Consider the following 144,179-nt stretch of genomic DNA (forward strand, 5'->3'; position numbering starts at 1 on the left):
TCACGCAAGTGGACCTCTGCCTTACCACCCACTTCACTTTCAACAACAAAACCTACAGACAAACCAACGGTACACCCATGGAATCTCCGATATCAGGGTTCTTTGCAGAGGCAGTAATGCAGAGACTCGAACAAACAGCTCTGCCAATCATCCAACCCAAACTTTGGGTCCGCTTCGTGGATGACACCTTTGTCATCACTCAACCAAACAAATGAGGGAAAACCTTCAAGACCATCAATAATACCCTTACTGGCATAACATTCACAAAAGAGGAGGAAAGCAACAGTAAACTGCCGTTCCTAGATGTCACAGGAGAGCGAACATTCAATGGGGAACTTCAAAACAGCATCTACAGGAAAACAACACATACGGACCAAATACTGAACTCTTTGAGCAACCATCCCAACACCCAGAAACGAAGCTGCATTGGAACATTATTCCAATGAGCCACCACACACTACATCACAGAGGAACTACGCAGAGCAGAAGAAAATCATCTATACAGCGTATTAAAAAAGAACGGCTAACCAACGAACACAGACTGCCGACTTCTCAGCGAGAAACCCAAACCAACAGGCAAAACCAGCCCAGAAACCATAACCACTCTCCCCTACATCAAATACATTTCTGAAATGGCTGCCAGACTACTCGGACCTCTTGGCATCAGGGTAGCTCACAAAACGACCAACACACGAAAACAACAGCTAATGAACTTAAAAGACCCTATACAGACAACAAACAAAACGAACGTCATCTACAAAATACCTTGCAAGAACTGTGACAAACACTACATTGGACAAACAGGCAGAAAGCTAGCCACCAGGATACATGAACATCAACTAGCCACAAAACGACATGAACCGACACGACACGAGTATCCTTACATACAGATGAGCAAGGACACCACTTTGATTGGGGCAACACATCCATCCTAGAATAAGCCAAACAGAGACATGCACGAGAATTCTTAGAAGCATGGCATTCCAACCGGAACTCCATCAACAAACACATTGATCTGGAGCCAATCTTCCATCCTCTGAGAAAAATATAACTGAAAATGACATCACCAAACGCAGGGAATGACATCACCAACCCAAGGAAACCGATACACCAGCGTTTCATCGGAGGCTCACTGATTATGTTACCAAGAATGTTGATGAAACGTCTGAAAACTAACCTTCCAGCTCAGCGAGCAAACTCACATCCTGCCTTATTAAAGTCCATGTAAGCTACATCCAATGCCCTTCCTTCATGCAATTTCCTTATTACCTCTTGAAAAAACATCAATCATTTTGCAGAATCATGGAATTCCCCAGATAGTACTATGGTCTTCATCAGTAATTAGTCCATTGTCCTCCAAATGCACATTTATTATGTCAGTCAGTATCTTCTGCAAGAGCTTCCCCACCACAGACGTGAAAATCACCAGACTCCAGTTTTATGGAACATACCTGCAACCTTTCTTAAACAGCGGAGCAATATTCGCCTATCTCCATTTGCCTTGAACTTCACCTGTTTTCAATGAGGATCTGGAGATATCTACCAATGCCCGAGTTAATTACTTCAGTGATAATGGGAACTGCAGATGCTGGAGAATCCAAGAGAATAAAATGTGAGGCTGGATGAACACAGCAGGCCCAGCAGCATCTCAGGAGCACAAAAGCTGACATTTCGGGCCTAGACCCTTCATGAGAGAGGGGGATGGGGCGAGGGTTCTGGAATAAATAGGGAGAGAGGGGGAGACGGACTAAAGATGGAGAGAAAAGAAGTGCAATGGGAGAGAGATTCCCTGAGGTTGTTCCGGAGGGAGGAGGTTAACTTCTTCTCCCATTGCACTTCAATACCATCTGATCCTGGGGACTTGTCTATCTTCACACAATTTCGGATTCCAAAACATCTTCTTTCAATGTGTTGACATTCTCTGGAGTAGTCACCCACTCATCCCTGACCTCAACACTCGTCATCCCTTTGTCGTTTTTGAAAACTAATAAAAAACTTTCCTCATTCAGAAGCTCTCCGACTTTCTGGTCTCTATATATAAATTCACCTCCTTTGACCTTGATTGGGTGTACTCTTTCCTTTTTCCCCTCTTTCTCCTAACGTACACATAAAATCAAGACTTGATAGTCTCCTTGACTCTGCTGTTGAAGACTTTTAACGGCGTTTTTCTTGTCCTTCCTAATTGCATACTTGAATTGCTTCTTAATTTCTCTGCACTCCTCCAGGGCTTCATCAGTTCGTAGCTGCCTTGAATTGTCATATGTTCCCTACTTCTTTTGACTCACCTTACAATTTCACTTGTCATCTTGGTTCCTGAATGCCCCCGTTCTGAACGTTTAAACATACAAGAACATAAATATCTGAACTTTAGTGAAATGGTGTTTCAAAGACTCCTACATGGCAGCGGTAGATTTGCCCTCAAATATCTGCTTCAAATCCACATTCCCATTCCCACCTAAAATGGGTGTAATTAGTGTCTCCTTGACACTAGTCCCTCTGACATACTAAGACTGGTCGCAATGACTGCAGTGTTATCTCCCAGAATTGATCAAAAAGTCATCTCTGCCACGTTCTGACTGAGTGCTGTTTGGCTTTGCTCAGTGAGGTTGTCTTTTTGCAATCCTCTCCCCAGTCATGGGCGGCAGTGCTGTCTCTCAGAATTCCTCTGATTAACGTTTCTGCCGCCTTCTGATAAGGTAACAATCATAATTCGTATTGAAAATCAAATGAAACAAATTAGACAAAAAATAACACTTTTGTTTTCGACAGAATGGACATTTTATTATGGTTTAACCGGTGAATTTCGTGCTACTGATTGTTCAGATTAGTTTAGTTTGTCTTTATCTGTTGCAGTAGCTCGCATCCAGGTACCATTTCATACAAGTCTGGATGTTTCTTGAAAATGAACAGAGTTCCACACACCTTTAAATGGCCAGACTTTTTGAAGACATGATACCCTTATCACTGCTGGTTGAATGCAAATCGTTTCATCTTTCAAAACGTTAAGTTTTGCTGAATTCAAAACCAGATGTAAATTATTTGGATCAGAGAATGCGCTCATGTTATAGACAATAGGTGCAGGAGTAGGCCGTTCGGCCCTTCGAGCCAGCACCATCGTTCATTATGATCATGGCTGATCATCCACAATCATTATCCTATCCCCCATAAACCTTGATTTCACTATCTTTAAGAGCTCTATCCATCTCTTTCATGAAAGTATTCAGAGATTTGGCCTCCACTGCCTTCTACAGCAGAGCATTCCGTGGATACACCACACTCTGGGTGAAGGGGATTTTCCTCAACTCTGTTCTAAATGCCCTGACCCATATTTTTTAAACTTTGTCCTCTGGTTCTGGACTCACCCATCAGCGGAAACATGTGCTCTGCCTCCAGAGTGTCCAATCCGTTAATAACCTATATGTCTCAATCAGATCCCCTTTTATCCTTCCATTCTCAGGTGTATACAAGCCCAGTTGTTCCAATCTTTCAACATACGATAGTCTCACCCTTCCAGGAATTAACCTCGAGAACCTACGCTGCACTCCCTTAACAGCAAGAATGTCCTTCCTCATATTCCTTCAGGTTCGTGTGGTCGTCTTTCACAATTTGATGCTCAGTTTTTTTTTCTCTGCAACTGCATGTCGAACAGATATGCCAATTACAAGATCAAAACCGTTGATTTCTGATTGCATTCCCTTTGCCATGTTTGAACATTTTGCTCCACATTATTGCATATCTAATCATTGGCAATTACACTTATATGTCTGATTTTATCCCAGTTTTTCATGGAAAGGGTCACAGTTGCAAATACAACATTGTGTGCATTATGTCTGCTAATGTTGACACTCAAACACACCAATGATGCAAATATCGTGGCGTTGTGTTCTGTGTGATGCTTTAATAAATGTTTTTGTGTGAACAAGAAAAAACATGATGAGACAGCATTGACAAACTTCATAGAATAGCATGTGGACTTGTCAGCTGCTCACCAAAAGTTTCCAAGAACACAGAATACAAAACTTTAATTGTAGTCACTGGCAAGAATGTGCACAATCACAGATAATTTTTTTGGTTAATTCTTAACAGTCAATTTCTATTCATGATAGAATCTTATCAGAAATTTGACTTTGTATAAAAATGATGTCTAGATTCAGAGAACACAGAGCTTAAATAAGAAAATGGTATTTTCAACTCCAGCCTCTCGACTCTCGGGAGACTGAAATTGATGTTTCATTCCACGTTCCCTGTCTCATCTTTTTAAATGAACTGTTTTTTTAAGAAGTAACAAAGAGGAATGGTGAGTGCAGAGCAGTGGACGTGATCTGTGCGGAAATCTGTAAGGGGTTTGACAAGATTCCTTATGGCAGACTTCTTAGCAAAATAAATCACAGGGAAAATATGGAGAATTGGCCATGAGGACATAGAACAGCCTCGAAGTCAGAAGAGAGCGACCTCTCGTGGAGGATAGCTTCTCCAACAGCTGACCTGTGACCGGCAGTGTGAAACGAGGATTAGTGTTGGTTTCACTGTTTGTTTGTTTTTTTTTAATCATTTAGGTAAATGATTTGAATGTAAACAGAGGCGGTTTGCAATTAATATAACTGATTTGGATGTAAACAAAGGAGTTATGGTTAGCAAATTTGCAAATGACAACAAAATATTAGGTGCCATAGACAGTGAAAACGGTTACCTGAAAAAGAATGTGATCTCGAACAAATGGTCCATGAACAGAAACTGACAGATGCAGTTTAAGTTAGATAAATGTGAGATGCTGCATTCTGGAAAGGCAAATTAGTAGAGGACTTACACACTTTTGTTGAACAAAGACACCTGAAGTGCAGAGTCACAGCTCATTGAAAATGGAGTCGCTGAGAGACAGTTTATTGAGGAAAGCTGGTAGTATGTTTGCCTTTCCTGGTCAATGCATTGAGTTGAAGAGTTGGGTGTTCATGTTGTGGCTTTAAAGGACATTGGTTCGGCTGCTTTTGGAATGCAGAATACAATTCTGGTCTTTCTATTACAGAAAGAGAGTTGTGAAATTCAACATAGTCAAGTAAATATTTCGACGGATCTTGTGATGATTGGAGGTTTTAACCAATGCGAGAGGTTGAATAGACTGGGGCAATGTTGCATGGATAATTGGAGCCTGAGGGGTGATCTGTTCATGGTTTATCAAATCATGTGACACACAGATAGCATAAATAGACCAGTTACTTTCGTCGGCGGGGAAAGCCCAATATTATAAGACGTAGGGTTATTAGAGAGGGGGCAAGGTTTAAAAAGGACCTGAGGGACAAACCTTTCACGCAGAGAGTGGTGCAAGTATGGAATGAACTGCTGGAGGAAGTGGTGAATGCTCATACAATTACAACATTTGTAATGCACCTGGATATAAATGTTAAAAAAAATGGTTTAGAGATATCTGTGACAAATGCTGTAAATGGGATAAGATTTGTTATGCACATCTGGCCAGCTCAGATGATTTGGACCAAAGAGTCTGTTTCCATGCCGTACATCTCTGTCACACGATGATTCTAAGATCCAGATATAATTTCTGTATTTACACTCAGATCAAGAATATAAGTCAACACTGCTAGGCTGATTGTTAAATGAAAAGCTGTTGACTTTAGTAAGATGATCAATTTATTTACTGAGTCATGCAATGGCCTGATATGGAAATACCTTGACACTCTGGTGTTGTCTCAAGACAAATGTCATCCTATCTTGTATTCACGTCTTCTCCATCAGATCTGTGTTAAATCAAAAATCTATTGCAGAACCCATGATAAAGTACCTTCCGAGTTTTGAGAAGATTTGTAGCTCAGGTTGAGGTTCTAGATGTGAGTTTGCTCGCTGAGCTGGAAGGTTAGTTTTCAGACATTTCGTCACCATTCTAGGTAACATCATCAGTCAGCCTCCGACGAAGCGCTGGTGTTATGTCCCGCTTTCTATTTATCTGGTTAGGTTTCCTTGGGTTGGTGATGTCATTTCCTGTTCTTTTTCTCAGGGGATGCTAGATTGGCTTCAAGTCAATGTGCTTGTTGATGGAGTTCCGGTTGGAATGCCATGCTTCTAGGAATTCTCGTGCATGTCTCTGTTTGGCATGTCCTAGGATGGATGTGTTGTCCCATTCAAAGTGGTGTCCTTCCTTATCTGTATGTAAGGATACGAGTGATAGTGGTATATGTCGTTTTGTGGCTACATGTTCATGTATCCTGGTGGCACGCTTCCTGCCATAGGATCTCCGATATCAGGGTTCTTAGCAGAGGCAATAATGCAGCTACTCGAACAAACAGCTCTGCCAATCATCCAACCCAAACTTTGGGTCCGCTATGTGGATGACACCTTTGTCATCACTAAACAAAGCAAATTAGATGAAACATTCAAGACGATCAATAATACCCTTACTGGCATAACATTCACAAAAGAGGAGAAAAACAACAACAAACTGCCATTCCTAGATGTCACAGTGGAGCGAACAGCCGATGGGGAATTTCAAACCAGCGTCTACAGAAAAACAACACATACGGAACAAATACTGAACTGCAGGAGCAACCATCCCAACACCCACAAACGAAGCTGCATTAGAACATTATTCCAACGAGCCACCACACACTGCAGCACAAAGGAACTACGCAGAGCAGAGGAATATCACCTATACAGCGTATTCAAAAAGAATGGGTACCCTATGAACACAGTCCGCCGATTTCTCAGCAACAATCCCAAACAAACAGACAAAACGGGCTCAGAAACCGTAACCACTCTCCCCTACATCAAAGGCATTTCTGAAATGACTGCCAGACTACTCGGACCCCTTGGCATCAGGGTAGCCCACAAACGCACCAACACACTGAAACAACAGTTAATGAACTTAAAAGACCCTATACAGACAACAAATAAAACGAACGTCATTTACAAAATACCTTGCAAGAACTGTGACAAACACTACATTGGACAAACTGGCAGGAAGCTAGCCACCAGGATACATGAACATCAACTAGCCACAAAACGACATGACCCACTATCACTCGTATCCTTACATACAGATAAGGAAGGACGCCACTTTGAATGGGACAACACATCCATCCTCGGACATGCCAAACAGAGACATGCACGAGAATTCCTAGAAGCATGGCATTCCAACCGGAACTCCATCAACAAACACATTGACTTGGAGCCAATCTAGCATCCCCTGAGAAAAAGAACAGGAAATGACATCACCAACCCAAGGAAACCTAACCAGATAAATAGAAAGCGGGACATAACACCAGTGCTTCGTCGGAGGCTGACTGATGATGTTACCTAGAATGGTGACGAAACGTCTGAAAACTAACCTTCCAGTTCACCGAGCAAACTCACATCCAAAGTACCTTCCATCAGAATATCATCCCATAAGTATTGTTCTTGTTAATCCTCTCTGCTGTATCTCCAGCTAACATTCCCAACAAGGTCTCGGGATATACATGGAGAGAAATCAAATTTATCATTTCAATTTCAGTGGCCCTTCTTCAGAACTACTGGTAACCAGGAAATAGTGATACGTGTGCTGATGAGAGAATATGTGGAAGGGGGAGTGTGGAAGCACATGCTTTGAGTTGGAGTCAAAGTGTACAGAAAGTCAGTTAAGCATGCAAGGGCATGGATAACGTTAACCCCGGGAGAAAGAAAGGAAGGTAAGGGGGTGGTCGCTATGTAGAGGCGAAAATGGGTTTGCTGTGCTGAAAGCAGCCTGATTGCTGAGAAGCAGTCATTTGGGGATGTGTAAAGAACATGAGAAATGAGTTCACGTTCAAAAAGTGTCGAATTCGGTGTTAAAACCTGAAGAGTCTCGGCTCTGTAAATGGAGGATGAAATCGTTCTCCACTGGAACACTGCAGGAGGCCCGCCACAAAATAGTAAGTATGTTGTGGTGTGCTGAAGTGGCAGGGAGCTGAAAGATCGGGCTAATTGTTGGGAACAGAACATAAGTCTTTCTCAAAGCGATCCTCCAATCTACATTTTGTCTCCCCTAGATTAGACACCATTAAGACAGTTGAATACATTCAGTATATTGAACAAAATTGAGCATCATTTTTAATTAATCACGGCATGCAGATGTTTCTGTGATCATTTTCACGATTAGCGATAATTCTTGCACAAGTTAACCATTTTTCCCCCCCAGAAGTGTTGGAATAACAAACGAAGCATACTGGTGTTGCCTGTCTTGGCAGCATATCCTGTCTTGAACAAATGGATGACCTCAGCAATATAATTGTACTGTCGTAATTTATGAATCACTTTCCTCAATATTGTTGGGTGCCTCTCGACTGAATCCAATGGCATTTTCCACTTCAACTTCAGACAACCTCATTAAAGTCATACTTAAACAGCAAATTGAAAATGAATTTCCATATCTTGCAAAATGCCCTCTGTTTGAAATCTGCTTCAGTAAAGTCATTTGTTTCATGCTTCAGCAATGCTGTTTACCAAAATCGAAAAGTGCACTGTCTGATCCTTCATTGTCCCACTTCCACATTTGACATCCATGCCTCCTTAATGGTTATGTCACTATATTATTTATGCACCTCTGGAAGACTGTCAAAATCACTTGCAGGTCTGTTGCAAGTCTCTCATACCTCTATTTGCTTTGTCTGTCTTATTTATGGTGTCACCTCGAGCATGTAACCCTGTGCATTAACTCTACTTTTCTGCTACTCTAAACAAACCTGGTTCCCCGTTATTTCTTTTTTCAATTTCAGTTGTGAACATTCTTAATGAGTCAAACACCAAAAACAATTGTTGTAAAGAGTTTCACAATGTTTTCACGACTCAAGTGGAAGTGAAGGCTCATGAATCGATTGGCTAAACATTCTCCTTCTCAATATTAATGTTAGCAAAATCTTCTCAGCGGACAATAATTGCAATTTCTCTGCAATCACATTCAATAGATCACCCAAATTATTGCTTTCTTTCATTTCCTCTCTAAAAAGAAACTTTTATCTCGGCTTGGTGATGCATGATTTTTGGCAGACTAAATACCTCTTGCAGAATAGCAACCAAGTCGGTTATAAACGTCTGCGCTAGAGCAACGTTTAGCGAATACAGCACCTAGTTTGAACATCTCGCACAGTCGATCGCCAGTTGCCTTTTTGAAAAAATGCGCAGACTCAGCTGCAGTGAGACTCTCAGCGACTGCTCCAATATGAAGAATTGCTTCGTTATTTTACCATTCTGGAGACAAAATGAACAGAGCGCTTGCAATAACTTCACACTAACATGACTGTCATCAATGTTGCGCAGATGGATGTCTGACCAAGAGAAAAGAAGAATGCAAAGAGTTTTCACTGGCTGGGCCAGGGCCATGGGGAGCATCAGAGCGGCCTCTGGAGTTAAGAATGGAGTCAGCAATAGTAAACTTTCTCTGTCACCAAATTCCAGCCGAGGATCCAAGGCCACTGGGAGTTCCAAAAATTGAAGCTTCGGGTTCTACATTCAGCAGCAAGAGAAGAGTTCACTCTACAGAGCTGCTAGACTCTCTTTCCAATGCTTGTCTTCCACAGTCCTCAATTTAATATTGTCATTCAGGGACTTTACATGTTATTGAATTGAAAAGCAATTATTTAATACAAGAGAATTCCAATTTTAGATTTGTACACACAATTTAGACCTTGAAACTGCTGACAGCCTGATCCCTGCAGGACAATGTGAATTGAGTGTTGCAGGTGTCATCAGATTTTTGATGTTTTGAATCACCTCAGGCTGCGATGGTTTGTAAAGGTTAATTGAAGCGTCCGTTAGTTGAATCCTGTAAGCAACGTGGGGAAGCAAATAATCCTTTCTCAAAGAGCTGTTCAGGATGAAACCCCACCGAAACCAATGGATTGTGTTCCAGAACCAGTTGAAAAGTTCCAGCAATTCCAGGACTCTGGCTTCCAATAACTCCTGGAATTCCTGTGTATTCTTTTCCAACTCATCCCATATTTTTGTGTTTAATATCCAGAGCTGAAACTTTGACATCTCTGATCTCAAATCACAGACTTGGGAAAGAACATTTTCACATCTACAGTCGATGATTGCAAATATCATTATATTGTGTGAACTGAACAAGTAACACAATATTAAATTCCAAACAGCAAATTTGCATAACTTTTATCGCAGGCAGCATGGTATATTTGAAGCCAGTTTTCTTCGTTCGCTGAGGCTTTGCCATAAACATCAATAAAGGAACCTTGCATGCGACGGCACGACAAGCTGGGAAAATAATAATAATAATAATAATAACAATAATAATAATAATAATAATAATAATAATAATAAGAAGAAGAAGAAGAAGAAGAAGAAGAAGAAGAAGAAGAAGAAGAAGAAGAAACTGGAGATATCTTTTATTTATTCAGGGGAGAGTAAGGACATTGCTCGCTCGGCCAGCCTGTATTGTCCATCCCAAATTTACCAGAGGGCTATCCAGGGTCAACTAGATCAATGTGGCTCAGGAATCAAATGTGGGGACGTCCAGGTAAAGATGGCAGATTTACTTGCCAAAAGGACTTCTGTGATCCAGATGGAGTTTTATGACAATCAGCAACGGATTCATGATCATCATTAATTTCATAATTGCAGATATTTTGGTTGAAATCAAATCCCACCGTATTAGGCTTTGAACCCAGGTCACCAGAACACTAGCTGGTTCTCTGGATTAACAGTCCAGTGATAAAGCTACTGGGCCATTTCCTCCCCACGTCGCCCTTTACCTAAATTTAGAACTAAAAGCAGACAGAGCTACAAATTGGCAGCACAGCACGAAGCACAGACAGAAGGTGACATGAATAACTGCTCTGAAAAGTGCGATAAAGTATCAATGACTGAAATGGTGTTTCTTGTAACATTGTAATGTCTTGTAATGTAGGGGGTGAATTTAAGATTTTATGTTTCATCGCTGCTACTGAATTTCACACTCTTTTCCTTCTAGTTAATACAGTTAACTGCTGCGGCAAGTGAATAGAGAAAAAGTACAAGTAACTATTATCCGTAAACAAACAGAATGAATACGCATTCATGTTGATTTTTTTTCTCAGGCTCGAAGCACATCTGGCTAAGGGAATAGATAAATGAAATATTGAGGTTTCTTTTGACTGTCTGTAGCAAACAACTCCTCAAGGAGTGGAGATAACAAAGTGTGTAGCTGGATGAACATAGCAGGCGAAGCAGCATCTCAGGAGCACTTCAAGGAGAGGAATCTTTTGGAAAGAGTCGAGAATAATATGCTCCACCAATGCAAGAACAATTTACTGAAAACGTCAGGTTTTACATGATTTATAAGGTCATCAGTTATTTTGGTAAATTAGAAAGTATATTAATTTCAGTTGTGATATTTATCATTACCAGGTTGAATTCAAGCTGAGGAGACCACAATTGAACTGAACATGGCAGAATATTGTCCGCTGTCTCCATGTTGCTATGAACTGCGCATTGATCTTTATTTGTCTAAAATGTTTTCACTGTTGAACAAGTATTTCAGACTTAATATATTGTGTAAAACGAAGAGACATTTGAGAGGCTTGAGTTAAAAATCATTATTTTATGTCAAGAGTCATCAGAAATGAGGCCCCGTCCTCCTTCTTCCAAAATGATCATCATTGCTCAAACATTTTTCACATCCACTTTCCTGAACATTTCCCATAAAACCTGTCTTGTAGGCATTTCAAGGTTTTGCATTCACTCCAAATAACCATCTCGCTGAAAAAAAGAAAGAACGGGAAGATGAAAGCTGGCAGATGCTGTGAGCAAGCTCAAATGATACATCCTTGCAGACAAATTATTATCAAGAGATACCAAATGTGATTCTCTGGAAAAAAAAAACAAAGCCACACGTATGGAACTGTTAATATATTCAGAAACACTAGAGAATGTCAAATTAATCTGTAATTGAGCCTTTTTTTCAGTTGTGCATTGAGGTAGTTATGACCATCGAAAAAATTAAAAGTGAAGTCAATTATTCAATGCAGCTTATTTCCTCAGATCAGCCTATGTTCTTTTTTAGTACTCCGTTTTATTTACAGAAGGCAGTCTTTAATGAATGACTTGCAAATAATTGAGATAATGTTCAGTGATTAAAGAATTCCTGTAACGTCGACAGGGGAAGTAATTCATGGTAGTCAAGTCACACTGGTTGTTTATGGTGCTTGCAAATCGACACAAGTGAAATTCTCACCGTGAAGCCAAATATATTGACTTATTTGAATATTCATATCAGTGGGGACAGTTTAAATGCGCATAAAATGCTTTTTTTGTATTAGTTTATAGCTTATATTCTGCATTACAGATTATGTAAAACATTTAGCATTTATCGCTGCTTTGACAATGCCACGGTTCTCTGCTGTATCACCGCGTGAATGCTTGTGGAAGATTGCAGCTATGACATACATTGTCACCTTGCAATGTGAGGTGTTACTTTATTGTCATTGAGGACACCAGCTGCCACACTATGATCTGGTGATGCTGTGGTGGTGTTGGTGTTGGAACTGTGTGGACAAAGTCAGAAATCACATGACACCCAGTCACAAAGGTTTATTTGAAAAAAAAAACAATCACCACGCAACCCCTTCATCAGCTGAAGTGAGAAAGAAGCACAAAGAATTTATAATTAAAATATAAAAGGGCCACACATCTCATTCAGATGTGTTAAAGAATAAACAACAAGTAACCATAATCTCGTTCAAATGGGTCAGTAGTAACATTATTACAATCTAATTAATCTCTGTCATGACCAACATAATAACTGGAGACGAGCATCCCATCTTTGGCTACCCAAAATATCAACATCGATTTTGTCCACAGTTGGTCACGATTGTCGTGTGTTCACATTAAAGCAAAAGGTTAAAATTAACCCAAAGGGGTCCCAAGTCCGCATCTCATCACGAGTGCACTTACAGAATTTTGCTCGTTCCAAAATGCCCTTTTTATGAAAAAAAGTCACGATCGAGAACACATAAACATGCTGTGCAACACAAATGCCTAATTAACCACATTTTTAATCATTAATATCTGTGTATTATTACTGGCATGGCCTCTCACAAAATGTTGGTCTGCTGAAACATTAACGATGATAAGATTTTGAATGGACACGAAATACCAAACATAAGACATTCAGTTGAACTCTTCATAGTTTAATGAACCATCAGATCAGGTGAAAGAGAATAGCGTTAATCAGTCCTTCCTTTACTGTCTTTGATGGGTACTTCTGTTCGTCAATTTCAAAGTGACGTCTTCGGGGATTTCAGGTATAAAGTGAAAGAGGAGCCGACAGACGATGAAACTGAGACAGGGCAGGCCAAAAGAAATGAGCCCGAGGTTCGAGGCCCACAGATTTATCTGGAAATTAAGGGAGAGAGCAATCTTTAATGAAGGAACGTCTTGGGATCAGAAACGATATACCTGAAAACAGACTGACATAGCGCGAAATGACATAACATCATCACTTGATAAGAAATTGCGAAGTTGAATACCTATTTTAAGTAGCATTAAAAGAAAGACAAATTGGAAAACTGTTTTACAGATTAAAACCTAAAGGCCAACAAGAAATTTTAAAACAAAAATGACCGACTTGTTAAATAATTTGTAGAAGTAAGCTTTGGTGTTGTGGTGTACTTACATGATTTGGGACCTCGTGCATCTCATGATGTTTCACACTGGCTAATTGTTCAACGGTGTTTGGATCCGAATGAATGAACTGAGATCTAAAGTTCGAAGATTGTGACCAATCAGCGAGGGGGAAATTTAACTTGACGCTGTGTTTCATGTGGTAATCACACCCTGCATGCTAAGTAAACTTATCCAGTGGTCAGTGACAGTTGGGTGTGACTACAAGTGAGGTCATTATAGGCATCCTGAATTTAGCACTGGAAGAACATCTCTCTTGGCGTTGTGCAACAGGTATGAGGTACTTGATTCTTTTCTAGATGAGGACAAAACAATAGAGAAGATGGTCAAACAGATCACTGTACCGTGGCACAAGAGGCTTTTTGAAGTATAGTGAACAAAATGAAAAGTTGTCATGCGTCCTGAAATTAGTAATCTGGATAGCATCACTTGTAAGGAGAATCGAGAACTCAACGTGGTGTTTTGCCTGCCAATTGTCAAAGTCGGGACAGCGTGATCTAAGTTGTAAAGATATTCGAGTTGGAGAGAAAGGTTCCAGTCATTGCACCACATGCTTTGGATAAGTGGTCCTAAATGAAGAATATCAGAAATTAGAAGCAAAATTAAAGATCAGGAACTCAATGTTTATAATCTCTGGATTAGTGTCCAACCCACATTCAAACTGACAGATGTAAGATCCTGATACAAGTCAACACGCGGCTAAAGGAGTGGTGTGGGAAAGAGGAATGTCATTTTGGTGGTACTGGCATCAGTATGAGGACATAATGGAATGATACTGCTGGAGCGGCTGCACCTGATTCAATCTGACGTCAATTTTACATTTGAAATGTGAAAGAGGCTGGCCATGGGACTTAAATAAATCCCATAGATTACCAGAGATAATGGGAACTGCAGATGCTGGAGAATCCAAGATAATAAAATGTGAGGCTGGATGAACACAGCAGGCCAAGCAGCATCTCAGGAGCACAAAAGCTGACGTTTCGGGCCTAGACCCTTCATCAGAGAGGGGGATGGGGTGAGGGTTCTGGAATAAATAGGGAGAGGGGCGAGGCGGACTGAAGATGGAGAGAAAAGAAGATAGGTGGGGAGGTAGGGAGGGGATAGGTCAGTCCAGGGAAGACGGACAGGTCAGGGAGGTGGGATGAGGTTAGTAGGTAGATGAGGGCGCGGCGTGGGGTGGGAAGAAGGGATGGGTGAGAGGAAGAACCGGTTAGGGAGGCAGAGACAGGTTGGACTGGTTTTGGGATGCAGTGGGTGGAGGGGAAGAGCTGGGCTGGTTGTGTGGAGCAGTGGGGGGAGGGGGCGAACTGGGCTGGTTTAGGGATGCAGTTGGGGAAGGAGAGATTTTGAAACTGGTGAAGTCCACATTGATACCATTAGGCTGCAGGGTTCCCTGGCGGAATATAAGTTGCTGTTCCTGCAACCTTCGGGTGGCATCATTGTGGCACTGCAGGAGGCCCATGATTGACATGTCATCTAAAGAATGGGAGGGGGAGTGGAAATGGTTTGCGACTGGGAGGTGCAGTTGTTGGTTGCGAACTGAGCGGAGGTGTTCTGCAAAGCGGTCTCCAAGCGTCCGCTTGGTTTCCCCAATGTAGAGGAAGCCACACCTGGTACAGTGGATGCAGTATAACACATTAGCAGATGTGCAGGTGTACCTCTGCTTAATGTGGACTGTCTTCTTGGGGCCCGGAATAGGGGTGAGGGAGGAGGTGTGGGGGCAAGTGTAGCATTTCCTGCGGTTGCAGGGGAAGGTGCCGGGTGTGTTGGGGTTGGAGGGCAGTGAGGAGCGAACAAGGGAGTCGCGGAGAGAATGGTCTCTCCGGAAAGCAGACAGGGGAGGAGATGGAAAAATGTCTTGTGTGGTGGGGTCGGATTGTAGATGGCGGGAGTGTCGGAGGATGATGCGTTGTATCCGGAGGTTGGTGGGGTGGTGTGTGAGATTACCATAGATTACCATACCATAGATCCCATAGATTACCAACTGTGATATGTGTCAGGAAGAGAATCCGATAGGGAACGCTGAGAGAGTTCCCTAAGCATTCAAGGAGAAGTTACTACCATCAGTGGAATGAAGGAAAACTCAGTGTGAAAGAACAGTAAACCCTAAACATTCGACCACTGCTGTATTTCCACTCAAGCTTCCTTCTTTCTCCAAATTTAGCATGCAGGAGAAAATTAAGAAAGACTAACAAAATTTTTGTTTCAACAAATCTGGATTTTGACTGTTTATAAAGATGGCAGTGCAATTTCAGGAAACAGGCAGTCAAGCTAGTCAGTATAAATGTGGGCTCCGTTGATTCCTGGGCTTCATTGAGCAATTAGATGAGGTAAAGTTGTTTTATCTTTCTTTGTGTAGATGGTCAGGGATGGCAGTTCGCGAGATAGTGTGCACCTCCTTTCATATGTGGGTCATCAGGGAGCAGCCTCGTTACCTTGATGAATTCACAAAAGGAAGCATGAATGGCTGCAGTCCCTCACAAGCCAGATTATTTGGTCGGTGGTGTAGTTCATCACAGTGAGCAGCATATGGGGGCCGAGAGTGAGACAGACATGGATTACCGGGAGTTAATCACACCAAATGTTCAATCACATAGATGGGTGGCCGCCAGGAGTGGCAGGCAGGTAGTGCTGGTGCTTTGCATGGCTAATCACCTCTCGAATAACTTTAGCATTTTGGATACTTTTCAAGGGATAGCCTCTCTTGACAACATAAAAGCATTAGACAAGCCTATGTCGCAACAACTAACTCTGCTGTGGACCATGGTTGGACAAGATCCCAACAAGCTATAGTGGTCACAGTCTTGCTTGCTGACATAATCAGATGTGTGGCCTTGTCCGTAACTCCTGGATGGCGTTTTGCCCAAACGCCGCATGAATTCCACAATCCTGAGACAGGGTCAAGGACATCTCTGAGAAATTAAACAAAATTCTTCAGGGGGAGAGAGTTGAAGCAGTGGTCATGGTGCACATTGGTTCCAACGGCACAGGTAGCAAGATGGATTAGAAGCTGCAGAGTGGTTACAGGGAATTAAGAAAGATACTGAAATCGGGACCTTAAGGTTAGTAATCTGCATGTTTGTACACATGCCATTTGCTAGTGAGGCAAGGAATAGAACAATGGTTCTGATGAATGTGCAGGGAAGCATCAGTTGCAGAAGGCGTTGTTTCAGACCCTTGAATCATTTGGAACAAGTCTGCAGCAGGGGTGTTCTGGACAAGAACGACGGGGTGCACCTAAATTAAGGGTGAAACTTTATCCTCTCAGTGAGGTTAGGTCACATTTGTCAGGATGACTTAAAATGGAGTGCAGGGATCTTGGAATCAGAGCAGAAGTAGACGAGTGAAGGGATTGAGGGGAACATCGATGCTGGGACCAGTTAATCAGAAACAAAGGGCAGGAAGAGACGTGTCAATGAACACAATAGTACTAATTGGCTAAAGTGTATTTATTTCAACGCAAGATATAACAGAGATAAGGGAGATGAGCTTGCAGCCTGATTGGTACATGAGACATAGAATTTTTTGACAATTACAGAGACTTAGTTGAGAGAGAGACATTATTGCATTTCAACTTTCCAGGATTTTGTTGTTTCAGACAAGACAGAGACCAAGATAAAATAAGTGTCGGAGCTTTATTATTAATTATGAAGAACGTTATCTCTGCACTCAGAGTGGACATGCTGGAGGTCTCTTCCACTGAGGCAATATGTAATGAACGCAAAAATAACATGGGTGTAATCACTCTGGTTGGATTATACTGGAGGGTTCCGAACAGCTGCTGAGATATTTATGAAATATCTCTTGGTGACCGATGATGTATAGGTGCAATTAAAAAACAGAGTTGTCATCGTGGGTGACGTTAACTTCCCCGGTTTTGGTTACAGCAAAAGACATAGCGGGGTCAGGATTTTTTAAGTGCATCCAGGAGGGATTTTTTAAAAAAATATGTGGCTAGTCCAACTCGAGGAGAGGACGTACTGGGTCTTGAATTGGCTATCGAGTCTGGCCAGGTTTCTGAATTTCCAATGGGAAATCATTTTTACAGTGATCGTAGCTCCTTACATTTTAAGATAGCTGTGAATAAGGATAAGTTAGGTCCTTTTGGGAAGATTTTTAACTGGGGGAGGGAAAGTTTCATTAATATTAGGCAGGATATTTGGAGTGTTATTTGAGATGAACTGTCATCAGGCAGGTCCACATTTGACATGTGGGGACGAGATATAAAAACAAAACTGCCGGGGAGATTTGAAGACCGACATGTTACAGTAAGGAGGAATGATAAGGATGGCAAGGTAAGAGACTGTTGTAAAATGAGGGAAGTTACAAAATTAGTCAAAAGTAAAACGAAAAGCATATGTAAGGTTTAACAAACGAAAACTTGACACGGGCCCATGCAGAGGAGAAGGAACGACAGAAGGAATATGGCGTCTTTAAATGGGATTGGCATTTCCGGTTGGAGTGAGCCCAAACGAAAGAATCATGAGGGAGAAGATAGGATCACTGACAGATACAAACGTTTGCCGGTAGGCAGATAATAAGGGAGAGTTTCTGAATGAGGATTTTGCATCAGCATTCACCAATGAAAGGAAGGATTTTGAGGGTAGTGGCATTTGTACGTTAATATTCTCAGGCAATTTCAGATCAAGAAATAAATGGCGTTGAATCTCTTGAAGAGCACTCATTCGGATAAGTACACTGGGTCTGATGCTATTTTCTGCAAGTTTTTGAAACAAGAGAATGTTGGGGCCTTGGCCGATATCTTTGTGTCTTCATTTGCTACTGAAGACATCCTGGAGACTGGCGATCATCAACTGTTGTTCCTCTGTTGAAGAAGAGAAATACAGATAATCCAGTAAAGTACAGACCATTAAGTCTAACATCTTTGACTGGGTAGCTATCAGAGATTTTTTTTTAGCGATAGTATTTACGTACATTTGGAAATGCATTACCTAATTAGGGACAATCAACACGGCTTTGTGAAGGAAAGATCCTGTCTTACTAACTTTTGTTTCAGAAAGGTGACAAAGATGATTGATGAAGATAAAATAGTGGACATTCTAAAGGGATTTTAGTCAGGCTTTCAGGGACTTCAATCATTTTTAGCCTCATTCAAAAGATTAAGATGCATGGGATCCACCAGGACTTAGGTCCGTTGATTCAGAATTGGTGTACCCACTGAAGACAAAGGGTATTGGTGGAAGGGTGTTTCTCAGGCTGGATGTTCATAGCTATTGGTTTTCAGCAGGGATCTGTACGAAGATGAAAATCTAAGTAGGTGGGTAATTAAGTTTTCAGACGATACAAAGATTGCTGGATTTGTGGGTCGTGTAGAAAGTTGTCAAAGGACACAACTGGAGAAAGATCAGTTGTAGATATGAGCAGATAAATAACAAATGGGTTACATCCGGGAATGTATGAGGTGCTGCAGTTTGGGAAATAAAATATTAAGGAACAACATATCGTTAACGGCAGGACTCTGACCAGCATTAACATTTAAAATGATCTTTGGCTTCAAGTGGATAGCTCTCTGAATGTAGCCATACAAGAAAACCGGGTGGAAGGGAAGACATATGACATGCTTGCTGTTATTTGTTGGGGAATTGAGTACAACAGTCATGATGTCATATTGCAGCATTATGAGTCTTCAGTGGTCAAATTTAGAGCACTGTTTTCAGCTCTGGTTGCCACATTACGGGAAGAATATGATGAGTTTGGAGAGAGTGCAGAAGAGGTTGACCAAGATGATGCTGGGGTTGTGAGCTATAAGGAGAAGACACAAAAACTCGGGTTGTTCTCTATTGATTAGGGCAAGCTGACGAAAGCCTTGATAGAAGTCTATAAAATTATGACATTAATCGATAGTGTTCTCCATCAGAACGTTTTTCTCAGGGTTGAAACTTCGAATTCCAGGTGGCATGCATTCAAGCTTCGCGGGGAAAATTCAAAGAAGACTCAGGGGAAAGTTGTTTGCTCAATTTGTAGTAGGAGCCTGGAAAGACGTGCCGGGATGCCATTCGAAGCAGATGCAATGAGGACATTTAGGGGACTTTTGGACAAACACATGAATATCGAAGTAGTGGAGGGATATGCACCAATGACGGTTGAAGGAATCAGTTTCACTTGGCCTTCATGTTTGGCGCAACATCGTGGACCGAAGGACATGTTCCTGTGCTGCACAGTTCAATGTTCTTTGTTCTAAGTATGTGGGAGTCTTGGTTTCGGAAGGTCAGTGGGATTTCAAACTGTGTTAAGAATCGTTCGTGTTTGTTTAAGCTGTGAGAGAAATAACTAACAAGTGAACAAACCATCGGTGTAAATGGGCAAGTTAGTGTAAATGACAGAAGTCAGAGTTCTATTTACACATTGTACGTGCCCAGAGCGTGCACAATAAATTAAACAAGCTGCTGGAGCATATTCAGATTCTGAATTATGATAGAGTAGATTATACAGATGTGCAGTATGAGGAACTGAAAGTGATAAAGTTTAGTGCATAGTTGAAAAATAGCACAGGAGATCAAAGCCAGGTGCTTTAGATTTAGGAAAGACTGACTTGTACTAGATGAAACAGACGCTGCCGAAAATGGACTTGGAAATTCGGCTGATGTCTCCAAGTAAAATTGAAGAAAAGTGTGGAATTATTAAAGAAACAAATAACAGAATAGAAACCCGGCTTGTAACTCTCAGATATAAAACGCCACAGAAAACTAAAATAAAATAATAGACACCTTAATGATTAAAGACCAGCATAAACCTAATTGAAAGGGCATTAAAATACAGACATAAATAGTGGATGCTGCTAAATGGGAAAGATACAACAACATGCGAAGAGAACACAAAGCTGCTTGAAAACAATTCTAAAAGATATTATGAAAGGATTCTTATTAGGTGTATTAAAATCAATCAGAATAAATTTTATCGCAGCATGAAAAGAAAGATGATAGTCATGATCAATGTCAATGCACTAAAAACTGAAAATGTGGATTGCCTCAATGACAATGGGGAAATGACAGACACGTTGAGTGTTTGCATTGACCCATTATTCAGAAAGTGATGCAGGGATACCTTAACAGATTTTCCAAGAAAATTAGCTGTGGTTTGGAAATAAGGGCTGAATAAAATTGACACAAGCTAAGCCTTGATAATGAGGAAATTAATCGAATTTAAGATGGACTAATCGCTGGCAGTTTGCTCCGATCATATTCAAGAATACACAGGGGCACATTGCAGTCGATTTAACTACAATCTTTCAGAGTTACCTCAATACAGAGGTCATCATTCTGCGTTGGAAAGTTGCAAAATTTTACTCCATTTCTTTTATTAAGAAGGAGGAAAGAGAACCCGAGGAAATTGCAACCAAAGTAGCTGAACATAAGTGGTGAAAAAAGAAAAGATCTGTAGTATGAAACCGAGAATGCTTCATTGAAAACTGAAAATGTTGGATTTCTGAGAGAGAGTCAGCACAGATTCATAACAGAAATTGCATGACTGACAAATCTCAAAGATTGTACTTTTTGTTTTGCACAGGCGATCGAATCAGTGGACTGGGAAAATCAATGATATTATTCGTCTGGGCATTAAGAAGGCATTTGATGAAACATCTCACAAAAGATAGTGTTAACTGAGGTAGATACTGATGTAATGTGGGACAAATTGATGACGTGGCTGGGAAATTTGTTGAGTCGCAGCCAACAGAATGTAATGACAGTTGGTAATCGCACATTTACAGCATTTGAACAGTTTTGTCCCAAAATGATCTGTATTAGGGTTGCAACCAGTCTCATGTTTGTTTTTAATCTACACTTTGATCTTTTGCATAGTATGTCATATATCCAAATGTATTGCGCTGGAGGCAAAGTGGATGACATCACAAAACTGCTAAGGGATATCGGTGTATTACGTGAGGGAAAAACTGTGAGTCTGATTTAGTTTATTGCATGGAAATGTGGGATTGACCAATTTTGGACCAACATATATACATCAGGGTAATTTGTGAATGGTGTGAAGTTAAATACAATGAATGCACAAAGAGGGGCTCAGGTGCATTGATGTTCAAAACGTCACAAGCAGGTGCAGAAAATATTCAAGAAAGTGAATTGAATGTTGGGCTTTACACTTGACGAGCTTGCATAGAAATATACTGCAATTATATTGAACCCTGTTTAGACATCACGAGGATTACTGTGATTAGATCTGAACACTGCATTTTCAGGTTGAAATAGTCGCCTTGAAAAGAGTTGAATGATATTTGGATTTTAGGTTGATGCGATGGGGTGAGATGAAATAAATTTGGTCTGTTTTCTAGAGAATGTCGATGCTTCATGGATGAATTGTTAGATATTACCAGGAAAAGACAGTCCAGTTGAAGATAAAGCATATCTTCTTGTTGAAGATTCTAGAACTAAGAGGCATCGCCTGAGAATTAGAGCTCAACAATTCAGGAAACGTGTTACAATGTACTTCTGCATACATTGTCATTGCCTGTGGAACCATTTTTTAGAAATGACATTGGATTGTTGGATCAGTTCTTAATTTCAGATCCGAGATTTTTTTCTTTTCTCTGGTGCAGAAACGTCAAAATATTTCTGTCCCAGGCAGGTATATGGAGTTAGGTCATGGAACAATCACAATCTCATTGAAAGGTGAAATTGGCTAGAAGTGTTGATTTCCGATTGCTGTTGTGTTTTCCTGGAGTTCCTGAACTTTTATGTGCATTGAAGCCCCGCTGGTATGTCAACAGAGGTAACTAAATGATCTCTCATAAAATAATATTGCCTAAATCAGTGCGAAACCAATACCGCTGAGCTACAACTGCACAACCTTTTAAGCGATTGAAAGAATGCTTGGAGAATAGTTGCATTGAGCGCAGTTTCAAAATAAGATGAAGTAGGGGCGATGTTTTTGTGCGACATCAACAATGTGTACCACCTCGCACCATAGAATGCAGCACGTAAAATGGAGTCACAATAAAAAAAGGTGCGTGTCATAATAAATATATTACTGTCAAGCTAAAAGGACGTTCAGATTATCTCAAATAAGTGAAAATTCAGATGAATTTGACTGGGACATTGATGCTAATTATGCAAATTATATGTTCCAATTTCCAGTGTAACAGACAAAACAACATTTTTTTTAAGTGTTAAAAAGCATTTCTGCATTTCCAAAACTCACAAAACATCATACGTATATTTTCAAATGTGTGGCATTTACTGGAAATATTCTGTGATACTCGGGTAAGTAGTTGTTCATCAAAGTCTAAGTGAAATGCAATTGTTTGTCAGAGATGTGATACATGTTAATGCACAGAACCTTGTTCCTTGCTTCGGAACAGAGGCAAATACACAAACAATCTCTTAAGACTGAACGATGCATATTTCAACAATTTTCTTTATTCTTTTCCAATATCCTGACTCGTCAGTGTAACCATATATGATTCAAAATTTAACAAAGCTGATCTGTTACTGGGCAATCAGCATTCGTGTGTTAATTGTCCATTACAGGGTTTGTCATGAGGAGAACACAGAAAATAAAAAAAAGAACATCAATGAATTCCACTGAAGCATTATAAGTTTTTTTTCCCCTTGAATTTATATTATTGTGAAATGTTTTGATGAATGAAGAAGGAAAAGTTGAAAAAGATGCATAATTTTTCACATAGCACATTAACAAAGAAACTAGAAGAATTTTTTTTACTGAACCAATATCGTATTGCATGCCAAAGCTTGTTGAATTTCTTATGCTGTCGGCAACTGCCTTTACTCTTTCTGTTATCAAAGATTTGTCGTATTCTGCAAGGTTTTATTGATTTTACTAGATGACAAAGACAGAAGGAATTCTCTTGATTGTACTTTTCGTCCATTGATGTCTTTTTAACCTTCCGCTGAATTTAGTTTGGCCTCAAACATTAAATAAAATGTTCATGTTATATATAAGCTGTTTGTTGCAATAAATAAACCGTGCCAGCATAACTACTACATGCCCAGGGGCATTTGAGCTGCGATAGTTTATGTAATAGGTTGTGTAAGTCAACGAAATCAGTTTGAAATCTAACATTGCCAGGGCAATCATTTTCTTGTATATGTGGGTTCACAGACAAAGTCCCAGCAGTTGGTTTTTAGGCAGCTGTGAACAAGGACCATACCTGTTATGGTTGTTGGCGTTTCCTTTGTGCAATGTTTGGTCTTCAGCTTTCGGCAACAAATGATGAAAATGCGGCCAAAGGTGAATGAATTTGCGAACCAGACAAATAAGTTACCAGTTACATTAGAAATGATAGCTTTAGTGCAGCATGCTGGAGTTAGCAACAAAGACTTTTCTGGCAAGTAAATTTCAATGATTCGGTTGATTATGACAGGAGTGATGCCAACCAACATATTTGGTTCTGCTCTGACCACTGGTTGTAAGTTCTGCATTCTCATATACCATACTTTCCAATCACTACTATCATTTTAGGAACGAGATTAAGTGCAGAGAAGATTGATACAGGAAACAATATAGGTACACACTGATATAAATAATCACATGATATGTACAACTGGACTTGTGTGAGAATGAATAATTTGGAAGTGCTCAAATCGCTGATAATGAATTTCCAATGGGTTTACAATTCGCTCGACGAAAGTTTTTGGAAAGACAGAGCAGCAAAAAAAATATTCACACTTGCAGGTGTCGCAGAATTATTCTCTCATATGAACACACAAATTCAAGGCATTCAGCTTAATTTGTCAATTGCTATTTCTAGCCAATTTGATTATATTCATGTTTACGATTCTAACATTGTAAGAGAAAGTTTTGTTTTAAAAGAACGAATAATCTGACTGATTGGACTCATGGAAACATTGAATTCAATATTGTGTTCGAAATGCATTCAACAATAGTTTTAAAATAACACAGACATAAAGTAATGAATTCTCAAACTAAATAGTATAATCTAGTTAGAATGACGCCTTTTAAAATAAAATTCACTGTGAAAACACACATCCTTACTAAAATGAAAGGAGTAGAAGAAATCAATGTACAAATAAATCTCAGACTAAGTGTATGATCATCGACAGCACAGCTTGAATGCTGTATATGACAAAAAAAGTGACAGCAATCTTAGGAAACATTCACTTCCTGCACACCCTTGAACCCATGACGTAACCTCTTCAACAATCCTATGTTGAACTGATTATTTTGCAGGAATATTATCAAAATTGAGATAACACATCAAGTGTTTGATCGAGGAATTTGGCACATGTTAAAAAGACAATCCAGAGTGAATTTTACTGAAATTAGCAAAGAAATGACAGGTGCAATAAGGATGAATTGCTATGTTCAACTGAGACAATGAAAATGATCAAAATTATGGGTGTGTAATGATGAGAATAATCACTAGGATCCCGTCAATACAGAGTAAATATTGACATACATTATTGCCAACAAGAATATCTTGCTACTTGTGTGCTTTGTATTTTCTGCCCACTTCCTTCGACATTGAGTTAAATACAGTGAAGACAAAATATGTTTGCAATAAACCATAAAATAGACGTAGATTACCTGCTTAGACAAGAGGGAGGGGAGCTATGCTGCCCTTCAACGAATTATCGTTGTGAGGAAAGAGGTATCACGAGTTTTAGTAGGGTAGAACATGGATTAATTCAAAGCTCAGGTGAGGTATATCTCCGGATGTTGTGGGAATGAAAGGAAAAGGTTGCAGGAACTGGTGTCAGTGGATGTTTCAGAGGACTGGTGGTCAGCGATCGTTTGAGAACAGTGCTGGTGATAATCAATCAGACATCTCTTCAATGATCTACCATCTGCGTTCGTCATTATATGGAGATGCTAGGGTTGGAATGTGGTAGGAAAGTTCAGAATTCACACAACAATAGTTTCTAGTCCAACAGGGTTATTTGAAATCACAGTCGTTCTGAATGTTGCACTTCACATGGCGAAGTGGCAAGTCTCCAGTCGCTTTGAGTTCAATAAAAGGTTTTTAGACTATAACCTAGTGTCACCTGATTTCAGATCTGCGGTAGGGGGTACTTAGAGAAAATATTCAAAAAGACATTGTCAAACTGGATGCATGAAGAATGGGATTAACCAAGGAAAGCCAGTATCATTTCAAAAGTGGAGAATTGATGTCGAACAAATCGATTGCAGTTCTTGATGAAGTGATTAAGTGTTTTCTGGATGAGAGTGCAGCAGATGCAGTCAAGGCGTTCTTCAGTCAGTGTTTATTTTTCGCATGCTTTCACTTGAAGATCAGTTTATGAACTAAACGATAATCAAACCACAAATACATTGTTTATTTGAGACATTGAAAGCGGAACCAGATGGTAGTGATGCAGTTGCACACAACGTAATTTAGATCACTGATCGTTTATTGTGTACAGGTCTGGATGCAACATTATAAGACGGATGTGCTTCCATTCTCAAGTATGTGTCAGATCGGCCCTTGGTGTTGTTTGGGCTGCAGCATTTCAGTCATGATTAGAGACTACATAGACTGGCATCGATTTCCTTCGAGCAAAGATGAATGTGACTTGATATGATTGAAGTATTCTGAGGGCCACAGCAGGCAGAGAGGGAGAAATCACTTGACTTCATAACAACCAGGGGACACCGATTTGATGTCAGTGTCGTAGGGGTTTGAATTTGCTGATGTGAGAATATTTATACATTTCTGAAAATTTTTCGAAATATTTTGATGAACAATGGATTTCCCGTAGCATATAGGGCAAGAGTTGAAAAATGTGATTAGGTTAAACAGATATTTGGTCATCAGCATGAACATAACCTGTCAAAGTGTTTCTTCCCATGCTGTAAAAATGTTGTTATCGTATGTACTTTAGGAGTCGTAGCAGAAGTAGACAATCAAACCTTCTAAGTTTACAAGCCCCATGCAGAAACAGCAAGTCCAGACTCTATGTCCTAGTTACCATGGAAAAGAAAGTTAACTGAAGGAAGGTTTTAACCGTTAAAACCATAAAATCACAAGACACAGGAGTAGGGGTCGGCCATGCATCCCGTCAAGCCTGCTCCACCATTTATTAGAATCATGCCTGATCCTACATTCCTGGAGTCCACTTCCCTGCTCTTCTCCCAATAACCTTGGTTCCCTTGTGGGCCAAAGGCCGATCGATCTCAGCTGTAAATGTACCAAAGTAACCTGCACACACAGAGATGGTGACTGGGAGTTTCAAAGCATCACGATTGTTTGAAAGGAGAAATTGTGCCTCAATGCATTCATTTCTGTTTACCCCTTCGTTCGGAGATGTTGCCCTGCAGTTCTGCGATCACGAATGAGGGGAATCTTCATCTTAATGTTGTGCTTGTGAAACCACTTAAAGCTCTCTATACTTCAATCAGAACATCTCTCATTCTTTTAAGATTCAATGAATACAGTCACAAACATGTTTGTCTTTTCTCAGAAGACAGTGTCTTCCTATCAGAGATCATCATCGTGAACTTTCTTTGAACTGTGTCCAATGGGACAATAACATTCCTTCTGTAAAGAAAGACAAACCTTCCAGTGCTCGATCTCAATGACATTGAAGGGAACTCACGGTGTACTTTCAAATTCTGATTATCTGCAGCTGTGTGTGCATTGGCTCTGTTTTCATGATTATGATCTTTCTTCAGAGGAATATTCACGAATTTGAAAAGAGCTGTCTTGGTAAATTACTGCTGTAAACTTTGAAGACGGCATGCATTACTTTAGTTTTGAAATTATGAATAATGAGGTGAATGTTGAATGTGGTCAACATAGTCCCGATTATGTAGGTAGTCTCCATCTCATTGTATGTTTTGGGATCTGGACCCTTTCAGAACAATGCAGATTTTTGGGTAACACTCATTAATTCGTGCACTATCGGTGTTGGCAGGCTTTGGGGTGTCATCATTTTGTCTCTGTATTTCTTGATTATTCGCTTTTGATGGCAGTGCATAACAGGGACCTTCAGCTGTAGCTGGTGATGGTGACAGAGAACGGTGAACAAGGAGGCTGAGCAGTTTTCTAAGGTATCAATCAGCAGTTGGCAGTGCTTTGACAGGGTAATTGAGATAGACCAGTCCATTCTCCTTGGAAGCAGAGTGTTTCATTTGACTGGGAGTCTGTTGATGTGAAGTAACGTTTGGGGGTTTCAGACATTGAAAACTGTTCGATGTGACAGGCGTGATTGTTCAACGTACATTGTAATTAATATTCTTATTTAATGCTAATTTCTATCCTGTTTCTATTGCCAGAATATGAGTAGAATACAGGAAATCTGCTTCGTGAAAATTTGGCTGTGCTTATTTCAAATCTCAAATACCACCTCTATTTCCAACATATCCCATGTTTCCATGAAATCATCACAGCAAATTTGTCTGTCCACTTCAGAAAACAAAAACAACTGCAAAGGCACTATCCGAAGGCAGGATTTGCACTTTGGCGATTTTTCACCTGTTAAAATGAGCTCCACGCTCAAGAATTTCTTCATTCACCGGAATTGTCAGGTACCAAACTGTCATGGATACTGAAGAATAACAGTGTGTAGCTTCCCCAGCACAGATTCAGCTCAGAATGCCAACCTTCTGGATTTGAATGTAATGTATTAAATGATGAAACAGTTGAAGAAATTTGCACTGAGCATGTGACACTGAGGAAATTAAGTGTGGATCTTCAGAGACATATAATATTATTTTCCACCGACTGAAATATCATCTTGAACTTTGGTTAGAGTGCAATAAGGGAACAAGAATTGCGTTCTATTGACTGGAGTCTTTTGATCAATATTCCACCTTGATATGACAATGCAAAATTTGAGGCATCAGGAAAAGTTCATCTTGTCGACATTTAAGCAATGTTCTCAATTTAAAGGACCATCTGATTTATGAGATATCAGGAGAATCTAATCCTGGAAGGATCGAGATTTGGGCAGAAATTAATAAAAGTAAATTGATAAGAAAACAATGTCATCTCGGTCTGTAAGTACCACAAGTGAGAATGATTTGGAATATTGTGGGTAACAGAGGCAAACCTCTCACTGTGCAGCCATTTTATTGTTCCATAAACTTTCAGCAGGCATTTCAAGATTGATGTTCGGATAAAATGATATTCAGAAAAATCTGATGAAGTTTGACATTCTGCTCTAAATGTAGTGCTAGCTGATGGTTTTGGCTCAATTCCTAACTTCAAATGTGAGAGCAATAGATTTCTCCCTACTAAATGTTATCCAGTAAAAGGGTGATCCAGTACAACAGCAAAAGTAAAACAGGAAGACGTTATTACTTCATCAATCAACGACATCCTAATTGAGCGATGGAACACGTTCAAATAAGTACATGCGCAAATTCTCGTATATTCCCCGTGCAAAAAAGTTGCCTCAGGGTCGTAGTCATATTTAGATATTTATAGAACAACATAGAAACACCATCCCAGAGCTACATCGTAAAGAATCGGAGTATAATTTCTATCTGCCTTGTACCTACCTTTCGTCACTTTGCAGTTGTCTTAGAGTCATAGAGACATAGAGAATGGAAACAGGCCTTGTGACGCAATCTGGTTCATGCTGACCATATGTCAATTCGCCAGTTTCAATTTCCTGTGTTTGTTCCATATCACTCTAAACACTTCTAATCCGTGTACGCATACAAATATTACATTCTTTGTATGCACCATTCCCTGCATCAAGAAGTTGCCCCTTAGAGGATTGTTAGATAATTCCCTCCTCACCTTAAACCTATCCCCTCGTTTTGAATTGTCCAACCCTTGGGAAAAAAAAGACGTCAAAATGAATTCATCCTGTCTATTCCTTGCATGATTTTACACACATTGATAATGCCACCCTTCATTCTTCTAAGTTCCAAGTAATAGGATCTTATCCTGGCCAACCTCTCCCGATTATTCGAGGCTACTACTCCTAGAAAGATCCTCTTAAATCTTCTTTGCACACTTTTCAGTTTACCTTTAACTTTACTATAACCTGGCGACCAAAACAACACTCAATACTCCAGGAGAATACAATGGGTTTCCAAAGGACCTTTCCATGTGAACGAAGGAAGAAAAGAAACGGTATATCTCTTTCAAGCTTCTTAACATCACAGTTGTTAGACAATTCTTCGGTGACACTTATCCCAAGATAGTTTGTGTTCGAAGTATCTCGTCTGAAGAATTAGGGTTACAAGGTGATAAGCTGGATGAACACAGTAAGCCAAGTAGCATCAGAGGAGTAGGAAAGGCCAAGACCCTTCTTCAGAATTTCTGCAGTTGGAAATCATAGTGTTCGGAAAGATATGGAGCTTTTTGAAGGGAGAAGGCAAGGGAGATCTTGAGGGAAACAAGTTTGGGTGGTGCTGATGGCTATGGTGACAGAGAGCTTCAATTGAAGAATTGTTTTGGTGAGAGATGGGGATAAGGACTAAACATTATTTACTTTCTGAATTGACTGCAATATGCTTTGCAGAAGGAGGAGCATTTAAAATCGGAACGGAATTTTAATGAGAAATCAAGTGGAGAATTCCACAAGCAGGGATGAATGGTTGAAATTTCTGATGAACTACCATGTTGTTTCACTGAACGTTGGGTATGCTTGTGGCAATGACGATAGCTTCTGGATGATATGCAGAATTGAGTGATATTAAATGTTTCTATTGTTGAATCTGAAATAGGGGAAAATATTCATGAGTACAGAATTATTACAGGCCTCAAATGTGGGTATCACTTGACAAGAGTCAAATATACAGATTAATGGAACCAATACTCCCCAATCAGCGCTTCATTTCGAAATGCAATTTTCATTCTCTCTGGTGACAATTGCCATTCTCCACAAAAAAAATGGCCTTTCTTGAAAGGAAACTCACCTGTCTGATGGCATCTGTGAAAAAAAGGAAAGTGAATTTTTCGCGTCCAGTGACTCTTCGAACAGGCTCTTCTGAGGAAGGGTCACCAAACCTGAAACGTTAACTCTGACTTTTTTCTTCACAGGTGCTGTGAGACCTGTTGATCTTTTTACAGAAACGTCTGCTTTTTGTTTGTGAAAGATCTTGAGGTCCAGACTATTTACAAGCCTCTGCCAATATTATTGTGCAGGAGTTGTGTTTGGCTCACGCCGTGTTCATAAACAACCCATTTTGCAGAGTTTGGATTCAGGAATCTAAAGATTTTCAGGATTTTGTCAATGATCTGTTATGTGACCATCTATTTGTTTGCCTGCCAATATCTTTCCTTCATATTGTTGTTTCTCTCCTGATTCAAATTCACAGATACCCTGACTTCAATGGGTTCCTTCATCACCAGCATTGTTTTCATTCCAAACAAAGCTCAAGAAAGGACGGATTGGCAGTTTCTGAATGGGACAGCGCCAAATGCTTTTGACAAGAAAAATAAGTGTGCATGTCTCAATTTTACACCGGCTGGCGCTAACTGTGAATGCCCAATATTGAGGTATGCCAAGAGCAAAATCATTGCCATTAATTCAGTATGTACCTGAAACCGTGCTTATCAATGCAATTAATACAGTTGCAAATCACTCTACTCATTTTGATGGAGAGATACACATTGGGTCTGGATGTGAGTTCGCTCGCTGAGCTGGAAGGTTCGTTTTCAGACGTTTCATCACCATTCTAGGTAATATCATCAGTGAGCCTCCAACGAAGCGCCAGTGTTATGTCCCGCTTTCACTGATGATGTTACCTAGAATGGTGACGAAACGTCTGAAAGCGAACCTTCCAGCTCAGCGAGCAAACTCACATCCAGAACCTCAACCTGAGCTACAAATCTTCTCAAAACTCGCTTTGCATATTGGTCTCTAAACTCTGAAAATAACTTCACACACACTAACTCCTTGGATATTCTGGCAGAGCAGTCCTCCCTAATGTATGGACAAGACTGTTGTGCAGAAAATCGCACTTTTTTGAACGTCGGACATTATAGAACTCCCCCTGCATTGAACATTTGACAATGCAGTTCTTCCGACAGGATCCAACCCTCTCAGCAGTGATTATCTAAATTTCAAACGCTCGCTCAGTGCCCAAACTTTGACAGTGCAATTCTTCCTTTGAGCCGCTCCTCTTACCTTGCAGAGGTCCTTCTGCCAATCCACGGACAATGCCACTCTCAATCAATGCCACTTGCTGCATGACATGTTCAATTCTGTCCATCGCAAATGCGAGGTGATGTATATTGGACGATCAAATTCAAGGGCGAAATATACGGTAAATGGAAAAGTCCCAGGGAAAATTGATGAACAGAGAGATTTGGGTGTTCAGGTCCATTGTTCCCTGAAGGTGGCAACGCAGGCCAATAGGGTGGTCAAGAAGACATATGGCATGCTTTCCTTCATTGGACGGGGTATTCAGTACAAGAGTTGGCAGGTCATGTTGCTGTTGTATAGGACTTTGGTTCGGCCAGATTTGGAGTACTGTGTAGAGTTCTGGTCACCACATTACAAAAAGGATGTGGATGCTTTGGGTGGGTGCAGAGGAGGTTCACCAGGATGTTGCCTGGTATAGAGGGTGCTAGCTATGAAGAGAGGTTGAGTAGATTAGGATTATTTTCATTAGAAAGACGGAGATTGAAGGGGAACCTAATTGATGTCCACAAAATCATGAGGGGTATAGACAGGGTGAACAGCAAAAAGCTTTTTCCCAGAGTGGAGGACTCAATTACTAGGAGTCATGAGTTCAAAGTGAGAGGAGGAAAGTTTAGTGGAGATATGCGTGGAAAGTTCTTTACACAGAGGGTGGTGGGTGCCTGGAACGCATTGCCAGCAGAGGTGGTAGACGCAGGCACGTTAGCATCTTTTAAGATATATTTGGGAAGGTACATGTTTGGGCAGGGAGCAAATGGACACAGACCGTTAGAAAATAGATGACTGATTAGATAGAGAATCTTGATCGGCGCAGGCTTGGAGGGCCAAAGGGTCTGTTCCTGTGCTGTAATTTTCTTTGTTCTTTATTCTTTGATATCAGTGTTCAAACAGGGGTATTTTTTGCAGATATGACGCTCTGTCAGGATAGTCTGTGTGACATCGCTCTGCTCCTCCAGTATGAACCTTTCGAAAGTATCCCTACAGAGTGGAAAAAGGCAATCTGGCTCAACAAATCCACATCAGCCCTCCAAACAGCATGCAATGCAGACACATCCCATCCGTGTAACTCTAAATTTCCAATTGATAACACATCTAACATACACATCTGTGAACACTGTGAGCAAATTAGCTCAGTCAATTCAAATATTAACACCTCTTCGGATTGGGCAAGGAAACAGGAGGAGAAACCCTACAAAGACACAGAGAGAGCATGCAATCTCCCCTGAAACAGTTGTCCCCCAAATTGGGATTGAACACCAGTCCCGAGCACCAAGTCGCAGCAGTGCTAGACTCTGAGTCATCTAGCCACTCTACAAGTGCAGGACTTATTCAAGGCTGACATTCCGGGCTGCTCTGCTCCTTTAACATGAACTCTGCAAAGCTCTGTTTTACAATGTTATTCTTGCCTGTGATTGCACATTGGTTTCTATTCTGTACCCTGCAAGAATATCATGAACAGTCATGATCTGTTCTGCGAAAGTTAAATCCTACCAAAGTCAGATTAACATTTCTTTTGGTGTTGTGTAGTAAAACCCTTGCTATGGTGCACAGGTCATTGCAAGTCTCTGCAAAAATTGACTCATGACAGTAATGAGCTGGTGGTCGAAATTAGTCTGAGGGTAAGAGCTAGTGTACATCAGGGAGGTAGGTTTAAAGTTGTTTTGTTAAAAAGTGTTTTGTTTGTGTATTAACCAAATTGCACTGCAGCTGACACGAAACAGACTTCTTTCCATGTTAACCTTCGACCCTGATACTGAAATGACTGCACTCTGAAACCAATGTGAATTAAGTGTAAACCTGCCGTGACTGCACGTGAACTTTGACACAAACTCAGTCTTAACTTCATTGCTAACTTGAACTAACCCAAAACGGACCCCAATGTATAGCTATCTCAATCCCAACGCATCACTTGACACACATGCCATGACTCCAACATGACAACGTCAACTACCAGTCAGCATTCAGATGTAATCAAACCTTGTTGGCGCTTATGTCTTAAATAATTCTATTTTGACGCCAATGGCTGACCCCCTGGCATATCCACGCATAGATCGTGACCTTGTCTTTACATACCCAACTCTATCATGTCTCAAAACACATGAAACGCCCACAGAGGTTGAACTCACCTAAAGCAATACAAACATGCTTTGAAAGATTCAACAGCTCTACAAATGCTCCTGGATCTCTCTCTCTCTCTCTCTCTCTCTCTCTCTCTCTCTCTCTCTCTCTCTCTCTCTCTCTCTCTCTCTCTCTCTTATTACATTGAGTGCTCACATCCAATCAAACCGCTTCTCTAGGGCTTCAGTGTCAAACAATCAGAAAATCGTTGACACACACATGCAATGCTACATCTTACTGAAGAGTGTTCCATACAAATGCTAATAGGTGAAATAGTAACATTCAAAGCAGCAAGCGAGCTGGTTTCGCGCTCACTCAGTGAAAACAATAATAATCTTCATAAAATAATGTTTCCATACTTGAAGGGAAGGCATTTACAAGAGAAAGGTAGATGGAGTCTGGTATTGATTCCCACCACATATCTAATGAATGATCACAAGTGCAAAAAAGTCGATGCTCCTCCTTTAACACACAAGATCCATGACTCGAGCAGCAGGAGATTCCAACAGAGATATATACATCTCTTCTGTCCACTTAGAATGGAAGTAAAAGGCAATAAAAATAAGACATTTTCATGTGGACATTTAAGAAAGTGTAATTGTTCCATCTCAAGCAGATGCAATTAAGGAATTCCACGTTAGTTGTTGATTGTTAATCCTGAAACATATCCATCAGGTGCAGAAGGATAACTTGCTTCCAGACGTGTCGTGAGAGGACACATCGTTAACAGAATCCGCAAATGAATCAAAGCAGTGAGATAGCGGCAAAAAATAACATTTTCAGGTTGAGTTGTCATAAGGGATACCAGGTTTCTTGAAAGACCGGAATGAACAACCACTTACTAAAGGGGACGAGAAAACTGTGTAAATGTGGAACAATTGGGGGTTTGTGGAGAAGAGCCATTGATCGTTTCAAATTGGATAGCATTGTCAAAGTGTTTGCATGGAAATGCTGCGCTGAATAGATATATGTGCGGAAGCAACCTATGATTTGACAAGAAACTGTGAGAATTCTGATAGTAGGGGAAGAATATAAACTGAAATACATAAATAAAAAAATAAGAATTGTTGAAACTGCTCTCTTGTTGTGTTCGTGTTTATTTTTCAATGACTGGAGCATAATAGCAAGAAATGAAGTCAAAAAAAAAACAAACACACACACGCACAAAAATGATTATAGAGACTTAAGTAAGTTAAATATCAGGACGTCAACAGTGGTAATCTCTGGATTACTTCGCATGCCATGTGCTGACAAGGGTCACCACAGGAGTGTTTGACAAATGAAAGCAAGTCTAAACAATTGGTAAAGGGGGCAAGAACGCCGATTGCTGTTTCATTGGTAACTTGTCTGCGGCATAGGTGACGTCTTCAAGACTAACAGGTTGCACCCTAACGGGAAGGGGTTCAATATTCAATATTACGAACCGAGTGGAGGTGTTCTGCAAAATGGTCCCCAAGCCTCCGCTTGGTTTCCCCAATGTAGAGGAGGCCACACCGGGTACAGCGGATGCAGTATACCACATTGGCAGATGTGGAGGTGAACCTCTGCTTAATGTGGAAATGCAGGTGAACCTCTGTTGCAGATCACCTCTGCTCGGTTCACAATAAACAACAGCACCTCCCAGTCGCAAACCATTTCCACTCCCCCTCCCATTCTTTAGATGACATGTCCATCATGGGCCTCCTGCAGTGCCACAATGATGCCACCCGAAGGTTGCAGGAACAGCAACTCATATTCCACTTGGCAACCCTGCAGCCCAATGGTATCAATGTGGACTTCACCAGCTTAAAAATCTCCCCTACTTCCACCACATCCCAAAATCAGCCCAGTTTGTCGCCTCCCCCCACTGCACCACACAACCAGCCCAGCTCTTCCCCTCCACCCACTGCATCCCAAATCCAGTCCAACATGTCTCTGCCTCCCTAACCTGTTCTTCCTCTCACACATCCCTTCCTCCCACTCCAAGCCACACCTCCATCTCCTACGTACTAACCTCATCCCACCTCCTTGACCTGTCTGTCTTCCCTGGGCTGACCTTTCCCCTCCCTACCTCCCCACCTATACTCTCCTCTCCACCTATTTTCTTTTCTCTCCATCGTCGGTCCGCCTGCCCCTCTCTCCCTATTTATTCCAGAACCCTCACCCCATCCCCCTCTCTGATGAAGGGTCTAGGCCCGAAACGTCAGCTTTTGTGCTCCTGAGATGCTGCTGGGCCTGCTGTGTTCATCCAGCCTCACATTTCGTTTTCTTGGATTCCCCAGCATCTGCAGTTCCCATTATCACTGCTCTGAGGAATTGTCGCTCGACCTGAAATGTCAGCTCAGATTGTTATTTTTTCTTTGACAAATGATGCCAGGTCTGCTGAGCTTTCAATCAACTTTGTTTTTGCTCCTAATTTGAAGAGACAGGTCAGGCTGTAACATGACATGGATTGAGGAGTGCCTTTTGGATTAATTTGCATGCATTTCAATGCAAAGTTCTGAAAGGTAAGACTGATGAACTTCAGGCATGGATGGCTACATGGGACTGGGTTATTATGACCATTACATAAACATGGATCAGGGAAGGACAGGAATGGCAGCTTAATGTTTTATGGTGCAGGTTCTTTCTCTGGGGCAGAGATGCAGGAAATATCGCAGATGGATTTGCATTTTTGATCAAGGAGACTACCTCTGCAGTATTTCAGAAATGAAATGACTGATGGAGCATCTGATGAGGCTTTGTGGTTGGAGGTATGAAATAAGGAAGGCGTGGTGACCTTACTGGGTTTGTGCTGTCTGTCCCCAAATAGTTGACTGGAATTAGAGGATCAACAGAAAGGGAGACTTGCAGGATAATTTGGGTTGTCATAGTGTGGATTTTACATTTCTGAACATAGTTGGGACTGACATACTATTTAGGGCTTTGGTGGCGTGGAGTTTGATAATACTGTTCAATAAAGTTTCCTGAATCTGGATATAAAGATTTCTACGCGTGAATATCGCAAAACTGCTTTGGAAATTGGGCAGGACAGGTGACTGAAGTGACAGTGGGAAACGATTTGGGACCAGTCATCACAGTTCTGTTAATTTTAGATTAGCTATGGAGAGGGGAAAAAAAACTGGTCCACTGCTTCAAGTTCGACACTAAGGCAAGGCAAATTTTGATGGAATTAGACAGGAACTTGCAGGTGCAGTTTATTCATCTGGTGTAGGCAAAGTGACCTCTGTCAAGTAGGAAGCGGTTAAAAGTTAATAGCTAGAGTTAAAGGCCTATGTATTCCTATGAGGGTCAACAGCAAGTTTGCAGGGAGTGAGGAACTTTGGATGACAAAATATATTTAGGCTTGAAACAGAGAAATGATGGAGTCATGGCTTAGGTACAGGCAGCTGGGATCAACAGAATCCTGGGAGATTTATAGACAATCCTGGAGAATACTGAACAAGGAAATCGGGATGGTCAAAAAGGGACATGATGTAGCATTGGCTGAGAAGTTAATGAGAATCCAGAAATTATTACAATAAATAAAATGTAAAAGCATTACTGGAGAGAGAATAGGCGCCGTCAAGGACGGATGTTCATTCATACCTGTGAAACAGCAGAAGATGGGCCATGTTACTCAACGAATGTTTCATGTGCCATTGAGAATGACATAATGACCTGGGGCATTTCATGGAAATATCTTGTGGAGAGTCTATACTATAGTAGAATATGTGTTGCAAGTATTAAAATGCATGAACGTTGAAACGTCTCCCTGTCCTGACAAAATATACCTCAGAACACTGCAAGAGGCTTGAGAAGAAATTGCAGGGACCCTACCTGACATATTTGCATCATTATTAGCCACGTTTGAGGTCCCAGATGAATGGACAGGAGCGACTGTTGTCTCGTTTGTTAAGAATGGCAGCAAAGAAAAACCTGGCAATTTCAGACTGGTAAGCCTATTATCTGTGATAGGTAAGTTACTTAAGAAGATTCTGAGATTTAAAAAAATGCATTTGGTAAGACAGTGTTTGGTTTTGAGTATTCAGCATGGCTTTGAGTGTGGCATACCTTACAAACTTGTTGCAGTTTTTGATGAAATGACAAGGAAGTTTATCAAAGCAGGATGGTAGACATAGTCTATGTGAATTTCACGAAGCACTTTAACAAGGTTCACCATGGTAAGATGCTCTGCATGGGTAGGTCGTATGGAATCCAGGGGGTTCTGGTAAATTAGATACATGATTAGATTGATGGTAGGAAGCAGAGAGTACTAGACTTGTCAGATTGAAGGCCTGTGACGACTGGCATGCCTCAATGTTTGGTACTGGGCCCACTGCTATTTGTTATCTATCTCAATATTTTGGGTGAGAACGTGCAAGGCATGTTTGCAGATGACAGTAAAATAGGTGGCATTACAGGCACAGAGGAAGGTTATTGGAAACTGCAGCAGAATCTTGGTCAGATTGGAAGTGATCCGAGAAATGCCAGATGAAGTTTAATGGATAAGCTGAAAAAGAGGGTAACTTTTTATTTTACACCGAAGATGATATACATATGGAAAGATTTGCCAGCAGAAGTGATTGAGACGTGTACATTAACAGCACTGTAAAGGCATTTTGATGAAAACATGGATCAGAAATAGTTAGAAAGTCTTGGACCAACTGCAGGGAAATGGGGTTATCGTGGATGAATATTTTGGCCAGCATGGGTCAGTTTCACCTGACTGGCCTGTCTCTGCGCTGTACATCTCTATGACTCACATCGAATCAGTTTATTATTAACAATGACATTCACAGTAATGGATCTTTTAATCACAGAAAACAATCCAGACAACTGCATCTCCTTTACACGTCATTCCTGCGTCACTTACAGAGCGGATCCACATATGGTAGGCCACAAAGGCATTGACTAAAGAAGTATTTGTCACAGGGCTTTGCAAAATTAGCAAGATGAGGCGCAAAAACAGAACTTGTTGGAAGTGTTCAGTAGTTCTGACAGAATCTGTGAAGAAAAGTCAGAGTTATTGTTTCGGGTCTGGTGATTCTTCCTCAGAAGTGAGTTTTAGCAAACACCAGAAGTAACAGTGAAAATAACGTCGGTGGACAAGAGGAATGATGTGAATGTAAGTCCCATCCGAGAGAGCAGCACAGCCTGTTCATTGTGGGTATGCCGAAAGAGATGGGGCAGTGAGTTAAATAAGAAATTAAAACAAAAATAATAGCAATTGCTGCAAATTAGAAATGAGAAGGAAGATCAGCTTCTTTTGAAGTTAGAGAGTCCATTCATTTATCTATTAACAACAAGAAAGATGATGTTCCAGTAATTGTTGGAGTGTAGACAAGCTTCTGTGTCTCCTGCCTGGCAGAATAGGTTGGAGGAAATGGGTTGAATGGATATTTAATGATGTTGACAGCCTTTTCACAGCAAAGGGTCATGTATATGGCATTCTTTGATGGAAGGTTGGCTTCTGTGATGCTCTGGACTGTGCACACAACCTCATGCAGTTTTGTACAATCCTACACAAAGCAGGTGTCAGACCACGCTGTTATGCACACAGACAGAAGTTTTACTGTGATACATCCATAAAACTTTTACAGGGTCCTTGCGTACATGCAGAAGTTTCTACAACCTGTGGAAGAAAATGTGTTGTTGTGCCTTTTTGACAGTTGCACCTGTGCAGAAAGTCCAGCACAGGTTGTTGGTTATGCGTATTCAGAAGAAACTGACACTCCCAACAATTTCAACACCCACACTGTTGATGTCGATAGGGACGTGTTCTCCGACTTTCCTTCTGAAATCAATGATCAGTTCTCTTGTTTTGCTGATATTGACATAGAGGTTGTTATCGTTGCATTATGTCACCAAGCCTTCTGTCTCCTTTCTGCATTCTGCATTTTTGTTGTTTGCTATCTGTCCTATTGTAGTTCTGATATCAGCAAACTTGTAGCTGTTGCACAGTCATGAGTGTAAAGGCAGTATATTAATTGAATGATAATTCACCCCTGTGGGGCTGAAGTGTTGCTTGTTATTGTGGAAAATGTGCAGTATTCCATTTTCAATGATTGGGGTCTGTGGGTCAGAAAGCTGATCCAGGTATAAGACCTGAGCCGTGGTGGAGGTCTTGCAGTTTTGGTCTCAGTCTGGATGGAATAATGTTGTTGAAGGCGGTGCCGTCGTTGATGCCCAGGCATTTGATATATGTGTTCTTGTTGTCCAGATGTTCCAGGGAGGAGTGCAAGTCTAGGGAAACAGCGGACAATTACAGAAGAGGCTTGCTCAAGAATGTTTTCATTTGCAAGCTGTCCCAGCATTGCCTCAACACTGAGATACGCCCAACAAGATGCAAAATCGTTTGACTACGTCATATACACAATAACGAGGACACATCACTGGCAGAAAACTGATATAACATTAACCCAGTCTTGAACATCATTACGAGGCAGTGTTACATTGTGTTAATGTCACTGTAACCGTTATCCTGAAATCAAAAGCACAATTCACTTCAGTGCAGAGAATTGTTTATTCTTTCTAATGGCCTTGCAAAGCCCCTCTTTCACCAACAACTCTTTTTATTTCAAAAATCCGTGTAAGTTGTTGGACTGTATGGGCAGACAGTTTGGGAAATCTGACTGAACAACGAACTGTGAATACGTCCTCTCATTGATAATGCTACTGGAGGCTGAAAGCATGTATTCATTTTGAAAATTATCCCAAAATGTGTATTCTTGACATTTAAATCTGGTTAAGCCCGTGAACACGAAAATTCTGAGGAGCTAGACCAATTTTCTTTGCTTTCCTCACCACTTTTCGCATTTGATGACTTAACATTTCACCCTTGAAATACAATTCCTCAAGCGGGGACAGTCTTACAAATCAGAGTTCATTTTCCATGTCTGGTAATCAATTTCGTGCCCCACAAAACTTTCATCTTGTTCAAACCACATCAGTAGATCCCTGACACTGAACGACTTCAAGACCACTGCCATTTCTGTAACATATTCGCAGGTGGCCACAGTTCGTACTTACATGAACCTTTGCACTCATACAACAATGATGCATCATGATTCACCATGGACTGACCCATGACTGCCCGGCAGGCTACTGAGACCAATTCCGTCACATCATATTATTCGACGAAACTAATAACGTATCACAAATATAGACCGATGGCAGATGATATATATGATTGATATGATCTTATGCCAAGATTGCTGAAAGGTGAAACATTCTGTAAAGCCATGGCACACCAACTCCAATTTGCATGGACAGAGTCTTCGAATTCCTGGAGGGGGTAGTCAGTGAGAGGAGAGACATAATTTTCTGGAAGACTGCACCCTGTCTGTTTCAAAAGCATGAGATAATGAATGTCATTGGTGTGACTATGTTAATATCACAAAATGCACTGTCTGGCAAAAGGTTGGGGGATGACGTATGGAGCATTTTGGGTATATAGGTCTGTGGAGGTGTCATTATCAGGAATGGCTTATTGGATGTTGTTACTGTGATGATGCATTTGGGAATATTTGTGCAGGGTTGAAGTTTCTCCAAGAATCAATGTCGGGGCACAAACAACCACAGCAGGAATGGGCTTTACATACCCACAATTTTGCCCTGTCATTCTTGAAGATCATGGTTGATAATTTTCTGGTCTCATCTCCAAATGACCACTGGCCAACATTTGCACTACCTCCAGTGGAATGCCATACTCCCCTCCACTCTTGACCCTTTAGCAGGGGTGGGGGGTGGGCTTGCTCTGCGACACCGTGGCCAACAACTTTTTCCATTCCAAAAACCTGCTCACACCACTATGGTTCCTTCCCAAGTAATCAGAGAAGCTCCACATTTTCCCATTTCTTTCCTCCCTTCTCAGTACCTTTGGCCGTGCCCACATTTCCAAGCGACTTGTCTTCCCGTCAAGTAATCAGTTTCACTGAAAAACTTAAGACAGTTAGCAATTTTTGACATCAGTAATAAAGGTTGCAAAATAACTTTCAATCCAAACAATTTACTGCTCTTTTGAAAAGCAATCAATTTGTAATTTTGATCTTGTATAGTCTTGAATTTGGTCTATTTGAAAATGGAATTGCTAAGTTTGTCAAGTTTCTGATATCCTCCATACATTCTGCTCTCCACTCAGTAGCACTCTTTCTGAGTTACGCGCCTGCTTCCCATGATCTTGTTCTCTTTGTCATTCATACAGCTGCATCATTCCAAAACTCTGTTTCCTTTCCCAAGAATGCTAGTACCATTTCCAGGAAGCTTAATTACATTTTTACCTGAACACCACTGAATCAAGCCAAGGCATTGTTCCTACTTCCACTGAACCTGATGCCCCGTCTCTCTAATGCCAATATTGAGAGCACCCACCACCAAGATCACATATCAACACGCTGGATGAATGTCTACACAGAGAAATATCAAGCTGATGGAAATCACAGAGAAAGAAAAGTGAGAGTGAAAGTGAAATTGGAGAAAGAGAAACGGCATTGTTAATGTTGACACCAATCTATAGATATTGATGGATAGCGATTGAGTCAATTGTACCATCACACAAGATTTAGATAGTTAGAAAGAGGGAAAGCACAGCCAACAGTGTCTTTGATCACAGAGTGCAGCCAAGTGGCTATTTTGTTGAGGGTTAAATGTTCTTAGGTGAAAACTTGACAACTGCAATTTGGTTAAATGTGAATATTTATTTCGTAAAATTAAAATAAATAGGGAGCAGGAAAGACAGATTGTGCTGTTTGTGCTCGGTATGCGTTTTGGATGGAATCAGCATTTCTCACTGCGCAATGATCATTTCCCCAGGGCAATGTGAAAACTGAGTATCAGATAATTCATTCCAAGACGGCAGTTATGTTCCCCACCAGGCCTTGGTATGGAAATTTTCAGAAAAAAAAAGTTCCCTCGTTAAACCTAATCTGTCTGTTCTTTTCTTGATTGAGTGTGTCATTTGAAAAACAAACAAACAACAGATTGAGTATCATCTCAACATTTCAAATAAATTACTGAATGCCGTGGTTTTGTTCACTCATCGAGCTGGTGAGTTAGTTCGCAAGTGTTTCATTACCATGATGGGCAACATCTTCAGTGCAGTGCTTTTGTGTTTCCACACTTGGTATTTAAACTTTGGGGGCCATTGAAATTGATTTCCACATTTATATAAAAAAGGGGTCTAATTCTATCTGTTTATTGATGATCTTCTTGGTGGAGAGCAAGCATCGAGAAATTCCTGTGCTTGCCTCTGTTTGGCTTGTCCTAGTGTCTTAATGTTGTCCTAGTCCAACTCATGGATCTCCTTATCTGTGTGAATGGAGACGAATGAGTGCTGGTCATGTCTTTTCGTTGCTAATTGTTGTTCATGATTTCTTTTAGCAAGTTTTCTTCTTGTCTGTTCAATGTAATGTTTGCTGCAGTCTTTCCGTGGGATCCTTTATGTCATGTTGATTCTGTCCATAGTGGATATCAGTCATTTGGGTAAGAAAACTCTCAGACAGAGAACTAACAGTCACAATGAAAATTGTTCTAATATGTATACCTAACTGCAATCACAGAGATGCTAACAAGCTAAGAGTTCCTAAAACGCTATAATCCACATGAAAGGCCAACGGTGTCAACGATGAAACTCAACGAACCATAAGACCGGCAATGGTGCAGACACTGAACAGAGGAAACAACCTGAACATTGTTAACAAATCAGAAAAGAAGTCCCTTGAAAGATTGAAAAACAAAGGCAATAATGTCATAATCCTATCAGCGGACAAAGAGCGTGTGGCAATAGTATGAAACAAACAGGACTACCTCACTAAAGCACAGATGCCCCTTGCAGACACGAATACATGCTGACAGGTGCAAATCGGCCCATCACCACAACTGGGTAATAAAATAACCAACATATTAAAGAGACTTCAATAGGCTGGACAAATTAACAAAGCCTGTTTACGTAAAAATGAAGCCAAGGGACATACATCTTCCCAATTCTACTGCCCCGCAAAAGTACCCAACCTGAAGCACACCACAGTCGCATAATCTCCCTACCAGGCACACCATCAGACAGGTCAGCCAAAGAGTTACAAAGATGAAAGAAACTCGTCAGCATGTTACCCCACTCAATCCACTTAGTCTTGGAGTTCCTGAGTTTTCTCAAAGTCATAAGAATCTACGAGCTCAAATTTGGTGTCCTTTGAAATTACTGCCCTGTTCACACCATTTGGCATACCACTGGCAAAAGAAACAGCAGCAAAACTTCTAACAGAATCAGACACTATTGACACCAACTCCACAGGCAACACGCTGAAACTCCTGCACCCACGACATACTTTACCTTTAACGGCCAAATCTATGAATAAATCAACGAGACACTCATGAGGTTCACCTCGATGCAGACTAATAGCAGAAGTGGTCATACAGAGACTTGAAAGCACAGTCTTTCTGCAGATCCAAGTTGAACTATCTATCTGATACATCAATGACACTTTCGTCATCATCAAACTGACAGAACCAGAGAAGACACACCAACAGAAGAATAATAATCTCACCAGCATCAAATTCACGAAGGAAGAATAAAAACACGCCCATTCCTGGAAGTCATTGTTGGAAGCAGATCCAAAAGGGAGTTTTTACAAAAGTACACACAAAGGCCACACGGACAGGTCAAATCCTGAAAGTAACCACACCAACATCCACACATGTAGTTGCATAAAACCACTATTTGAAAAAAAAAAGTGACAAAGCACTGCATCAATCAAGAACTATACCAAAATGAATGCTACCTCTAACCAATAGTTAAGGAGAACAGACACCCGAAAAGCTGGGTTCAATGATGCCTATCACACAAGCAACAACAGAAAGATACAATACGCACTGACACTGTCGTCAAGTGACCATACATCAAAAACTCATTCAAACTGACTGCAAGACTCCTATGACAATTGGACATCAGAGTGGTATACAAGCCAATGTCAACTCTATGCCAGCTACTAATTCAAACCATAAGCGCCTTACCCACGATGGGCACAATCAATGTGATATGCAAGATCCTATGCAAAGACTGCGACAATTATTACATTGGACACACTGGAAGGAATCTGGGCACAAGAATAAATGAAAACCAGCGAGCAATAAAAATGTATGACCAGTGCTCTGTCGTCTCCATTTACATGCATAAGGGGAACCATTGCTTCACTTCAGACAACATCAGGTTACCAGGTCAGGCCAAACAGAGACAACTATTGGAATTTCTAGATCTTGGTTCTCCAACACGAAGGCCATCAATAAAAGTACAGAATGAGACCCGATATGTACACGACTGTGAAGAGAAATGGGAATGAGGCAATTAATTCCAACGAACCCCAGAGTGGGAAAGCACCGCAGCGCTTCATTTGTGCCTTTCACTGATGACGTTACACAGCTGGACAATGAAATTTACTTGAAACACAGAATTAGCTTGGTGAGCAAACTAAACACAAAATCTACAACCCGAGCCATAAATCTACTCAAGAAACTTCATAATTTACTGAGTGAAATTGATTCCAGCCCATTTCCTAAAAGATTTTTTTCTTTACCTTTTCAATTCACAGTTATCTTAAATTTGATGTTTGTATGCCATGTGCACCAATATCTAGCTTTTGTAATCATTCCAATCATTTCATAATTTTCCAAGAAATGTACGAATGCATCCTACGCCTAAAGATTGCTTATAGTGAGTGAGTGATGCAACATTTTTCTGCTACTTTTGCTGATGTTGGGAAAGAGGTTACCACTATCTTCCCTCTGTGAAGCGCAAAAGGCCACAATAGCATTATTTTGTTAGCATGGGGTCTCGTGATTCTCACTCATCAAATACCTTGGAGAACAACTTTGTCCAGAGCCACCCCAATAACGGGCTCAGTACCAGAATTGCTACTGAACTTCTTTTGCACAAAATAAGCTGTTTCACCCTTAAATAATCATGTGTAACGTGTCCTTGCTCATGTCCCCCTGTGATCAGGCATTAGTTTATTTAATCAAATACAATGAGAATCAGATCTGCCTTTTTATGAACAGAACAGTCGAGCTGATGATATGTCAAATGTGAAGTACAATCAAAAATGCTTGCAGCTCTCCTGATTGAATAAATACATCATTCGATGAATTGAACTTGTCGAGTACATACGTAAAGTAGAACATTTTTCAACTGCTTTCGAAACTTTTTCTGTGTCACCACATATATGCAAGTATTTGTGCAACAGCTCAGAAGTTGCAACATGAAGCCAATATCCCGCCAAAATTGATTAAGCCGCACAACATACCCCAATAACCTCATCCGTATCCATAATGTAGAAATCAACAGTGGTGACCACAACAGGATACAATTAGCGGAGATTAAGAAGAGTAAAATGATGGATCTTCTTCTGTTCTCCAGCTCTTCATCTCTGGCGTTCACTACGTTGCGGTGAGACCAGAGCCTCTTGCGGAGATTGGTGTTCATAAAAATGTGTTTTCCTGTGAATGTGTTCAATAACAAAATAATGACAAATGGGATAATAGGGGTTAATATGTAATGGGCAAACTCGATGGAGCCCCAGGCCAAAGAGAGCTGAACACCTGTCGATACAAAACAAAACCAGGGTTCATTGTGAAGGCGATACAGACCTGTGAACATAAAATACCAGAATATATTCTTCAAACCACTCATAACAGTCACTGTTCCGAGAATTGCAGCCGCTGTTCTCTCAGTGCAGAATCTACTTTTCAGCTTGCGGCAACAAAGAACTACACAGCGATCAAAGGTGAAAGCAACGGTGAACCATACAGAACAATCAACAGCTGTATACAGCAGGGCAGCATGGATATTGCACAAAGGAACAGACATTAAAAAAATAAATTGTTTCCTAAAGACAATTGGAATCTGTCTTAACATCAGATCTAGGATAACAACGAGTAAATCTGCCACTGACATGGCCACCAGGTAATGAGTAATCCATCTCGAGAGACCACATTTTCCCTGAGAGAGGATGACAATCGTAACAATGTTAACTGTAAAGAAGAGAAAAACACAGTTTTATCAGACAACATCCTGCAAATAAATTGTCCCAGTTGACTCAGGAATAAACGTTATACAGTCGTAAAGCTGTACAGCCAATCAGACATAAATCTAGCCAATTTCCAGAGTTTTGCCCATATCACTCTGAACTCTTCTGATTCATATACCGATTCAGATGACTTTTAAGTTTTATAATTGTACCAGCCTCCACCACTGTCACTGTGAGCTCCTTTCAAGCTCGCATCAAAATCTGCATGAAATCCTTTAGAAAATTTACCACTCTGATCTTAAACATATGCTCTCCAGTTTTGTACTCACCCATCCTGAAAAAGAAAAGGTCTTGGATTTTAGCTCCCTCCATGCCTCTCATGATATTCTAAACTTCTACAATGTCACCCATCAAACTACAACACTCCAGGGAAAATTACCTCAACTACTGGTCCGCTCCTTGTAGCTCAATAACTGCAACCCAAACAATGTACTTTTATCTCCTTTTCTGAAAACTTTAAAGTTTGACAACATCATTTCTGTAGCAGAGAAACCATAATTGAATGCATAATTCCAGAAGTCATCTAACCGATGTCCTGGACAGCAACACCATAACATCCCTATAACTATTCTGCTTTCCATGACCATTAAAGGCAAGCATATGTGACACCTTATTCACTTCCCTATCTACCCGCTATTCTAATTTAGAAAATCTATAAAACTGCACTCCAATATCTCTTTTTTCAGCAACACTTCCCCGGACCCAAGTACTAAATGTACACATTGATGGAGTGACGTACTCGTTTCATTTTTCCTTGTAACTGTTGATACAATGCATTTTAATAAGTAAGAAATCAAGTGAAATTAAATGACAAAGAGGATAACACGAAATGCTTGTGCATATTTTTAGCATAATCTTCCAAGCTGTCATTTACTCCTTGCCTTTGGATACATTTGAAACAACATTACAATCAGTTCTGCTGAAGGATGATCCATATTAAAGACTAACAATTTTTTCTTTCGAATAGAAACTGCATGATGGATAGACAATACAAGTTTTTTTAAAAATTCAGACAAAAAGCAGAGCGAGAACTTTAATCTTTTGTATATTATTGTGTGATTTTTTTTCAATAAGAATCGAATTGAATTATATCAAATCAGGCACTAAATAATCAATGAAACAAATTCTCAAAATTATTATTAACACGACTTTGAATAAGTGTCCCATTTCTGTCTGGACTCCCCTGTTTAATTGTCATTTTTCATGTTTAGAATGTGACACTGTTTGGAGAGTTGGATGCACTCGGCAGATTTCTGTATTCCCTCTCTGTTAAATTTCGCCTTCCTGGTGGTCAACAAATTCCGACAGAATGTCAGGCTGCAGAATGACTATGACTATATATGTCCCATTTGCATATTTTTCAACACAGAGATATGAAAGGCAGACTGAAGCAGCCTTTCAACTAACGACATCTGGGCCTAAATTGCAGTAAGTCAAGATGTGTCCTACAAACAGTTATCCAGGATAACTGAAACAGCTTGACTTTCCCCTGACGGGCAGCATATGCATTCTCAAGACCGAAGCAATACTGCTACCTGCTACATAGTAGTTCAACGTGGCACTGCAAAACAAAACTTTCCAAAATAATGCAAACAGTATAATTCATTAAACGGAATTCACTGGCGAATGAAAATGTTAGAATTCGTATAATTTAGTTCGTCAGTTGCCTTTTTTTTTGCATGAAATTTTTTTTTTTACCTTTGCTTGAATTTCCAAATGTTCTCTTCGTCTTTTAAGGACATTTCACTCAGCAGTGTCTAAGCACCTGTTTCTTTGAATGACTGTAAACATTGAAAAACGATGATTACCACTGAAGAAAAAGTCTCTACAACCAGTGAGACTTACACTTGATTCAAACGTCTTTCACAAGCTCCCTTCGAACAGATGTTGATGTACTTTCTAATCAACTTGCTCAGGGTTGTTTTTTATACAATTTTGGCTTGAGCACAGCTCTGTTGGTACAGACGAAGGGGCACAAATACTGACAAGAATAACTCACTATATTTTTGAAGAAAATGTTTTAAAAATAATCTATTGATATACTTCCCATCAACCCTCTCAGTGATTGTTCTAGCAGACCTCTCGAACAGATGTGATTTCAAACTGGATCTCTCAATACCAGACTCAAAGGTGGAATGTTTCATCACTGCAACAATAGAATCCCGCTAAATTGATTATTTTATTTGTTTTTTTTTAATCCATATTTCTTGACAACTTACCCAGCAATGCTATTCCAAGCCTCCAGAGCAGATGGGGCTTGCACTTCGACTTTGCAGTTGACGGACTGGCGCACTACCACTGCACCAGAAGAGACCACATATTGCGCTGTGCCAAATTAATTAATGTTAGCTGAAACAAGTATTCCAGCAGAGTAACAGAAAACTTACAGCGAAAGCTAGCCCACCTGTTCTACCAAGCAATAAAATATGCTGAAAAGTGCATTGTCACAACCAGGCACTTTTTCAAAGTGAAACTTGACTTTTGATTGAGATAGTTATTACTGTCAATCATTCAGAGGGTGGTGCTTTTCAGGTATCCTGGCAGTGTCAGTTTCGCACAATTAACTTTAAAAATATATAAACAAAGCTTTCAGCAAGGTATGTGTTGGAGAATTATGTGATGTTATACAACTGGAGTTTAGGTGGATCGGCGATGGGGAGATAATGATGTTTCCTCGATTATTTGCCTCTGACAGAAATGGAAATGCTCGTTTATGAACAGTAACTGGGGAGTTGGATTGGGGACAAATGGTTCACATTTGGTCATTATTTATCTGGCACAGTATACTTAAGAGTTGATTCCTTTTTGAAGCGTGAATGCGCTGTTTCCGTAAAAAAAAAAAGTGCTGAATTAGTGGAAATGTGGTTGAACACATTGATCAGGTCAATCTATTTTACACATCTACTTGGGGAAAGGACAGGTCTTCCAAGAACTTCATCAAGCTTATGGGGTATTCAAGGTTTTTAATAGTGAGAAAAAATAAAATAGTCAGTAGTTGTATTAATTCTGAGAAGAACAACCATTTGGGCCCGGCCAATGTATAATGCCAAACACAGGGAAAGAAGTACTGGAGGACCCCAGTGCCTGACAGAAGGAAGAACAAACTTTTAAGAAAGATTTTAGTCTCGTGGAATTTGAAATAAGTGGGTGGATGGAGAAGTTTTGATTGCATCCCTGTGAAAATCGGTATCTATCGACAAAACTCAGATATAGAAGAGTATAAGGAAATTACAGATGAACGTTTTCTCATTAATGTGTGTTTGACGGCTAGGGGATCATGCTCAAAGTGGCTAACAAATGAAACTGATTTGCCATGAGAAGAAATGTATCTTCTGCGATAACATTTTTTTCGGGAAGAAATGCTTTGATAAACATCAGATTCAAAATTGGAATCTAAACATGCATTCATTAAATTTACAATTTGTTGATGTCATAGTAAAGGAAAAGGTAGTGCAGTGGATTTAAAGATTGAGTGCACATGTTAGTCGATGGGAAACACAGTTTTATTACTTTGGGTCTGCAGGTGAGAAAGGTTTACAGATTCAGGTTGCAAAGAAGAAGGCATTAGCTCTGAGGCAGAGGTGTCGTGGTAAAATCTCAAAACTATCAATCCAAAGACCCCGGTAATGTTTTGGGAACCTGAGTTTCAATCCTGCTGTAGCAAATAGAGGAATTGTAACTGAGTATAAATTTAGAATCAAGAGTCAAACGATGATTGTGAATCGATTGTCAGAAAATGCGATCTGGTTTGGAAATGTTCTGCCGTGAAGATAACTGCCATCCTTACCTGTTCTGGCATCCATGCGATTCCAGACACTCAGCAATATGGTTGATTCACAAACTGCCTTCTCTACAATTGGCGATGGAGAATGCTAGCATAGCCAGCGATGAACTCATCCCATAAATGCTAACGATTTTAAACAAGAGGGATAACACCAAGAAGTCTAAATTAAGGTTGCAGTGGGAGAAGAAGGTGGATAGTTACAATGTTGCCTCAACTGCTGAAGCTGTGCTATTTCTTGGACTATGCCAAGTACCTAACTCTTATCACAAAAGACAAAAAAGGAGAAAATGATAAGTCAATGAAATTACAGTTTTCCACTTGTAGTGGACATTATCGGACTTGGGTGATTTTTTCCGTTATTTTTTATTTGTAATTTAAAGCTAAAAAAAACACCTCCTACATGAAGGATTTGGCTTAAAAATTATTTTTAAAACGTTTTGAGTAATTAACGGGAAATTGCTTGTTATATTGATTTGGTTCGTTCAGTTGCAGGGCCAGCTGGTCTGTAATACCAAAAAACATGCGTTCATTGTCTGGGGTTACTGTGAAGATGTGTCCTTCTCAGCCTCTTCCTTAATTCGTGACGTAGTGATACTCAGGTTAAATCATCACCAGACGTCCCTCTCCAATGAGACTGCATCCAGGGCTTCAACTGACAAGGAGCAACTCTTCAAAAGCATGTGATTTCAGATCAATCCGACAGGCTATCTCCTGGTGTGCTGTGATTTCCGGCTTTGTCCACCCCATTCCAAAACCGACACCTCCAATATCATGATGTGATATGTGAGAATGAATAACAAATGCAACGTTTGGCGTTTGAACAAGGAGAAACAAAGTATATATTTAAGTATTACAGTAGCGGTGGCAACAATATGAAGATGTACTCCTTGTGGATAGATGAGACCAGTGTCAAATACAAAATGGCAAACAATTGACAAGCTGCACTGATTGGAAACCACAGCAAGAATTACAAAACTGAAGAACAGCGAAAAGGCCGTATTCGTTATTCAAGAATCTGACATGGTGATAAGGTTTTTCGAAATTGCCTGCCAGAGGTAAATGATACTTACCTACAACCTTCTATCTTCCACGGATACGTCAGCAAACAACAAGAAAAAGTGCAATAATGAGATAAGTTCGTTTTCAAATTGAACTAACAGAAACTAGCCACACATTTATTGCATTATTAACATAATAATAACGTTCCATGCCTGCCAATGATTACTATTTGGCATGCTGTTCATGATTTAGCCCACTTTAACGGTGATTTTTAAGCCTAACTTCTTCTTATCATGGAAACTGTGCAATCACGTAATGCAGTCAGTCAGAAACATTGTGCTCCTTCCAAATAGTACTTAATCTGCTCATACTACTGCACCCACGTATCTGGAATTTTCACATCACTGACAAGACCCACATGAGATCATCAGCCAATAACAAATAGTAACAGAACTGGCTTGTTGAGCCCCTCAAACCTCCTCCACCAGTCAGTCCATTGATAAACTGATTGACGACTCCTCATCACCAATTTCCTTTCCTTTCCTATATTCCGAGATTCCTTGACTTCAGCCTTAAATATACACATGACCTCTATCCATTGGCCAACACTTTCATGGTTCTCTATGGCAAGGAGTTCCAACATCAAGGTGCCTATCATCTGAGGAAGAGGTGAAGATTTCTTCCCCATTTGATATAGTTGGCATCCATCACCATCGGATACATCAAAGGACATTAGAAAGTGATGGATAGTTCTTGGTGAAAAATAAAATAAAAAAAACTGATGCATATAAATGAAAAGAAAATTTAATTTTATATAAGGGACTATGAGGCAAAGGCTACCAAAATCAAATACCCTCTCATCTTCCTTTTCCCTGTTGAGAAAGAGCTCAGTGTGTTTCCCTCATTTGGCATAGCTAGCGTTTGTGCCATTGGATATATCAAATGACAGTAGTGAAGAAAGTAATGGTTAGATCTTGCCTGGGGTGGGGGTTACGGGGTTTGGGGTGAGATTCTGACACATGTAAGTTAAAACAAAATTTGACTCTAGCAGCTAATTACTTTGCAGTCTTCAATCAGTGGTGAAATGTCATGTTGTGTTGAATATAATGAAAGAACCCATGATATCTCCTTTTTGAGTTGGGTTTACTTCTCATACTGCTTCTGTTTAAGCGAATGTGTGAGAATCTTGTTGGAAAGTCAGGTTAACAGTTAACAGGTTGTGCTTCCAATTTGCTTCAATGCGGACTCAAGTTATTTTGGTCACTGCCCAACATTTTATTTACTGTGCCCACATGTCAGTAAAACAATGAACTGCAAATGTTGGACATCCGGGCGGATGCATGTATCACTGTCAAAACCAACTCGGCCTGGCAACACCTGTAGCGCGAGAAACAGAGTTGGCAGGTTGAGATCAGAGACTACACAAGTGTTATGTGCAAGAACATGATTCAGACAAATGTTAATAGAATCATTGTGTGTGTGTCAGACAAGTGCCAGTGTAATTTTGTGAAACAATGTTAAATGTATCAAAGAATGCTGTTTGGGCGTGGTGGGTGGAATGAACGTTTCTGGTGTGTGGAAGTTTGTAAAGTCATCTCTCTGTAAGCGTGCCCAAAGCAGATTTGCAACAATCTAGTCAGGCTGCAGTAAACATGGAACATTGAACAGAAAACGACACAACACAGGAACAGTCACTTCAGCCAAGATGTCGCACATGACACCGAACCAACTCAGCCCTTCTGCTTGCCTTTTGTCTATATCTCTCAATTATTTGCGTGTTCATATATTTAGCTAAATGACCCTTAAATATCCAGCATGCCTGGCAGCATATTTAAGATTCCTACCATCGTTTATGTAAAAAAAAACTTGTCCCCATATCTCCTTTGAACTTCCTCCACCCACTTCAAACGCAAGACCCTAGTATTCTGACGTTTCAACTCTAGCAAAAAAAAAGATTCTGACTGTGAAATAACTTTTGTTTATACAGCAGATGTAGTGGGTCTGAACTGGAAAAGATCCAAATTATGACAGTGGTAGTGAGAAAGATTAATCAGCAAGAGAAATTGGGCAAACATGTCAGGACTAAAACTCCTCAAAGGTTTTTAGCTATTTATTTAAAGTTTAAGGGTTGGAAAGAGAGAAGAAAAAAAAAACTTTTTTGTGAAGAACGAGGTACAAATTATGATAATTTTCAAAAGTACCTGAAAACTGTTGTAACATACGTAAGAATGGCTTAGGATCTACCATGGTGGACACAGACACTCACCAGTGAGACCAAAAATAGTGAGGATGGGGTAGTAAACTGCTTGAATAACCCGAAGCACGTATTTGATTCGATGTCTTAAAGGCAGATCATCGTACCTTGTCGAAAGGTGGTAAAGTGCCATGGTGAGACTTCTGTTCATTGGAGCAAATTGCCAATCTGTTTTTTTCAGATTCTGATGAACTTCTGTGACAGTCCAATCTATTGCTTTTAGTGGTTGAACCATTGCTATAACATCCCAATCGAAACTTAGTCTCTGCACCATTGTGGTGACATTGAAATCAATGTTTTTCCTCTCTCAATGCCATTGATTTCTTGCAGGAGTGGAGTTGAAATTTCTGACGGCCATGGGGTTATATATTGTTGGGAAGCATTTATAAATAGACTTTGAAGCCTCCAGTGTGACAATTAGGGTATTGGTTTATTAGCATCAGTTACAGTCACGAAATAAACACATTCAAATAACATCTTATTACATACACACACACACACACACACACACACACACACAATTCCATTTGTTTTTTGCCTGAGTGGAATTTGAAAGGACCGTTAGAAATGACAAGGGCCTTAACCATAAATATTACATTTTTAAAAATTTTGCAAAAATAACCGATACACAAATACTTGTAAACTTTACACACTTTGTAGAAAATAAAAGTGATAAGCATAGAAAATTGAAAGCATGTGAAATTTATAGAAGGGGACAAAATGAATAACTGGATTTGTACCTGTATTCCAAATTTAAGGAGCTTAATTTTTTTCCCTTCCATGAAGTAGCAGAAAACACTGAGGAGAACGGTGAATTTAAAACTCTGGGCGTCTTTTTAAAATTTCTTTTTTCGGATCTGAGTGTCACTGGAAAGCATTTATTGTGAATTCTGCATTGTCATTAAACTGCGAACGCGATGGCCAATATTATTGTTTGATAATTAATCCCGAGAACCAGGTAATGTTCTCACCGGGGCATATGGCTGGATTTGATTTCAGTTTTAAAAAAACAAAATTAAAGAAAAAAATGGAGGGCTGGAGTTTGTCCAGAAAAAAAAATCCATCTGGTTTACTGATGTCTTTGAGGGAATCGTGCTCTCATTCTAGTTTGGTCTATGTGACACCATGTGACAAGGAAGAGGTATTACTCACAAGGAAGAGGTATTAGTCCCAAGGAAGATATATTAGTCACAAAGAGGAGGTATCAGTCACAAGGAAGAGGTATGAGAAATCCTTCAGAGGGTGAAGACAGATAAGTCCCCTGGGACGGATGGGATTTATCCTCGGATACTCTGGGAAGCCAGGGAGGAGATTTCTGAGCCTTTGGCATTGATCTTTAACTCATCATTGTATAAAGGAATAGTGCCAGATGACTGGAGGGTAGCAAATGTGGTTCCCCTGTTCAAGAAGGGGAGTAGAGACAACCCTGGTAATTATAGACCAGTGAGCCTTACCTCAGTTGTTGTTAAAGTGTTGAAAAAGGTTATAAGGGATAGGAATTAAAATCATCTAGAAAATAATAAATTGATTCGGGATAGTCAGCATGGTTTTGTGAAGGGAATGTTGTGCCTCACAAACCTTACTGAGTTCTTTGAGAAGGTGACCAAACAGGTAGATGAGAGTAAACCGGTTGATGTGCTGTATATGGATTTCAGCAAGGCGTTCGATAAGTTTCCCCACAATAGGCTATTGTACAAAATGCAGAGGAATGGAATTGTGGGAGACATAGCAGTTTGGATCGGAAATTAGCTTGCTGAAAGAAGACAGAGGGTGGTAGATGATGGAAAATGTTCATCCTGGAGACAAGTTACTAGTGGTGTACCGCAAGGGTCGGTGTTGTGTCCACTGCTGTTTGTCACTTCTATAAATGACCTGGATGAGGGTGTAGAAGGATGGGTTTGTAAATTTGCAGATGACACTAAGGTCAGTGGAGTTGTGACAGCGACGAAGGATGCTGTAGGTTGTAGAAAGACATAGGTAAGCTGCAGAGCTGTGCTGAGAGCTGGCAAATGGAGTTGAATGCAAACACGTGTGAGGTGATGCACTTTGGTCGGAGTATCCTGAAGGCAAAGTATAGGGCTAATGGTAAGATTCTTAGTAGTGTAGATGAGCAGAGAGATCTCGGTGTCCATGTACACAGATCCTTGAAAGTTGCCACCCAGGTTGACATGACTGTTAAGAAGGCATACAGTGTTTTAGCTTTTATTAATAGAGGGATTGAGTTCTGGAACCAAGAGGTTATGGTGAAGCTGTACAAAACTTTGCTGCGGCCGCACTTGGAGTATCGTGTACAGTTCTGGTCACCGCATTATAACAAGGATGTGGAAGCTTTGGAAAGGGTGCAGAGCAGATTTACTAGGATGTTGCTTGGTATGGAGTGAAGGTCTTACAAGGAAATCCTGAGGGTCTTGAGGCTGTTTTCATTAGAGAGAAGAAGGTTGAGAGGTGACTTAATTGAAACATATAAAATAATCAGAGGGTTAGATAGGGTGGATAGGGAGAGCCTTTTTCCTAGGATGGTGACGGCGAGCACGAGGGGGCATAGCTTTAAATTGAGGGTGAAAGATACAGGGCAGATGTCAGAGGTAGTTTCTTTACTCAGAGAGTAGTAATGGAATGGAAAGCTTTGCCTGCAATGGTAGTGGATTCGCCAACTTTGGTTACATTTATGTCGTCATTGGATAAACATATGGGCGTACATGGAATAATGTCGGTTAGATGGGCCTGAGATCGGTATGACAGGTCGGTACAACATCAAAGGCCGATGGGCCTGTACTGTGCTGTAATATTCTATGTTCTATGTTCTATGTACCAGGCCCACAGCAATCTGGTTCACTCTCAATAGCCCTCTGGGCAAATGCACACAATCAGTAAGTATGGTCAAGCCAGGTACACCCACATTGCATGAATGATGAAAGAAAATGTGTGTAGAAGCTAGCAAAAAAAAGGTTGAAATCCAATGGACACATTCAGGAAAATGCAACATATGTAAATGACACAAGATTGCATCACATTGTCCTCGGAGCCCTTCCACACTCAGCTCCCCCTGATATCCAAAGGGGCTAATCATTTCTCTTCCTTCGCCTGTACTCAGTGATAAATATTTCACAATGCTCTGTGTCAGGAATATTTGATTTTTCTTTTCAATCAGAACTCATTTATCTCCATTTCACTTTCTTAGGTATTTATTGGAGGTGTTAACCTGTGGCCGATGTTGAAAACTGATTGAAACTCCTGCTTGGTGGTTTGAGAGCAACATTTTACCAGATGGATCTCCTCATTTTCGAACAAAAGAAAGACTTGTTGTCAATGCAGTACATCGATGAGATAGCAGTGAATGTTGATCGCCTAATTAGTAGCACGTGTGGACAAGCTGGTAGCTTTGAAGTATGCAGGAGTAAACAAAATGTCTGAACACGGAAAGGGAATAAAAATACTGCCAATTATTGCAAAGGTCCTGTGGATGCATTCACATGTAATAGTCTTAAATGTGGAGATAACAGTAAAGAATTTTGGTATTGCTACCGAAATTGACAGGATGGTAAGTAATGAGGCAGATAGCTCTAGATTGCAGGAGGCCATCAACTGATTGCTCAACTGGGGTAGGCGAAGAGTTTTAATTGGAAATCAACATGTAACACTGTGAGGGGTTGCACATGCAAATGCTAAAAATGTCATGATTACAAAATGGTGATCGGCCCTGGAAATGCACTGAACAAACATAAGCACCAGAAACTGGAGTAGGCCATCTGGTAATTCAACCTTGCTCACCATTCAATAAGATGATAGCAATCTTTTCTTGACCTCAGTTCCACTTACCCACATTCTCAGCATCACCCTTAATTCCTACACTGTTGAGAAAAGTTTCTATCTTCGCTTTAAAGACATTAAATAGGGAAGCCATACCTACTTCATCAGGCAGGGATTTCTACAGTTTCACAATGCTTTTGGTGAAGAAGTTCCCGTTCGTTACTCTCCTAAGTCTGAAGGCACTAATTTTGAGTCTGTGTCCTCTTATTCTAATTTCGCCAGCCAGTGCAATCTCTCTGCTTTGATATTATCTATTCCCTTCATTTTATTTATGTTTCTCGAAGATCCTCCGTCATTATTCAATATTTCGGTGAATATAATCCCAGTCTACTCAATTTCTCTGCATAAACCAACTCGTGAAACTCCAAAATCAATGTTGTGGATCTCCTGTGCACCTTGTCATTGGCAGTACGTCTTTTCACTAGTAAGGAGACCAAAGCCAAATGCAATACTCCAGGTATGACTTCACCAGCACCATATGCCGTTGTGAAGTAAACTCCCTGCTTGTTAAATTCATCCCTGTAGCAATGCTGGAAAAATCCATTTATCTTCGTTATTATATGTTGCCCATCCAGACCAACCTTCTTCAATTCATGCAAAAGGACACCGAGGACACTCTGCACAGCAGCATGCTACATTTTTTAACATACAAATAATGTTCTTTTTCCTGTTATTTCAACAAAAAAGGATGACTTCATATTTGTCAACATTGTATTGCATTAGCCAGACCTTGCCTACTCTTTTAAATTTTATTTATCCCTCTCAACACTTCAGAGTCTTCTCGTTACTTTGCTCCAACATTCATGTAACTGTCATCCAAGACTTTGTCAAACTACAACTCCAAGCTCACTAACTCCAAATAACCTCGTGAAATGTAAGCAGTTGAGGTTCAATCACTGATCAGTGCAGCACATCAATTTTCACTCATCACCAATCAGAAAATAACACTCAGTTATCTCCATTCTTTACTCCCTTAGTTAACCAATCCTCCACCCATACCAAAACATCAGTTGGAACATGGTACACCTTCATCTTACACAGCAACTTTTTGTGCGGCACCTTGAATTTCTGTTTGACATCCAGAAACACCACATCTTCTGGGTCCCCATTCTCCACAGTACTCTTAATAACTGTATCTGCTCAATGAGACTTGTTTTAACCCGACATATTATTAATCCTTCCTTGATGATAGGTCCAATCATTTTCCCCACGACAGAATAAAGAATGTCAGCTTTTCATTCCACGTTGATTTTCTACCACTATTTTGAAACAGTGATGTCGCATTGGCTATTGTCCAATCTCCTGGATCAGCACCAGAGTCCAGCAAATTTTAGAAAATTACTATGAGTGTATTTGGTATTTCTCCCACCGGCTCTTTTCAGCACCCTCAGCTGAGTTTTATGAGGGCGAGGAAACTCACCTACCTTCAGCTCCATGAGCTTGCCGAACATTACCACATTCATGATAATGAGAATGTGTAAGTCCTCACGTACCTTTTGTGCCATTGTCATCAATTACTAGCATGTTATTCGTGTCCACCAATATGAAGGCTAACACACACACACACACACACACACACACACACGCATGCACGCACGCACGCACACAGACACACAGACACACACACACAGACACACACACACACACACACACACACACACACACACACACACACACACACACACACAAACACACACACACACACACACACACAAAAGCACTCAAAACTCGGCTGTTTGCTCATTTCCCAGTATTTAATCCAATTCTCATCCTCTAAAGGACCAAAGTTTAGCTTCACCAATAGAATTAGCTTCACACATTTTCAGTGAACGTTGTGGTCCGTTTTTTATATGCTGAGCAAACTACTCTTGTACTGTATCTTATTTTTATTTTTACATTTTTTTTATCCTGGCTTTCTGTTGACGTTGATGTCACTCTTATACTTTCTCAATGGTCTTTGCCAATTTTTATGACTTATCTTTCAATTTAATAGATGGCCTCCCTTATTTCTTAAAACACACAAGACTGATCACTTCTTTTTCTTCAGTCATTACTTTCACTGATATCCATTTTGATGAAAGATTGTTTTTTTCAGTCCTCCCCGGTTCCGTCAAATGTCCCACCTTAAAGCCTTTACTTCGACTGCTTTAGACGACTCCTCCCTGATCCTGTTATAGTCTTCTTTCTTTAAGCATTGGGCCCTGATGTTGGATTTTATCTTCTCACTTTCCATCTTCATTCTAAATTCATCCATACTGTTGATGTGTCTTTCAGAATGATCCGGAACAATGAGATTTTTTATATTATTCCTGTCTCATTATACAGGGCCAGCTCTTGAATAGCTTTTTGCCTCATCAGTTTTGTTATTTGCTGTCCAAGAAAACTGTCACTGATGCACTTGATTAATTCCTCCAAAAGGCTGCCTTGATTAATGTGTTTCGAGCAAACAACATGTAGATTAAAATTCCACACAATAATTGCGTACCATTTTTACAGACCTTAGCTCATATTTTGTTTATTGTTCTAACTGGTATTATGTTATTATTCGGTGGCTCATACACGACAGAGATCAGTGACTTTTTCTACTTAGAATTTATCATTTCCACCCAAATGGATTCAACCTTATTCTCCATAGAACGTGAGTCTTCTCTTACCAGGAACCTGATCTCACCCTTGAATACCAGCACGACATCACTTTACTTACCTTCATAACTGTCCTTCTGAATAAGTCAATAAACCTGGATATTTAATGCTGAGTCATAATCAAGGTGCAACCATGCCTACTTAATGGCTACTAAATCAGACTCATTCTCGACAATTTGCGCCATGTACTCCTTTACCTTGCCACAAATGCTTCGAACATTCAGCTGAACTGCCTTTATGCTGTATTTATATCTTCTTTTTGAACTATAACATCTCCATTATTAATATCTCCTGAGCTTTCTTGGTAAACTCTTTAACAAACTTTGATGTCGTCAAATCCCGCTGAACACGTTAACCTGCTGCTTTCTTTTCTATTTACCATTATACTTCCTGTCATTTTCCACTTCCCTTCCCCACAATTCATTGGTTTAAAGAGCTGATGGCCAAAGCATCAACCGTTTTGCTGAGAAAACTGATCCCACTTTGGTTCAGCTGGTGACTGGCTCAATTTTACAGATCCCTCCTGTTGAAAACATACTGATGCCAATGCCCCATGAAACGGATTCCCACGTTCCTATATCACTCTTTTCGCCACGTGTTGACATCCATAATTTCTGAAGAACAATGCCAATATGCATGTGGCTCGGGTGTCAATCTGGAGATGATAACCCTTGAGGATCTATTCCTTAATTTCATTCCCAGTGCTTCATCATCACCAAACAGATACTCCTTCCGTCTGTTGTCTGTGTTGTTCATCACAACGTGGATCACAAAAACTGGGTCCTCTCCCACACATTCCAATATACTTTTAATCCAGTTAGAGATGTCCCACACCCTGGCACTAGGCATGAAAACACAACAGAACAAAGGGAACTTTTAAAAGATGGTTGCAGGTAGCAAGACAGCAAGTTTTTTTTTCCAAGAACACCGATGAGATAATTACTTTTCTGAACCATTGAATCATGTACAAAAGCTGGGAAGTTATGATGGAACTGTACATAACACTGACTAGGTTAGGACTGGCATACTAAACATATTTCATATCATTGCATGATAGGAGGTATGTTTTTGTGTTAGAAAGCGTGCAGAGGAGATGTATCTGGATAGTGCATGGTATTCAGGGTGTTAGGTATGTCAAAATGCTCAACAAGGTGTGTTTTCTTTGCTTGAAGCTATACAAATTGAGAGGAGACATCATCTCGAAGGATGACGTGACAAAAAATGACACACATAAGGTGCATGGAGTTGCTATTTCTTCATGAGCTGAGATGTTAATCAGCAGAAGGCAGAGAGTTAAGCCCAAAGTTTGATGGCAAGATGATAGTTGATGAATTTTCACAGAAGAGCATCAGAAAATTCCTATAGTGTGGCAGTTGTCCATTCGGCTCAATGAATCTACACTGATTTTCTGAATTGTATACTTCCAGACCAACCCCCTTAGCCTAGCTCTGTAACTATGCATGGACGATGGCTAATCCACCTAACCTGCACAGCTTCGTATTTTAGGAGGTAATAAGAAGACTCGGAGGAAAACATTGCACAAATGGGGAGAATGTGCAAACTCAGCACAGACAGCCCCAAAGGCAGGAATCAAACACTGGCTCCTGATGAACTGACACATTGGTGGTAACAACTGAGCCACCATACTGCAATAATTTTAATTCACTTAGATGATGGTGTGCGTTTGGAATCCATTGCCTGAAAAGCTAATTGTGTCAGTAAAGGCTAGTATGAATCAATGTTGGAAGAGTCAATGTAGAGGAAGGTCTTTTGCTTCATTGGCCCTTGGGAGAAATTATACAGTGATGATATTTTTCGAGTTGAAACTTTTTACACCATCATGGAAATTACTCTCATGCTATGTGGGAGACTTCAGTTTAGCTTCGTAGAGCTGTGGCATCTAAGAAATGTTGTCAGAATGCCAAGATGGGCGGCCATGTTGAACCATGTCCAAAGTACTGGTAGAAATGCATAAGTCCAGCATCAAGAATATTCATTTAGTTAGTTGGTGTGAACGAGGAGAGAAAGGAATGCCACTGAGGAAAAGGTCTTTCTGAATTAAATCACGATATACTATACTCAAGGATTCTGCACAAAAACATTCTGTGGAAATAGTTCCAACGACTCCCAACCCTCTGAGAACAGAAATTACTCCACATTTCAGTCTTACATTGGTGCCTCTTTACTCTGAAATCTGCGGTCATTGACTCACTTGTGAGGGGTGACAACCTCTTAGGATTCAACCTGTCAAGCCCCTTAAAAATCTTGTATGTTTAAGTAATATCAAATCTAGTTTGTATAAATTCCAGTGAGGACCATCCTAACCTTATAATGCTGAGTTGTTCTTTAATAAAGGCTGTCATATCTGATTTATTCCCATGTTTTTACATTTGTCATATTCCATGCTATTCAATGCACATTTAAACAAGAAATTGCAGAGTCAGTGACTGAGATTGGATTAAAGTTCAGGTTCTGTTCGATTAAACATTGTTTTCATGTCAAACAAATTCGTTGTCTGCAAAGATGCAGCATTGGTCTTGTTTTTGAAGGCCACAGGTTCATTTCTATTACGTCTTGAATTTTGTCATATTCATTCCTGTGTAAATACAGTTGCAATTTGTGCTTATCCGAAACTGTTTTTAAGAACTGTATCCCTTCTGCAGGCGTTTTAAGACTGCGTATCAACAAGTGACTTTGATATTGGCACAAAAGAATAAGAATACATAGGAGTATAGATGCTGCAAGCAAACTGAAATAATACTCACATACTTGTGGACAAAATGAGTATCAGAAGGTACCAAATGTTAAAAAAAGGCAAAGTCACTCGTGGAAATATATTAAGTTATTCAGGCATTCTATCAAGTATCAAATTCAGCTGCATGGTATTTTGACCCCTCTGCGGTGGGTTCCGGTGAGGGACTGTGCGATTAGGAAATTGCCTATTTCGTTTATGGGGGTCCTTCTTTGGGGGACGGTTTTCCGAGGGTCCTTCCCAAACCCTGTCCTCAGATTTACTATCCTCTGCTTGTGGATAGGCACTATCGCACTCTTCACGACTTGTAAAATCGCTGGTGAACCCTGAGCAGGCGCTGGAGGGTCGAGTGAACTGCTCACCGGGTTTATTTTTATTTTTAGTTTCCCCTGTGGGTTACTAAAGGATCCTGCCCTCCCTCCTTTTGTCTACGAACAGTCTGTTCCGTATTCTGTTTTCTGTTTTTCTGTTTACTTTTAGACCTACTACGACAGGAGATAGGGTCTGTACAAGCCACGGGTTTGTCAGATGACTCATGTGTGGTGACTACTGAAGGGCTTGGAAATTCTATAGCAGGAGGTTTAGTTTGGTCAGCGTATGGTGCCAGTGACAGGGTTACAGGCGATTGCTGGGACTGTTGGCAGTGTTCGTCTGCCTGCAGATATAGGTTGGCCAAGGACAGGTAGAATTTTTGAGGGGGTCGTGGTCCCGATGGGGCAGAGGAGTGCCTTCAGCAGTCCTCCTCGCCCTGCTCATCTCTATCTTTTTTTTTGGAGCCACATCAGCATACCAGATATGTCAGCAGGTCCCTCCGATTTAAAAAAAATGTATATATTTTCTGTCAACGCAGCCTGCCGCTGTAGTCCCTGTGCTTTGTCTTATCTTTCTTTTTCCAGCCTTTCTTGCTTTACCCTTTCTCATTCATTCATCTCAGGATCCTCACACTGCAGCATTAATACCTCACAAGGTTTAGGTTTTCCCTCTCTATCAGGGACACTAATCCCTATCCTACGTGCATTATCGACCCAACTGGCCAGTTTTGATGTCTTAGTCAGCTCCTCAGCTCTCTTTCTTCAGGATGACATTAACTCTTTCCATTTGCTTCCTGCATACATGCCCATCGTGCCTCTTCTGCTTTAGTACATAGATGCATATGCCACGGTGACCAAGTAGATAATTCTCAGTTCGCAATTGTTTTTGTTTAGGCATGCCTAAAAACGCCTGTAAAGTACTTCATTTTCGGGATCATTCTGACAAAACCGATGTCAAGGGGTTCCGAAACCCGACTCATCTAAAGTTTGTCCCATTTTTAGCATTTTTAGTTTTTACTCGTTACTATATATTACACGAGTGTCCTGATTCTCAACACCCACTTTAGGGTCCTGACCTTCGCGTGGGGGATCTCCACTCAAAACAACCTGTCTAAGGCAGTGTGGTTGAGATAGACAGACACTGTAACTCTCCAATACCAATCTTATTCTAAATCCACAGACTTACGTAACCAATTTTACTGACCTAGGGACTCTAACCCCGGCCACTGGGGGACTCTAACCTCCCAGACTTTCCCAGTTACCTGACCTGGGGACGCTAACTCCAGCCACTGGTGGACTCTAACATCCAAATTTTTCAGTTACCTGACCGAGGGATTCTAAATCCGGCCACCATGGGATTCTAACCTCCCGGAATTTTCTTTACTCGCCTGGGGACTCGAATCTCCAGGCGTTAGGATTTAGCAGTGTTCAAGACTGTGAGTCATCCCAGGGCTCCAACAGTACAGAGTCACACAGGGATGAGGGGTCACACGGGTGGCAGTTTAGTGAGAGAGGCCTTGGTGAATTGTACCTTGCGATCCCATCTGTCTCCACCGACAGTTGATCGATCATTTATTCAGTCCTCCATGTAAGACTGCTGTACATGTTGGCATCTGGCTTGTTGCGCAAAATGTTGGGTTCGTTTTCGGACCTGATGCATTGACAAGACACTGACCTGCTGAGAAAAGCACGAATCCTTTATTACAAAGCAAATGTAAGCTGTGGAGGATCACTGTGCTCAACCCGGCATAGAATGCTGAGTCTCATAAGCGATTCTCCCTGATCAGCTGATAGTCCCCTCTTTTTATACCTTATCAAGTGCATAATACATAAAGTAACTTTACATGTCACAATGGCATGATGCATGAAACAATCACGACAACAGAAAATGGCATGATACAAAAACAATTACTGCATCGAAAACATAAAATCAGCGGGATACAGTTTTGATGATTTATAAATTGACTGCTAATGAGAGGAGGAAATTTCAAGTTGCTGAAGTGACAGAATATAATTTCAAGCTGCTGTAGTGTCTGGCTTGAACAAACGTCGGTGCCCCAGCCCCTTTCAGCAGAAACAGACGTTACATTATTTTCAGGATCTCAGAAGTCTCACACCTTTACAAACGCTGCCCAGCTAATCATATTTGAGACAGTTTCAACATATTCCTGTGTCAGAAGATAAAAACTTAAAACGTTTTACATTTAATTCTATTCGGGCAGGAAACTTAAGGCCGTGTCTTTCTACCTCGCTGTTGGAAGGTAAGAATTTACAAAGTTTTACATCTAATTCTAACCAGGGAGGAAGTTGTAAGGCAGTGTCTACATACCTCCGTGTAAACAGATAAAAAATTATAGAGAATGTAGAAATCAATGGGATTTTATCCCAATAACTCCTCAGAGCCATCAGTACACCGACTTATCATTGAAATTCTCGAGAAACCGAACTCAATTATATAACTTGAATCTAAATCCCTTCCAAGCTAATAATTTGCACCGAAAATCCAGTGGTCAGATCTGTTCACTGTATTCGCTGTGGTGTCCAAACAGGGTTTTGTACAATTGCAACATACTTTCTGGGAAATTCTCTGCACCAACTATGGCACTCATTCTGGTGATCCTGCCTACATTGCGGGGAATCCCTCACCACAGTTCAATGCTCTTTTGCTGCACTGTTTACCTGTGGCTGTGCCAGCAGCTATTCCGAAGAATAACATGGTTTGGCCAGATAATACCCGCCCCCAGTTGAGAAGGGCCTTAACTTATTACTGAAACACTGCTCAGGAATCCAAACCGACCAGGGTCAAATATGACATGGTGCAGCGTCCCCCGGACCAACCCAGGTCCAGGAACCCAGCCCCTCCAGCATCAGTCTTTGAGGATGTGAGTTTGCTCGCTGAGCTGGAAGGTTAGTTTTCAGACGTTTCGTCACCATTCTCGGTAACAGCAGCAGTGAGCCTCTGATGAAGCGCTGGTGTTTTGTCCCACTTTCTATTTATCTCTTTAGGTTTCCTTGGGTTGGTGATGTCATTTCCTGCGTTGGCAAAGTCATTTCCTGTTCTTTTTCCATCGGAGGCTCACTGCTGATGTTAATTAGAATGGTGACGAAACATCTGAAAAATAATCTTCCAGCTCAGCGAGCAAACTCACAACCAGCAACTCAACCTGAGCTACATATCTTCTCAAAACTCGCCATCAGACTTTGAATTAGTGAGGGCATATCACACAGAACCCCAATACTATGTTCCTGGCCGGGTCTAAAATTTCAGTAATGGTTATGCCACCCATCCACATGGACTTACTACTCCTTACTATGGAGTGCCATACGCATCCGCACCCCTGTTCCATTGATCCAGTGCCCCTCTGCTGCAAGGCGGAATATTCCGTTCTGCCTCGAGATGTTTTAACTGCGGCAGTCGGGATCACTGGATGAAAACTCGAACCCAGAATCAACTTCAAGGAAGACCCCAAGGAAGAAGACAACCTTTTTCCACTAATAATCGTTTTTCAGCCTGACTATCTTGGCCCCATAATCTGCTTGTATTAACCAGAGATCCAGAGGAAGAACCAATTGTTAATCAAACTGTACAAGGTGTAGCAATTCCTTTTATGATGGATAATGGGGCCACAACATCTACCTGAATGCTTCATGTGTACAGCGAGATGAGTTTAACCTCTCACCACCTCATAAAATCGAGGCAGGAAAACACATACCCTTTAACAGAACCGTTGACATTTCAAATTGGCCCTCATACCTGTATTTTTCAATTTACCCACGCCCTCAATTTGTGAGTTGATATAACGGGAAATGATTTGTTGTGCCTTCTTCAAATTGAAATTCTCTGTCTCGACGAGGGCATTAGCATAAACGGTGTACTGATTAAGCGACAGTTTTGGGTTCATCGATCGCCACAGTGGTGGACAATTGACTTATCCCCTCAAGACTTCACTCCTCCTCTGCAGATTCCTGGCCCTCCTGTTACCGTGCCCTCTCGCCCTCCAGGTGCTTCCCGTGAATTGGATGCTATCTATGCCCCTATCTTGGATCAAATTTATCTGATGCTATTATAGGGCATATTGATGGAAGGAAAGGATCAGCGTTTCTGGTGGAGGTGCCACCCCACCTATGGAAACAATCGGGTCTGGTGTCCACTCACCTCACACTGACTGTGAACACTGGCTATAGGGCTAGGTCCTTGGGATTTCTAGCTCACAGCTTACATTCGATACCTCAGTACCCACCAAACCTGAGGCAGTGGAAGGAATAACCTCACTGATCGATTCGTTCCTCCAACAAGGTATATTGTTCCATTGTTAATCGCCTGGCAATTGTCCCATTCTACCTGTCCCGAAACCTGGCTGCCAGGAATGGAGAGTAGTCCCAGACCTCAGACGAATAAATAAGGCCGTCCAAACCTGACATCAAATTGTCCCGAATCCTGCCACTATTCTTAGTAACGTCCCCTAAGATGCATTGGTCTTCACCGTTGTGGACTGACAACATGCATTTTTTGCTGTTCCTCTGGATAGGGAGTCTCAATATCTGTTTGTTTTGACCTTTAAGGGCCAGAAGTATACCTGGGCTCGTCTCCCCCAAGGATTCGTTCACTTGCCAACCCTATTTTCCCAGGTTTTGCACTGCCACCTCCAAGATCTCCGACTCTCAGATGGCTCCACAATTGTCCAAAAAGTTGATGATTTACTTTTATCCAGTCCATCAAAATCTGCTAATGTTGCAGACACTAAGTGGTTTTTGGGCGCTCTCCAGTCTTGGGGATATGTTATGGCCACTGTAATGGTTAAGTGCAACCAACGTCAGGTACAGTTCCGAGAAATTCTGCTCAGCACTTCAGAATGAACGCACATTCCTGAGCGCATTGCCCCTATTCTTGTGACTCCCTTGCCCACCGCCCCTAAACAAACGAGGGTTTTTTATAGGATTTGTAAATTATTGTCGACAATAGTTCCCTAATGTAACTTTGCTGAGCAAACTCCTAATTCCCTTGGCGTCTTATACAGCCCGAAAAACCTTCACCCTCTCGATCGAACAACAGTCAGACTTTACAGACTTGAAAACAGACTTTGCTGCCGCCCCAGCTTCGGAAAGACTTAAAAATAATAGATCTTTCCAGCTATATGCTAATTTTCTGGATGGGTGCGCTCCTGGTGTATTGACACAGACTCACGGTGATCACAAATGACAGGTTGATCAGTACCCTTCCCACTTGGACCCTGTAGCTCAGGTCTTACCCACTTGTTCCCAGATCCTCCCTGCTATTTATTGTCTAGTTACTGCAGCCTCTAATGTTATTCTCCACCAGCCTCTTACCGTCTGTACCTCACATGCCATTGGAGCCCTCCTCACCTCCCACCAGACTCAACACCTTACCCAGGTACGTTGAAGTCATTAAGAAGTTGTACTCTTAACAATCCACTATTGACATTCTCTTTCTGCTCCAGTGTTAAGCGAGCCATTTTTTTCAGCGCCGCCTCAGGTGAACTTCCAGAGCCCACCACGTGACTGCCTAATAAGGAACCAATTTCAAATCTCTCCCCGGCTGGACATTGTTGATGTCCCACTCCCTTCTCCGGACCTTATCCTGTTTGTTGCTGGCAGTTCCTCCACGTCTCCCTTTGGTACCGCCTTCTCAGGATACGCAATTGGTGATGCTGCCTCCACATTAGAATCAGCAGTGATTGAACCACCGGAGTCTGCTCAGAAAGCCGAACTTTTTTGCCCTTACGCGTGCTTACATTCAAGCCTCACGGGTGTCAGTGAATATTAACACTGACTCTCGGTATACCATTAGAGTCTCCTACGACTTTGGCCAGTTATGGTCTCAGTGTGGGTTTTTAATGTCATCAGGTACACCCATTCATAATTCCCTCTGATTTAAAACCTTCCCGAGGCAATTCCCCCTCCCTGAACAATTAACGATTATCAAATGCGCTGCTCATGCCTCCGATGATTCTGTAGTTACTCAGGGCAACGGTCAGGCTGATAAGGCTGACAAGCAGGCGGTTGTAGATCAAACTTTTGTCGTGCCATCTATGAACAAGCAGACATTAAATTGCATGCCTCCTTTCTACATGAGACTGTCGTGCCAGACATAGTCACTGTTCAGCACTTACAGTGGGGTGCCCCTGCTTCTGAAAAGGATATTTAGAAGGCACACGGATGTTTGCATTCAGCGTCCTCAGCATTTTGGCTTACCCGAGTCAGTCAAGTGTGTCTCCCTGCTACTTTGTTTCCTATGCTTGTTGGCTGCCTGCAATCTCACAAACAGCTTGGCAAGGAGGGATTGAGTGGTATGATGCTCCGCATCTGTAGGCACCCCAGACTGGCTGAGGCAGCCCATAGACGGCATGGTGATGAAACGTCTGAAAATGTACCTTCCAGCTCAGCGAGCAAACTTACATCCAGAGCTATCCGTTTTGCTTTAATGGAACTGGGACTTGTTGTGTGCATGCACCCATCACTAATCACCCCCCATAATGTTTCATGACTCCATCAGTACGTTAGAAGAACTTGCACAACGAAGGGAGGGTTGTTCAACAGCCCCTGTTTCGAAGCTAAGCCAATAACCGCGACGCCGGGCATGCAGTGGGCTTGTGGGGATTGTATTGGCACCCATGTAGAAACAGACTGTGGGATTTTTTCGTTAAACTCCGCAGATTTCCATCCATATAATGCTCAGTCCTCCTGACGTAGCTATTAAGGAATATATGAATCTGTTACCTGGTACCAGGGTAAGTAAGGATTCGTTTTCCTTCTTAATGGGACCTTCACGGCTGATGACATTGCTGTTTGTTGTTGCGTCCATTGGGCCTCTCACAGTTCCTTGTCCCCAACGAGCACGGTCTCAACTGCGAATTGTCACATGCTTCCCAAGCCAAGAGGTTTGTGTTGCATGGCAGGAACCGATTGCTTTGGGCTCTTCCTTGGGATACGGCTTCCTGGGAACTGTCATATTGGTGGGCTCCCCGGGGTGGTGGTCACAAAAAAAAACGAAACTACCTTATATGTGGACTCACCACCCTGGGAAACAGTGCAATGACGGCATTGGAGGCAGCCTACCAAGAAGTAGCTGAACCTCGGCTCTATGTTCAGGAAACCCGTTTTGCAGTGGACTATCAACTGGCTCAGCAAGAAAAAGTATGTACTATTACAGAGGACAAGTGCATTATCTATGTTGCCGACGAGTCCAATAATATTACCCAGGCTCTACAAGCCATATGGGGGCAGTTGGAACAGTACAGGGAAGGACTCTGACTGGAGTCTTGTTGGGGTGGAGTATGTGCAGTTCTTGGGTCTCATACCTGCTACATGGGTTAGTTATTCTAATAGTTATCATAGCTGTGTGCTGTATATTTATGGTATGCCAGAACACTTCCTGTACACTTGTGTTTGCCAGACTGGCAGCTTGTCCCCAATTTAAATTATCATGAAATGGTAAAAGGAGGGAATGAGGTTTTATTGTGATAACATCCCACTGATTTCTATATTCTCTATACATTCTTGCTTTTTTATCTGCTTACACAGAGGTATGCAGACACCGCCTTATAACTTCTTGCCTGATTTAAATTAGGTGTAAAACTTTGTGAATCCTTATCATCCTCTGCCTCGTTAGAAAGACACTGCCTTAAGATTCCTGCTTGAATAGAATTAGGTGTAAAACTTAGGAAATATTTATCTTCCTACACAGGGTTATGTGGAAACTGTCTCAAATACGATTAGTTGGGCAGCGTTTGTAAAGGTGTGAGACTTCTGAGATCCTCTGAAGAATGTAACTTCTGTTTCTGCAAAACAAAAAGGGCCAGGGCACTGAATTTTGCTCAAACCAGACATTTTGGCAGCTTGAAATTACATTCTGTCACTTCGGTAACTTGAAATTGCCTCCTGCCATTAGCAGCCACTTCACAAATTATCAACACTGTGTCCTGCTCTCTTAATGTTTTCGATGTAGTAATTGCTTGTGTATCATGACATTTTCCCATGTAGTGACTGTTTGATTTATTATGCCATTGTGAGATATAAAATTACTTTATGTATTACGCACTCGATAAGGTATCAAAAGCAAGGATTGTCGGCTGCTCAGAGAGAATCACTTATGAGAGTGTGCTCTGTGCCAGGTTGAGTACAATGATTCTCCACAGCTTGTACTTGCTCTCTAATAAAGGTGAGTTCTAAACAGGCCAGTGTCCTGTTATGTCAGCAGGTCTGTGAGGGTCTCCCCAAACGAACCTAACAGAAGGAGGTGCAATTTATGCACAGAAGCCATTAGATTACCCATATGGATAGCATCTCTGGAGCCAAAACAGCCAAACGTTATGTAAAGTGTAGATGAAGAGTATAGGTCAGCCTATAAATTCATTGACAACCTTGGATATCACAAATTAATTCCATTCACATTGAGGAACAGCTGATCAACCAAGATGAGTCTTTGGCATCATAATCCCTTCTTGGGGGCTTAGAGAGTCTTGTGGTTCAAAAATTTACACCCTTTCTACCTCAATTTATGTTTTTCTTTTCCCCTTATGCTCTGTTTTACTCACTTCACTCTGTGCAGGATGAGCTAAAATTGATGACAATATTCGACACTTGCATGACCATGAATTAAATATGTAAACATTCGTATAAATGCTGAACCTGGCATAATAAGCTTGTTTGTATTCTCCCCTGTCTCTTTGTTACACTATATGAGAGAAAGAATTTTGTTCCAACATGGTGGACTTTGCGTCATTCTGGTATTGCAGTTGGGACCAGAAACGAACATAAGCTTCCAGACCATGGATCCATTGAGTGGGCACAGAAGTGAATAAAAAATCGTCAGGCTGGTTCATTTATTACATTTTTATTATAATTCAGTAACATTCATGTTTAAACAAATTGCTGTTGTCTCGACTTCACTCTACTTTTAATCAAAATGAAATAGACCCACTTGGGTTCACTCTGTGATTCAATACCTTATATTAGTTGTGCTTTCTTTCAAACTACCTCAATGTATTATGTACTATGATTTAATAGACTCACTCAATAATCATCAATCTCTGTAGATTGATGTCAGCTTTCCAAGTCCCATCCTGCTTTCTACTTTTCACTTTCAGTCACCGTTTTTCTCTTCAATTTCGTCAAGCCTGTTGTTTCTCCGAGTAGACACTAAGATCAGTGTGTTGAAAGAGTATTGTTGGGGTGTGTGCTTTCAATATTGACATTGGAATCAAAGCTCAGTGGAAGTAGGCACAGGGCCTTGGCTTGTGTCAGTGATATTCACGTAGAAATGTATTTCGTACTCTGGGATTTTGGGGTAGAGCTTTTGGGAAAGGAAGTAGAGTTTCTGAATAATGCAGTTGTACGGACGACAAAAATAAAAATATCATGGAGGTCAGTCCAAGAAATCTGGAGGGATGTTGCTGAGTGCAGGTTGGAATGCATGCGGGATAACATTTTTTTTTGTTGACAAACAGAGCAATCCTGTTTGCAGATAGACCAAGTTTAAAACTGTACAGGTTTAAAACTATGACTTTTTCGGTTTTCTCAAGAAAAATATATTGTTTGGTTTGAAAATTCTTTTGCAACTTTCATTACTGAAATAAATGGTACCTGAATGCCCTGAAATGTTCAATGAAACTGTTTGAATAAAGGGCAGGTAAGTCGCTTGTGAATGTGGCCATGGCCTTAGGCACTGAGGAGTTAGATGAGAAATGGGAAAATGTTGAGCCTTCTCCTTTAAATGGAAGCTGCCATAGCAGTATTAGCTGGGGTTGGGAGTGGAAGAGTTGTGGGCCACAAAGTACGAGAGGAAGTCATCACGGAGAAATGTCAATGAGGGAAGAGTGGGGGTGAATATGGCATTCAACCAGAGGAGGTGCAAATCTTCACCGGTGGACGTTTGGAAACGTATCCCAGAAGCTATCAGCCATGATCTGAAAAAAAAAGGAACATGCTCGTGATGTTCAAGAGCCCCTGACTAGTATTATTTATTGTACTGTGACATTGATTCTTCGAGAAACTTGAACCTGGCACAACCATTCACAAATCCATCAGCACAGCAACAACGTCCAATAAGCCATTCCTGATAATAACACCTCCACGGCCCGATATACACCAAGAGCTGCATACATCATCTTTAAAGCCTTGTCTAGACGGTGCATTTGAGATATTCACAGAGACATCCTTCACAGAGTTTATCACTGGCAGCTGAAATGTACTATGGCCTCTTGCCCTCTACTTCCCTGGAGCGGTGTGTGCCTGTTTCTCCTCCAAGGCTACTGGTCAGAATGTGACAAGAAGAACATAATTCTTCTTGTCATGTTAAGAAGCAATTCAATCTGTCCAGTTTGAAACAATCTGCCCTCTTTCTCACCGCAGGCACACATCTTGCAAGTAGAGAAAAGTTGTGCAGCCAGTGTTCCATTGCTCCTTTTTTTCATATTGCACTGCTTTATTCAAATTTGAAGGTTTGGAGCAGAATAAGTACATAATGTGTTCGGAAGTATGACTCAAATTGTCAGGCTTAAACAATACACTGAAACAAATTTTAGACTTCACATATATGTACTCAAAATCTCCTGTAGTGACGGCCATCAGCACAAATTACATTCATTCATTCTGGCACTGGATTAAATCGAATTGTCTCAACTGGATCTTCAACTTGTTATTTCTAATTACTGTACCTCCTTCCTCTCTCACATTTGCCCCCGTGGTCTTGAGGCTCCCATACACTGACAATCAATTTTGAAACCCCCATTGTAGCACTACCCATATTGTTCCCCATCCAGTTCAGGTGTAACCGGCCCCTCTTGAAAAGGTCAGTACTGCTGCAAAAAAAGTTAACAATGATCCAATAATCCGAATTCATGCCTTTTGCAGAACTTGTTTTAAGCAACCCAATAATCTGCCATATACTCCTCTTTTTGCACTTGCGAGCACATGGCACTGGAAATAATCAAACAATTACCACTGTTGAGGTCTGGCTTTTAAACTTTTTTTTATCCCCAAGCTCTCAATAATCTTTGCTGTGACATTCTTTACTTCGTGGCTTGCTATTGTGCATGAGTCATTGAAAAGAAAAATCTGAAACTCAACAAGAGCGCAGGTTCAATGGTTCTTGTTGTTCATTTGTGTACTTCAGTTTCCATTGACCCTCTGGTATTAGAATTCTCACAGGTACTTGCAAATCATAGATTGTTTCAGCACATATGTCTGTTCAGTGCAGCATTTACATGGATACCCTTTGACAGTGATATCTAATTTTACACAATCAATAGCACTTTCCCATAACCCCGCATTTTTTCCATCATTATGTGTTCATCCGATTCCCCTGTGCAAGAGGTTCTCAGTTCTGCACGTTCCGGAATCCTGGTGTCCCTTATTCCTACTCGCCATGATTAGCGATTTGTTGCTGTCACACTGGTTTGGCTCATTTGCTGATTCTATTGTCTTTAGCCCTGCAGTTACATCTCGCAATACACCTGAAAAAAAAACAAACTTTCATTCACCTGACAGATATCTTTCAGAATTAAGAGAACAACCTTCTGTGGACTCCCATAATTGCTCCTGCTTGAGAGAGAGCACTTCGACCTTCTTCAGGATCCACATGAAATTGTTTTGTCTTCACTGCCTTTTTTTACTCCCCTGTGGAGATAGATGAGATGTATAAAGTTACTTTGGCATTTCCTGCTGCTCAAGTCATTGGTCTTGCCCTAAGTTAAATGAGGACAATCGATGCTTTTGTTACTGTGATCATTCTTTAGAGATATGGGAGGAATCAATGTCTGGCTGCACCTTCCCTTCCCTTGGAAATGCTTACCCTTCGAGTCTGCAACTAATTCCTTCCTGAAAGTTACTAATATTAGCGTTGACTGAATGAGAACCATGCTCGTTTGCTGAGCTAAATGTCAGTACCTATTAGGATCTGTATGTTGCACCCTCAGTCAGATGCAGCATTGCACTTGCCTGTAAAGAATGGCATGATAGATTGGCACGGAGGCCCTGGAGGAGGGGATTGTTTATGTAAGAACACTCTTCAAGTAATAATTAAAAGAAAAAAACATATTAGTCTTCCTCATGAATTTGCAGAGTTATTGAATCTCCCAAAAGAAAATTTGGATGGCTTTCGGTGAGGATAAGGTCTCTGGCACTTCAACATTTTGGGGTCATCATGAAGTTGCATATGTCAAGACTGGGCCACAATCAATGAGAGTGGTGTCAGAGGATCGGTCATTGGGGTCAAAATAGAAACGTTTGCGACATGGGCACCAACACGGTCTGATTGTGTCATAATCCTTATTTGTGGGTCTGGCTCTCATCGGAGACACGTGGCAAGTTGGTCACGTGGTATAGTGGAATAGAGATGGAATTATGTCGGAATCAATTTTGGGTCAAGTCAGTTAACTGCGGAGTTAAGATTGGATTTGTGTCAGAGTTCAAGTACAGTCATGCCACGGTCAAGTTATCATCAGGACAGGACGAAAAGGAGGTCAAGTCAGGACCAGGGTATTTGTTTAACTCGAAAAGAAGCCTGTTTCGTGTCAGGGTACAGTGATTTTGATTAACACACAAAAGAAGTTTTCTTTTAAATATTCTACATCTACCTCACTGACCCTCAAGTTCGCTTAGTCTCAGAGGTTTTTTTTTCTCCACCTGTTCACTGCTATCATGAATCAATATTTAGTTATTCTTGTGACGACGTTTTCCTCATTGGAAGGTTTCTAATCTGCAACACTTATAAAGAGAAAATAAGAACGAATAAGTAAATCTGACTTTCTTACCATTTCAATTTAGCTTTACAGATAATGATTGTAAATGATCGTCTTGCAGGGGACAGAACAAAATACAAAGCTCATCCACTCATCCACTGGCAACAATAACATCATTAAACACAATATTGCAGGGTAAATGTTAAAGGGGCACTGCAGCCTGGAATGTCAGTATTGAATACCTGCTGCTCATGTGGAGCAGCGAAATGGCTTTGTGGTTAACACTGATGCATCTTGGTACTAGGTACATAAATTCAATCCCACTTTTGGGTAATTGTTGATTTGGAGATTGTGCATTCTCCCTGTGTGTGTGTAAATTTTCTCCTGGTGTTTTAGCTTCCTCGCCCAATCAAAAGTGTGGACAGTGTGAAGATTGACTCTGCTAATTTTTCCACAGTGATCACAGAGGTGCATATTCGATGTATTAGCCATGGGAAGTGCAGGATTGCAGAGAAAGCGTGCATCTGCATGGGATGCATTTTGGAGGACTGGTGCGGATTTTTTTGCGCCAAATGGTCTGTGTACACTTTGTAGGGCTCATACTGAGGGAACACCACAATGTTGTATGGACTACATTAAAGAAATATCATCCGATCAAAAGTTCAGCCCAGCATGACATCTGCAATATGAAACGGGCATAATTGAAGAAATTGCGCAATAAGTGACAATGATTGGGAATCAATAAATCGTCTGGCAATCAGCAGAATGAGCACTTTAAGGTCAACAGAGCAGCTCAAAACACGAGTTGCACAATTAAGATGTGGGTAATGAGGGAGAGTTAGAATTTATTGTAATCACACGGTGAGTTGAGTACTGTCAGAAGAACTGCATTGTTAGACGTTGATTACTGAGAGAGCTCTATCCTGTCAGATGTTCAACATTATGGGGCTTTTTAACATACTACTGTCTTGCCCATACGTCGGATGGACTACTGTCCCAGACTATCCCAGTAGATGGGTGTGTGTCAAATAATTTTCGGAGAGTCTAGGACACTATGTATCACTCTATCAAAATCAGAGAAAGAAATTGCATATTTACAAATCACATTAATCAGCTTGCAGTTGAATGAGGACTGAATTGATTGCAACAACTTTGATTTAATTGATTTATTGCAAAAGATACGGTTGAAGCTTTGGCAGCAATCTTCAGCCAGAAGTGCCAAGTGAATGATACATCTTGGCCTCCTCCAGTGGTCCCCAGCATTAAAGATACCAGTTTTCAGTCTATTCGAGTCTCCCCATGAGATATGATGTAATTGTTGAAGGCACTGGATACTACCAAGGCTTTGGGTCCTGACATCATTCCAGCAATTGTACTGAAGACGTGTGATCCAGAACTTCCCATCCCCACTTGCCAAGCTGTTCCAGGGTAGTTACAACACTGGCAGCTACCTGGCAATGTGAAAAAAATGCCCAAGTGTGTCCTTTACACAACAAGCAGGACAAATCCAACACAGCCAATTGCCACCCCATCAGTCTACTTTTGATCATCAGTAAAATGATGAAAGGTGTTATCAATAGTGCAATCAAGCAGTACCTGCTCCGAAATCACCAGCTCAGTGACGACCAATTTGGACTCCGCCAGGGCCATACAGATCCTGATCTCACTACAGTGCTGCTTCAAACATGGACAAAAGAGCTGAGGTCCAGAGGTGAGGTGAAAGTGAAAGCCATTGATATCAAGGCTGCATTCGAACAAGTGTGGTATCATCGAACCTGAGCAAAACTGGAATTAATGAGTCTTGGCGTCAAACTCCTCGATTGTTGGAGTTGTACGTGACACACAGGAAAATGGTTGTGGTTGTTGACAGTCAATTATCTTAGCTGCATGAAGTGTGCGCTGTATTTCATCAAGGTATTGTCCTTGGCCCAAACATCTTCAGATGCTCCACTAATGACATTCTCACGATCATAAGTTCAGAAGTGATGATGGTCACTGATGATTGCACAATGTTCAGCACCATTTGTGACACCTCAGATACTGAAGCAGTCCATGTTCACATGCAACATTTTGGGACAATATTATGGCTTTGGCCTGCAAGTGGCAAGTGACATTTGCATCACACAACTTCCAAGCTATGATAGTCTCCAATATGAGGCAATCTCACTTCCAACCCTTCACATTTACTGGTGATATCATCTCTGAATACAACACTATCAATATCCTGGTGGTTACCATTAACCACAAACTCAACGGGACTCACCACATTAACATATTGGCTGCAAGAGTCGGCCAGAAACTCGAAATACTGCATCGAGTCACTAACCTCCTGCCTGTGTGCAATCGACAAAGCACAAGCCAGAAGCCCCTCCAAGTCACTCACCATCCTGACATGGAAATGTATTGCTGACTCCTTCACTGTTGATGGGTCAAAATCCTGGAATTCCAAACCGAATAACATAGGGGGACGACCTCCAGCAGGAGGACTGCAGCATTTCAAGAAGACAGTGCATCACCACCTTTCAACGGTAACTTCGGTTAGGCAAGAAATCCTGGCCAGTCATCAATGTCTATGTCCCACAAGTGAACAGAAAGAAATAAAAACCTCAAAATTGGACATTCACATCAGCATCAGGACATTTAAAACTGAGACATACACAATTTCGTTCTGACCAATAGGCATTGACCCTGTCCCATTCATAAACTGTGAAAGGTCTTTTCATGAGATTTGCCTGGAATGCCACTAATGCTGGCAATGCATGGGCCCAAGCAAGTCAGGATATCCATAAATCTGAATCATGAGTACAACAGTAAAATGTGGGAATGATGTGTTGAGAGGCAAACATATAGGCAACCACGCATCACATAATCTACAATCCAGGTGACTGATCGATTACTGAACATCCAAGCTCAGAAAGATGGATTGTCTGTAAACATGGCTTCAATCAAACATCGATCCTGCGCAGTTATATGGGCAGAGACAGGAGATAATTTAAACATCAAGAATTTGAGAAACAAAGACACATATTCCTGGAAAAGCTCAAATGGTGTGGGAGAGTCTGTGAGGAAAAGAAAAGAAAAGAGATAAAGTTTTGGGTCTGATTACCCTTCCTCAAAAGGGCCTGTTCTGAGATTCCTGAAACATAAATTCTGTTTGCGTTCTTCACAGAGGCTGCCAGACCTGCTGACCGTTTTCAGCAACATGTTTTTATTCATGGGTTTTATCATTCACAGTGTTTTTTGAGGTCTCTCTCTGTTTGTTTCTACCTCATTCTGCTATTATGTTGAACGTATGTATTTTCTCTCAGATTACAGTTCACTTTACCGTCTTTTTTTCAGTTTTTCTTCTGATCTTAAACTGACATCTGTATCTGCGTTTATCTCTCTACTTCTCTAGTTTACTTCGTCTGCACGTGTCGCTCTCTCTCTCTCTTCACTCACGTTCCAGCATTATCCTTCAAAGATTCTCTCTGATTTTCTTTCACTCTGCTTCCTTTTTCATCTGTTCACGTGTTTTTCACTCTTACTTCCAATCTGACTCACAGTCTCTCACCACTGCGTGTCTGTATGTTTTGGCCCCTCTCTCTGTCATTTTGTCATCCTCTGTGATGACCAAACAGTGATTCTGATCAACATCAACCTACAGCAACGCCATTCGACCCCCAACACCGACATGATTCCTCGACATCTTCTATTATAAGTTGTTGAGTGGAAGAAGCCTTCCATTGAGTGAATGGTTTCCTTTTCAGAGCAGTTGGGATTCCATTGACAGTATCAGTGCTTAATTTGAATGGAAAGGAGTTCTATTTGCATGGAGTGAAAATGTGCATCGATTCAGTGCAGTTGAGTTTCCATGGGGTGTAAGTTTGTTCAATTGAATGTGTCTGTGTCCATGTCGTGTGGCTGAGATAATCTATTAATGGAGACGGAGTTTCAAGAATGTGTTCGTGAGGATCCATCGAGAATGAATGAGTTTCCATCAAGAATGAGTGAGTTATTGCTGAATGTGAGTCACTTTCTGTAAAGTACATCTGGGTCCCTTTGATATGTGAGTGGGTTTCAATGGATGTGTGCTTTCATTTAATGAATGCATTTCTATGAAGCACTTGTGTTACCACTGAGAGCGAGAGCATTTTTATTTAATGTGGTTTTTGATTCATTGATTTGAGAATGAACTACTATTGTTTGAGTGAGTTATTATTTATAACATGTTCAGTTTGACAGTTATTGAATTTCTGTTGAGTGTTCATGAATTTACGTTGTAGGTGTGACTGAGATTTTGAGTGATTGGATTAGTTCATATTAACTGTGATCGGGTTTCTGTTAAGTATCAATATGTTCCCATTGAGTGTCAGTAAGTTTCATAGAATTTTGAGTGAGATGCCATTAAGCATGAAGTAGTCTCCACGAAGTGCAAGCAAGTGTCCGTCAAACAAGTGTTAGTGTTCATTAAGTAAATTTCTGTGCAGTGAAAAATAGGTTTCTATTGATGCTTTGAATCCCCAGTCATCGAAATGTTTCAATCTAATTTCTATTCAGTTTCTATTGCCCTGGTATGAGTGGAATAGATGAAAATTGCTTATGAAATTTTGGCTGTTCTCATCTCAAATCTCAAATCCCATCAGTATTTACAACAAACTCGATATATCCATCAAATCATCTATCCCAAATTTGTAAGACTGCACCAAAAAAAAAGCAATAGAGTCATCCGAAGGCAGGATTTGCACATCAGTGAATTGTAATCTATTTTAACGAGCTCCCTGTTTGGAAATTTCATAATTCTCTGGCAGAATCTGTCGTGGAAAAAGAAGAATGACAGTATGTGTGTTCGTCATCTCAGATTCAGGTGACTGACAACTTTATGGATTTGAATATAATGGAGTCAGTGAGGAAACAGTTGAAATCTGCACTGCACACACGACACTGTGACACTTATATTTGGATCTTCAGAGACAGAAAATATTGTATTGCAATAACTAAACTGTCATCTTCCACTTTACTGAGAGTGCACTGAGGCAACTGCAAAGGCGTTCTGTTGGCAAAAAAAATCAATATTCCACCCTGATAGGACAATGCGATTGTTGAGGCATGCTGGAAGGATCGAGAACCAGGCAGTTATTAAATAAAGGAAATTGACCAAAAATCATTGGCGTGCCAGGGCGCAAGTACCACAAATGCAAATGATCTGGAATATCTTGGGCAACTGAGGCAATGTTGCCACTATGGAGACATTTTAGAATACCATAAGTTAAAGGCAAAAATTACAAGAGTTAAGTTTGGATAACTCTTTGATATTCACAAAATTCTGACAAAGTATGCAATTCTGCTCGAAAATTATCACTGCATGAAGTTATTGGATCAATTCTTAACTGCAATTGTGTGAACAGTAAATTGCACCTCACGAAATGAGTTCCAGTGAAAAAGGCAAAAAGCATGGGCATGTCATTAGGTCAAGTATCTTTAATCAAGTAATTGAATAACAGAACACGTTCAAATGTTTTCATTCTCACATTTGTCCCATATTGCATTACAAGTGACCCTCATTCCACCAAATTTCATGATGATCGTAGTCGTAGTTAGATGTTACAAACGCCATCCCAAAGCTAAGTTAAAAGAATCAGACGGTAATTTCTATCTGCCTTGTACCTATATTTCCCCCTGTTGCACTTTGCGGTATCTTTGAGTCATTGAGTAATATAGCATGGATCCAGGCCTTTGGGAGATAATGGTCCATGCTGGCCATAATACCAAATTAGCTCGTTGCCACTGCCATTTTTGCTCCATATCCCTCTAAATCTCTCCCAGCCGTGTACGTATCCAAATGTTTCTTCAAAGCGGCTATTTTACCTGATTCAATCACTTCCTCTGGCAGCCCATTTCATGCATGCACCAGCCTCTCCGTAAGGAAGTTGACCCCTCAATTCTTTCTTAAGTCTTTTCCAATTCACCTGAAATCTATGCCCTCGAGATTTCAGTTCCCCATTCCTGGTGAAAAGGCTGTATGCATTCATTCTATCTATGTGCAACTGCTTTCTTCCACATCCATGAAATCAGCCCTCAATCTGTAACATTCCAAGGAATAAAATCTTATCCTGACCAACCTCTGTCTATAACTCGAGGCCAATAGTCCTGGCAAAATACCCTTAAATTTTCATTGCATAATTTTCAATCTAACAACTTCTTTTATACAAAAGAGCGATCAAAACTCTGTGTAATTCGCCAAGAGTTATTAAAAAAGCTTTCAAAACAACCTTTCCACATGAAGTGACAGAAACAGTTCAGATGTACATCATAGCTCGTTCATGTTTCTTCACATCATTGTTATTGGACAGTTCTTGCTTGACGCTTATCTCAAGTCAATTTAGGCTGCACAACAGCAGGCCTGAAACATTACTCATTTCTGAAAACCTTCCAGCTCACGTTACACTGATAATGCAAAACTGTATATAACAAACTGCTCTGAAAATTCTGGAAACATATTTGAGCCCGGGAAATTGTAAACAGACAGAAGGTAATTCACGGAATTTTAGAACATTCAACAGCACTCAACATAAAACCTCAACGACTTTAATCATACTACCATCTCTCAAATTCTTAAGAAAATGATCTGGATCCAAATCATAACAATCACTTCACATTAAAATAAAACAGAATATTTCTTCCTTTCGAAGGAGAATAGGAGCAGGAGTAGCCAATTCACCACCTTGAAACTGCCAAAATTTTCAATAGTTGATCTTGATCCGAATCCTATCTTCTAACTATTGGTCCATATCTCAATACGTATGCTCAACAACAACAGTAATAATTAAAAATAAAACCCTTCAATACAGCTGACATTTTACATTTAAAATTACCAACAGATTGACATGCAATATGCAATACATTTTCTGGAAAATAGTTTCAAACAGCTGCTATCCTTTGTGGATAGAAATGCTTACTTATTTTTCTCCTGAATGACCTGTCCATAGTTTTCAGACTGTGCCTGCTCGAATCTCAAATTTGTTCATTTCGTTTTGATTTACTTCACCTGTCTTTTCCTGTTAATGTCTTACAGAGTTCACTCAGATCATAATTTAGCATTCTACACTCTAGAAAACACAGGCCCAATTTGAACAATCTATCTTCATTACAGCCATTGAAGTCCACATGTTTTTCTATAATCTCACATCATTCCTCCAGCCCTGAAGTCCATTATTCCTTGGGTCATATTCCATGAGTTCGAATTCTGCGCTGTAGTGGCTGGTGAAACAGTCAAATCTTCACCTTATGTGAGAAAATTTATTCGCAAATCTGTCTGAAGTCAAATAAAAAAAATACCAAGTACTCACTTGATAATGGTAATTGTGTCATTCAGGCAGTCCATGGCTGTTGAGTACGTTGCTATTCCTTATTCTCTCCCTCTTTTCTTTCATTCAATGGCTTTTGTTGTTAATAGTCAGTTAATCCAGTTCCCTGTGTGGAACTTTTCAAAACATTCTGTAAATGTTGCGGGAGAAATCAACAAGGGAGCATTCTAAAACTCGGAACTGGCTTCACAGATTTGCTACCTCTGCTCAGCAAGACATACCTGGAGGCTGGCAGAAGAGCTGGACAGAGGGGTAAGGTAACTTCGAACTGGGTGAATATACTATAAGGCCACATATTTGATTCCAGTGATCAGAAGTTTCTCACTTGGATGTGAGCCAAAAGAGGAAGGCTTCGGTTCCTGACAGACCATTGAATCTATCCCAATTGTATAGTCTGACACCCTTTATGTAGGCTTTGCTGAGGTAAATCGAAGTGCAAATAGGAAGGCCATGCTGTTGGAGTAACGGTATTGATGGATCAGTGCACATTTGCTGAGTCAGTATCAAACATACTCTTCACTCTCAGATGGTTAGTCCTGTCAATAAGTATTTGCTGCAATGAAAAATGAAATGCATTACGAAGTGGTGAATGCTAAGAGAATGATGTATAATTGCAGAAACTTTATTAATGCAACATAGGATTATCTGACGACCAGTACGAAAGGGAAAGAAAAAGGCCAAGAGCAGTTTGAAGAGAATGTAACAAATCAGAGAGGCCAAAGAGTGCTGGCTTATTAGTAAAGGATTTGCTGCACTGCAGTATTAATGAGTCAGTGCCAAATTGGTGTGGCGCCATTGGTGTTTTAAAGCTGAGTAAGCTAAGAAATTTTGGATGGCCCACTTTCAAAATTGGACTAAAATGATCATTCTTAGTATTAATATCAGAACGTATAGAACATCAGAAATATGAGGAGCTGGACCAGATTTTATGTGGTTTCCTTGTTTTTTTTTCATTTCATGACTAAAATGGCCCCACATCAAACACCGCTCCTGAAGCAGGCACAGTCATTTAAATCAGAGTTCACTTTCCAGCTCCAGGCAACAGTTCTGTGCACCACAAAACTTCCATATCCTTCAAACCACATTGGAAGACCCGTGGCACTGAATGACTTCATGACCACTCGCAATTCTGACAAAAATGAGAAGATGACATGATGTATGTACGTCTTTGGCACTCGTACTACAATTCTGCATCATGCTTCAACATAGACTGACACATTACTACAAAACACACTACAGAGATCCATCCCCTCAAATGAACTCATCCTGCACAACTAATGAGGTATCACAAATATAGACCGACTGCAGATAATATGTGTGATTGATCTAAAATAGCACCAGGATAGTTGAAAGGTGAAATATTCAAGAAAGGTAGTGCATGCCAACTCCAACTTGCATGGACAGAGTTTTCGGATTCCTGAAGGCAGTAGGAAGTGTGAGGACGGACGTAATCTCCTGGAATGACAGCAACCTGTCGCTTTTCACAAGCACAATATAATACACATGGTTTTTGGTTCCTGCAGTCAGCACAAGCGATTTCAAGCACAATGGTTTTGTTGTATTGCTTCACGCTAACGACTTAAGACATACTTCAAGATACTGTGTGTGTCTACCCTGCGCCAACCCCTCCATCCTGAATGTAGCAGTACAATATGAAAACAGTTATGGAACTCCTGCTGCACAACGTTCCCCCTTCTCATAGGGTGTATGCACAGGGTCGGTAAAGGGATGGTTCTGTTACAAACCGAAGAGAAGGAATTGCTTCTTCACACAACAGTAACTTCCTTGTCACATCTTCACCAGGATTCCTGCAGGAGAAACAACCACACAATGCTTTGGGGAAGTATGGACCTTGATGCCATGAAATCTGACCGTTACCAGTCATGCACACTGTGATGGATGTCGACGTCTATCGACCAAATGCACTGCATGGTGAAAGTTGTGGGTTGATGCAAGCAGTATTTTGTGGATGTCAGATTGTGGAGATGTCATTATCATGAAATTGATGACGGATTAGGGAATGGTTGTGCAGTGTTGAAGTTATTCTGAGAATGAATGTCAGAGCACAAGAAACCATAACGGGTTGACTCTTTCAACGGCATGAGTCTGGATTCATGCCCCATGATTCTTTAAGGTCATGGATGATAAATTCCAGGTCTCCTCTCCAATTGGCCAATGGTCAACATTGGCACAACATCCTGTGGGATGCTTTATTCCCATCAACTCTTCCCTGATTGGTTTTTCATCAGGATAACCTCTTCTGCGATAACAAGGTGTGGATCTGGAAGAAAACAACAGGACAAGTAATATCAAACGAGGAGGAAAGCTGATGTTTTGGGGCTGGACCTTTCTTCAGAAGTGGTGGAAGGAAAGGAGCTTCTGTAATAAAAGAAAGGGGGAGCGGTGATAGAAGGTGGATAGTGGAGCAGATATTTGGGAGAGAAGACGGGCAGGTAAAGAAGGCTGGGAGGGAGCTAGTAAAGGTGAGGGTATGTCAGATGTTGGGGTGGAGTTGGTCAGTGAGGAGGGAAGGGTGGATAGGTGGGAATGAATATGGACAGGTCAAGGGAACAGTCTTGAAGCTACTAAAGATAAGCATGGGCTGCAGTTGGGGTGGGGGATAGTCAATGAAGTGGGAGTAGCTGATACGTGAGACAGAAGATGGACAGTTCGAGGAGGCGGTGATGGGGGTGCTGGTATTGGAATGAGGTTGTGGCCGGGGAGATTTTGATGCCAGTAAACTCCACTTTGAGCCCCTTAGGGTGAACGGTTCCAAGGTAGAGTACAGGGCCCTGTTCCTCCAGCTTCCAATTGGCATGACACTGGAGGAGCCCCAGAATGGACATGTCATCCAGGGAGTTGGAGAGGGAGTTGAAGAGGTTTGCGACTGACAGTTGTTGTTATTTTTCGTGACCTGAGTGTAGGTGCTCCACAAAGCAGTCTTTGAGACTCAACTTGATCCCTCCGATGCAGATGAGGCCACATTGGAAACAATTGACACAATGGGCCACAAATGTGAAAGGTTTTTTTTGGGGAAGAGATTTATTTGATGGGAGAGGTGCAGGGACAGTTATAGCAGCTCATACGGTTGCAAGAAAAGTGCTGAGGTTTGTGGGGCAAGTGGGGAGTGTGGAATGGACAAAAGAGTCATGGACAGAGTTGCCCCTCCAGATGGCAGATAAAGGTGGGGAGGGAAATATAACCTTCATCCTGACGGCGGATTACAGGTGGCGGAAGTGACAGAGAATGATGCGTTGAATCTGGAGGTTAATGTGTTGATACATGAGAACAACGGGAATTCTGACTTTGATTTTACTGTGAGGAGGATTGTTAGGGCTGATGTGAGTGAAATGCAAGAGATGTAGTCGAGGGACATTTTGACAACTGGGCGGACGTGTTGATGGAAATTGCATTACTTGAAAAAAACGAGGACATCTGGCATTTCTGGGAGTGGAACACTTCACCATGGCCGGACATGCAGCGGAGGTGGAGGAATTGGACATAGGGGATCGTATTCTTGCCGGAAGTTGGGTGAGAGGAAGTGAAGTCTCAATAGCTGTGGGAGCCTGTGGGCTTGAAATAAATATCAGTTTCAAGAAAGTCAACAGAGATGGAGATAAATAGCTCCAGGTTGGAGAGGAAGGTACCGGAGATAGTCCAGGTGAGCTTGAGGTTGCGGTGAAAGGTGTCAGTAGAGTTGACGAACTGTTAAAGCTACACCTGGAAGCACAAGGCAACAGTGATACAGTCATCAATGTAACGGAGGGAGAGGTTGGCAATAATACTAGTGCAGTAATGGAAGAAGGACTGTTTCACGAATCCTGCAAAGAGGCAGCAACAGCTAGGGCCCATATGGTTCCCATGGTTGCCCCTTTCATCTGTAGGAAGTTGAAGGAATTGAAGGTGAAGTGGCTCAGGGTAAGGACGAGTTTGATTAGGTGTGAAGAGTGTCACTGATGGGGGACTGGATGGGCCTGCAGGACAGTAAGAAGCAGAGGTCTTTTAAGTCATCTGCATGGGGAATCAAGTAAACAGAGATTGGAAGTCTATGACGAAGACGAGGTGTTGAGGTCCAAGGAATCAACAGTTCCAACAACAACTTCACAGACACTATTGCTCACAACTCTTCCACTCTCATCACCTGCTCACACCATTACAGAAGTTTTCAATACAATCGGAGAAGGCTCAACATTTGCCCAGTTCTCACCTCCCTCCTCAGGACCTGAGGCCACAGCTGCATTTCCAACTCACCCAAGGACTTGTGTGCATTTCATTCAATCAGTTTAGGATAGTCAGGAATTATTTACATCAGTAATAAAAGTTGCACAATAACTTGGAATCAAAACTCTTTCTTAAGGGAAGAACCAAATTTCGAATTTTGATCTTGTGTAGTTTTAAACTTGGTCTATTTGTCAAAGTATCTTATATCCTCCATGCATGTCTGTCTACACTCAGCAACAACCCTCCTGAGTTCTTGGCCATAAATCTGTCCGCTTTTCCATTCATAACACCTAGTTTTTCAGAAACTCTGTTTCCTTTGCAAGGAGTTGTAGTCCCCCTTCTTGGAAACCTAATTTCTACCTGAACATCTCCATATAAAGCCAAATCTCTGTGCCTGCTTCCACCGAGCTTGGTGTCCTCTCTCTCCAAATTCAATATTGAGAGCATCCACTCCCACAATCACCTATCAACACGTTGGTCTCAGTGACTGCTTAGGGAAACATTCATTGTATGCCAATCACCGAGATAAAACATGAATGAAAGTGAAAAGGAATAAGTGAAAGGGCATTGGGAAAGTTAACATAAATCTGTAGAAATTGCCGGGTAATGCGTGGCAGTCAATTATACCGTTGCACCAATTTCGAATAGATAATATAAGACAAAGCACGGTTAAGATTGTGTTTGGGATCACGGCGTGCCGACAAGTGGTTCTTTTGCATTTGATTGAAAGTTGTTAATTAAAGACTCGCCAACAGCAATTCGGTTAAAAATGCATGTTTATTAAGCAGGAACAAAACATGTGGAAAAAGGGGCAAAAAAAGGTAAACAATCACCTCGATGCACTTTTACCCTTCTTGGTCCCCTCAATTGATGTCTCCTGGAACTATTCACAACACAGGGCTGAGTGATCTCCAGTATCTTACAACAAAACTCTCCCTCTCATACAGTGTAACAAACAGCTAGTACAGAAAACAAGCAGTCTTACTGTGCCGACCTCACCATGTCTAAGAATATCTACAGGCCTGCTTAAAGGTCATGCAGCAATCAAACATCGCCATCAATTTTAACCCATCCTGTACAGACAGAGTGAAGTGACAAAGTCAGAGCAGAAGGGAATGGGAAGGAATTGAGACAGAAAGGTTGGCAATTTCTTAACCCACAATACACCCTCAGCTACCAAGGAGGAACTGCGTGGCCAAGGACTCATATTTCTGGATCAGATTTTCCTCAATATCAATGGAATACATTTGTCCTATCTGAGGCAGGAAATGAGTCGACAAGTTGACTTACCCTCTCATTTTACATTTTCCTCTCTCAGGCTGGCCAGAGATGCTAGCCGCATGAACAATATAGCAGCTTTTGTCAATGAGTGTCCTCACATTCTTAATGGAACAGTGAGCAAGGAGCGTGATACTGAGGTTGATCTCAAGAGAATGTTATTTCATCAGGATCGTTGTTGCCATTGGGCAGTGGAGAATACATTTTGTACCCTGTGCCTGGTTTGAAAAGAAAAGTTTACTGACATGAATCTGAGATCAGACAATCAGACAACAAGAGAGCAGGAAAGACAACTCGAGCCGAGTTTGCTCAATGTGAGTTTTGAGTGGAATCAACACGTGTAACTGCACTCAGCTCATTTGCTCATTGCAGCGCAAAAACTAAATATTGGACAAGGCATTGCAAAACAGCAGTGATGTTCCCCATCAGGCTTTGGCATTGAAGTTTTGAGAAAATAAATAAAATTGGGCCCTCGTTAAACTAATCTGTTCTTTGTTGTGTCGAAGGCACAAAGTGATTAAGAAACAGACTGTTTGACATTTCAACATAATCTTCTGTAACTCTTCAATTCTAAGTTTCCTCAATGTGATATTTGTGTGTGGGATGCTCCAATATCGAGCAGTTTTCATCACTTTTATTTGTCATATCTGATTCTTAGCAGAAGTGAATGACATGGAACGTTTCTGCATGGTTGTCAATGTGCCTAAGCTAGTGTACCATGAAAATTTGCTGTACCTTGATGGAATCATTTATTGAACGCTTTATAGTGTCTGCTTTTTACTGTCTCTCCTATTGAGTAACGTTAACCAGTATATGGAATTGATAAATATGATCAAGGATTATACATCTTTCCGTATTGTGGAGGTCAGATGCTGCTGAAATTCCAATATCTCAGATGCAGAAGGATGTGTGCATCTTCTATTTTGCTCCAGTTGCAGTTGTCCTGTGCCTCCTGGTGATTGTCAGCTGCCGACGTTTCTGATGATGCTTTCAATTTTGAGCATTAATGCCTGAGAATGTTTGGAAATGGCATCAACTGACAGATAACTGTCATGTCCGTTGGTTTCAAGAACTCTCACCATTCACAAAACCCATTGAACATGGGAATTGAACTTTGCATCACCGACAATATCGTGAGGAATAAAGCATTCTTCAAATTCTCCAAAAAGAAAGCAGAAATACACACTTCGTAATGAGCCATTAGTCATGTGAGCATGGACTTCCAATCATCAATGAAACAATGTACCAATGACAATGGTGAAAGAAAGTTTGATCAGACCATCTCAGAATTCTCCAACACGCAAGGAACTTATCCTACCCACTATAGTCGATCATTCTGCGTGACAGAAGTTCCCCTTCTATGTTTACTCATGTTGGCCAGTAGTCTTTCGCGAGCTGACCTCTGGGATGGGTGAAAGGTGACAACAACATTCCAATGTTAGCACAGCGCCTACAGATTGTCACCCATCAAATACCTTAGAGAACAATTATGTCCAGAGACTACAGTAAGATGGCTAGTACTAGCTTTGTTTCTGAAATGACTTTGAACAGTATAAGCTGTTACTCGCTCTGAGAACTATGCCAGGCATGCCCTCCTTCTTATCAACTACAATGAGGATCAGGTCTTACACCCCATTAAATGTTTACGTTGATGAAAATTTCCTGACTTTTCAATGAATAGAAATTTTGTGTTGACTGTATGCCACATGTGAAGTAAAATAATAACAATAAAAAATCTCAATATGGTCAATTTTGAATAGTTACATCATTGGATGCCTTGATCTTTTAGAGTGAATAAATAAAGTAGAATGTTCTTCAAGTGCTTTCGAAACAATTTCTGTGTCACAATGTAAATACAAGTATTTGAGCAACAGCTCAGAATCTGCAGCATGAAGCCAATGTCTCGCCAATATCGATTCAGCCATACAGCATACGCCAATAACGTCATCCGCTGCCACAATGTAGAAATAAACAATGTTGACCACAATACGATAAAATTAGCAGAGATTAAGAAAAGTAAAATTATGGATCTTCTTCTGTTCTCCATCTCTGCATCTCTGATGTTCCTTACATTGCTCTGAGTGCGAAGTCTCTTGTGGGCATTGGATTTCATTAAAATGTGTTTTGCTGTCAACGCATTTAGCATCAGAATAAGGACAAATGGGACAATTGGGGTAATTATGTAATGAGCAAACTCAATGGAGCTCCAGACTAAAGACAACTGAACATTTGCTGATACATAACAAAACCAGGGTTCTTTTTGAAGCTGATACAAACCTGTAAACATAAAATACCAGAATATATTCTTCAAACCACTCAAAATATTCATTGAGACAAGAATTACAGACGCTGTTCTCTCAGTGCAGTATTTACTTTTCAGCTTTATGCAACAAAGCACGACAAAACGATCAAAGGTGAAAGCGAGAGTGAACCAAACAGAACAATCAATTGCTGCATGCAGCAGGACAGCATGGATATTGCACAAAAGGACAGAACGGAGGAAAATAAACTGTCTCTTAAAAACAATGGGAATATGTCTCAACATCAGATCTAGGATAATAACCATTACATCTGCCACTGACATGGCCACTAGGTAACAAGTAATCCATCTGAAGAGACCACACCTTCCCTGAGGCAGGATGACAATCGTCACAATGTTAACTGTAGAGAAGACAATAGGAGTTAAATTAGACAGCAGCCTAAGAGTAAAATTACCATTTTGACACAGGTGTATTTCATCGTGTCATAGAGTCATAGAGATACGCAGCATGGAAGCAGCCACCTTGATTCAAACCTATCAATGCCCATCAGATATCCGATGTAAATCTAGTACCATTTCCATCGCTTTGCCAAAATCCCTCTGAGCACAACCTACAACATACCAATTCAGATGTGTTTCAAATTGTTACACTTGCACCAGCCTCCACCACTTCTTCAAGCACTTCCTTCCTTACACACAACAGCCTTTGTGTGACAAAAATTCTCATTGATTTATGTTGAAATATTTCCCCTCTCACCATAAAAATACAGCTGGCAGTTTTGGACTCACATACCCTGGCAAAATCATGCCTCCCACAATTTTCTAAACTTCTATAAAGTCACCCCTCACCCACTGACACTCGAGTGAAAAAAGCTGCAGCATATACCACCTCTCCGTATAGCTCAAATCCTCCAACACGAGCAACATCTTTGTAAATCCTTTCTGAACTCATTCAATTTTCACAGTATCTTTCCTGTAGCAGGGAGACCAGAATTGAAAGCAGTATTCCAAAATTGGCCTCACTAATGTCTTATACTGCACCAGTATTACGTCCCAAATTCTATTCTTTATGCACTGAACAATCAAGGCAAGCAAACCAAATACCTCCTTCACTATCCTGTCTACTGGCGAATCCCATTTAAAAAGAACTATGATCCTGCACTCCAAAATCTTTTTGTTCAGAAATGCTCCCCAGGACGTTCTTATGAAGTATACGAATTAATCAAATGATGGAGTGAAATTTCCCTTCCTGAAACAGCAGATATGACAGATAGCGTTACATTAGAAATCACCTGTATTACATGACAAAGGCATTGTACAAAATATTTGAGCAAACATTTCAGGGTGATTCTGCCATCCATAACTTAATTCCAGGCTTTTAGAAACAGTGAGATCAATGTTACTTCCAGTTCAGCCAGTGGATGGTCGACATAAAAGACTAACAACAGATTTCCTTTTCCACAGATATTGCATGATGTGCAGGCAGAACAAGTTATAGTCTCATGTTTTCAGAATATCCAGCATTTCGATATTTTGTGCATGTTGTGCATGGGAATAAACATTAGTATCTTTCATGTTTTTATAATCAGCATGGAATTGAATCATATGAAAAGTGGAACAAAATAATTAATGAAAAAGATATCTCATAACTATAGACAACACAAGTTTAAACACGCAACCCCCTTCTGTCTGTACTCACTTGAGTATTTGCAAATGAGTACATTCAGAGCCTGACAGTGCTTGGAAAGTGGCATGTACTTGGTGGAATTCTGTACTTCCTGTTTGTTCGGGTTCACCTTTCTCACAACCACCAAATCCCCACAGAATGTCAAGCTGCAGATTGACCACGGACTTCAACGTGGTATTTACATAGTTTTCAACACACAAGTATAACAGACATACTGAAGCAGCCTTTAAACGACCAACATCTGGAACTTAGTGATGATGTGTCCTGCACAAAGTTACACAGGAGAGCGAAGGCAGCCAAATCCTTCTCTATGAGGCCAATTTTGCTTTCACCTCTTTGAAGCAAAGTCGTTACCTGCGACTTAGTCACTTAACATGACACTGTAAAATAAAACCTTACAAATAATACAAATAGTACACTTCAAGAAAACTAATACACATAGGAATGAAAATAAATTGAACTGACAACTTACTTTGTCAGTTGCAATTTTCTTACATGAAGCATATTTTCCCCTCTGCTTTTAATTCGCACCTGCTCTTTCATCTCATTGGAAATACGTTTCACTCAGGCAGAGTTTAATCACCCGTTTGAACAAATGAACATGAGGCTTGAGGAAATAAATGATTATTGACACTGATAAAAAAAAGAAGTGCCTGGAACAAATGAGTGTTACACTTGAATCAGAGCTTGAGACACAACCACAACAGTCCTCAGTACAGATGTTGTGGTACCTTCTGATCAACTTGCTCAGTGATATTGTGATACAACTGTGGACTTAAATACAGCTCTGCTGGTGCAGAATAAGTAGCACAACGAACAGCAAGAGTGACTCACTTTTCTGAAAGGTGCATTAAGGATATACCATTCACTTGGCTTTGCATCAAAAATTTCAGTGGCATTTATGACACACCTCTGGATCAGGCGTGATTAGACTATGGGACTCCAAATACCAGACTCATAATTAGAGACGTTCACCAAACCATAATAAGAATCCTTCGAAGTTAGGTACTAAAAGAAAAAGGATATTTTACTCAGGAATCTCATTACTCGCCTCTGGAACAGGTGGGGCTTGTACTAAAATCTTACAATCCAGGCAAAGGCACACTAGCATTACAGCATGAGAGTCCTAACATTGCAAAATCCTAAATTAGTTAATGACGGTTGAAGCAACTATTTCAACAAATTCTCAGGCAACTTACAATGCGAACCAGACCACCTGCTTTATCAAGCAATAAACGTTTTTAGAAAGTTTGTTGTTACAACCAGGAACTGAATATGAATTGAAACTTGACATTTTATTGGGATGTCATTCTGGCTAATCCTTCATGCTGAGGTACCTTCCCGGTATCCAGGCAATGTCCAGTCTCACAAATTAACTTTAAAATTATTTGAAATAAAAAAAATAGCCAGCATGTGTTCCGAGAATCTGTTATGTTATGCAGTTGGAGTTCAGATGTGTCAACATTGGGGAGATAACGACTTTTTTTCAGTTTTGAAGCATGAATGAGCTGCAGCCATAAAAAGACCTCCATGCACATTTAGCCTCACAGCAGTGGAACACAGTGAACAGGCCAATCTGTCTGACAACATCTTCGTGACAGCACAGTTCCGCCAAACACTTCATCAAGCTAATGGGGGAGCTGCACAATTTAGTACTCATTTGGAATGTAATCGGAAGCTGTGTTAAATCTGAGGGGAAAACAATACAAACAAGAATCAGCCATTTGGGCCTGGCCAGTATATGATGCCGAAGATAGCAGCACTGAAAAACTTCAATGCCTTATGGACAGAATAACAGACCTATCAGAAAGGTTTTGGCCTTGTGGAATCTAAAATAAGTGAATAGGTTGGAGAAGTGCTGATCGCATCCCTGACAAAATGGCTCCTAACAGCAAATTCGCCAGTGAAGCTGAAATGTTACAGGCCATAAAGAAATTATAGATACACTTCTTTTCTCATGAATGTGTGCTTGGTAAATGTGCGAACAGATGTAAAGTGACTAACAGTAGGAATCAAGTTGTTGTATGTAGAAATCTGTCGGCTAAAATAACATTGTTTTTCAGGAAGGACTGCTCAACAAATATCAGACTCAAATATGGAATCTGAAAGATGCATTCCTTAAATGTACAATTTGTTGATGTCAGAGTAAATGAAAAGTTGGTTCAGGAACTTTAAAGTTTGAGTGCACACGTTATTAAATGGTCAACTCAGTTTTAACATTTTAACATCGGGAAGATGAAATGTTTTAATCAGACAGATTGTGTGGAAGATGGCACAAAGGCTGAGGCATAGGAATCGTGGCACTGTCGTGAAACTTGATCGAAAGACCCAGAGAGTGTCTTGGGAATCCGGATTCGAATCCTGCCACAGCAAATAGAGGAATTTTAACTCAATATAAATATAGAATCAACAGTCAAACGACGACTGCGAATTGATTATCAGAAGAAACCTAACTGCTTTGTGACTGCCCTTTAGGGAAGAGAACTGCCATCCATACCCGCCATGACTCTCAAACTTCCGTTTGGGCAATTTTTGATTAACCTTAAATGCTGGCGAAGTCAAAGACCACATCATCCCATGAATGATGCTAGCTTATACAAGGGGAATTGCAACAAGAAGTCTGAATCAAAATTACAACGCCAGCAGTAGGATTAGATGGTGAATATTCAGAATGGTTTTGTTTCATTGTGCGACATGGTGATGTTTTCGGTTATTTTGCATTTGTCAATTAAACTCGAAGCAGAGACCCAACCTGAAGGAATTGGCTGAACAATTATGGTTAATTTGGTTTAAGTAACTATTAGTGAATAACATCGAAAATGTGATTTACTAAGTTCAGTTATGTGGATGGCTAGTCATATTGCCAAGTTAATGCCCACAGCATGGGTTCATTGGCTGAAGATACTGAGAAGGACTCTTCTTCTCGACCTCTTTCTGAATCTGAGATGTGACGGTACTCATGTTAAACCATCGCCAGCCCTGTCTCACTCTAATGAGATTGCATCCCAGGATGCTGAAGTTTACGGACTTAATTCGACAAAGGGGCAGCTCTCAAAAAGCATGTGATTTCAAGTAAACTTGCTAAAGTATAACCCGGTGTGCTGTGATGTTTGAATTTGTCCACCCCATTCCAATACCGACACCTCCACAGCATGACTTGATATCTGAGATTGAAAATGTGTAAAGAGTGCAACGATTGGCGTTTCAGCAAGGAGGAATAAAGAATATGGCTGATTATTACAGTAGTGATGGCATCTGTATAGAGGTGTATACTTGCATGGTGGAAGAACTGTAACCTACGCTGAAAGAAAAAATGGCAAACAATTATTTACAACCTAATTGATTGGAAAACGTTGCAAGAGTGATGAAACTGAAGACAAGTGAAAGTCCGAATCTGTTATCTGAAAATTGAACGTCTTGTTCAGAGTTTTAAAGTTTGTTTGTCAAAGGTACTGGAAATAATACTCACCTACTGCCTTTCATCTTTCACTGGCAGATCAACAAACAAAAAATAAAAGTAAATCAGCCAATTTCAAGTATGAATTTAAATTAATTGAAATTGGCCACGGATTTCTTGTATTATTCACAAACACAAACATGTACCACTGTTGCCAATGTTTGGTGTGTTGTTCTCAAACTAGCCCATTTTATCAGTGTTTTTTAAATATAATTTCTTCTCATCAGGGAGACTTTGTACTCACATAATATGGCCCATTCGGACCACTGTGTTCCAACTTGATAGTATGCAAACTGCTAATGCTCCTACTGCCACGTAATTGGGATTGCTGAAATGCTGACAAAACTCACGTGAGAGCATCAGCCTCTCGTAAATAAGAAAAGGACTGGTTAGTTGAGGCCCTCGAACCTACTCCAGCAGCCAATCAGGTGATAAGCCGATTGCCTCCTCCTCTTCTCCAATTGCCCGTTCTTTCCAGGAATCCTGGGTTCCCCTTCAAATCTACTTCAGCCCCTAAGTATACACATGATCTCCCTTCACTCCGTACTACATCCAATACTGTCTGTGGCAAGGAGTTCCATTATCAAGGGACCTGTCATCATTCTTTTCCTCGTTGTGGAAGAGCTCAGGATGTTTTGCCCATTTGGTATATCTGGTCTCCATCGTTATCGGATACATCAAAGGACAGTACATGAGAAATGGATGGTTAGATTTTTTTTGTCTTGGAAAGAAATGAAAATCTGATGCATATAAAGTAAAATAAACTTTAACTTTATCGCCAATTATATCACAGTCATGAAGCAGTGGTGAGGTTACCTCTTGTGTTTAATGGAATGAAATAGTTCAATGGAAATTTCCTGCTTGGCTGGGATTCGCTTCCCATTATGCTCCTGTGTTACATAAAGTTATAGCAATCTTCTTAGGATTTATACAGTGTGGAAACAGAGCCTTCAGCACAATATATCCAGATGGAGTTGTAGGGCAACCCGCCCAGATCCATTCAATATTACGCACCTAATCTACAAATCCCAGAACACAACAGGAAATTTAGCATGACCAATTCAACCTCTCCTTCCCATCTTTGGATTGCAGGAGGAAACCTGAGCACCCAGAAAAAATCCCTACAAACACAGGGAGGATGTGCAGTCTCCACACAGGCAGTCATCTGAGGCTGGAATCATGCCCAGTTCCAAGAGCTGTGAGGCAACAGTGACAACCACTGTACCACCATGCTGCATATTTAATTGGAAAACCAGCTGAATAGTTGAGAGACAGGTTTCTTGAGCTCTCGTCTTTACAATAGTACATGCTCGACTACATTGTTAACTAAGCAGCACTTTATTCTATTGTACCCATGTGTCAGAAAAACAAAACAAAACAAAAAAAACTGGCAATATTGGCGATCTGAAACAAACAAACAAAAAAAAACACATGCACTTCTGGAGAAACTCAACAAGTCAGACAGCCCCGTGAAGAGAGGAAGCGAGTTCCAGTAATTGCATATGGTTCAGAATCCAATTTCCGAAAAGCGAAAATTCTGATACAAGGTGAAAAGGTTGGATACCAAATGGAAAGCACTTAAAAGGGAAATGAAACTTACATATAACCGGCCGTCCTCTACAGCTACAAGTACAAATGAGAAATGTTCAACAAATCATCAAATTCTGGCATGTACTGGAAGTCAGTGAGATTAACCACAAATTTATTTTGTTATTCATATTCACAAAAAGTTTCTTCTGCTATCGGTAATTACTTTCCGCATGTTTGTTCATAATTTGGCCTGTTTCCAGCATGACACCTTAATCTAATGTTTCTCAACAGTAAGACGATGCACTCACTTAATAAGAGAGATTGAGATTATTGTGTTTCCACTTAATGTCATTGTATTTCTGAACACTGCTGTTCCGATTTCAGCAGGATTCCTGCAACACTGTCAAATATACTTTCACACCATATGACAATAGGTTGTAAGAACAGGACGAATTTGTTGGATCTCTGGATACTGCTCCATCATTCAGCAGGATGATAGCTGATCCCATATTCCTCACATCCAAATTTTCTGTCCTTTTCATCGACACTCCCACCGGCAAATAATCTTACTACGTCCGCCTTAAACATATATCCGATCTCTTGCTACTCCAGATGACATCTGTGGCAAGGAGACCCAAAATGAAGGGGCTTCTCATCCGACTTCTCCCTGTTGAGGAACGGCTCTGTGTGTTTCCTCCATTTGATTTAGATGGCGTCCATCGACATTGGATATATCAAAGAATAATGTAGTGGATATAGATGGACTTTCTTGTATGGGAGTTAAAGATTGTGATGCACATTATTTAAAGATAAATTTTAACTTGAACAGGCAATTACATTTCAGCCCACAACTAGTGGTGAAGTGTCATCTAGCATTGAATGTGATAAATAACTCGGTGAATATGTCCTTTCTGAATTGAAATTGCCTCTGACACTGACTCTGACTTAAACAAACATGTGGTAATCTGATTGGAAAGTCAGCAGAAGTGTTGAGAGCCAGAGTGCTTGTCCTCTGAATTTGCCACACTTCAGTCTCTGTTCATTTAATAACTGTACAACACTTTATCTACTGTGGCCACGTGTCAGTGAATCAAAGAACTGTGAATGTTGGGGACATGAGACAAAAAAAAAGACTATACAAAAAAAATGTGGAAAGCATACATCTCTGTAGAAACAAAACCAGTCTGACAACTTCTGCAGAGAGAGAAACAGAGTTAATGTTTAGTGACCGGTGGCTCCAGAAGGGTTGTGTGCATGAACGTGAATCACACAAATCACATCAATGTGAACCGGATCATTGTGTTCTTTCAGACAAGAGCCAAAGTAACTTTGTGAATCAAAGTTTGATTGTTCAAAGAATGTTATGTATGTAAGGTGGGTAGAAGTTTGTGAAGACTTCTAGACGGAAGGCTGCACAAGGCGGGTGCAAAAAGCTCGTCAGGATGCAACAATCATAGAGCATAGAACAAAAAAAAATACAACACAGGAACAGGCCCTTTGGACCAAGATGTCATTTTGCACATGACGCTAAACTAAACTTATCCCTTCTGCCTGTCATTCGCCCATATCCCTCAATTAATTGTGTATTTTTGTTCTCATGTCAAAGTCCCTTAAATGCTCCTACGTCGCTGGCAGCACGTTCCAGGCTCCCACTACACCACTGTACTCTGTGTGAAAAACAAATACAAGCTTTCCCCATATCCCGGTTGAATTACCCCTTCCCAGATCATGTCTTTCATATTAAGTTTTTCAAATCAATGAAGAAAGATTCTGATTGTGGCATAGCTTTTGTTTGTGCAGCAGATGTTCTTGGGCTGAGCGGGAAAAGAAAAGTTGGTGACAGGGGATAAATCAGCGAGAGAAGTCAGCAAATCATTTCAGTGCCAAAGCCCATCCAATGTCAGCAAATGTTTCTTTAAAATTGAACGTTTGGAAAGACAGAAGGCATTTTTTTGGGGAATAACGAAAGACAAATGCTGTTAATATTCAATGTGGAATTGCACGTACAATAACATAGTCTAGAATGACTTAGAATTTATCTAGGTCGACACAGAAACTCACCAGCGAGACCCAAAATAGTGAGGATGGGCTAGTAAATTGCTTGAATAACCCGGAGCACATATTTGATCCGAATTTTAAAAGCCAGATCACCATAGCTTGTTGAAAGATGATAAAGTGCCGTGTTGAATGTTCTATTCATTGTTGCAACACGCGAATCAGTTTTATTCAGATTCTGGTTATCTACTGTTACAGTCCAATCTATTGATTTTAGTAGCTGAATGATAGTTATAACATCCCAATCTGTCTTCAGTCTCTGCAGCATTGCTGTGATATTGAAATCAATATTGCCTCACTTTCAACACCATTGATTCAACGTAGTTTTGGGGACACAATTTCCAACGACTATTGGTTATATATTGAAGGGCGACATTTATAAAAAAAAAGTATAACCTCCAGGGATGCAATTAATCAGCATCAATTACAGGCAGTAGATAAATAATTTCATATCGCACCTTTCAAGCACATACTGCACGTGCAAAAAAAAACAGAGAAGATGGAGCCCATTTGGGTTTTGCGTGAGTGGTTAATGCACAGACGATCAGAAATAACAATGGCCCTAAGCATCATTTTGCAGTGCAATTTTAATTTTACAGTAATAGTAGATACACAAATATGTGCAAACATTTCACACTGTTCAGAAAATGAAATCGATAAACAGACAAATTACAAACCAATCCGCTGAAAATTAAGACTGTGTGACCTTCACTGAATAAGGTACAAAATGTTTCATTGAATGAAGGTGAACATATATGTTAAAACCAGCATACACCTTTATTCCAAATGTATGTACTTTCTTTTTAACTTCATGATGGAACAAAAAGTAGCGAGGGTGACTTTTAATATTACGTTCCGAATGTCTCTTTTAAAATTCATTTCTAGAACCTGGGCATCACGAGAAAGTTTTAATTGTCCATTTCTAATTGACATTGAAATGAGAAGTCAATGACCGAGAATTATTGTTTCGCGATTCATCCAGAGACCCAGGTAATGTCCTGAAAAGAACGTTTTAGAATTTAGAACATAAAACACAGACCAGAGGAGAGTACAGCATATTACAGGCCCTTCAGCCCACCGAGTTGTGCATAACTCTTACCCTAAACCAAAGGTATATCTAACCTCCACCTCTCCATGATACGATCATCCATCTGCCTGTTTAATAGCCACTTAGATGGCTCTAATGAGGCCGACCCCACTCCCCTCTCCAGCAATGCATTCCACACCCTTACCACTCTCTGAGTAAAGAATCTTCCTCTAATGTCTCCCCGATATCTACCTGCACTCACTTTAATTCTATGCCCCCTAGGAATATTACTTCCACCTAAGGAAAAAAAAATCCCTGGACGTCGTCTCAACCTATACGTCCGATCATTTTGTATTCCTCTATCAAGTCACCTCTCATCCTTTGTTGTTGTAAAGAGAAAAGCCCTAACGCTCTCAACTGTTCCTCATAAGGCTTTCGATCCATTACAGGCAACATCCTGGTAAATCTCCTCTGCACTTTTTCTAACACTTCCACAATTTTCCTGTAATGAGGCGACCAGAACTGGACCCAATCCGCCACATGTGGCTTTACCAGGCTTTTGCATAACTGGAACATAACTTCATGACTCTTGAACTCATTCCGTCTATTAATAAAAGCCAGCAAGCCATGCAAATCTTAACAACTCTTTCCACCTGGGTGGCAAATTTCAGGAGACTGTGGACGTGAACGCTGTGATCCCTCTGCTCCTCCACACTGCCAAGAATCTTTTGGTAAATGCTGTATTCTACTTTCAACTCATTCTTTCCAAAATGATTCACCTCATATTTTTCATGGTTAAACGTCATCTTCCACTTCTTATAACCCCGCTCTGCATCCTATCAACGTCGATTTGTAACCGAGAACTGCCCTCCGGAGTGTTCACTTCTTGACCCATCTTCATCGCGTCTGTGAAATTACGAATCCTCCCTTCCCCTCCTTCATCCAAATCATTTACAAAACTCACAAATAGAAGAAGACCCACAACAGATTCTTGCGGTACACCACTCATAACAGAAATTATATCATGGAATTTGACTTCAATAAAATTTGAAATTCAGAATCAAATTGAAGTATTGTGGATAGTTTGGAATAAAAATGAAAAAAACCCACCTAGCCTCGTGATGTCTTTTTACGGAATGATTCTGTCATCCTTACCTGCAGGTGACACAATCCCACTGCACTGTTGTTGATTCTTAATTGCTTTAAGGGCCAATTAACACAGGCAATAAATTATTGTAGAGTCAAGAGCCCTTTCCACACTCAGCTGCCTGTGATATCCAAAGGGGTCAATCGTGAGTCTTTCTTAGACTCTACTCAGTGATAAATGCTTCATTAGACTCTTTGAAACGAAAGTCCACTTATTTGTTTTTAATCATAACTCATTTATCGACTTTTCACTTTACAGGTGGTTCTTGGAACTGTGGTCCTGAGGCCTACATGAAAAGGTGAGTTAAACTCCAGCCTCAGAGATTGAAGGGAAAATTTTGCCAACTCGATCTCCAAATGTTCGAACATGAGAAGCCGTTGGTGTCAAAGCAGTGCATCAATGTGATAGTTGTCAACGGTGATACCCATTTAGTAGCACATGTGGGTAACCTGGCAGCTGAGAAGTCTGCAGGTATAAATGGAATGTGTGAACAAGGTAAGGGCACAAAAATACAGGCAATTTTTGCAATGTTGCTGTGAATGCCTCCCACTCTTCATGTAACGGTCTTATATAAACAGAAAACAGCCAAAAAATTGTATGTTGACACAAAAATTGATAGAATGGTACGTCGTGAGGAAGCTAGCTCTGAATTGCAACTGAATGTCAACAGACTAGTTGGCTGGACCAGATAAAGTATTTTAAGTGGAAGCAAACTTTTAACAAATTGAGGTTATGCACGCATCTATGTAAATTATAAACAGTGGAGGCTTCAACACTGGCCTGTGAAGTACCCCACTGGTCACTGGTCATGAATCAACAAACAAAAAAAAACACTCTTTTATTCCCAATATTTGCTTCCTGTTACATAACCTATATTCTATCAGTGCTAATAAGTCATTAATCACACCATACACCTTTATCTTATGCAGTAACGTTTTTAAAGGCACTTTGTAAAATTTTTTTTAAAAATCCAGATATACCACTTCTGCTGGGTCCCCATTGTCCAACGTACTCTTAATTCCTTTACAGAATACCAAGAAATTAGTTAAGCATGGCCTGTTTTTGATCATCCAGTGTTGCATTTGAGGATGGGACAATTTCAAAATGGAAGTCATGCTATTTCTATCTTGATGATAGTTTCAGGTATTTTTTTCCACTGTAAAAGCCAACAAACCTGGCTTCTCATCCCCCATCTTTTGTCTACGTCCTTCTGAAACTCTGGCACCATACTGGCTAGTTTCCAATCTACTGGAGCCAGAGCTCAGCAACGTTGGAATATAATCATAAGAAAATTTGCTATTTCTACCGCCATCTCTTTTAGCACAATTGTATTTCTTTCATCAGGGCCAGCAAGCTTGTCTCAGCACTATATCCATTACCGTGACATCACTACCTATTTCATAATAATGATAGTGTCTCAGTCATCACCTATCTTAATCTCCTTGTCATCAATTACTGGCATGTTATTTGTGTTCTCCAATGTAAAGACCAACACCAAACACTTGTTCAATGCCTCAGCTATTTGATTATTTGCCATGATTAAAACCCCCTTGTCATATACTTAAAGGCCTGATGTTTACCTTAGCCACTCGGTTTAGTTTTAAATATTGTAGAGTATTTTGTTATCTCTTTTTTATTATATTCTGAGCCATTTCTTGTCACAATCTATCTTACTTCTATTTCTGCGTAATTTATTTAAATTGTGGCTTTCTGTTGATGTTTCACGTTTTGCCAACCTTCTAGTTTTCCACTGGTCCTTGTCACTTTGTATGTAGATTGCGTTGAAGTCACCCACTGTTCCTCAACAGTCCCATTATAAATGTTTTGCCTTGAATCTACGTTATCCACCTCCTCCTGATAGCTTTCTCCCTCGTCAATTGCATGACACACTGTTCAAGAAAACTGTTAGAGGTACATTCATTGTACTCCCCCATGAGGTTGCCTTGACCGACCTGGTTTGACCAATAAACATACAAATTAAAATTCCCCACGATAATTGCCATGCCATTATTCCAGGCATTAGCAATTATTTTGTTTTGTGCTCTCACCAGTATGAGCTTATTATTCATTGGCTGATAGACTTAACCTGTCGGGGACCTTTTCTTCTCAGAATTTCCATTTTGCACCCAACTGGATTCAACCTTTGCCTACATAGAACCTATGCCATCTCTCATATTTCAATATCCCTTGCTACTTAATTTCCGTTTGTGACCATCCTGCAACCATGTCTCCAGTTGGCTACAAAATTATGCTCGGTCACGATGATTTGTGCTGTTAACTCATCTAACTTGTTTCAAATATGACAAACATTCCGAAATAAGTGGATCTATGCTTTTTTGTAGCTTATTTTTGAAATAACACAGTTCCATTAATAATATCTCCTGAGCTATCCGCCCTCTGAACTACTCCTCGATGTAGCTAAACCCGACTGCACAAAATTGACCTGGTGCTTTCTTTTCTATTCGCCATTATACTTCCTGTTGTTTTCCCTTTCCATTTCACCCGACTCACTGGTTTGAAGTCCGAGTGACCAACTCATTTATCATTTTCGCTGTAGCATTGGTGCGGTATCGGTTCAGTTGGAGAATATCTCAATGGTAAAAATCCCTCCTATTCCAAACTGATGTTAATGCCCCATGAAATTGAACCCCACTTCCCCACATCACTCGTTTAGACACGTGTTTACTGCCATAATTTGCGCACCACTATGCCAATTTAAACGTGACTTGAACTGATATTTGGAGATTGTGGTCGTTTTTGTTTCATTTTGCTCTGTAATCCACAAACAGTTCCTCATTTCTAACTTTTCCATGTACAGAAGTATGATATTACAAGCAGCATAGATAAGTTGGATGCAGTTGCAGTTTTTCATGAATGAGAGTTGTTAATCAAGAGAGGTCATAGATTTAAGATAATGGTCTGAGGAGGGCTGATAAATTCTCATAGAATAAAATCATCGAATCCATACAGCATGGCAATAGGTCATTCAGTTCAATGAAACCACACTGACTGTCTGAAGAGTTTTTCACCCAGACCCACCCTCTCCCCTGTATGTGTAACTGTGCATTCCCCATCGCAAATCCTCTAACCAGCAATCCTTTGTGACTGTGATCAGAGCACCCAGCGGAAGACCGTGACCTATAGGCAGAATGTGTAAACTCCGCGTATCAGTCGTCAAAGGCAGTAATCTACCTTGGAACCTTAGCGCCATGAAGGAGCATTTGTAAGCATTGAGTCCTCGTACTGCCCAAAATTGTTTCAATCTGATGGCGTGCGTCTCGAATTCATTGCCTGAAAAGCTGATTACGTTCAGAAATGATAATACGAATAAATGTTGGGAGACTCAATGTGAAGGAAGGTCTTTAGCTTCATTGATCATTGGGACAATTTGAGGGCTGATGAGATTTAGAGATGTGGAAGGAATCACAGCTTCGGGGAACTTATTTTCGTCCTGTTTGGTAAGCTTCAGATTAGCTTGGTAGAGCTGGATCAACTCGTATATGTTATCAGAATGCCAAGATGAACAAACATGCAGCAACATGTACAAAAGACTTGTAGAGATGTATAATGCCAGAATCCGGACTGGTAGCTGAACTAGTTGGACTGAACGTGGAAAGAAATTAATAGCATTGAAGTAAAGGATTATTTTGCCTGTCTTCCAAACCTGACTGTGAAGTAAACGCTGAGACGACAATACTTTGTATGGGCTGTTTGTCATTCAACATTGTTTATATCTCTCCTCTGATTATACACTCCAGTTCTGGCTTGCTTTACTTTATGTGCACACAGAAGTATAAATAACGAAGTAGTTCCTAAATTCGACTCACGTTTCTTGCATTATGTAGCAGAAATTCAGTATCTATCACTTGAAACGTTTAAGCATTTGCTCAAACTTCCTTTTATTGATAAAGAATATGTTTTCTGTTCAGTGAGGCTATTTGCAATTGGTAACGGGCATCGAAATCTTGTTGGACATAATTATGAACGTTGTCTGTGTCTTGATTTATTCGATAACCTATTAAGTGCTATGTTTCAAACGCAAATTTTACCCATATATAAAAGACCAGATTGTCTCTAGCCTGATGTATATGTTTTACAGCCTGATCTTATTTCACTTCAAAACAAAATCTTGAGTCGTCGTGCACGACGTGCTTTCGTTTTTTTTAAAAAATGTAACGCCATATCTGTCACACGTTTAATTTCTAGAATAAAACAGAAGTTATTGAAAATCTCAGCACATCTGACAGCTTCTGTGAAGGAAAAAAATGGTAGAGTTAAAGTTTTGAGTTTGATGACCGTTCATGATGTACTTGGGCATGGATGAGACTAGGAGATGATACTGAGTCAAGGTAGGGAGAGGTGAGGTCTGTGAGGCAGGAACAGAAACGATGGGACTACCTGGGTATTGCTGTTTGTGGATTAAATTATTGATAGCTTTTTGTGACTCAGACGGTCTTTTTTTCAAAGTAGCTTCAGTTGTTTCTTTTGCACAATCTTCTAATTCAACTACAGGTTTGTTGTACATACAGATATAAATTCGTAAGATTGGCCCAGTCAATAATGGAAGGGAAGCCTCTACAACTTGCCTTCACAAGAGATTCTCCACATCTGTGTACATTTTGCAATAATTGTTTCAGGTGATGAAATTGGATGCTGCAATTAGATGAGTGGATTTGTAAATCTTGAATTTAGTGCGAAAAACTGCATGTTGAGCATTTATGTGTTTGAAGGATAATGGTTAAGTTTGCTTCTCGCATGGAACTAAATTTAACAAAATGAAGACATTATTCACATTATTTAAATTTGAGGTACTGATAACTTGTGTGTTCCTGACTTGCAGAATTTGGCTCAATGTTCATTTATTCTGACCCGAATCCTTGGCTTCAGTTCCTCAGCAGCGTTGCCCACCGTCAATGTCTCGTGAGGTTAGTTTTCTTGGATATCCAGAGCTTCTTGTCGGCATCTGGATGTTGGCATTGTGTTTCCAGAAACCAAATGACTTTTGTGATCAGAAACTGTATATGACAGATTGTCATATTCTTTGGTGTCTGAGGTTATATCAAAGATTCTGATTGCCACAATTTTGTGTGTCAGGTAGGTGAACTTCTTACTCAATTTAAGTGGTGGGTGGTTTTTTAATTGATAACTCTGCAGGTGGGGAAAACGACAAAATGTGCAGAAACAGCACAAATCTGATCAATACCAGTGGGATAACAGTTTAAAATGATATTACAAACAGGGGAATCGTGTTTCTGAATGTGTGGAACAGTAGAGGTGGATTGTACTGCGTGGATCATTAAGAAATCCATTTTTATTTGGGAAACAATTTCAGAATAAATGCAGTTCAGTGACCGTCCAGATAAAAAAAAGTTTGATTTTTATGTGTTGCGTCTGTGACCCAGACGTTGGTAGGAAATGTTGTCGGATAATGTTAAAATCATTGGCTTCAGGAGTGGCAGTAAAACCTGCATGCTCTATAAATGCTTCCATGAATGTTTTGGATATCTGGTAACCTCAAGACAGTGTTTGTGACAACCTAAATTCTGTCCACGTCTGACTCGAGAGAAACGATTGCTGTTGCTTCTCGCAACAGCTAAGGCTGAATGAGGACAACATCGAAAAAGAGGTCAGTCGCTGTCTGGCAAGTAGATTTCAATTCAAAGGTCAGCAGAGAGTAGAACGGGAACACAGAGATCCAAGCTCTCAAAGTTCTAAATGTCCTGAATAGTGAAATAGCTCGTGCAAGTTTTGATAAACTCGAAGACAGACTGTGGAAAGTAGGAAAGCACATGCTTGATGACATTTATCAGATAGGTTTTTGACAAGTAGGTACGAAAGATGTAAAATATTGTGTGTCATGTTTTAGCGTATGTCTCATTGCCTATTTTTGAATTATACATGACACATCACAATGGCTCAAGCAATGTATACTGGATCTTGAAATTCTTAAGAAAGAGGCGGAACAAATGAGTAGTGACGGTATAACTGCATTTTATAAAGTTGAAGCCGACTGTTTCTGTCAGCGTCAGTACGTGACATAATTTCTAAAAGGCACTCAAAGAGTTTGACTTGTCATAAGGCACATTTCTTTTCACTCAGTCAATATTTGTGAGTTGGGAGGAATTGACTGGAAGATTTGAGATAATAGACTCCGTTATCCAATTTTCAAATCTGAATTGAATGTCTACTTGAAACAGTCACATTAGAATGTCAGGGGAATAAACGCAGACATGTGATGGTTTTTACAAACCGACTAAATCACGGACACAGGTCGCAGTGTTTGAAGTTAACTGTAACCCATTACAATATTTCATCATTAGTTGGACTGCAGAATCCATCCAGCCTCCTTATCTGCTCTATCTGTTAACAGCATACAATGGAAATAAATTCAAACATGATAACGTGAAATCATTATTTTGCAAAAGGTTGCTTTCTCAGTATAGCGACTGAACGCGCATTTTCATAAGATGGAAGAAATGAAAAAATGGAGAAGTATAGCACTGAAACAGTCCCTTTGGCCCTCTAAGCTTATGCCGACCATCACGTCCATATTAATCTCAGAAACAAACCTGCTATTTTTTGAACCATACCCCTCAATCCGACCCTATTCATGTACACAGCTGGATGCCACTTGAATGTCTTCAATGTGTCCGCTTCCACCACCTCTTCTGCCAGCACATTCCAGGCTGCTATCGCACTTTGTGGGAATAACATCCCTTGCATGTCTCCCTGAAAGCTTTCGCAACTGACCTTGAAACGTTGCCCTATTATAATTGAAATTTAAACAGTGGCACAAAAAGTATCTGACGATCCACTCTATCTAACATCCTATGACATTACGACACAACGTCATAATTGTGTAGGGAAATATCAGGTCTCCTTTCAACATCCGTTTTTCACGTGAAATTATTCCCAGTGTTTTTATAAAATTTATTTCATTGTCAATGCTCTGGAGACCAGGTACCATTCTTGTGAACCTTTCTTATACTGTCTACAAAGTGTCGACATCCTTCTGCTCGTGTGCTGAACAAAATTACACACAACACAAGAGACAAGGCCTAACAAGGGTTTTATATCGTAGCTGCATGTTTTCCTGTTGTACTTCATGTCCCAGGCGATGAAGACAAGCACGCGATATGCCTTCTTAATCACCTTATCTCCCAGCGTTGCCACTTTCAGGGAACAGTGGACATGCATGCCCAGATCTGTCTGAATGTTTGTGCTGCTCAGTGTTCTGACATTTACAATATAATTCAAAACTATATTTGGTCCAGCAAAATGCATCACTTTGTATTTATCTGGGTCAAACTACACTTGCTATTTCGGTTTTCAATCACCAATCTTTCGGTATCAATTTTTTATAATATTTCAGAATCATTGCCACTATCAGCAAATCTAACAATCTTTGTGTCATCAGAAGACTTGCTCGTCAGGCCTCCTACATTTTCCGCCAGATCATTTTTATGTACTACACACAACACAGGACAGACCCCTGTGGTACACCACAAGATACCGGTCTCCATTCTGAAAATCATCCCTCCACTCCTGTTTTCTGTCTTCTATGGCCATGCCAGTGTTTTTTTTAATCCATCCAGCCAGGCCAGCATTGAACTGTGATTTTAATTTTTGTACTAATTTTCAACATGGAAATTTTTCAAATGCCTTACGAAAGTCCAAATAAACTACAACCACGTCGCTTTCCTCATCAATTATCATTGTTACGTCTTTACAAAAATTCAATCAGGTTGTTGATCCATGAGTGTCCCTGCACAAAACCATTCTGTTTGTTACTAAGTCGTCTCATTTCTTCCAAATGCACAAAATGTTGACGCTCAATATCTTCTCCAACAGTTTCTCCACCGAGGATGTCAATTTTCACAAGCTTCTAGTTTTCTGAAATATCTCTGCAGAATTTCATAAAAAATCCTCTGAAACTTCACCTGAGGACAATTTGGTTGTGAAGATATCTGCCAAAGCTATAACTCTTTCCTGTCTTGCCTCTCTGACTAACCTGTGTTAGATCCCATCCGGTTCTTATGACTTGCCGATCTGAATGAAATTTAGGAGCCCATAAACTGTCTCCTCAATATCCTGACAATCTGTAGAGTATTTGAACACTCGTCTCTGACCTCAAAACTTCCAACGCCCTTCACTTTGATGGAAAACAATACAAATTACTCAGTCAGGATCTTCCCCACTTCCTGTAGCTCTTCGTATAACTTCCCTCCTTTGTTGTCGAGTTGGCCTATTCTTTCCCTCGGGACCCTCTTTCTCGTAACATACACATAAAAAGCCTTGGGATTCTCTTTGGACCTGTTTGATGAAGTCATTTCTTTGCAAACGTTTTCCTTCCTAAATAGGCATTTAAATTCCTTCTTAATTTCTCTTTTGTCCTCTATGGATTCTTTAGTTTGAAACTTTCCCCACCTCCCTAACATGTTCTTCCTCTCATTTCTGGTTGCAGCAGCAGCGCGAGCAAGAGCCTGTCAAGAAGCTGGTGAGTTACGGTTTATGAATCTTTAAAAAGCTTACCTCGAGTGCCAGTGCCTTCCATTTCTGGTTGCAGCAGCAGCGCGAGCAGGAGCCTGTCGGGAAGCCGTTGAGCCACGGTTTTTGAAACTTTAAAAAGCTTACCTCGTGAATAGGCAGAGGTACGCTGAGCATGAGCCGACACGATACTGGTGAGTGAGTGAGCGTATATATTTGTGTGGTTCTGTTACCCGAAACACTACCCGGGTAGTGTCTCCCACCCATCCTCCTCCTCTAACCAAAAAAAAAATGTTCTGTGTGCCTGATTGGTAAGGTAACAAGTTTAATTTTTATTCTTTATTTTTTAAGTCTTGGGAATTTAGAATAATGGGAACGGAGGTCAGGGCTTGAATGTTCCTCGCGCAGAATGTGGGAGGGAAGGGTCAACACTAGTTTCCCTGCTGACTACATCTGCGGGAAGTGCACCCAATTCCAGCTCCCTGAAAACCGCGTTAGGGAACAGGAGCTGGAGCTGGATGAACTTCGGATCATTTGTGAGGCTGAGGGGGTTATTGAGAGGAGTTACAGGGAGGTAGTCACTCCTCAAGTACAGGAAAAAGGCAGATGGGTTACGGTCAGGGGATGGAAAGGGAACCGGCAGGCAGTGCAGATATCCCCTGTGGCCATTCTCCTCAACAATAAGTATACCGTTTTGGATACTGTTGGGGGGGACGACTTACCAGGGCAATGCAGTGGGGCACAGGTCTCTGACACAGAGTCTGTCCCTGCTGCTCAGAATGGAAGAGGGGAGAGGAGCAGAGCATTAATCATTGGGGACTCCATAGTTAGGGGGTCAGAAAGGAGGTTCTGTGGGGACGAGAGAGAATCATGGTTGGTGTGTTGCCTCCCAGGTGCCAGGGTGCGTGATGTCTCTGATCGTATTTTTGGGATCCTTAAGGGCGAACGGGAGCAGCCCCAAGTCGTGGTCCACATTGGCACCAACGACAAAGGTAGGAAGAGAGATGGGGATTTAAGGCAGAAATTCAGGGAGCTAGGATGGAAGCTGAGAGCTAGGACGAACAGAGTTGTTGTCTCTGGTTTGTTGACCGTGCCACGTGCTAGTGAGGCGAGGAATAGGGAGAGAAAGGAATTGAACACGTGGCTACAGGGATGGTGCAGGAGGGATTGGATTCTTGGGTAATTGGGGCTCTTTCTGGTGTAGGTGGGACCTATACAAGCAAGATGGTCTTCTTCTGAACCAGAGGGGTACCGATATCCTGGGGGGGGGGGGGGAATTTGCTAAGGCTATTCGGGTGGCTTTAAAATCATTCAGCAGGGGGACAAGCACCAAAATTGTAGTTCGACTATAGAAAAGGTTGAGAGTAGGGTGGTCCAAAATAATGTTTCAGGGAAGCAAAATGGCACAGGCAAGCAAGAAGTTGGATTGAAGTGCGTCTACTTCAATACCAGGAGCGTGCGGAATAAAGTGGGTGAACTTGCAGCACGGGTTAGTACCTGGGACTTCGATGTTGTGGCCATTTCGGAGACATGGATAGAGCAGGGACAGGAATGGTTCTTGCAAGTTCCGGGATTTAGATGTTTCAGTAAGAACAGAGAAGATGTTAAAAGGGGCGGAGGTGTGGCATTGTTGTTCGAGGACAGTATTAAAGTTGCAGAAAGGATGCTTGGGGACTCGTCAAGTGAGGTAGAATGGGCTGAGGTTAGGAACAGGAAACGAGAGGTCACACTGTTGGGAGCTTTCTATAGGCCTCCGAATAGTTCCAGAGATGTGGAGGAAAGGATAGCAAAGATGATTCTCAATAGGAGCGAGAGAGACAGGGTAGTTGTGATGGGAGACTTCAACTTACCAAATATTGACTGGGAACTCTATAGTTCGAGTACTATAGATGTGTCAGTTTTTGTCCAGTGTGTGCAGGAGGGCTTCCTGACACAGTATGTGTACAGGCCAACAAGGGGCAAAGCCACATTCGATTTGGTACTGGGTAATGAGCCCGGCCATTTGTCAGATTTGGAAGTAGGTGAGCACTTTGGTGACAGCGATCACAATTCTGTTATGTTTACTTTAGTGATGGAAAGGGATAGGTGTATACCACTGGGCAAGAGTTATAGCTGGGGGAAAGGCAATGGCGATAAGATTAGGCAAGATTTAGGGAGCATAGAATGTGGAAGGAAACTGCAGGGGATGGGCACATTAGAAATGTGAACATTATTCAAGGAAAAGGTCCTGTGTGTCCTCAATAAATATGTACATGTCAGGCAGGGAGGAAGCGGTAGAGTGCGGGAGCCGTGGTTTACGAAGGAGGTGGAATCTCTGGTTAGGAGGAAGAAGAAGGCTTCTGTTAGGTTGAGATGTGAAGGCTCAGTTAGGTCACTTGAGGGCTACGAGCAGCCAGGAAAGACCTAAAGAGAGAGCTCAGAAGAGCCAGGAGGAGACATGAGAGGTTGTTGGTGGATAGTATCACGGTTAACCCTAAGGCTTTCTATCGGTATTTAAGGAATAAAAGAATGACGAAAGTAAGATGAGGCCCAATCAAGCTTAATAGTGGTAAGTGGTGTGTGGAGTCAGATGAGATAGGGGAAGCGCTAAATGAATATTTTTCAACAGTATTCACTCTAGAAAACGGCAATGTTGTCGAGGAGAATACTGAGAGACAGGCTACTAGACTAGGTGGGATTGAGGTTCACAATGAAGAGGTATTAGACTGCCTTCTGAAGTGAAGAAAGACAAGTTCCCTGGGCCGGATGGAATTTATCCTCGGATCCTCTGGGAAGCCAGGGAGGAGATTTCCGAGCCTTTGGCATTGATCTTTAACTCGTCATTTTCAACAGGAATAGTGCCAGATGACTGGAGGATAGCAAATGTGATTCCCCTGTTCAAGAAGGGAGTAGAGACAACCCTGGTAATTATAGACCAGTGAGCCTTACCTCAGTTGTTGGTAAAGTGTTGGAAAAGGTTATAAGGGATCGGATTTATAATCATCTAGAAAAGAATAAATTGATTCGGGATGGTGAGCACGGTTTTGTGAAGGGAAGGCTGTGCGTCACAAACCAAATTGAGTTATTTGAGAAGGTGACCAAACAGGTACATGAGAGTAAACCAGGTGATGTGGTGTATGTGGATTTCAGCAAGGCGTTAGATAAGGTTCCCCACAATAGGCTATTGTACAAAATGCAGAGGAGTGGAATTGTGGGAGATATAGCAGTTTGGATCGGAAATTGACTTGCTGAAAGATGACAGAGGGTGGTAGTTGATGGTAAATGTTCATCCTGGAGACAAGTTACTAGTGGTGTACCGCAAGGGTCGGTGTTGGGTCCACTGCTGTTTCTCATTTTCATAAATGACCTGGATGAGAGCGTAGAAGGATGGGTTAGTAAATTTGCAGACGACACTAATTTTGGTGGAGTTGTGGATAGTGACGAAGGATGCTGTAGGTTGCAGAGAGACGTAGATAAGCTGCAGAGCTTGGCTGAGAGTTGGCAAATGGTGTTTACTGCAGACAAGTGTGAGGTGATGCACTTTGGTAGGAGTAACCAGAAGGCAAAGTACAGGGCAAATGGTAAGATTCTTAGTAGTGTAGATGAGCAGAGAGATCTCTGTGTCCATGTACACAGATCCTTGAAAGTTGCCACCCAGGTTGGCAGGGCTGTTAATAAGGCGTACAGTGTTTTAGCTTTTATTAATAGAGGGATTGAGTTCCGGAACCAAGAGGTTATGGTGAAGCTGTACAAAACTCTGGTGCGTCCACACTTGGAGTATTGTGTACAGTTCTGGTCACCACATTATAAGAAGGATGCGGAAGGTTTGGAAAGGGTGCAGAGGAGATTTACTAGGATGTTGCCTGGTATGGAGGGAAGGTCATACGAGGAAAGGCTGAGGGACTTGAGGCTGTTTTCATTAGAGAGAAGAAGGTTGAGAGGTGACTTAATTGAAACATATAAAATAATCAGAGGGTAGGATAGGGTGGATCGTGAGAGCCTTTTTCCTCGGATGGTGACGGCGAGCACGTGGGGGCATAGCTTTAAATTGAGGGGTGAAAGATATAGGACAGATGTCAGAGGTAGTTTCTTTACTCAGAGAGTAGTCAGCGAATGGAACGCTTTGCCTGCAACGGTAGTAGATTCGCCAACTTTAGGTACATTTAAGTCGTCATTGGACAAGCATATGGACGTACATGGAATAGTGTAGGTTAGAAGGGCTTGAGATCGGTATGACAGGTCGGCACGACATCGAAGGCCGAAGGGCCTGTACTGTGCTGCAATGTTCTATGTTCAACTTTCGCCTCCTCCCACCTCAAGCCATACCTCCATTCTCTACCTACGAGCCTCATGCTGGCCCCTTGACCTGTCGATCCTCTCCAGACTGACCTATCCCTTCCCTACCTCACAACATATTCTATCCTCTCCACCTATCTTCTCCTCTATCCATCTTCGGCCTTCCTCCTCCTCTCTTCTATTTATTTCAGAAACCTCTCCCCATCCCCCTTTTCTGATGAGGGATCCAGAGCCAAAACATCAACTTTTCTGCTCCGAAGATGCTGCTTGGTATGATGTGTTCATTCAGCTTCACAATTTGTTATCTCAAATTTCATATATGCTGTCTGCTGAAGTTCATGATAATGCAAATCAATGATGCAAACTTCAGCGTGTTCTGCACATTGTGTGATGTATAAGTAAACTGGTTTTTCGACATAAGACAAGTCGTGATGATATAAAATTTGCAATTTTCACAGAATAGGATGTAGGCCTGTCAACTCGTCGTCAGAGTTTTACGAGAACACAGCAAATGAGATTTCAATTGTCATCACTGGCAAGTGTGTGCCCAAAATCAGACAAAAGTTCAAGTTCATTTCTAACAGTCAATATTTGTTCATGATTTTATCAGAAATTTAACATCCAATAGAAATAATGCTTAGATTCAGATTAGATAGTGCTTAAGTGAGGACATGACTTTTTCCACTCCAGTCCAGTTGATATGTAGATGCCTGTGTCTTTCATGTTTCATGACACATCCCTTGACTAGACTTTCGTTCTTGAACGCGTGTCAATGATCTCAATAACTTAATTGAGTGTTTTTTTTGAGGTAGTGTCAAAGAAGATTGATAAAGTCAGTGCAGTGCACGTGATCTATGTGGACATCATAAAGGTGTCTGACAAGAATCCTCATGGTAGCCTGCTTAGCAAGGCAGATCACGGTGAATATGGGGAGCCTGGGCTACTTGGATACAGAACTGGTTTGAAGGTAGAAGACAGAGGGTATGATGGAGGGTTGTTTTTCCAACTGCATGCCTGTGACCAGCAATGTGCCACAACTTTCAAAACTGGGTATTCACTTTTAAAAGTATATATATATATTACTGATATGGATGTAAACTTCCGGGGCATGGTTAGTAAGTTTGCAGATATCAAAAATAAATTGTGGTGTACTGGACTGTAAAGATGGTTACATCAGAATACAATGTGACTTGATCAAATGGACCCATGAACGGAGGGCTGGCAGATGAAGTTTAAATTAGGCGCAGTTTTTGCTGTTTGAGTCCAAAAATACATGTTCACATTTATATATTGACAGCAAATACAAAATCTTTTGACTTTAAGAAGAATAACAATTTCACCACTCAGACAATCACTGGCCTAACTTGGAAATATATTGCCAGTGTATTGAGTTCACGACCCTCGAAGCTCCTACTGAAATACGATACAGATCATGGCATCTGATGAGGGTATCTCTACCAACATATCCATGGCCTTTTGACGTTCTGCCCAACTCGCCATACAGTTTGCAATTCTGAAAAAAAAACAACAAAAAATCTTTGCATCCATTGGGGGGAAAATGGAATTGAGCAATGCACATTCAGGGTTAGCTCGTTGATGTTGCTTAATACAGCAGAAAGGATGATATATTTCCCAGGGAAATTATCAGGAACGTGAGGCACATAATTAAAGTCAATTGTAAAAGAAACAAATATGAAGAATCACTTCACACATGCATCTTCAATTGAGGCTTTTGATAAAAACGCAATGATGTTCAGGAGTATGAGTAAAAGATAGCCAGTTGCACAAAGGTAGTGAAACAGGTTTGATGAACTGGTACAGTCACAATGGAATGTATGCCTTCTTCTTCCCTCGTATATGCCTGTGATTTCACAGGAAAGTCTCAACAATAGCTACAAGACATTTCAAAAGAAACCTTCCACATTCTGAAAAAAAATAAAAAAAATCTCTCAACTGTTACAATTTTTTCCTGCCAGTCAGCCAAATTTGTACGCATGCAAAAGTTTGGTTTTCAGGTGCAACAGATAATCAAGAAGGCAAGTGAATTTTGTTCTGCATTACGAGAGGACATTTCTTTGAAAGCAGAGAGGTTCGGCTGCAGTTGTTGAAGGTGCTGGTCAAAGCCACTCCTGGATTTTTCAGTGATAGTGGGAACTGCAGATGCTGGAGAATCCAAAATAACAAAGTGTGGACATGGATGAACACAGCAGGCCAAGCAGCATCTCAGGAGAACAAAAGCTGACGTTTCGGGCCTCGACCCTTCATCAGAGAGGATGATGAATGGTCTAGGCCCGAAACGTCAGCTTTTGTGCTCCTGAGATGCTGCTTGGCCTGCTGTGTTCATCCAGCTCCACACTTTATTTTCCTGGATGTTTCATTCTGTTTTTGTGACCTAACTTGAGAAAGGATGTACTTGCACCAGAGGTGGTTCAGAAAAGCCCCTTTAAGTTGTTTTGGAGATGTAATTGTTGGTTTATTTAGAGAGATTCTGTACACTGGAAATGGATACATTGGAACTAAAAATGAATGAGAAGGGACATGATAAAAAAAATTAAGAAGGGAAGAGATACGTCCATAGCAAAGAGGTTGTTTCCACGGGCAGATGAAACTAGAATAAGAGGACGTAGATTCAACATTACGGGAAGCAGATTTAGGACAGTACCATGCGGGAACATCTGCACCAAAGCATTGTCAATCTGTGAAATTCTCTGCCCAGTGAACTGGGTGTGTCTCCGGCATTTTTATAGCTAATATAGATAATTTTCTGAATGGTAAACGTATTAGTAGTTATGGTGAGAGAATGGGTACTTGGAACTGTTGCCATGAAAAGATAAGCCATCATCTTCTTGAATGGCAAGCTGACTTGAAGTGCCAGAAGACCAACATCTGCCTCCGTTTCAGATATTTGTTCCGTACTTTTCCAGGACCCAATCATAATTTTGTAATCACTTGCCTGGTTTGGCATTTGCGTGATCATAAACTCACAGTGTTACAAGTTGATCTCCACTTTAGACTCTTTATCTGGCCAATCGAAATTCTCAGTTGATATTCACCTGAAATTCACAGCTGTCTTCCACACTGCGTACCTTCCTACTAAGGTTCATGACAATACCAAATTTTGTGATTATTTTCTGGACATTTAAGTCCATTACATGGAGAGTAGGATGCATTCACAGCATCATTGCAAAAATTGCCTGTGCTTGTCTATGCTTATGGTGTTCAGATATTCCGTTTTCACCTGTGTACTGCAAAGCTTCCAAGTTGTCAACATCAGCTACTAAATGTGCAGTTAACAAAGACAACTATCTCATCGATGCACTGCCTTGCACTAAAGGTGTCTCATGCTCGAAAACTAGGAGATCAAGCTGGTAAACTATTACACTCAAACTTTTAGGCGAAGTTTCATGAACTTTCCAATATCGGCCACAGGATCACAGTTCCAAGAAGTACCCAATAAAGTGAAATTGAAATAAATAGGTGATGATTAAAATGAGAACAAAAATTCCTTACACAGAAGGTTATGATATATTTATCATTGAGTATAGGCTGAGAAAGAAAAAAAATGATTGGCAACTTTGGACATCGGGACAGCTGGGTGTGAAATGGGCTGCAACTGCCATGTGATCTAATCTAATGCCTTCTTCATATGATTTAATTGTCTGATACATCATTGGGTTTCATAATTTTAATCTTTTTTGGCTTCTGCATACCTTTTCATTCATCATTCATGGGATATGAGTGTCCCTGAATCGACCACAACTTCCTGCCTAATTCCATTGTCGCTTTAGACAATTAAGAGTCAAACACAAACCGGTGTTTCTCGTGTCACCATAGGTACAGACGAGGCAAGGATGACAGTAACATTTCTGGAAGACATCAGTGATCGAGATGGATTTTCTTTATTTTCCCTAACAATTCGCAGCAGTTCTATTTCGTTCTTAATTTCAAAATTTTACTCAAGTCAAATTCCACCAGATGCCCTTTTGACAGCACTATCTGTGTCTCTGCATTAACCGTTCAACGATGCTGCTTGGCTTGCTGTACTCATCCAGCTCCGCACTTTGTTGTCTTGGATTTTCCAGCATCTGCAATTCCCATTATCTCTGAACGTAATAGTCCGTCGTCTTCCAGTTCAGTAACAATTAAGAATGGACAATAAATGCTTTGCAGTTATGCCCAAATTCAAAAAAAGTAACATTAAAATTATATTCAGATCTTGATGCTCATATCCCCTTTACTATTTCCTGTTACTTCACGGGAGAAAACAAAACAAAAAAAAACAAAATTTTAGAATCAAGCTGCGTGCTGGTTTTAATTTTGATATTAAGGTCAGTCCAGGAAACCATTTTGTCTCGTCTTCTATAAAGGTCACACGCTTTCAATTTTAGGCAGAGGGGTTTTTAAATTGTCTGTATATTATTTATACCTTTTGCAGTGTTCACAAGTATTCGTGCATCTGATGTGACTGTAAAATCAAAAGAGGACCAAAAAGAAACGGTAAAATCCAACATTATTTATAATGGTCCTTTCTTGAGCCACTCACGGAAATAAAAAATATTTCCGAATGGAAATCATCTTTTGTATGTTTGTACGTGTGTGTGTGTGTGTGTGTGTGTGTGTGTGTGTGTGTGTGTGTGTGTGTGTGTGTGTGTGTGTGTGTGCGCGCGTGTCTTACTGCTGCTACTGGTGGAGGGAATGAATGTTTGTGGGCTTCGTGCCAATCAAGCTGGCTGCTTTTCCCCGACGGTGTCAAGTTTCTTGAGTGTTGTTGGGTCTGCACTCTTTCAGGCAAATTGGGAGTATTCCATCACACTCCTGACTCGTGTGTTTTAGACAGTGGGCAGACTTTGAAGAGTCAGGAGATGAGTTACTCGCCACAATATTCCCAGATTCAGGCCTGCTCTTGTAGCTACTCTGTTAATGTGGTGACACCCAGTTTCTGGTCAATGGCAACCAACAGGATGTTGATAGTCGGGGAGTCAGTGATGGCAAGACTATTGAATATCAATGGGCATTGGTTAGATTGTCTCTTATCAGTGACAATCATAGCCTGGAATTTGTTTGGCACGAACGTCAGGAAATTCCAGTCTGTTTCAGTTGTGCTGGATAGCGGTTTGTTAGAGCACAACATGCCTCAGATGACGGTATTTGAAAGGCTACTTCAGTCTGCCTTCATATATGCGTGTAGAAAACATTTTGATTAACTTGTTTAAAATCGTGGTCACTTTGCAACTTGAAATTCTGTGAGGAATCGGTGACCACGAGTAAGGCGATACAAAACGGGTAGGAAGTAGAGAAATCCACAGATTTTATCACGAACCTGTGGCAGGTTCTGAATACGAACAGTGACAATGAATCAGGAGTGTTCAGCCAGAAGAAGTGTCATTTGATTAATGTTGCATCAGTGATAATTATGATACTTTGTTTCATTGATAATTTAGTTTCAAATTTTATATAATTCAATTCCATGCTCATGGTAACATATGAGAAAATCTTCCGTTTATTCTCACATAGAACAGTGTCAAAAATCAAAATGCTGGGTACTCGGAAAATCTGAAATAAAAACGTACATTGTCTGTCCGACATTCAGTTTCTTTGGGGTGGGAAACCTGTACGAATGTATCATGGAGATCATCAATCAGTAGAGTTGAAAGCAATATTGATCTAAATTTTTAAACGCATGGAGTAAAATGACACAGAGAAGGATCACCCTGAAAAGTTTGCTGAAGTACTTTGTGTTATCCTCTTTGCCATCTAATTTCACTTGATACCTAATGTGCCACAATCCGTCATATTTGTCATTTCACGAAATATAATTTCAGTCCATCAATTGATTAAGTACATAAGGTCCACGGGAGTGTTGCCAAACAAAGGGATTTTAGATTGCAGGTTCGTAATTCCTCGAAAGTGGAGTCATTGAGAGAAAGGGGAGGAAGAGGTATTTGGTCTACAACCTTTGTTTGTCAGAACATGGAGAATAGAAGATGGGATGTTCTGATACTGCGATGCACAACATTGGTTGGAATAAAGCAAACACTTCTGGTCTCCCTGCTATTGGTAAGATTTTGTGAAACTTGATAGAGTTCAGACAAAATTTACAAGGATGGTGCTCGATTCGGGAGTTTGTGATACAGCTAAAGGTAAAATAGACTGAGGCAAATTTCCCTGGGCTGTCAGAGGCTGAGCGGTGACTTTATAGAAGTTTAGAAAATGGCGAGAGGCATAGAAAGGGAGAACAGCCAAAATATCCTAAACAGAATAGGTGAGAGAAAACTTAAAGGAATATTTTTAAGATGACAAGGGAAAGATATCAAAAGGCAACCTTTTCACAGAGTGATTTTTTTGTGTCTGAAAGGAACTGCGAGAGGAAGTGATGTAGGCTGGAACAATTGTAACATTTGAAATAAATCTGAATATATATTTGAATAGCCAGGTTTTAGTGGGACACAAACAATATACCAGAAATTGGCCGAGATTTGTATGGGATATCTGATTTGCATGGGTGGCTTGGATCAACCGTTCTGCTTCTATGCTGGACAGCTGCATGAATCTATGACACTGAGAATTATTCCTGAGTCAAAGAGGTAACTTTAATCTCAGCTTGCTGACTAATTTAACTGCACTTTTCTCTCCTTTGCAGTTAACATTGGAACAATTGTTGTCCTGTCTCAGGGAATGTGCAGTCTATCCAAATTGATTACTGGTTACTTGTTGGCCATGTCAGCAGCAGATTTAGTCGTTGTTATTCAGACAGGATGTTAAGAAATATTCCAATTGTTTTTAAGAAAGAGTTCATTTTCATTCAGTTTGTCCATTTGTGAAATATTCAAGTTGTCCTTCAATATACAGCTATTGATTGTCTCGAAAGGTTCACTGTCACTTTCACCTTTGATCGTTTTGCACTGCTTTGTTGCAGAAAGTTGAAAAGTAGTCACTGCACTGAGAGAACAGTGTTTGAAATGCTCATAACAGTGACTGTTTTGCATAGTTTGAAGTATATTTTCTGGTATTTAATGTTTACAGGTTTGTGTCGGCTTCGTAAAGATCCCTGGTTTTGTTACATATCAGCAGGCATTCAGTTCTCTTTGGTTTGGGCCTCCATTGATTTTGTCCATTCCATATTAACTCCTATTGTCCCATTTATTCTTATTCCGCTGCTGAATGCCTTCACAGCAAAACACATTTTAATGGAATCCAATGCTCAACAGAGACTCTGGGCTCACAGTAATGTAGGGAACGTTGAGACACAGAGATGAGAACAGGAGGAAGATCCATTATGTTACTCTTCTTAATCTCTGTTAATTTCATCCTCTTATGGTCGATGTTGATTGCTACATTATGGATGTCGATGACGTTGTTGGGGTATGATCTATGGCTAGATCGATTTTGGCGAAAAATCGGTTTCCTGCTGCAGCTTCAGAGCTGTTGCACAAACACATGGATATACGTTGTGACACAGAAAATGCTTCGAAAGCAGTCGAAGAATGTTCTACTGTATTTATTTCCTGTAAAAGTCCAACCATCCAATGGTGGAGCGAGGATACTTAAAACATGTTTTTTTTTCAGGGTAAAACAGCTTTTGCTGCACAAAATACGCTTAGATACAAAACTGGTACTCTCCCTTTTAATGTGGACTACGGTCATAATTGCTTTCTCTGATATTTGACCGTTGAGAATCCCGAGACCTGATGCTAACATGGGAATGCTGTTGTGACCTTTCAACCTTCACAGAAGTTAAATCGTGATCGCCTCTTTCCCCACATGAATTAACGTACAGGACAGCATCTGTCACTTATCCATTCTTAAAAAAAACTGTTCGGATTACAATGGCTCCCTTGTGCACTTGGAGATTTGTGAGATGATCTGATGAAATGTTCTTACTCCAGTGTAGCTAGTTCTGTGTTTAATTTATCATTAGAAGGCCAGGTTCCCCTGACTGATGGCAGATTAGGAATAGTGTCCATTGACTTCTTGGTTGAGAATTGAGGAATGCTTTGTTCCTCATGATACTGTTGGTGATATACTTTTCAATCCCCTTGGTGCGTGTCTGCGTAAATGGAAAAAAAAATCTTGAACCGATGGCCATGCCATTTGACTGTCAGTCGATGCCATTGCCAAACACGCTCAACCAATAATATTCAAGAGGGAAAGAATCATCAGAAAACTAGTTCGCTGTCAATCTCCATTCTAAACAGAATAACAATAATTGCAGGTGGAACAAAATTCAAGAAAAACTTAACATTGCCCATCTCTACCAATGAAATTTAAGCAACATAGATTGTACTGTACCGAAAGATTTATATTGACTGATCATGCTTAGCAATCCTATATACTCGTTATAACAAGGTGTGGAGCTGGAGGAACTCAGCAGGCCAGGCAATATCAGAGGAGCAGGAAAGCTGCTGTTTCGGGTCTGAAATCTTCTTCACGAAAGAAAAACACATTTTTTTTTCTGAAGAGGGGCCCAGATCCGAAGCATTCGCTTTCTTGTTCGTCTGATGCTGCCTGGCCTGCTGTGTTCCTACAGATCCGCAACTTGCTATGTCACACTCCAGCATTGGCAGTTCCTACTATCTCTATATATTCGTCAATTTTCAGCAATAGTACAGAGACTTAAAAAAATCAAATCGTTTAAAAGGTTTAAGAGATGGTTAAGTAAAGGTGCAGCACGTTTGCAGGGTACTGTAGCTTAGTTACATTGAAAACAATGCAGCAACATTCGATATCATCAAAATTTTGGTAATTGTCAGAGATGAAAAGCAGAAGTGATTACAATGGCTAAATAGTGGAACACTTCACATACAAGCATCAGATTGAGCAAGGCTTAGAAATGAAATGGTAAAGCAGAAAATGTTTAGTTTGTGGACTGGACTGAATTTCACACAGTACCTGTGTTTTTGAAATGCTTAGATGTCGCAAAATCTGTTCCTTGATCCCTTGACAAGAGAAACTCTCCTTTGAGTCAACGAAGGTCATTTCTTTTTCACATGTCAAAAACATTTTTTTGTTGAAACTTCAATACCCAGGCCTGGTAGGGAACATCATTGTTGTTTTGCATTGCCTTATTCAACACTTAACTTTCACACTGCAATGGGGAAATGAACTGAGTACAGTTACAAATGTTGATTCCAAACAAAGCTCATACTGACCACCATCACCAAGGGTTGTCGTTCCTGGTCTCTTCTTGTCTGATCCTCTGATAATTGATTTTGGGGAGTTTGTTTAAACCAGGTCAAGAGTGGAGAATGTTGTCTCCAATGCTCAGTGACATCTACAAGCATGTTGAAGCAGCAATCTGTGGACACCTACCTCATTATGGGATTCCTCGCTTGATACTCGATTAAGTAGTGAGATGTCATTGGGATAACATCTCATTGATTTTTTATATTCTCTATAAACTAATTTTTTAAAATCTGCTTACACAGTGGTCTGTAGATACTGCCTTATAACTTACTTCCTGATTAAAATTCGGTGTAAAACTTTGTAAATCTTCATCTTTCAACACCTCGGTATAAAGACACTGCATTAAGCTTCCTGACGGATTAGAATTAGGTATAAAACTTTGTAAGGCTTTCTCTTCCTCAACAGGGTTATGTGGAAACTGTCTCAAGTAAACTTAGGTGGGCAACGTTTGTAAAAGTGAGAGGCTTCTGAGATCCTATAAAGAATGTTACTACTGTTTCTGCTAAAGGGGCCTGGGCACCACACGCTTTGGCAGCAGGAAATTACATTCTGTCCCTTCGGCAATTTGAATTCGCCTCCTGCCATTCAGAGTAACTTCACAAATGATGAACACTGTATCCTGCTCTCTTTATGTTTTCAATGTAGTATTTGTTTGTGTATCATGTCATTGTCAGATATAGTGATTGTTTCATGTAACACGCCATTGTGAGATGTAAAATTTATTTCTGTATTATGCACTCATTAAGGTATAAAATGTTGGGACTGTCCGCTGCTCAGACAGAAGCACTTGTGAGTCTCTGTACTCTGTGTCAGGTTGAGTACCGTGATCCTCCACAGCTTGTACTTGCTTTGTAATAAAGGATATGTGCTTTCTTGAACATGTCAGTGTCTTGTTATTGCAGCAAGTCCGTGAGGGTCTCCGAAAACGAACATAACATTTGGCGCAGAACGCAGAGTTCCAACATGCCCAGCAATCTTAAATGGAGGACTGATTGAGTGATATTTCGAGTGTCAGTGGAGTGAGATGGACGCACCCGCAAGGTATGATTCACCTTGATCTCTCTCACTTACCTGACACCCATGTGACCTCTCGTCCCTGTGTGGCTCTGTACTGTTGGAACACTGACATGACTCACGGTTTTGCACACTGCTAAATCTTAACACCTGGAGTTTCGAATCCCCGGGTTACTAAAGAAAAATCTGCGAGGTTAGAATCCTATGGTGGCCTGTGTTAGAGTCCACAGGTCAGGTAACTGGGAATATCTGGACAGTTAGAGTCCCCCAGTGGCCGATTTTAGAGTCACCAGGGGAGGTAACTGGGAACACGCAGGATGTTAGAATTCCCTGGTCACCTCGGTAAGGGACCCCATGTCAGGTAACTGCAAAAATCCAGGAGGGTAGAGTTCCCAGGTAGCTGGGGATACAGTCCTCAGGTCAGGCAATTGGGAAAATCCGAGAGGTTAGAGTCACGTGGTCACTGGGGTTAGCGTCGCCAGTTCAGGAAACTGGGAAAACCCTGGAGGTTAGAGTCCTCTGGTGGTCAGGGTTCGAGTCCCCAGGTCAGGTAACTGGGAAAATCTGGGAGGTTAGAGCCCCCCGGTGGCTGGGTTTAGACTCTCGAGGTCAGCTAACATTGGTAAAGTAACCCCGGAGTGTTTACTATAAGATTGGTAAAGGAGAATAAGTGTTCAGATGTAGGTATTAGATATTTATAGCGAATGTCTGTCTCAACCAACTTTTCTTAGACCAGTTGTTAAGCGGGGAGAGCACCTACATTAAGGTCATGACCGTGAAGTGGGTGTTGAGTCAAAGGACACTGGTGTAGTGTATAGAATAATTAAAAAGTAAAACTGCTGAAAATGGGACAAAATCAGATATGTCGGGTGTCAGAACCGCGTCATATCGGTTATCTCGGGATGACCATGAAAATGAAGTACAGAACATACGTCTGTCAGCATGCCTCAACAAAAAATTTGGGAAATGAGAATTGACAACGGGGGGACTGTGGGATAAAGATCTATGTACTAAAGCTGGAGAGCCACGATGGACGCGTGATGCGGGAAGCAAATGGAAAGGGTTAATGTCATCCTGGAGAAAGAGAGCTGAGGAGCTGACTGAGAAATCAAAACTGGCCAATTGGGTGAATGATGCACGTAGGAGAGGGATTTATGCCTGTGATATTGAGGGAAAACCTCAAACTTGTGAGGTATTAAAGCTGCAGGGTGAGCATCATAAGATGAATGAACAGAGAAGAGTTAAACAAGAAAGGCTGGAATGGGAAAACAACATAAAGAATGGGGATGAGAGCGACAGGCCACATTGACAGAAAAAAAAACTCGGAGGTACCTACTTACATATCTGGCATGTTGCTCCAAATAATGATACAGATGATTAAAGCAAGGAGGACTGGTGAAGGCACCTCTCTGCCACATCGTGGCAACTTCCCCCACCACAATTCTACCTGTCCTTGGCAAATCTACATCTGCAGGCAACCCAATAATGCCATCAGTTGCAGCAGTCGCCCATAGCCCTATCACCGGCACTGTACACTGACCAAACCTCCTGTAACAGAATCTTCAAGCCCTTCACTCATCAGCCCACATGAATCTCCTGATAAACCCACGGCTTTTAAAGACCCTACCGACTGTTGTACTAAGCCTAAAACTAAACAAACAGGAAACAGAAGATGGAACAGACTGCAAGTGGACAAAAGGAGGTGGGGGGCAGGATTATTTTATAACCCACTGGAGGAGCCCAAAAAATGTAAACCCTGTGTGCAGTTCTCTCGAACCACCAGCGCCTGTTTAGTGTTCCCTAGCAATTCTACAAGGAGTGAAGATAATGATAGTCAAGACACACAAGCAGAGGATAGTGAATCTGCGGACAGGGTTTGTGAGGAACCCTCGGAAAACTCTCCACCAAAGATGGACACCTGTAAATGAATTAGGCAATTTCCTCATCGCACAGTCCCTAACCCGAGCCCACCACAGCGGGATCAAAATACTATGCAGGTCTACGCTACTTGGAAGCCACAAGAAATGTGATTAATTATGTCAAGGTCCCTTAACGATGGACGAATCGAAAGACTATATATTACATCCTTGGCACTGTTCAAATGTACCAAGCCACCCACCCCACCGCCCCGCCAAAAGACCACTTCAGCCTGTGTTGCATGTCTCTTACAACTAACGGATGTCCGAGGTGGAAAAGCCACCCAGGAGACACAACCTCCCACCCAACCCCCATCAAGTCTGGAATGCTTTTGCAGGTCTCATGTCTGAAGGCCTTCAGCTGCCAGCTATTAAAGATGCATTCAAGCGAACCTTGCAGCAGCCAGTAGATATTACCAAAGTGCGAGAGTACAAACCTATACCCGGGGATGACGGCCCTGATTTCGAGGAACGTTTGTGCTCCACCTATGGCAGCTATTCTTGTGATACCACCGACATTGCAGGGAATCTCTCACCACAGTTCAATGCTCTTTTGCTGCAACGTATATCGGGGGCTGTGGCAGCAGCTATTCGTACAAATAACGTGGATTGGCCAAGTAATACCCCTCTCAAGAGGAGAAGGGCCTTGACTCATTACTGGAACACTGCTAAGGAATCCAAACCGACCAGGCTCAAATATGACGTGGTGCAGCGTCACCCCGGCCAACCCAGGTCCAGGAACCCAGCCCCTCCAACACTGGACTTTGAATTATCGAGGGCATATGCAACAGAACCCCAGTACTACATTCCTGGCTGGGTCGGCAATTTCAGTAATGGTTAAGCCACCCATCCACATGGTCTTACTGCTCCTCACTATGGAGCATCTAAAGCACCCACCCCACTGTTCCCTAGACCCAGTGTCCCTCTTCCGTGAGGCAGAATTACCCGCTCTGCAAGGGATGTTTTAACTGTGGCAGTCGGGATCACTGGATGAGAACTTGTCTCCAGAAACAACCTCAAGGAAGACCCCAGAAAAAAGGCAACCTTTTTTTCACTAATAATCATTTTTCAGCCGAACTATCTTGGCCCCATAATATGCCCGTTTTAACAAGAGATCCGGAGGATGAATCTATTGTTCATCTAACTGTACATGGTGGAGAGATTCCTTTTATGATTGATACTGGGGCCACAACATCTACGCTGGATGCTTCTTGTGTACAGCAATATGGGTTTAAGCTCTCACCATCTCAGTAAGGCTTAGCGGACTTTCTGGGCAGGAAACACATACCTTTTAAGAGAACCATTGACAGTTCAATTTGGCCCTCAAACGTATGTTATTCAATTTGCCCACACCCTCATTTTGGGAGTTAATTTAGCGGGAGAGATTTGCTGCGTCGTCTTCAATTTGAACTTCTCTGTCTCAACGAGGGCAATGGTGGACAATTGACTTGTCTCCTCGACATTTCACTCCTCCTCTCCAGATCCCTACCCGTCATGTTGCATTGTGCTGTGAACGTACAGGCACTTTCCCTGAATTGGCTGCTACCTACGCCCCCTATCTTGGATCACGTTTACCTGTTACTGTTATAGGGCATTTTGAGAGAAAGGAGGCATATTGTTTGAGTGGCAGTTGTGAAGGTCCTGTTAAGAAGGACAACGAATCCCTTATTACCCCGGTACCAGGTAACAGATTCATACATTCCTTGATAGCTATACCAGGAGGGCTGACTCTTATTTGGATGGAAATCTGTGGAGTTAAATGGAAACGCCCTGTCGTCTGTTTCTATGTCTTCTACAAGGTTATTGGTCACTTGTTAATAGCCTTGCCTTGCTCCTATTCTACCTGTCCCTAAGCCTGGCATGGAGAATAGTCCAGGACGTCAGACAAATCAATAAGGTGGTCCAAAACTTGCATCCAATTGTCCCGAATTGTGCCACTATCCTCGGTAACATCCTCTTCGATGTGTGCATCTTCACCGTTGTGGATATATAACATGCATTGTTTGGTAATCTCTTGGATAGGGAGTCTCAGTTTCTGTTGACTTCACCTTTAAGGGCCAGCAGTATACCTGGACTTGTCTCCCCCAAGGGTTTGCTCACTTGCCCACTCTATTATCCCAGATCTTGCACCAACAGGTCCAAGATCTCCAACACTTGGATGTCTCCATTGTCATCAAATACATTGATGATTTGCTCCAATCGGTCCATCAGAATCCATTAATGTTGCAGACACTAATCGGGCTTTGAACGCGCTCCACTCTCGGGATATGTCGTGCCCACCACACAGGTGAAGTGTAACCAACAGCAGGTACATCTCCTCGGAATTCTGCTCAGTGCCACAGAATGCACAGTCAATCCTGAGTGCTTTGCCACGATTCTTGTGACCCCCTTGCCCACCGCTAGTAAACAAATGAGGGTCTTTTTAGGATTAGGAAATTATTGTCGATGGCTCCCTAATGTAACTTTATTTACCAAACTCCTCATCCCTTTGGCTTCTTGTCAATCCCCAAAAACCTTCACACTCTCTAATGAACAATGGTCAGCCTTTGCTGAATTAAAAGCAGCCCTTGTTGCTGCCCCTGCTTTCGAAAGACATTTATATGACAGACCTTTTCAGCTATCTGCTACTGTTCTGGATGGATGCGCCCCTGGGGTATTGACAGAGACTCATGGCGAGCGCAAACACCTGGTTGTCTACTACTCTGCCTACCTGGGCTCTGTAGCTCAGGGCTTACACCCTTGTTCCCAGATTCTTCCTGCGACTTATTCTTTTGCCACTGCAGCCTCTCATATAACTCTCCACCAGCCTCTTACTGTCTCTACCTCACATGCCATTGCAGCTGTCCTCACCAGCCACCAGACTCAACACCTTACCCAGGCACGTTTAAGCCGTTACGAAGGCATAATCCTTAACAATCCCAATTTGACATTCACTTTCTGCTCCAGTCTTAACCCAGAAAAGTTTTTGAGACCCTTCTCATGACCAGATGAGTTCCCAGAACCCCGACACGACTGCCTACTGAGGAACCAGTTCCTAACCACCCCTGACCTGACCTTAGTGACGTCCCACTCACTCCTCCGGACCATATCATTTTTGTTGATGGCAGTTTCTGCTTGTCCCTTCTCTGGATACGCGATTTTCGACGCTGCTACCACATATGTATCGGTGGTGTATGAGCCACTGTTGCCTGCTCAGAAAGTGGAACTTTTTGCCCTTACCAGTGCTTGCATTCAAGCCTCAGAGAAGTCAACGAATATTTACACTGAGTCTCGGTATAACTTTGGAGTCTCCCACAAATTTGTCCAGTTATGATCTTGGCATGGGTTTCTAATTTCCACAGGTACACCCATCCAGAATTCCGTCTATGCTAAAAACCTTCTCCAGGCAATCCTCCTCTCTAAACAATTGGCTATGATCAAATGTACTGTCAATGCCTCCGATAATGCTATAGTTACTCAGGGCAACGCTCGAGTTGATCAGGCTGACAAACAGGCTGCTGCAGATCAAACTTTTATTGTACCCTTGAAGAACAAGCATACAGTAAATCGCACACTTCCGTCGGACAAGATGGGCACGCCACAATCAGTCACTGTTCAGCACCTACAGGGGGATGCCCCTGATTCTGAAAAGGCTATTTGGAAGGTGCATGGATATTTGCATTCTGCATCGTCAGGCCTTTGGGCTGCCCCAGGCAGCCAGGTGTGTATAACTGAAGCTTTGTTTCCAAAGTTTGTTGACTGCGTTCTGCCACCCACCTTGGCAAGTAGGAAATGAGTGGTGACACACCAGACTGGCTGAGGCATCCCAGTCTCGTATAGCATCATGTCTAACATGCCAGCAAAACAATGTGTGTCAGGTTGTGAGACGCTCACAGGCACAAACACCCTTGCCATGTGGACTGTTTGAAAGCTTTCAGCTGGATTTTATTGAATTACTGCGCATAAATTGTTATAAATATTGTCTTGTCATTGTAGACGTGTTCTGTAGGTATATAGAGGCTTTTCTAACGACAAATAACTAAGGCTCAACAATAGTAAATTTATTATTAACTGAAATAATACCGAGGTTTGGAGTGCCTCGTCAAATTAGTTTGGACAATGGCCCTCACTTTGTAGGAAAGATTAATAAGGAATTGTGTGATGTGTTATGCATCCAGCAGAAATTCCACTATGCCTACCACCTCTGGACAGAAGGGTTAGTGGAAAGAACTAATGGAACACCCAAAACAAAATTGACCAAGTTGACATTCGAACTGACGTGAACTGGTTAACGGTTTTGTGCCTAGCTTTGTACCACATGCGAGAACCACTCCATTCTACTCCTGGACTTTCGGCAGCAGAAATAGTCTGTGGCCGACCCAGCAGAGCACACTGGGATGCCAATACCAGCCCACACACCTAAACTGGCTTGAATGTGATTGGAGAAGAACTGCAATGTTACTTCCAGAAACTAGCATTGTACCTAAATTTTCTCCACTCACAGGCGAAGTGGGCCTTCAGACAACCTCCGCAAACACCAGACTGAGACCTTCTGAAGCAAAATCGCTCTTTGTGACCACAGATCGGAGATTTCACACTCGTCCGAGACTGGGATCGCCCTTTGCTCGGTACAAGGTGGAAAGGACCATTTCAAGTGCTTCTTCAATCTCTGACAGATCATAAAGTTCAAGGGCAGAATCACTGGATTCACCTGAGTGACTGCAAACGGTGGATACCCTCATCAGCTTGCAATTAACCATTGGACTGAGTATTATTCTGACCGTGCATGGCCAGCAGGACAATCTGTTTTACAGAACACACAACCAGCTGCATGGGAATCTGAGAGCGTGTTACCCATTAGCACGGTCTGTCAAGTCATTATTTCTGGCAACACCAGGCTGGAATCCTATCCAGCTTTCTGAAGTAGAGTATTCCAGGAAACGTTGCAGAGGGGAGAGGGGTACTTGGGCGAGCTTTGCGCAGGGTATGTGTGCGGAATTGATAGTTTTTGGACCTTCGGATTGGATAGGTACTAAGCTTGGCATGGGAAGGAGTGGGTAACTGGATATATCCCAACAGCTATCAGTTTTGCATTCATGGAACTGGGACTTTTTGTGTGCATGCTCTCATGACTAATCACCCCGACAATGTTTCCTGGCCCCATCCATGCGTTGAAAGAGCTTGCACAACTAAAGGAGTGCTGTTCAACTGCCCCTGTTTAGAATCTAAGCCAATAGCTTTGATCCTGGCATGCAGTGTACTTGTGGGGATTGTAATGACACTCATATAGAAACAGGCTACGGGATGTTTCCGTTTGACTCCACAGATTCCCATCCATAAAAGAGTCAGCCCTCCTAGAATAGCAGTCAAGGAATGTATGAATCTGTTACCTGATACCGGGGTAAGAAGGGATTAATTTTCTTTCTGAACGAGACCTTCACAGCTGACACTCCAACTTTGCCAGTTCAGTTTACTGTTGGGATCTGTGGGCCTCTCACAGCCCCTTGTCTCCAATCAGCACGTACTTAACGGCGAATTGTAACATGGTTCCTGAACCAGGATTTTGGTGCAGCACAGCAGACCCAATTGCTTTGTGCTCTTCCTTAGGATAGGCCTTCGTGGGAACTGTCATCTTCGAGGGTCCCTGGGGTGGTGGCTGAAAAAAGAAACAAACACAATTTCAAGCTGCTAAAGTGTCAGTGCCCTGGCTCCTTTCAGCAGAAACAAATGTTACATTCTTTACATGATCTCAGAAGTCTCACACCTTTACCAACTCTGCCCACCTAATCTTATTTGAGGCAGTTTCCTAGACCTGAAATTTGCACTCACCAGCCAGGGAAAGAGAAAAATGAAGGCATTTGAGGCAGTCAATCAAGAATTAGCCGAACTTCAGCTCTATGCTCAGCAAACCCGGTATTCAGTGGGCTACCAACTGGCTCAGCAAGGAGGAGCATATACCATTGGAGAGAACAAGTGCATTACTCACCTTACCGACGATTTCTATAATATTACTGAGGCTATTCAAGCCATAGTTATTCTAATAGGTATCTTAGCTGTCTGCTGTATATTTATGGTATTCCTGAACTCTCGCTGCAGACTTGTGTTTACCAGACTAACAGCTTCCTTCGTGGTCCCGATATAGGTCATGATGAAATGATAAAAGGAGGGAATGAGACGGTATTGGGATGACATCCCATTGATTTCTATATTCTCTATAAATTATTGTTTTTTACCTGCTTACACAGAGGTATGCAGACACTGCCTTATAACTTCCTGATTGATTAGAATGAAGTGTATTTATTTTTCTGCACAAAGGTACATTGAAACTGTCTCAAATAGGCTTAGGCGTGCAGCATTTGTAAAGGTGTGAGAATTCTGAAATGCTGTAAAGAATGTAACTTCTGTTTCTGCTAAAAGGGCCAGGACACTGACTTTGGTTCAAACCAGACACTTCAGCATCTTGAAATTTCATTCTGTCACTTTGGCATTTTCAAATCTTCTCCTGCCATTAGTAGTCACTAGAAAAATGATCGATTCTGTATCCTGCTCTCTCTATACATTTCCAATGTAGTGTCTGTTTCATGCCATTGCGAGATGTAAAATTGTTTTACATATTATGCACTCAATACGGTATAAAAAGAAGGGGCTGTCTGCTGCTCAGGGAGAATCGATTACGAGACCCTACATTCCGTGCTATGTTGAGGACAGTGATACTCCATAGCTTGGATTTGCTTTGTAATGAAGGATTTGTGTTTTTCTAAACAGGTCAGTGTCTTGTTATTGCAGCAAGTCCGTGAGGGTCTCCGAAAACGAACCTAACAAGGGTAAAGCGGTTGATGTGGTGTTACATGGATTTCAGTAAAGTGTTTGATCAAGTTCCCCACTGTCCTATCTTGCAGAAAATACAGAGGCATCGTATTGAGAGTGATTTAGCAGTTTGGATCAAAAACTGGATAGCTGTAAGAAGACAGAGGGTGGTTATTGATGGGAAATGTTCATCCTGAAGATTAGATACTATTTATCATTTTTATAAATGACCTGGATGAGGGCGCAGAAGGATGAATTTATGAATGACACTAAAGTTTTTGGAGTTGTGGATAGTGTGGAAGGATGTTACAGGTTACAGAGGGACATGGATAAATTGCAGAGCTGGGCTGAGAGCTGGAAAATGGAATTTAATGTGGAAAAGTGTGAGATGATTCACTTTGGAAGGAGGAACAGGAATACAGAGTATTGGGCTAATGGTATGATTCTTGGTTGTGTGAGCAGAAACATCTCAGTGCCCATGTGCAAAGATCCCCAAAAGTTGCCACCCAGATTTAAAGGGTTGTGAAGAAGGCGTATGTTGTGTTAGGTGTGTTGAGTTTTGGAGCCATGAGGTCATGTTGCAGTTTAACAAAACTCTGGTGCGGCCATACTTGGAGTATTACATACAGTTTTGGTTGCCACATTACAGGAAGGATGTGGAAGCATTGGAAATTGTGCAGAGAAGTTTGATCAAGATGTTGCCTGGTATGGAGGAAAGTCTTATGCGGAAAGGCTGAGGGACTTGAGGCTGTATTTCTTACAGAGAAGAAGGTTAAGAGACGACTTCATAGAGACATACAAGATGATCAGAAGATGAGATCGGATGGACAGTGAGAGCCGTTTTCTTCAGATGGTGATGGCTAGTATGAAGGACCATCATCTCCAAATTGAGCAGTGATAGATATAGGTCAGATGTCAGAGGATTTTTTTTTACTCAGTGAGTATTCTGCGTGTGGAATGTCCTTGCATGCAACAGTAGTAGACTCACCAACTTTAGGGGCATTTAAATTGTCATTGGATAAACATATGGATAATAATGGAATAGTGTCAGTCAGATGGGATGCGGATTGGTTTCACAGGTCGGCTTAACATCGAGGGCAGAAGGGCCTGCGCTACACTGTAATGCTCTATGTACTGTATTCTAATATACCTGTAGGAAAAAACAGCCACACAATGCTCCAGGGAAGGAGAGGGCTGGAGGCCGACAAAATCTGACGGATGCCAGTCACAAACACTGTGACTTTGTGAATATCACAAAGGCTCTATCCAGAGAAGGCTTGGGAGATGATGGATGCAATATTTTGGTATACAGTTCTGTGGATGTGGCATTATCAGGAATGGATTAATGGATGTTGTTACAGTGATGATGGACTTGGGAATGGTTGTGCAGGATTGACGTTTCTCAAAGGATCAAGGCCAGAGTGCAAGTAACCACAGTAGGACAGGGCCATTCAACCCCGCAAACTTGCCCCATAATTCTTTAAGATCATGGATGATAACCTCCAGGTCTTCTCTCCAAATGACCACTGGACAACACATGCGGCACCTCCAATGGGATGCTACGTTTCTGCTCCATTCTTTCATTGTTAACTTTGCACGGGGATGACATATTTGTGTCACAGTGGCCAACAATGGCTACACCCCAAACACTCGCTCATACCGCTTTGGCCGCTTCCTGTACAATCAGACAAGTCTGAACATTTGCTGATTTCTCAACACCTTCCTTTGGAACTGAGACCATGAGCACATTTCCAAGCAATTTGACTGCAGTTCATTTCATCAGTGACAAGTTCCGGACAGTCAGGGATTATTTATGCAAAATATCTTTCAATCCAAACAATCAAAAGCAATCAATTTACGATTTTGATCTTGTATAGTTTTGAAATTGTTCTCTGCTTAAACGGAGTCATTATATTTGTCAAAGGCTCTGATATCTTCCATGCATTCCCATCTCCACTCAGCAAACGCCCCTCGTGAGTTCCTGACCAGATCCACATAATCATGTCATCCATACAACTGCATTATTCAGAAACTCTGCTTCCTTTCACAAGATCTCTAAGTCCCCTTCCAGGAGTCCTAATTACATTTCTACTTGAACACCACTGAGTCAAGCCAAGGGTCTGTGCCTCCTTCAACTGAGCCTGGTGCCCCTTTCTACAATACCAATTTTGAGAGCACCCAATACCAGGACCACCCATCAGACGCTGGTCTTTGTGTTTATCCAAAAGCAAAACAAGCTAATGGAAGCAATAGAGAAAAACAGTAAGTGAAAGTCAAAAGTAGAAAGAGGAAGAACATTGGCAAATCTGGCATCAATCTAGAGAGATTGTTGGATACCGATTGAGTCAATTGTACCATATCACAAGAAGCAGATCGGCAGGAAGAGAGATAACACAACTAAGATAGTATCTTGGATCACAGAGTGAAGCTGGGAGGTTCTTTTGGATTCAATAAATGTTGTTAAGTGAAGACTTGACAACAGCAATTGCTCATTTTTGAATGTTTATTACGCAGTAAAAAAAGTGGAAGAAAATCAATATTTCTAATGCCCGTCTAACCATCTGCATCCTCTCGATTGACTTTTGATCTGGATGCTTAGGTGCATTCCGAGTACCACTTGCAGTGCTGGACTGAGTTGAATTCCAAAACGTTGGAACGAAATTCTCTCTCTCATGCAGTGTAGCAAAAAGCAAGTACAGAAAACAAGCAAGCTTATATTGCAGCTTCTGCATGTCTCAGACTGTTTACAGCTAACATTTAACGTCATGCAGCTCTCGAATATCACCATCAATTTTAGCTCATCTCGTACAGAATGAAGTGAACAAGACACAACAGAAGAGAAATGATCGGAATTGATATAGAAAGGTTTAAAAAAATTTGACCAACAAGGCTCCATCAGACTGCAAGAAGGAGTTATGCGGCCAAAGATTAGTGGAACAGCTATGCCTCAATATCAATGGAATTAATTTGTGCTATCTGTGGCAGTCAATGAGTCTCCAAGCTGACCTACAATCCTCAATGTGTACTTTCATTTTTAGGTCTAACCGGCTCGGCTACAGGGATGCTATCCATGTGAACAATCCAACAGGATCCGTAAATTAATCTCCTCTCATACTTAATGGGGTTGTGATGAGATGTTAATGTGATAGCATCCCATTGTTTTCTATGCTTCTATAAATTAAAGTCTTTTATCAGCATTTGATTCCTATGCAGAGACTTTAATTTACAGAAGTAAACTCTGATCTACCGACACATAGGTATGCAGGCACTGCCCTGCAACTTCCTGCCCAGCTAGGAATTCAGTGTAAAGCTTTTGTAACTCATTATCTTCTCACACATCGGTATGCAGAAGCTGTCTTCAGCTTCCTGACTGACCTAAAATTAGAATCAAACTGTTTCAAATAGGGTTAGGTGGGGAAAATTTGTAAAGGTGTGAAACCTCTAAAACTTGCAGCTTCTGTCGCTGACAATGGGGCCAGGACACTGACTTTGTCCTAGCCAGGCACACTGGCTACTTGAAACCAGAACCTGACGCGGACAACAACTCGAAATCGCCTCCTGTCATGTGCAGCTCCTTCACTAGCGATCAATACTATATCCTGGTCTTTTATGTTCTTGATGCAATACTTGTTTGGTATCCTGTCTTTGTCTGCTGTAGTAATTGTTTCACGAATCATGTCTTTTGTAAATTGTGAAATTGTTTTCTGTGTCATGTCTTCTGTAAAGTATAAATATCGGGGACTGTCCACTGCGCAGGGAGAATTACTTGCGAGACATTGCACTCTGTGCTGGGTTAAATGCCATGATTCTCCACAGCTTGTACTTGGTTGGCAATAAAAGGACTTGTGTTTTTCTAAACAGGTCTTGTTATTGCAGCAAGTCCGTGAGGATCTCCGAAAATGAACCTGACATGTGGCACTGCGAGCAGGGTTCCAACATGTACAGCAGTCTCACGTGGGCGGCTGAATAAGTGATCATTCGAGTGTTGGTTGAGTGAGACGGACGGGCCCGCAAGGTACGATTCACCTTGGTCTCTCTCACTAACCTGCCACCTGTGCGCCCCTTCGTCCCTGCGTGGCCCTGTACTGACGCAACCCGAGACAACTCACGTTCTTGAACACTGCTAAATCCTAATGCCTGGAGGTTCGAGTACCCAGGTGAGTAAAGAAATCCGGGAGGTTCGAGTACCCGGTGGCCGTGGTTAGAATCCGCAGGTCAGATAAACTGTGTTAAGAAATCCAGGAGGTTCGAGTCCCCCGGTGGCTGGGGTTAGAGTCCGCAGGTCAGATAATTGGTAATTTTGAAAATCCCGGCGGATAGATTTCCCCCGGTCACCAGGGGTGAGACCCTGTGTCGGGCAATAGGGAAAAGGGAGGGGGATTAGCATAAGACCTCGGTATAATATAGTTACAATGTCTGTCTGTCTCAACCACCCTGCCTTAGACTGGTTGTTAAGAGGGGAAATCCCCCACGTGAATGTTAGGACCCTGACGTGGGTGTTGAGACTAAGGACACTGCTGTAGAGTATAGAGATAGTAAAAAGTGAAAGCGCTAATAAAAAGTAAACAGCAAGCGAAAAAAAATGGGACAAGCACTGGATAAATCGGGTGTCGGCACTCCTTTTCATCGATTATGCTGGGATGATCCTGAAAATGAAATACAGTACAGACGCCTGTCAGCATGCTTAAACAAAAGATTGGGAAATGAGAATTGGCCATTGGGGAGAACGTGGAATATAGATTGATGTACTAAAGCAGAAGACGCACTATGGACACGCCATGCGGGGAGCAGATAGGAAAGGTTAATGTCATTTTGGAGAAAGAGAGCTGAGGAGCTGACTGAAAAATCAAAAGTAGCCAATTGGGTAGATAATGCACGTAGGAGAGGGATCAGTGCCTATTATAACGAGGGGAACTAAAAACTTGGGAAAGTTGAAAACTGCAGTGTGAGGATCATGAGATGAATGAAAGGGAAAGTGTTAACCGAGAAAGGCAGGAGAGAGAACAACAAGACAAAGAACGAGGGCGAGAGTGGCTGCCCGCGTTGCCAGAAAGCAAAAAAAATGGAGATACCTCCTGACATATCTGGCATGCCGACTTTGTTCCAAATTAATGACACAGATGAGTAAGACGAGGAGGACTGGTGAAGGCATCCCTCTGCCCCATTTGGACCACTACCCCCTCCACAACCCTACCCATTTTTGGTCAATCTACATCTGCAGGCACCCCAACACTGCCATCAGTCCCAGCAACCGTTACCGTACGCTGACCAAACTAAACCTCCTCTCGAACCTCCAAGCCCTTCAGTAGAAAGCCCACATAAATCCCCTGACAAACCCACAGCTTGCACAGACCCTATGTGCTGTCGTACCAGATCTAAAACTAAACAGACAAACAGGAAACGGACGAAGACCAGACCGTTAATGAACCAAAGGGGCGACGACAGGATCCTTTTAAAACCCATAAGAGAAGCCCAGGAAGACACAAGTCCCGGGTGCAGCCTACTCGACCCTCTAACACTTGTTTACTGTTTCCTGGCGACTCCACAAGTAGCAAAGAATATGGTAATCCCAACTCACAGGCAGAGGATAGTGAATGTGCGGGCAGAGTTTGCAAGAGACCCTCGAATAGCCATCCCCTATAAAAAACACCTGTCAGAAAAATCCCCGGGAATTCCCTAATCGCACGGTCCCTCACCCGAACCCAACACAAGGGGGTCAAAATATACTGCAAGTCGATACCCCTTGGAAGCTACAAGAGATGTGCTTAATTATGTCCAGGGCCTCTGATCGTAAAACTAACCCAGAAGATTTTATAGATTACATTCTGGGCACTATTCAAACGTATTAGGCCACACCCCTCGCCCCCACCTCCGACCGAGACCTCTTTAGCCTGCGTTGCATGGCTCATACCCCTAGTGAGTGTACTAAGTGGAAAGGCCACCTCGGCAACTCGGCTCCCCAAGACTGGAATGCCTTCACGGATCTTGTGGCAGAAGGCCTTCGGCTGCAAACCATTAAAGATGCGCTCAAGCGAATTTTACAACAGCCGGTAGATGTTACTATGGTACTGGAGTGCAAACCCAAATGTGGGGAGGACGGCCTTGATTTCTGGGATCGTTTCTGGTCTACCTATGCCACATATTCTGGCGATGCTACCTACGTTGCAGGGAATCCCTCACCACAGTTCAATGCTTTTTTGCTGCAGTGTTTACCTGAAGCTGTGGTGACAGCTATTCGCACTAATAACATGGATAATACTCGTCCCCAGATGAGAAGAGACTTAACTTATTACTGGAACACTGTGAAGGAATCCAAACCAACCAAAATCAAATATGACATGGTGCATCGTGCCCCACGTCAACCTAGGTCCAACCATACAGCACCCCTACCTTCAGACGTTGCAAGAGCTTATGAAATGGAACCCCGTGGCTATGTCCCTAGCCAAACTGACAATTATGATCAGGGTTATACAACCCGTCCACAGGGTACTACTGACCCTCAAAATAGAGCGCCATATGCACCCAGGCCCGTGTTCCTCAGGCCCGATGCCAGGACGCCCAGCTCTGCCCCGGGATGTTTTAACCATGGCAGCCGGGATCACTGGTGGAGATATTGCCCACAGAATCACACACTTGGGAGACCCCAGGCTAGGAGACAACCCGTTTCCACTAATAATCCTTTTTCGGCCTGACTATCTTCACCCCATAATTTGCCCTTTTTAACTGAAGGTTCTGAAGATGAACCGATTATTAACTTAACTGTACAGGATGCATCAATTCCCTTTATGATTGATACTGGGGCAATGACATCTGTGCTGGATGCTTCATGTATACAACAATATGGGTTTAAGCTCTCGCCCGCCTCAGTAAGCCTTAGCGAGCTTTCTGGTCAAGAGGACAAATACTCCTTAACAGAACCGCTGACAGTCCAATTTGTCCCTCAAGCCTGTGTTATTCAATTTGCCCAGACTCTCCATTTGGGAGTTAACTTAGCGGGGAGGGATTTGTTATGCCTTCTTCAAAATGAAATTCTTTGTCTAAATGAGGGATTTAGCACAAAAAGTAATCCGGCTAAACGGCAGTTGTGGGTTCATCGCTCACTGCAATGGTGGACAATTCACTTATCCCCTCGGGATTTCACCCCTCCACTACAAGCCCCTAGCCCTCATGTTGCCTTGCGCTACGACCCTACGGGCGCTTCCTGTGAATTAGCTGCTATCTACGCCCCCTATCTGGGATCAAGCTTATCTGTCACTGTTACAGGATATATTGAGGGAAAGGAAGAGTCAGCGTTGTTGGTGGAGGTGCCGTCCCACCTATGGCACCAATCAAGTCTTGTGTCCCCCCCACCTCTCACTGACTGAGAATCCTGGCTATAAGGCTAAGTCCTTGGGATTCCTAGCGCACCACGTGATCCAACAGGCGGATCTGGAAGTGAAGGGTTCCCCACAGCAGTTAGCTTACGGCCTCATTTTGTGTTATTCAGATCCCTTTACAGTCTTTGAGACATTGTGGCACCACCACCCTCATCATAGCCCCTCCAATGAGCCTTCCCCAGCCCTGTGGTCTGCTTTCTGACATTGGGTGGCGTCGCTCCAGTCACCCCCATACAAATACAGATTATCTCGGGAGTGCTGTTACCCTCGATACCTCAATATCCTCTCAAGCACGAGGCAGTGGAAGGGATAACCTCCTTAATAGATTCGTTCCTCCGACAGGGCATATTAGTCCCTTGCCAACCGACTTGCAATACTCCACTCCTGTCCGTCCCTAAACCTGGCCGACGGGAGTGGCGACTGTTCCAAGACCTCAGACAGATTAATAAGGTAGTCCAACCCTTACGTCCAATTGTCCCTATCCCTGCCACAATCCTAAGCAACATCCCCTCGGATGTGTGTGCTTTCACCGTTGTGGACTTGCAGCATGCATTTTTTGCTGTTCCCTTGGATAAAGAGTTTCAGCATCTGTTTGCCTTTACCTTCACCTTCAAGGGCCAGCAGTATACCTGGACTCGTCTCCCCCAAGGGTTTGGTCACTCGCCTACCCTGTTCTCACAGGTTTTGCACCGCCAGCTCCAAGGTGTCCGGCTCTTGGATGGCTCCATGGTTGGCCAATATGTCGATGATCTACTCTTGGCACGCTCGTCAGAATCTGCTAATGTTGCAGACACAAACCGGATTTTAAATACTCTCCACTCTTGGGGATATGTTGTGCCTGCCGTGAAGGTTAAGCATAACCAATGGCAAGCACAGTTCCGAGGGATATTACTCAGCGCCTCAGAATGAACACTCACCCCTGAGCGCATTGCCCATATCCTTATGACCCCCTCACCCACCACCCCTACACAGATGAGGGCCTTTTTAGGGTTGGTAATTTATTGTCAGCCATGGCTCCCTAATGTCACCTTGCTCACCAAATGCCTAATCCTTCTCGCTTCTTGTAATGCCCCAAAAATCTTTATCCTCTCTGGCAAGCAGAAGTCAGCCTTCACAGAATTATAAACAACCCTTGCTGCCGCCCCAGCTTTGGGCAGACCTTTATATGACAGCCCTTTCCAGCTATATGTTAATGTTCTAGATGGGTGCGGAACGGGGGTGTTAACGCAGACTCATGGTGGCCGCAAACGGCTGGTTGCCTACTACACTACCAGCCTGGATTCTGTTGCTCGGGGTTACCCACTTGTTCCCAGATTCTCCCAGCGATTTATTCATTAGTCACTGCAGCCTCAAATGCTACTTTCCACCAGCCTCTTACCGTCTGTACCTCACATGCCATCATGGCCCTTCTCACCTCTCACCAGACTCAAAACCTTACCCAGTTGCGTTTGAGCCGCTATGAGGACTCACTCCTTAACAATCCCCTCCTGACATTATCTTTCTGCTCCACTATTAACCCAGCCACATTGTTGAGTGAGCCCCCTGATGACCTCTTAGGACCCCCACATGACTGCCTATTGAGGAACGAATTCCTGACCTCTCCCCGCCCGGACCTTACTGATGCCCCACTCCCTTCGCCAGACCTTACCTTGCTTGTTGATGGCAGACCCTCCATATCCCCCTCAGGTACATTTTTCTCTGGATATGCCATTGTCAATGACACCTCTACATTGGAATCGGCGGCATTTCAGCCCCCGGTGTCTGCTCAGAAGGCAGAACTTTTTTGCTCTTACCCATGCCTGCATTCCAGCTGCAGGGAGGTCAGCAACCATTTACACCGACACTCGGTATGCTTTTGGGGTCTCCCACGACTTTGGGCAGTTGTGGTCTCAGTGTGATTTTTTTAACATCCTCAGGAACACCCATCCAGAATTTATTGTACGTGAAAAACCTTCTCCAGGCAATTCTCCATCCAAACCAATTGACTATTGTCAAATGTGCTGCCCATGCCTCCGAAAACTCTGTAGTTACTCGAGGCAGCACTCTGGCTGGTCGGGCTGCTAAACAGGCTGCTGCAGACCAATTTTTTTTTATTATATCCTCTATGAACTAGCAGGCGGTGAAGCGCACACCTTCAGACAAGACGGGCATGCCAAATATGGTCACTCTTCGGCACTCACAGGGGGATGCCCCTGTTTCTGAAAAGAATATTTGCAAGGCGCATGGATGTTTACATTCTGCGTCCTCGGGCCTTTGGGCTACCCCAGTCGGCCAAGTGTGTGTCCCGGAGACTTTATTACCGACGTTTGTGCACTGTCTGCATTCTGACACCCACCTTGGCAAGGAGGGAATGAGTGGTATTATGCTCCGCACCTGGTGGCACCCCAGACTGACTGAGGCAGCCCAGTCTCGTAGACCATCATGTGTCACATGCCAGCAAAACAATGTGGGTCAAGGGGTGAGATGCCCTCTAAGAAAAACACCCTTGCCAGGTGGACCGTTTGAATACATTCAGCTGGATTTTATTGAATTACCGCTCGTAAACTGTTATAAATATTGTCTTCGGTGTATTCAGTAGCTGGATAGAGGCTTTCCCAACGACAAACAACAAAGCCATAACAGTGGTAAAACTGTTATTAACCGAAGTAATACCAAGGTTTGGAGTACCACGACAAATTAGTTTGGACAAGGGCACTCACTTTGTAGGGAAAATTATACGGAACTGTGTGATACATTACACATCCAACAACAACTCCACTGTGGCTACCACCCTCGGGCAGCAGGGATAGTGGAGATATCTAATGGAACACTTAAAACTAAACTAACCAAGTTGACATCAGAAACCAGCATTAATTGGTTAAAGGTTCTGCCACTAGCCTTGTATCACATACGAATGACACCCCACTCTACTACTGGTCTCTCAGCAGTGGAAATAGTCGGTGGTCGACCCAGCGGAACACCATGGGATGCCAATACCAGCCCACTCACCCAAATCGACTTAATGTGATGGGAAAATAAATGCAAAGTTACTTCCAAC

The sequence above is a fragment of the Stegostoma tigrinum genome, chromosome 41 (assembly GCF_030684315.1).
Source record: "Stegostoma tigrinum isolate sSteTig4 chromosome 41, sSteTig4.hap1, whole genome shotgun sequence".
NCBI lineage: Eukaryota > Metazoa > Chordata > Chondrichthyes > Orectolobiformes > Stegostomatidae > Stegostoma > Stegostoma tigrinum.